At 41.7% G+C, this 124,945-nt stretch overlaps 5 protein-coding genes and 1 long non-coding RNA gene across 9 annotated transcripts; 5 read left to right on the top strand and 1 right to left on the bottom strand.

Moving 5' to 3' along the window:
* Positions 1-4,339: 4,339 nt before the first annotated feature.
* On the top strand, positions 4,340-14,800 carry LOC132777919 (17-beta-hydroxysteroid dehydrogenase 14-like). Its single transcript, XM_060780470.2, has 9 exons — positions 4,340-4,497; positions 5,568-5,612; positions 6,487-6,587; positions 7,617-7,683; positions 8,321-8,412; positions 11,277-11,381; positions 12,113-12,180; positions 13,455-13,551; positions 13,951-14,800. Exons 1-9 carry the CDS (start codon positions 4,350-4,352, stop codon positions 14,113-14,115), a joined length of 888 nt encoding a protein of 295 aa, XP_060636453.2. The 5' UTR covers positions 4,340-4,349; the 3' UTR covers positions 14,116-14,800.
* A 5,509-nt stretch (positions 14,801-20,309) lies between these two features.
* LOC132777917 (17-beta-hydroxysteroid dehydrogenase 14-like) lies at positions 20,310-33,516 on the top strand. The gene is made up of 10 exons (XM_067470498.1): positions 20,310-20,544; positions 22,584-22,628; positions 23,030-23,075; positions 24,255-24,408; positions 25,088-25,154; positions 27,485-27,576; positions 29,313-29,417; positions 30,640-30,707; positions 32,572-32,674; positions 33,241-33,516. Exons 1-10 carry the CDS (start codon positions 20,331-20,333, stop codon positions 33,403-33,405), a joined length of 1,059 nt encoding a protein of 352 aa, XP_067326599.1. The 5' UTR covers positions 20,310-20,330; the 3' UTR covers positions 33,406-33,516.
* A 6,684-nt stretch (positions 33,517-40,200) lies between these two features.
* LOC132777920 (17-beta-hydroxysteroid dehydrogenase 14-like) lies at positions 40,201-57,943 on the top strand. Its single transcript, XM_067469890.1, has 10 exons — positions 40,201-40,366; positions 45,842-45,886; positions 49,119-49,219; positions 50,598-50,664; positions 52,231-52,322; positions 52,404-52,508; positions 52,759-52,826; positions 53,669-53,765; positions 54,502-54,708; positions 56,777-57,943. Exons 1-9 carry the CDS (start codon positions 40,279-40,281, stop codon positions 54,664-54,666), a joined length of 828 nt encoding a protein of 275 aa, XP_067325991.1. The 5' UTR covers positions 40,201-40,278; the 3' UTR covers positions 54,667-54,708; positions 56,777-57,943.
* A 5,584-nt stretch (positions 57,944-63,527) lies between these two features.
* On the top strand, positions 63,528-83,322 carry HSD17B14 (hydroxysteroid 17-beta dehydrogenase 14). The gene is made up of 10 exons (XM_067469889.1): positions 63,528-63,692; positions 68,392-68,436; positions 73,464-73,564; positions 74,553-74,619; positions 75,864-75,955; positions 77,915-78,019; positions 78,303-78,370; positions 79,118-79,214; positions 79,827-80,033; positions 82,708-83,322. Exons 1-9 carry the CDS (start codon positions 63,605-63,607, stop codon positions 79,989-79,991), a joined length of 828 nt encoding a protein of 275 aa, XP_067325990.1. The 5' UTR covers positions 63,528-63,604; the 3' UTR covers positions 79,992-80,033; positions 82,708-83,322.
* LOC137097352 (uncharacterized) lies at positions 82,736-104,041 on the bottom strand. Of its 4 annotated transcripts, XR_010910134.1 has the most exons (5): positions 103,586-104,041; positions 95,644-95,802; positions 95,208-95,334; positions 91,432-91,509; positions 82,736-82,823 (listed from the first exon to the last, which is right to left on the bottom strand). It is a non-coding gene; the product is annotated as an uncharacterized lncRNA (long non-coding RNA). The 4 variants fall into 4 exon arrangements; XR_010910132.1 differs by lacking the exon at positions 95,644-95,802 and having other exon boundaries at positions 103,586-104,034; XR_010910135.1 differs by lacking the exons at positions 95,644-95,802; positions 103,586-104,041 and adding an exon at positions 97,323-97,892.
* Positions 90,493-120,120, top strand: BCAT2 (branched chain amino acid transaminase 2). Its single transcript, XM_060780467.2, has 11 exons — positions 90,493-90,598; positions 105,329-105,403; positions 105,729-105,929; positions 106,629-106,739; positions 107,889-108,008; positions 109,413-109,576; positions 110,352-110,494; positions 113,655-113,740; positions 115,948-116,088; positions 116,189-116,263; positions 119,366-120,120. The coding sequence occupies exons 1-11, from the start codon at positions 90,560-90,562 to the stop codon at positions 119,402-119,404; spliced, it is 1,194 nt and encodes a 397-aa protein (XP_060636450.2). The 5' UTR covers positions 90,493-90,559; the 3' UTR covers positions 119,405-120,120.
* The last annotated feature ends 4,825 nt before the right edge of the window (positions 120,121-124,945 follow it).

The raw sequence follows: 124,945 nt of genomic DNA, 5'->3' as shown, positions 1-124,945 counted from the left end.
AGGAATCATTAGAAGTTCTTGTGTCCGAACATATTTAGTATAAAATATTCACAGTGGAACCTGGGAATCACTCAACCAAGTTAATCAACCTTAAGTCCATCAGCCTCTGTAAGAGATGAATGCTCGACAGTGGTTAAATATTTAGTTCAGGTGCGTTTAAAGCTAGCAGTATGCCCCCAATGGGGAACAGTTTATGCTCATATACCTTTTACTACCTCAGACCTTCTAAAGTGGAAATCACAGTCAGGGAACTATAGAGAAAATCTGAATAAACCAGCTGATTAAAGAAAAGCTATTTTCACAACCCACAATCCTAATTGTTCAGACATATAGGCACTGCTGAGTACCTTTCTAACATCAGAAGAAAGGAATTTAGTCACAGGGACTAGTAGTGGCTGAATGGGAAATCCTCTGCATGGGGCCAATGCAATTCCAGTGGCAGATCCTGTGACCCAAAGAAGGATGGGAGTAGACAGTCATGACAGATATAGACAATACATTCTGAAAGGTCTTAGGCGAGCAATTCCTAAGTGGCAAGACCAAAATAAAGCAAGACTGTTAAAAAAAAAAACAGATGAATTTTCCTCTGAATAAATGACAAAGTTAAGGGAAGGAATAAAAACATGATGTAGATCCTGATGCTTGGAGAAATCACAATATTATTAATACATGGTTTGTGCAGAATGCCAACCTGGACATCAGAAAAAAAAACCTTCAGAAACAGGAAGCCTGGAGAATGATGAGTAGTGACCATAGCATTCAAAGTGTATAGTACCAAACCAGAAGCAGCACATTTATTTATTTATTTATTTATTATCAAGAGAGGTCTCATTATCAAGAGAGGTCTACCCCTCTGTTTAAGGAGCTCCACTGGCTGCCATTTATTTTCCGAGCCCAATTCAAGGTGCAGGTGCTCACCTACAAAGCCCTAAACGGTTTGGAACCACCCTACCTGCGTGACCGCATCACCATCTACGAACCCACACGCTCGCTTCGGTCATCTGGAGAGGCCCTGCTCGTGATCCCACCCACGTCGCAAGCACGCTTGGTGGGGACACGGGACAGGGCCTTTTCTGTGGCGGCCCCCCGACTTTGGAACGCCCTCCCAAAAGATCTCAGACAGGCCCCTACTCTAGCCGTTTTCAGAAGGAATTTAAAAACTTGGCTGTTCCGTTGTGCCTTCTCAGACTAGGAATCCCCACCCCAAGTCCTAGTAGCACCTTAGCATAACTAATCGTCGCTGCACACCGCACTTTTAATCCTACGTGCCTCCTGCCATTTCAGCACTTTTAACCCTTGTACCCCAGTGCGCCGGCCGAACCAGTTTTTAATAATGTCTTGATGTACTGCCATTGTCGTTATTTTGCTTATTGTTTTGATTTGCTTTGCTATTGTTGTGTTATGTTCTCTATTGTATTGTGTTTTGAGGCTTCGGCCTGTGTAAGCCGCATCGAGTCCTTCGGGAGATGCTAGCGGGGTACAAATAAAGTTAATAAATAATAAATAAATAATAATTTATTTATTTATTTATTTATGACATTCCTACCCCCTCTTTCTCCACCCCGGAAGGAACTCAAGGTGGTTTACACATAAGCAACTATTCAATGCCATTAAAAATAATATATAGTTAAAATGAGCATTTTAAATAGGACTATAAAATACATAAAACATTTAAAAACATTTAAGACAGTACATTCACAATTAATTACATAATCCTCAAGCATAATCTGGGCTGTTCCAATGGTCATTTCACGTCATTCTATATCTATCTATTGCACAAGTTCTCCAAAGGTTTGGTCACAGACCATATTTTCACTCTCTTATGGAAGGTCAGGAGGGAGGGGGCTGAACTAATATCCCTAGGGAGGGAATTATACAGCCAAGGAGCCACCATGAAAACGTCCTGTCTCTTGTCCCCTATGCTACAATGGTAAAAAAGGCTCAGAAATTCACATTGGGGGGAAACTGAACCATTTGTAGCACATGACATTAAAGTATTGTTGGAAATTAAGAGCCCATTATGGATGTCATCAGGATGATAGAACAGGATGTTGTCCATATAAGCTGTATGAGCTGTGATGTTGGAAATAATTTACCTGACTGCCCTGGCCTTCAACTCAGTGAATCATAATGCTCTCTCGACCATACTCTTAAAAATCAGATGCCCTGATAAATTTGTGAACATCCTGTGGCTCCTCCACGAAGGCATGACGGTAACAATCTTTGACAGCAACGGTTCCTAATGTGACCCATTTAAAGTGGATCTCAAATAGGGATGGGTTATTGTCCCAACTTTATTTTCCATCTTCATAGCCATGATTCTACAACTTGTTGATGGGAAACTTCCCATTGGTGTAAAAGTCACACATTGGACAGATTGTAAATCCGTCAACCTTAGCAAGCTGAAAGCCAAAAGTGAGTTCACAATATCTTCTAATAGAACTCCCCCAGACTGAGAACAGCGGTATATAAGCAAAGTAAATAAATAAAATAAATAAATAACTCCAATATTCTGACATTAATATACAGGGTTAGTCAAAATGCATAGGCCAATCTGCCATTCAATTGAATGGCAGATTGGCCTATGCATTTTGACTAACCCTGTAGTATGTGCTCTTTCAGAGGAAGACCTATAAGCCATAGTAAACACCTTTGCAGAAGAATATGAAAGGCTTCAATAGCACACATAATATTGAAAAGAAAGACTCAAAGTGCTCTACTAGCAGACACCAACGAATCCCTCTGTAATGCCAGAAATAACGCTTAATGGTTTAATGCTAGAAAATGTTGACCACTTCTGCTACTTTGGCAGCCACCGCTCCACAAAAATTGACATTGATGCAAAAATACAACACCTTCTGAACTCTGTGAATACAGCCTTTTTTCAAATGAAGAAGAGAGTGTTTGAAGATAGAGACATTCGTAGGGGTACCAAGACGCTTTTTAATAAAGCTATTGTCCTCCCAACTTCAAAACATGGATAATCTCCAAACATCTCTCTTAACTTTTGGAACTATTCTATCAGCATTGCCTCCAAAAATCCTGCAAATCTCCTGGGAGGACAGACCAACAAACATCAGCATTCTGGAAGAAATAAAGTTCTCCATCAGAAATAAAGACCATCAGCACTGAAGGATGGCTCTCCACCATCAACTTTGTTGGACTGGCCATATTGTCCGAATGGGTGACCACCATTTCCGAAAGCAGTTGCTTTATTCCCAAAGTAAGAATGGAAAATGGAATGTAGGTAGGCAACAAAAAAAGTGGTATTAACAACAAAAACTGGTAAAGCCTGGCACTTGAGCGTTCTAACTGGAGGTTGGATGTTACCAACGGTGCTATGGATGTTGAGGAGGCATGAATAGAGCGCAAAAGAAAAGTGGAATACCAATAGATAACAAATGAGATTTTTAAATGGACATAAGACTAAATTTAAAATGTGGTATAAACACTGAGAACTGAGAAGCCATGACACTTGAAAAGCCTAATTGGAGGTGAACTTTTACCAATGGTGCTGTGGATTTTGAGGAAGCACGAATAGAGAATGAAAAATAGAAACATGCTGAGAGAAAGACAAGTCATGGAAACCCTTGTCATGACTGTCTTCCACCTGGAAACATTTGCCCACATTGTGACAGACCCATGCACATCCAGAATAGGTCTCCGAAGTCCCTTACGAACCTATCACCAAGACTCTACCATTGGAAAACCATCATTCTTGGCCACAACGGATCACCTGACAACCAATAGCTTTTCACTTTCTTTCAAGTTTATCACAAGTGGAAAATGCTTCGTGCCTTGACAATCCCAGCATCTATCTACAGAGAGCTTATTTAAAGCAAAAGATCACCTAAACATCATATTATTGTATATATGTTCTCTTTGAAATCACTGTAAGGTAAACTTCACAATCTTAGGCATACCTTCTAATACATTTTTAGATCTTCATCTTTTCAAATCTTAACCAGTAGATTTCTTTTTCTGAGGCTGAGGTAAAATGCTGTTTTTTGCATTTTCAGTGGAAATTGGATAAAACTGCTTATTCAAATGATTTAATTTTGGTTTTGCTGACTGGACGAGTATGATCTATGATGTGGTTGTTGTGTAGCTTCAAGTGGTTTCCTCAGGATGCTGTGTATACAAGATGTAAATGAAACATACATTAATTTCGTGCTTATACCTGAAATATCACCAAGAAATCTCATTCTCTACATGCAAAAATATCCAATATCTGAAAAAACCCAAAACCAAAACACATGTTCCCAAGCATTCCAGATAAAGGGATGCTCAACCTCTCAGGGCATCCTGAAGGGTGTGCATGCACAGTGGGGGAAACCACATAGTGTTGCATGTGTTTAAAAGGCCAACTGGATGTGGGGTCATCAGCCAGACTTGCAAGAGGAGCTGTGATGACAACTGGGCTGCAGTATCCGGGGAAGGTGGTCATAGTAACGGGGGGTACCCGGGGCATCGGTGAAGCCATCGTCAAAGAATTTGGTGAGTTGTAGAGAAAACAAACTGGTGGTGGTAATTAAAATCATATATTATATGTAGAGGTTGTTTTAAAACAATCAACAAGACTAAAAAGTGCATCTACACTGCAGAATAAATGCAGTTTGTTATCACTTTACCTACCATGGCTCAATGCTATGGAATCCCGGAATTTCTAGATTGGTAAGGTACCAACTCTCTTTGGCAGAGAAAGTCATTGTAAAACCAGAATTCCCAGGAATCTGTAGCATAGAGCTGTGACAGTGGCATCAAAATGCATTAATTCCACAGTGTAGATGCACTCTGTATAATAAATAATAAAGAGGGATATGCAGTAGATAATGTATAATTGCAATCTGGCAAGTGGGAAGACATATACCGTATTTTTATAATTGTAAGATGCCATTGATTGTAAGACACACTTAATTTCAGTACCACCAGCGTAGCAACAAAAATATATAGAAACTACTTGCAATTATATATTTAGAAATGTTTCTATAGGAAACATCTCTAAAAATATAATTTTCTGGTGGATTGAAACCGAAAAAGCGCAAAACTTGCAGGACAATTACTGAACACTCAAGAGACAAGACACATAAAGGGACTTGAACTGAAGAGTCCGGGAAGGTCCACAAGGTGCGGAACACGGTAAGGAACACTGGCCTTGGCCAGAAAGGACGCCAGCCTGGGCATTGAAATTTAACAACATTATAATGTAATACAATGTACTACCACTACCAATAATAATAATAATATATTATAATTATATATTTTATATTATATGTAATATTGCTAATAATATTACAGTATAATGGTATAGTACAATATAGTAATATATAATGCTGATATTGTGTTATGCTAATAATATATATATATATATATATAAAATCTTGTAAGCCGCTTTGAGTCCCCTTCAGGGTGAGAAGGGCGGCATATAAATGCCATAAATAAATAAATAAATAAATAAATAAATAAAGGAATATTTAGTGTAATCAATTCTTTTGTTTTCACTTCATTAATATGCAGGTGTTAGATTTTGTCTGGCATTCATTTTCCCTTCTTCTTTTCATTTCCAGTCCACCAAGGAGCCAAGGTGGTTTTCTGTGCCACAGAAAGAGAAGGTGAGATTCCCCCACCCAATACTTAAGCATTATAAGAGATTCCATTCACTATCAAGTGTTTTCATATCAGCTTGCTTAAACTGCAGGGAATATGAGTCTCCTTCAGCATAGAGTTGTAACTATCCTTTCTCTGGACTATGTAAATCAGAGAAAGGGAATGGTTCCTGAGCTACATTTCTGGAAATCATGTCCCCATTTCTGGATTGCAGCACTCATTCATTCTTATCATTGGTTGTGAATGGGAAGGATGATAGGACCTGGAGTCCAAGAATACCAACTCGCCAATTCAGATTTAAACATGACAGTAAAAGTAAAATGGTATCCCTTATATAAAATGGTAAAATCAAAGTTGGAATATTTTAAGCTGCAGATTGCTGATTCTGTGGATACAGAGGATTAACTGCCTTTGATGAATTTGGTAGTTGTATCTCAAATACCCTATCATACAGAATTGGCAAATTAATTCCCAGCATAAATTTGTGTGGTCCCACGGATTATAAATTTGAGCTGGGATTGAAACTAAAGTCATATCATGTTTGCTACAATAATACAGTTTGCCTCCACATTTTCAGGGTTAACTTTTGTGCATTTGATTATTTGCACACTTTATAAATACGATGTCTCTAGTTCCTCAAGTGCAACTCTTTTGCAGAAGGTGACCACATAATTGAACCTAGAGATTTCTAGAGAGATGTTCTCAGGTAAAAATAGTAGTTTTTTATTTGCAGATTCCCCATATTTGCAAATATTTAGAGACCCATTATTATTTATTAATTATTAAATGGTAAGACAACACAGACTTACTCCTTAATCATCCGGAGCTGGAATTGCTCTCCAAACTCCTCACAAGCTCTGTTTGCAACTGTCTTCACAGAAGATCAGGGGCAGGCGATTGTGCAGGAACTGAAGCATTGTGGGGGTCCTGGAGAAGCGTATTTTCAGATCTGCGATGTTCGCTGTGAAAGAGCTATTCAGGTAGGTGAGGACTCTGCAGGGAACTGTGTCAGGTTGGGAGAGCTTTTTTATTGCTATTTGCCTTCAGATTGTTTTCCACTTATGCCAACCCCAAAGCAAAGCTATCATGGGGGCTTTCAGGGGCTGAGAGTGTGTGACTCAACCTAATAATAATAATAATAATAATAATAATAATAATAATAATACACTGCTCTATCTCCCCGAGGGGACTCAGAGCAAATTACAGTATACACATATATATGAAAACATTCAATGCCTTTTATACAGTGAGCAATGATATACAATATGCAAACAAAGGCAAAGGTTTCCCTTTCCATCTCTGGCATCTGGAGGCGATGCTCAACTCTGGCCATGGGAGGTGCTCTTGTTCCACTTTCCATGCAAAGGAGCCTGTTGTCCATAGGTTGTGTTTTGCCAGCATGGCTGCATGGGTGCCTTTTACCTTTCCTATTGATCTACTCACATTACATGTTTTCAAACTGCTAGGTTGGCAGGAGCTAGGGATGACAGCCAGGAGCTTACCCCAACCCGTGGCTTTGAACTGCCAACCTTCCAGTCAGTAAATTTTTCTGTAGTTAGTGGTTTACCCAATGGGTTTCCAGGTCAAGGGCAAATCAACCCCTGGTCTACAGAATTAACATTCAGCGCCACTTCTTTGGTGTCTTCAAAACCAGTTTTCCCTTGGCACAAATGCATTTTTAAAGGCTACAACTAAAAATGTAGTTCTTTAGATAATAACTCCCAGGATTTTGGAAGTTTAAAAAGTAAGGTTTCCCAGCCTCGCTTAAAATGTGTTCTGGGGGTTGTTAATTGTGAGAATCACGACTGTCATAACACCGTTTAGTTGTAGCACCTTCCCAAATACAATGTTTCCACATGAGCTGGGGATGACACCCTACATCTTCCCTGGTTGTACCTACCGGGCGAGGAGTGGGTGAGCTTGGGGGGAGTGTGCTTTGTGCTTTATCTTTTGCTAACCATCTTCTTTATTTCATCTCTCTCCTTTTGCTTACCTTGTCTCCTTCCAAGAATCTGATTGCTGTGACCATTGAACTTTATGGATGCCTTGACTGCTTGGTGAACAATGTTGGAGTCCGTAAGTCATTTCCAAAACACTGGTGGGGAAGGGCATATTGGAAGAATGGGGATCCCTTATTTTTTTGAGTATGGAGCCTTTTTTGGATGTGTTAAAAAGCAGGTGTACGTTCTGTGGTTGGAGCGAGACTTTGAGGTTTTGGTGTTAATTGAGGTAGAATGTCATCAGGGTCCCTTGTTTTTTGAGCGCGAAACCTTTTTTAAAGATATGTGGATGAAATGCAACTTTGAAATTTTGGAGTTCACTGATATAGAAGGCCATAATGTGGTGTACTATAGTTCATCACATAATAGTTGCCACTGCGTAATAGTCACACTCCCATTTTTTGGGTGACAAAATTGCTATTTTTTGGTTTTTTCATAATAGATGCATAGAGACATTTGGGGATAATTCCCTTCCTCCTCCGGAGTGTGCTTTTGGATACAGACAAGAAGAACATCCTTCCACATTTGTGGAACCTATCTACAATAGTTTCCTCATAGTTGCCCTTACAAATAAATCATGACGATAGGTATCACGATTTACTGTAGTCCCATACATAAGTCCTAGTTTACTGGAATAAATGCATTTTAAAGAGCAATACCTGGTTCTTACCTTATTTGAAAATCTCTTCCTTTTCATATCCACCTGCCCACAGATCCCCCTTACCGAACAATCGATGAATGCACAGCGGAAGATTTCCACAACCTCATGGCCATCAATGCTGGCAGCTACTTCTTAGCATCTAAGGTGAGTAATATCAAGAAATTTGTGGAAAGCATCATTATATAAAATCAGTCCCTTGGTCCCTTGAGCTTAGCAGTAGAACCATGCAGCTGCTCAGGAACTTTTAGACTATGCATCTCAGCATCCCTAGCCAGTGTAGGCAGTGGAAAGGCATTATCTGAACTGCACTCCAACAAACTCACCCAACCGAGTATTATCATCCAATTAAGCAACATGTGCAAGATGGGTCCATAGTTGCCATCACTCAGGTAGGTGAGAAGATAGGAATTGTAGTCCAGCACTTCAAGAGGACCCCAGGCCTGAGGAAGGCTGATAGTAGTGTTAAAGATTTTTAGATGTTTCCCAGATGTACCTAGAGATGCAGTGGGATGGACCTAGACTTCTTGCATTTACTTTCTTTGAGTAACAGTTAATACCTGAATGTTCTCTACTACTGGGTAACTGCCCCTAATGTAATGCAAGGTAAAGGTTTTCCCCTGACATTAAGTCCAGTTGTGTCTGACTCTGGGGGTTGGTGCTCATCTCTATTTCTAAGCCGAAGATCTGATGTTGTCCATAGACACCTCCAAAGACATGTGGCCAGCGTGACTGCATGGAGTGCTGCTACTTTCCCGCGGAGCGGTACCTATTGATCTACTCACATTTGCATGTTTTTGAACTGCTAGGCTGGTAGAAGCTGGACCAAACAGTGGGAGTGCATGCTGCTCGCCAGTTTCGAACCTGCGACATTTCCATCAGCAAGTTCAGCAGCTCGGCGGTTTAACCCACTATGCCACCAGGAGCTCCAACTGCTCCTATATAGGTTAATGATTGCCCTAGGATAATTGATAATTGTCAGGCATTGGGAAAGCTATTCTTTGGGGCAACATTTTGTTGAGTCTCCCTATAACCATAGTCATGGGACTTGTAGTCCAGCAAAGTACCGTTCCCCCCGAAAAGCTTCTTTTCTGAGCTCTGAAAAACAGCACACACTTTATAGACAAATGGCTCCAGGTTTAATAAGGACGTGTCATGTGACATGAACCTGCTAGGAGAAATTGTCTGATGGCAAGGGTGGGTGCTATCAGTATGCTGATGACACCCAAATATGCTTCTCCGTGCCTTCAAAAACAGCTTTAGCCAAGGATAATGTGTCTCTTCTGAATGAATACACTGAGGTAATGGGCTGTGTGAAGAAAAAAACAAATTAAAACTTAATCCAGATAAGACAGATATGCTTTTCATTAAGAGATTGGAGGTGTGTCAACCAGTTCTGGATGGCGTTACACTCCCCTTGAAAGACTGTGTTTGCAACTTTAGCATGCCTCTGGATTCGTCTCTTCAACTGTAGCCCAGGTAGATGGGACGGTCAGAAAGTCTTATTACCAGCTTTGGCTGATATGCCAGCTGCACCCCTTCCTAGAGTTGGAGGAACTAAAGATGGCAATGCACATGCTGGTAACCTCAACAACAGGGGGTCTGAAATGCACTGTATATTGGGCTTCCTCTGTAACAAGCTCCAGTTGGAAACTCCATTTAGTTCAGTGTTTCTCAACCTTCCTAATGTCATGACCCCTTACTACCGTTCCTCATGTTATGGTGACCCCCAACCATAACATTATTTTGGTTGCTACTTCATAAATGGTCTCAAACAATGATGGATGTGAATACTGGTGGAATTTGGGGAAAATAGACCTTGACATTAGGGAGTTGTAGTTGTTGGTATTTATGGTTCACCTATAAAGAGCATTCTGAACCCCACCAATGATAGAACTGGGCCAAACTTCCCACATAGAACCCCCATGACCAACAGAAAAGGGATTTGTAAGGAATTGACAGTGATCTTGTGGGTTTTTTCGGGCTATAGGGCCATGTTCTAGAGGCATTTCTCCTGACGTTTCGCCTGCATCTATGGCAAGCATCCTTAGAGGTGAGGTCTGTTGGAAATAGGACAATGGGTTTATATATCTGTGGAATGGCTGGGATGGGGCAAAGAGCTCTTCCTTGCTAGAGCTAGGTGTGAATGTTTCAACCTTCATTAGCATTCACACCTAGCTCTAGCAAGGAAGAGCTCTTTGCCCCACCGCAGCCATTCCACAGATATATAAACCCATTGTCCTATTTCCAACAGACCTCACTACCTCTGAGGATGCTTGCCATAGATGCAGGCGAAACGTCAGGAGAAATGCCTCTAGAACATGGCCCTATAGCCCGAAAAAACCCACAAGAACCTAGTGATTCCAGCCATGAAAGCCTTCGACAATAAATTTACAGTGAGTTAGGGGAGTTGTAGTTCACCTACATCTGGAGAGCACTGTAAACCCAAACGACTATGCCAAAGATGTTCCTAAGACCACCAGAAATATGTGTTTTCTGGTGTTCTTTGGCAACCCCTCAGAAACCCCCTCACAACCCCTCCGTTGAAAAACACTGATTTAGTTGAAATCATGGCAGCCAGGCTGGTTATAGGAACATTTAGGAGTGCAATATGCTAAAATGATTCCATTGGTTGCCAGTTAGTTTCCTGGCAAAGTACAAAGGGTTGGTTTTGACCTTTAAAGTTCTACGTAATATGGGTCCAGCTTACCTACAATATTGACCATCTGCCCTATACAGTTATGTCTTCAGCGAGAACCAGGATAGCAGCTGTCATCCAGAGGACCTTTAATTCTTATTCTTCTTATTACTAGTCCTACCTGGATGATGTCCCTCCTACTCTTCCATGGAGAACAAAGTGAATAAACAATTGAAGAATTAAAAATATGACACCCCAAACCTGAAACAGCTGATAGAGGTGGTTGGGCTAAACATGGAATCAATGTGGACCAGTTTCAAATGTTCGTATATTCTTCTTCTTTCTCAATATCACCTACTTTTTCCATTTGCAGTATGCTTTGCCATTCCTACGTAAGACAAAAGGGAACATCATCAACATGTCCAGCATTGTTGGCAATTTTGGAGACAGAAAATCCCCAATTTTTGTCGCAACTAAGGTAGGTTGGAACAATAGGACCTACATACAGGGGTCCCCCCACTTCCCCACCCCCATATAGTTCTAATATTTCTTACAAGCTACTGTTAGAACCCATAAGAACTGTCCAGGTTATTATTGTTTGATTCTAGGCCAGGTTATTATTGTTTGCTTTGGCCAGGTTATTATTGTTTGATTCTAGGCCAGGTTTTTATTGTTTGCTTTGGCCAGGTTATTATTGTTTGCTTCTGCTGTCCCATGACCAGGAAAAATATTTTTGGATACTACAAATGTTACCCCTTCTACTAGATATAGGAAAGCAGAGCCTTTTTGTCCTAGCCCCATTCTTATAAGAAAACCCAATTTTCTTGACTCCCTTCTTGATTAGGGGGTTGATATCAGAAATCTAAGGCCTTTCCACACAGCCCTTTATCCCAGAATATCAAGGTAAAAAAATCCCACATCTGCTTTGAACTGGGTTATCTAAATCCACACTCAGATAATGTGGGATTTTCTGCCTTGATATTCTGGGATATAGGGCTGTGTGGAAGGGCCCTCAGTCTTTCTTTTGCGTTGTGATTTTTATTGAACTGCCTGCTTTAAATGTTTTATGTGGGTTATCATCAATTGTTATGGTATTGCTTTATTTCAATGTTTTTCCTGATGGACCGCTTCGTATGTGGTTCTGCCTCCAAAGGCCATATAGAAATATTTCAAATATAAGTATAATAAAATTAATGATTCAACTTGTAGGGTGCTATTGCTGCGATGACAAAAGCTCTGGCCATCGATGAGAGCAAGCATTGTGTCCGAGTCAACAGGTAAGATTGATGTTAATGGGGGCTATTAACAATGCAGTGGTTAATGGATATTAAATATGACACCACTTGAGGGGTCACCTGACTTTTCCCTCAATCTGCTGCTGATCTTACCCCATACCCCACTTGAGGGGAAAGCAGGACTTAAAATAACTCCCATGCCAGTTTCAGGAAGCAGGATTTTGGGGGAGAAATGTCAATGTTTCATAGCAGATTACCCATAGAAAAACTCCTTACTCAGCATCACTGAAGCGATTCAACTTGGGCATATTTGACTGGTTTGGGTTGTTTTCTTCAGTTATATCCTGGCTCATGAGTCCAGAAGACAATCTCTGACTATCTTCTCCCCATTTCCTTTTTTTGGACTGTTTCAGATGTTTCCCTTGTGCAGTGGTTCTCAACCTTCCTAATGACGCGACCCCTTAATACAGTCCCTCATGTTGTGGTGATCTCCAACCATGAAATTATTTTCATTGCTACATCATAACTGTAATTTTGCTACTGTTATGAATCGTCATGTAAATATCTGATATGCAGGATGTATTTTCATTCACTGGACCAAATTTGGCACAAATACCCGAGACGCCCAAATTGGAATACTGGTGGGGTTTGGGGGGGATTGATTTTGTCATTTGGGAGTTGTAGTTGCTGTGATTTATAGTTCACCTACAATCAAAGAGCGTTCTGAACTCCACCAATGATGGAATTGAACCAACGTGGCACACAGAACTCCCATGACCGACAGAAAATACTGGAAGGATTTGGTGGGCATTGACCTTGAGTTTTGGAGTTATAGATCATCTACATCCAGAGAGCACTGTGGACTCAAGCAAGGATGGATCTGGATCAAACTTGGCACGAATACTTAATATGCCCAAATGTGAACACTGATGGAATTTGGGTGGAAATGGACTTTGACATTTGGGAGCTGAAGTTGCTGGGATTTATAGTTTATCTACAATCAAAGAGCATTCTGGACCCCACCAGTGATAGAATTGGGCCAAAGTTCCCACACAGAACCCCCATGACCAACAGAAAATACTGTGTTTTCTGATGGTCTTTGGTGACCTCTCTGACACCCCCTCATGACCCCCAGGTTGAAAAATACTGCCCTAACAGATGCTGACAGGAAGTTCCCCTGCGTCGTACCCTCAATGGACTCTTAATTGTTTAGAAACGGGGAAGGAAGGGCAGTGTTCATCATGTGGGAACAGATTTGCTTACTCTTCTATGATGCCCCTTCCAAACTTTTATTCCTTCCTTTAAAAAAATTCTAGCATCTCACCTGCCAATGTCTGGACTTCAATGTGGGCAAAACTTGCAAATGAAGACTCTGATCCAGAGGCAACAATCCAGAAAGGCAAAGATTTTCAGGCAAGTGCATGATTGGTTTGGGGGTACCAGATATGGTGGTTTTTGAGTTTTAAAAAGGAACTTGTGACTAGAAGTGAGAAAATTGATGGAAATTAACAAGAGTTGTGTTTGAGGTCCTCGAAATTTCTGGAAAGGCTTAATTGAGGTTTTTTTTTAGTTGTGGCTTTTCCAATTCTGTGAGGTTATTATGCCTTAACCCCAACAAAATGTGGAGGTTTGAATGCACATATTTTTAGTTTTAACACATATTTGTCTTATAGACATTTGGCCCAAAACATGTGGGGTTTTTTTCCTGAAAGAAATGACTTTCAAACATTGGTATGTGTTTGTGCATACTCATGAGATTGTCATCAAGCAATAATTTTGCATCACTCTGTTGCTTCTCCATTGTGTCCATAGCTTATGGGACGGATGGGGACTCCTGCAGAGATTGCCAAGGCTGCCCTGTTCCTTGCCACCGATGCCACATTCTGCACAGGATTTGACCTTGTGGCCAGCGGTGGAGCTGAGCTTGGCTTTGCCCATAAGAGTCAAGTTACTCCTGGATGTGGCTCTAAAAACTAGTGGAGTCAACTAGGTGGAATGCCAATCTATCTGACTGCCACCTCATAAGGTAGTTGTATCCATGCATTGTAGTCTATGCAGAAAAAAATGTGGAAGGATTCATGCTTCTTTCTCAATGTTTGTTTGATTATAACTCTCAGCAGCTAATACAGTCCATGTGAAGAAAGCACTGGATGTTGCAGTCCAGCAACATCTGGAGGGCCACATGATTCCCAGGTAATCACCCAAGTAATATAATAAATTCAGATATGATAAGAATGAAGGAGGTGCTTTGCTCCAGGACTATCTTCTTGTTTTGGAAAGCAGAATGGCAACAGGTACAGTTTTCCAATCTCTCCATTACCCATATAGGAAAAGGCTAAAAGTTGTTACTCCTGGATGTGGATCTAAAAACTAGTGGAGTCAATCAGGATGGGAGGATTGCATTGGCTACATTTGGAATGCCAGTCTATTTGATTTCCATTCAGGTAGAGGGCTACCTCACAAGGTAGTTGTATCTATATATTGTAGCCCATGCAGAAAAGTTTGTGGGAGGATCCATTCCTCCTTCTTAATGTTTGTTTGACTATAACTCCCAGTAGCCAGCAGCTAATACAGCGTATGAGAAGAAAGCGCTGGATGTTGCATTCCAGCAGCATCTGGAGGACCGTATTATTCCCATGTAATCATGAGGTACTTCAGACAGAGATATAAATTCAGATATGATAAGGATGAAGAAGGTCCTTTGCTCAAGGGCTGTTTTCAAAAGCAGAATGGCAACAGGTACAGCTTTTCCAAACTCTGCATTACCTATATAAGAAAAGGCTAAACGGTTTGTGGAATTTTAAATCTGTGGTTTCCAGCATTTAGTCCTCCAGTTTTTTTGGGGGGAGGGAGGGGGGTTGGTGCCCCATTTCAACCACATCCTTCAACCCAGAGCTCTGCCAAGGAATAGGTCCCATCCCATATCATTCCCAGATGGAAACTCAGGTTTGAGATTTAGCATATTGTCCCCAAATCTGGACTGTGAAATCCACTTCCAAAAGACCTGCCTCCCAGATCAAAAAGATCAAGAAACTCCAGAATGATGCAGATTGGATGAGCTATCCCTGTTGGAACAGTTGCCTGCTTTGCAAAGATAAATGCTGCTTAATATTGGGGGCAAACATTGCCCCTGCCTTTCTTTTTTACCACACAGAAAATCCTTAATAAAAATTATTTAAAAAAATATTGGGGGCAAAGTGAAAGTGTGGGGAAGACCTCCTTGGATGAATCCTTGTTCCCATCCAAGAAAATGACTGCATATCTTTTCATATGTGAGCAATTCCAATTTGTATACTCAATAAACATTTAATGATACACATCTCTAAGAGTCTGAGTCGCTTTCTTTCGGTACCCTGTCTTGTTCGTTTGTGCTTTCTTTTGCCCTTCTTGGATCACAATTACAATTTTACAAGGAGACTTTCGTCTCAATGGCATGGGAACAAAAGAACAGGTGTAAAGCTTGGTTCTTATCTTTTCAATTTGCCTTTAAAGAACTCAGAGGCAACATATGCTATTCTTTTCCTTCTCATCCACCTCTCCTCTGCACACCAACCCTATGAGGAAAGTTGAGGCTAGGAGAGGAATCATGAAATGTACTAGTGTCAGAACATTTTTAGAGGAAAATATTCACAGTGGAATCTGGGAACGAGATCGCTCAACAAAGTTAATCAACCCTACGTCCATCTGCCCCTGTCATGGATGGAATACTTGACAGTCGGTGAATATTTAGTTCATGTGCCTTTTAGGCAGACAGTAGACCGCCAAGGGGGAACAGTTTATGTCCATGTACCTTTTACCACCTCAGACCTTCTAAAGTGGAAATCACAGTCAAGGAACAGTCAAGATGCGTTCATACAGGTAAGTTGGGCCAAAACAGTTTATTTAGTTCAGGTGTCTTTAAGCCTAGCAGTATGCCCCCAAGGGGGAACGATTTATGTTCGTGTTCATGTACCTTTTCCTACCTCAGACCTTCTAAAGTGGAAATCACAGTCAGGGAACTATAGAGAAAATCTGAATAAAACAGCTGATTAAAGAGAAGGTATTTTCACAACCCACAATCCTAATTGTACAGATATCTAGGCATTTCTGAGCCCCTTGCTAACACCAGAAGAAAGACATTTAGTTATCTCAAAGTTACAGGGACTAGCAGTGGCTGGGTGGGAAATCCTCTGCAGCAGCAGGTCCTAACAGGGACCCAAACAGGGACGGGAGTAGACAGTCATTACAGAGATATTGACAACACATTCTGAAAGGTTTTAGGCAAGCAATTCCTAAGCAGCAAGACCAAAATAAAGTGAGATTGTCCAAACACCAGGTGATTTTCCCTCTGAATAAATGACAAAGTTTATGAAGCAATAAAGACATGATGTAGACCCAGATGCTTGGGGAAATTGCAATATTATTAACACATGGTTTGTGCAGAATGCCACCCTGTACATCGGAATAAAGCTTCAGAAACAGGAAGCCTGGTGGGAAGCCATGAGCTGAGACCATAGCATTCAAAGTGTATAGCAACAGAACAGGAACAGCAAAAGCAGGAGGATAAAAGGAAGTCACAGTAGCATATGGAATAAGGCGTGTAGGAGGAGGTTGAGGATAAGGCAGAGGCAGAGGAAAGGTAAGATTAAGGAAGTAGGTAGAGATAGATGAATAGATGTGTCAAAGTTGGGAGCTAACCAATGTGCCATATGTAGAGAGGAGGACCATTGGGAAAGTGAGTGTCCCAAGAAAGAGAAGCCAGAGAAGCCAGTGGTGCTTGAGGGAGAAAGGCAGATGGAAGAGGGTACAAGGAGAAGATCTAGATAACTGAGGAGGGGGAAAATGAATAACAGTGACTCATAATGCTCTCTGGACTATCCTCTTGAAAATCAGATGCCCTGATAAATTTGTGAACATCCTATGGCTCCTCCATGAATGTATGACGGCAACGATTTTGGACAGCAAAGGCTCCCAATGTGACCCATTTAAAGTGGGATCAGGTGTCAAACAGGGTTATTGTCCCAACCTTATTTTCCATCTTCATAACCATGATTCTACTCTTTGCTGATGGAAAACTTCCCATTGGTGTGGGAAGTCACGCATCGGACAGATTGCAAATTCCTCAACCTCAACAAGCTGAAAAAAAAAGTGAGTTCACAATACCTTCTCTTATAGAACTCCAGTATTCTGACATTACTTTAATATGGGCTCTTTCAGAGGAAGACCTACAAGCCATTGTAAATGCTTTTGCAGAAGTATATTAAAAGCTTCAATGCCACATTTAATACTTGGGGGGGGGGGGGGGGGGGACAAAGTGCTCTATCAGCAGGCACCAACATATTCCTCTACAATGCCAGAAGTAAAGCTTAATGGTGTAATGCTAGAAAATGTTGACTACTTCGATAGCCACCTTTCCACAAAAATTGACACTGATGCAAAAATACAACACCTGAGTTCTGTGAGTACAGCATTTTTTCAAACAAAGAAGGGAGTGTTCGAAGGTAGAGAGATTCGTAGGTGTACCAAGATGCTTTTTAATAAAGCTATTAGCCTTCCAACTTAATTGTACTCCTTCAAAGCATGGATAATCTACAAATATCACTCTTGACTTCTGGAACTATTCCATCAGCATTGCCTCCAAAAATCCTGCAAATCTCCTGGGAGGACAGGCCAACAAATATCAGTATTCTGGAAGAAACAAACACCATCAGCACCAAAAGATGGTTCTCCACCATCAACTTTGCTGGACTGGCCATGTTGTCTGAATGCCCAGCCACCATCTCCCAAATCAGTTACTTTATTCCCAAAATTAGAATGGAAAATGGAATGTAGGTGGGCAACAAAAATATTTAAAGATGGGCTCAAAGTAAACAAAAAAATGTGGTATACACACCAAACTGGTAAACCCTGGCACTTGAGTGTTCTAACTGGGAGTTGGCTTTTATCAACAGTGTTGTGGATTTTGAGAAGGCAGGAATAGAGGGCAAATGGAAGAAACGTGCAAAGAGGAAGGCACATCAAGCAAGCCCTTGTCATGACTGCCTTCCATCTGGAAATCTGTTAGAGAATGTAAAAAATCAGTTTGTAAGTGTGTTAATTGAAAAATGCAAAACACAAAGCTGATTGGTTGGGTTATACCCAATAAGATAGCTGAGCCTGGGATTTTTGGCAACAGTTACATATCTAGGTTTTAGCTGTGCAGAAGCTTACAGTGTGACAGTTCTTGCTTCATGAGCTGCTGGAAGAAGATGTTTCACATGGGTACCTAAAAACCATTTGAATCTTTCTCAAAGGATATTGTGTGAGCAGAGGTGGCCCTAGGTAATTTTCAATGGTAAGCAAACAGTATTTTGTGCCCCCCCCCCCCCCCCACCAATTACTGATATATATTTTCTGTTTGTCGTGGGAGTTCTGTGTGCCATATTTGGTTCAATTCCATCATTGGTGGAGTTCAGAATGCTCTTTGATTGTAGGTGAACTATACATCCCAGTAACTACAACTCGCATATGTCAAGGTCTATTTCCCCCCCAAGAGCACCCCTGGGCAAAATCAACTATACTGCAAATGCTTACTTTGCGTAATGGGTTGAGCCACCCGTGTGTGAGTCAATGCAACTGTTCACATGATTGTATATATGTTGCTCTTTATTACAGAGAGTAAACTCCTTGTTCTTTACTGATCATCTGTGTGACATATTTCTTTTTCTGGCAAGACTGTGTGTGTACTGGTAAAACATGAACTACACGTAATTTTCATTCCGCCACAAAATCTATGTCCTCATTTTGAAAGGCCATGTGGATCCAAAATAGCTTTTCATAGCCACTTACAGACCCACCGCCAAGACTCTACCCTTGGAAGATAATCATACTTGGCCATGAGTGAGTGCCCATGATGACATCTTAATTAGACCAATAGCTTTATATTTTCTAAGTCCATCATGTATGAACTTGCCTTTACAACCACATCATATATTTGTAGAGAGCTTATTTGGAACTAAAGATCACCTATACATCATCTTACTGTATATAAGTTGTCTTTTTAATCACTGTTTGTTGTTGTTCATTTGTTCAGTCATCTCCGACTCTTCGTGACCTCATGGACCAGCCCACGCCAGAGCTCCCTGTCAGCCGTCACCACCCCCAGCTCCTTCAAGGTCAGTCCAGTCACTTCAAGGATGCCATCCATCCATCTTGCCCTTGGTCGGCCCCTCTTCCTTTTACCTTCTACTTTCCTCAGCATAATTGTCTTCTCTAGGCTTTGCTGTCTCCTCATGATGTGGCCAAAGTACTTCAACTTTGTCTCTAGTATCCTTCCCTCCAATGTATCACTGTATAAGGTAAATATTATGTTTTTATTAATATTAATATTAATGTTTTTAATCACTGTATAAGGTAAATATTATGTTTTTAATAATATTAATATTAATATTAATGTTTTTAATCACTGTATAGGGTAAATATTATGTTTTTCGACTTCATCACAAAGGCCAGGTGAAGTGTACCACTTCACATGGTTTTGCCACCAGGCAGACAGCAGGGTGAATCTGTCATTCTGTTCGCAGCTCCCTCTCCGCGATGCTTTCCCTATCACACGTGGGAAGTGTTGCCCTCCCTGTGAGAACAGACTCTCATGTTGGCACAGAGGCGTACAAGGATGTTTCCACCCTGACTTGGGGCAAAGCCTCTGTCAGAAATCAAATGATGGCTGGCATGGGACTTCATTCCCAAAACAGGGTGGAAGCGTCCTAGGATTCTAAAATTGCCCCATCTGATGAGGCTCAATTCAAGATAGTTCCCACTGAGCCATTTGAACATCATGTCCTGAATTTTGGGCAGAGCTTTTCTTGTAATTTTGACAGGTTCATCATTTTAAATCTGAATCATTAGATCTGCATCTGAGAGCAAGGTAAAATGCTGTTTTTTCTGTATTTTTAGTAGTAGTTGGATAAAACTGCTTAATCAGATGCTTTAATTATGGTTTTGAGGATTAGAAGAGATGTAATTTTGCTTCATAAAGCATGGGATATGATATGGTTGTGTGGCTTTATGTGGTTTCTGTTTTGTGTACAATGTGTAAATGAAACACATATTAATTTCTTGCTTAGACTTGAGATGTCACCAAGATATCTCATTCTGTACATGCAAATATATTAAAAATGTGGAAGAAAATCCAACGCCAAAACACATTTGTTCCCAGGCATTCCAGATAAGAGATGCTCAACCTCTCAGTGAATACTGAGGGGTGTGTATGCTCAGTGAAGGAAGCCACACGATGCTGTGCATATTTAAAACATCATCTGGATGTGGGGACATCAGGCAGAACGGAAAGAGGAGCTGTGATGGCAACTGAGTTGCGGTATCCTGACAAGGTGGTCATAGTAACAGGGGGCACCAGGGGCATCGGCGAAGCAATTGTCAGAGAATTTGGTGAGTTAAAAGAGACAGAACTGGGAGTGGAAATTAGAACCATATATGCTAGTAGAGAAAAAAGCCCGTGTAAAACTTGAACTCTCAGGATCCCATAACATTGAGCTATGGCAGTCATGGTGGTATCTAATTGTATTAATTCTACAGCGTAGATGCATCCTGTAATCAATAATCAATAATGAGATGGACTATATATGGTGTCTGTGTTTGTGTGTGTGTATAAGCAATCATTTGTAGCTGAGTATGATTGTCTTACAAGAGTAGAGTCTTGGCGGTGGGCCCATAAATGACTGTAGAGACTATTCTGCTTCCATATGGTCTTTCACAACGAGGACATGGATTTCCAGATGGAAGGTGGTTCAGACAAGGGTTTGCTTGATGTGCCTTCATCTTGGCACATTTCTCCCTTTCACCCTCTTTTCATGCCTCTTCAAAAGTCAGAGAACTGTTGATAACAGCTGACTTCCAGATACAACCTTTGAACAGCTGACCTCCAGTTACAACCTTAGAAAGTGCCAGGGCTTCCCAGTTCTCTGTGTTTATACCAATTTTTCTTAGGTTAGCTTTTAGCCCATCTTTAAATCTCTTTTGCTGTCCATCGACATTGCATTTTCTCTTCTAGAGCTGAGACTGAAGTAACTGTTTTGGGTGACGTCGATCAGACATTCAGGCAACATGGCCAGTCCAGTTAAGTTGATGGTGCAGGATCATCGCTTCAGTCCAAGTCATTTTTGCTTCTTCCAGAATGCCTGTCCTCCCAAGAGATTTGCAGGATGTTTCAAAGGCAACACTGATGGAATCTTTTCAGAAGCTGAGAGTGATGTTTGTAGGCAGTCTATGTACCGCAGGCATACATAGAGTTAAAAGTACAATAGCTTTGCAAACAAGCATCTTGGTATACCTGTGAACGCACAAATCCTAGAATATTCTCTAGGATCTGTGTGGTATATGTGATATGTGTGGTATATGTGATATGGTGCTAGAATGTAAGAGTCTAAAGGAGGTATGGGCAAACTTTGGCCCTCAAGGTGTTTTGGACTTCAATGTCCAAAACACCTGAAGGGACAAAGTTTGCCCTTGTCTCGTCTAAACTCTCTCTGTGTGTGTATGTGTGTGTGTGTGCATGCGCACATGTGTGTGCTGACAAGGTATTTCCCCTCCAGTGTAACTTGTCTAGCCTGGTATTAAATTGCTGTGATAAGATGGGTAGGGCGTTATTAATTTTATGATATTTTAATTTAAATTTTAGACATTTGTCAGCAAACAGAGAACTATTTATTCAGCACTGGCTGTGGTAGGAAATGCTGAGCAATGTAATTTAGCAGCATGCCACATAATTCCCATCCTATCCTCTTGAACCTGATGTCCTGAAGATATGTTGGTCAACACATCCCATCATCCCCATCCAGCATAGGATTGGTGGGAGTTCTAGTTTAACCTAATTGGACATCATATTGAAGTAGGCTGGTGTAGGGATGAGATGTAAAACAAGGAGTATTCCATATCCAAAATGCTTGGGACCAGAAATATTTTGGATTTTCCCTCCAGATTTTTTAATTCCTGTATTTGATGATAATGATGATGATGGTGGCAAATTTTATTTATGACCCGCCTCTCCTCATGGTTTGAGGCAGGGTACAGCAGTCAAAACACTTCAACATAAATACATACAGCAAAATACATATCACAATGCTCACTAATAGAAAATGCATACACCAAACACATGGTGCATATACAAGATTCAACTCTAAGTCTAATCACAAAATTCATTTATGTTTCATAAACATCATATACATGTAGCATGGAAGCCATTTTATATAATATTTTAAATCATAATATTTGTGCCTGAAGTATGTAGGCAAAAGTGTCACTTTTTTAGCTACCTATATGGACAGGTTTTTTTTTTTTGCAATGCTCAATCTGTAATGGAACATATGGTATAATCCATTTTTTTGTTTTCAACACATTAATGTGCAGGTATGAACAGAATTATTAGATTTTGTCTGGTATTCATTTACACATCTTCTTTTCCTTCGCAGTCCACCAAGGAGCCAAAGTGGTTTTCTGTGCCCCAGAAAGTGAAGGTGAGAATTTTTTTCCTCCATGCCAAAACATTATGAGAATGTCCATTCATTTTCCAATGTTTCCATATCAGTTTGGCTAGGAGCCCCAGTGGTGCAATGGGTTAAATCCTTGTGCCGGCAGGACTGCTGACTTAAAGGTCGGTGGTTCGAATCCGAAGAGCAGGATGAGCTCTTGTCTATCAGCTCCAGCTTCTCATGTGAGGACATGAAAGAAGCCCCCCACAGGATGGTAAAAGATCTGGGTGTCCCCTGTAGACGGCCAATTCTCTCACACCAGAAGTAACTAGCAATTTCTCAAGTTGCTCTTGACACACACACACACACACACACACAAGTTTGGCTAAACTACAGGGAATATGAGCATGAAGTTGTAATCATCCCTGATCTACATTTTTGCAAAGCATTTCCCTATTTCTGGATTGCGGCACTCATCCATTCTGATCATTGGTAGTGAATGGGGAGGATGATTGAACCTGATGTCCAAAAATACCAGTCCTGACATAGACAACAGGCTTTTTTGGTCCTATTTGAGGCAGAAACGTAAGAGGTGCTGCTAAGGGGAGAAATGCAGGAATGAGAAAGCTGTATAGTGAGTAGTTTGTATCTGCTGAATTTTGGTTCCAGAACTCCCTATGGATATCAAAATCTATGGATACTAATTGTACACAGCAACTTATAAAAATGGTACCCCTTATATAAAATGCAAACTTAAGGTTTGCTACTGAGATATTTTTAAATTGTGGATGGTTGGTTTTGTGAATACAGAGGGTCAGTTCTTGTGGGTTTTTTCGGGCTATATGGCCATGTTCTAGAGGCATTTCTCCTGACGTTTCGCCTGCATCTATGGCAAGCATCCTCAGAGGTGAGGTCTGCTGGAACTGGAAAAAAAGGGGTTTATATATCTGTGGAATGACCAGGGTGAGACTGTATTTGTTCAATTTGTTCAATTCAAATACAGAGGGTCAACTGTATTTGTTCAATTAGCAACGTAAAGTCTCAGCATTACATCATATAATAATAATAATAATAATAATAATAATAATAATAATGTCTCAGCATTACATCAGATAGTTAACATGGTATGAAGCTGCTATGATTGTGCAGTTTGAATAAATGCTAGAAGGGAACTAGGAAGCTGGGAGTTACAATCAAATCTGGAGCATTATGTGATTTCTACTTCCCTTGGATAATATTCTGCACATGGTGGAGACTTGTTGAGAAATGGTACACTGAATTAATCATAGGGCCCTTCCACACAGCCCTATATCCCAGAATATCAAGACAGAAAATCCCACATTATTTGAGTGTGAACTCAGATAACCCAGTTCAAAGCAGACATTGTGGGATTTTCTGCCTTGATATTTTGGGATATAGGGCTGTGTGGAAGGGCCCTTAGCACGAAGAATAGATATTGGTAGCTGCTGGATCTGTGTCCAGTTGTTTGGCGAAAACATTAAATCTCTGTGCCTCAAATTCACATTGGCCACCAAGTATGGGCTCAGAGAGAGTAGCCTGCATTCTGCCAATTAGTCTAAAATAAAGGAGATCAGTGGCTGAATGGTAAGTCAAACCAAAGACCAACTTCTAGGAAACAGCATTATTGTCTTGCTCTTACCCCTTCATCAGCTCGAACTGCTGTCCAAACTCCTCACGAATTCTGTTTGCAACTGTCTTTGCAGAAGAAAAAGGGAAGGTGATTGTGCAGGAACTGCAAGATTGTGATGGCCCTGGGGAAGCTTACTTTCAGATCTGCGATGTTCGCTGCGAAAAAGCTATTAAGGTAGGCAGGAACTCTGTGGGGAAAGATGCTGGCTTGGGAGAGCATCTTTGTCACTTTGTGCCTTCAAGTTCTTACTAATTATGCCAATCCCAAAGCAAAATTATCACAGGGCTTTCTGAAGCTGACTCACCCAAGCTCACTCAGTGAGTTTCCATGGCCAAGGGGGAATTGAACTCTGGTCTCCAGAATCATCGTCCAGTGCCACTACACCAAGCTTCTTTAGAGACCCCGAAACCATTTTTCCATTGGCATAAATCCATTCTTAAAACCTGGACTTGGAAATGTAGTTTTTGGATGACAACTCCCAGAATCTTCTAATTGCTGTGGTATTACATGAACTTTGGAAGACTCTGTATCTTTTTTTGCTTGAAGTCTAAAAAAGCAATGCTTCCAAGTCTCACTTAAAATGTGCTCTTAGGAGAATGATGAGTTTCATAGTCCAATTTAGTAGTAGAGTCTTCCCCAATACAATGGCTCCACATGAATTGGGGGATATACCCTACATCTTCCCTGATTGTACCTATCCTAGCTGGGGATACTGAGAGTTGTAGTCCAGCATACATGCAAAGTAGAAGGCTCTCCAGGCAGATATAAACATGCAGGAATTATGTTTCCTCTTTTGCCAACAGTCTCCCCTGCTTCATCTCTCCTCTTTGGTTAACTTTGTCCCTTTCCATAGAATCTGGTTGATGTGACCATTGAACTTCATGGATACCTTGACTGTCTGGTGAACAATGTTGGAGTCTGTAAGTCATTCCCAAACCACTGGTAGGGAAGGGCATGTTGGAAGAATGGGGGTCCCTTGTTTTTTGGAATCGCTTTTGGATGTGTCAAAGAGCAGGTCTAGGGTCTGTGGATGGAATGAGACTTTGAGGTTCTGATGTTCATTGAGGTAGAAGGCCATCATGTATATCGTATTTCACTGCATAATAGTTGTACACCAATTTTATGTGTCGCAAAATTAGTATTTTTGTGTCCCTTCATAATAGTTGTTGAGTCATTTGGAACTGATTCTCTCTCCCTTCCTTTCTTCTCTAGTGGCAAGGCAATTTTTAAAAAATCTGAAATTGAGGTAATTGGAACTCTGAACTTTCCCCCTTTCTTCAAAGAGCTCCTCTTCAGATTTGCAAACTGTCCTGTTTTTGGAGAAGGAAGGAAGGTAGCTGTTTGTTTGAGGCTGGAGAATCCCTCCTCCTCCTCCTCCTCCTCCTCCTGTCTCAGAGGTTAAGGGAGATTTTTTGTGTGTTTTTTCAAAAAATCCAAAAACCAGAGAATCAAAGGCTTTTAAAATCAAATAATAGTTGCACCCCTGTTTTTTTTTCTATCAAAAAGGGATAAGAAGTGTGACAATTATGTAATGAGCCCCCTGGTGGTGCAGCAGGTTAAACTGCTGAGCTGCTGAATTTGCTGACTGAAAGGTTGGTGGTTCAAATCTGGAGAATGGGGTGAGCTTGCGCTGTTAGCCCCAACTTCTGCCAACTTAGCAGTTTGAAAACATGCAAATATGAGTACATCAATAGATACCTACTTCTGCAGAAAGGTAACGGCATTCCATGCAGTCATGTTGGCCACATGACCTTGGAGGTGTATACAGACAACGCCGGCTCTTCGGCTTAGAAACAGAGATGAGTACCACTCCCTTGAGTTGGACACAACCAGACTTAGTGCCAGGGGAAACCTTTACATTTACCTTTACTATTATGTAACGAAATACAGTGTTTATTTTACAATTAGTTGACATGTTTCTACAGCATCATCTACATTCTTGGTGTTGTATCAAATTATCAGAGGCTACATCACTGCCCCTTAGGGCTTACATTTTAGAAATCAGTGCAAGACAGAAGGAGAGGGAAGGAAATGAGCTATGGAAAGAACACCCAATTATTTCCACTTAGAAAAAACCCGAGCTCTTAAAAATGGCGAAAGATCGAACATTTTGGGGGTTTGGAACTTCAAGGTGCTAAAGTGGGGATCTTCTGAAGTTACACAATTTCTAATATATAAGTAAAATAAAATGAATTTTTAAAAACCCTGCAAGGCTAGGATCAAGTGGCTGGATTTTGGGATACTACCAGCACATCACTGCTTTGTAGGCTAAATCGATTAAATGTGGTTGAATCTGGCAGATCCCATCCCACATGTTTTTTTTACTGTTTTCTCCTTTTTCAAAGCAATTGCTGAGCTCAGGAGACAATTTCTGCCTTCTTCCCCCCAACCTAAATATCAAAACACTTCAGTATCCCTGCATCGTGTGATAGGCTCCGAGTAACTATGTTTATAAAATGCTTTAGAAGTAGCAGTGCGGGAAGTGTGTGTGTCTGGGAAAACGTCCAAAATATCTTTAGGCTTAGTGTGATATTAAAAAGTAAAGGTTTCACCTTGACATTAAGTCTAGTCGTGTCCAACTCTCAGGGGTGCTGCTCATCTCCATTTCTAAACTGAAAAGTCAGCGTTGTCCATAGACACCTCCAAGGTCATGTGGCCAGCATGATTGCATGGAGCACCATTACCTTCCTGCTGGAGTGGTACCTATGGATCTACTCACATTTGTATGTTTTCGGACTGCTGGGTTGGCAGAAGCTGGGGCTAACAGTGGGAGCTCACCCCGCTCCTCGGATTCAAACCTGCAACCTTTCGGTCAGCAAGTTCAGCAGCTCAGTGGTTTAACCCACTGATTCACCAGGGGCTCCTAATGTGATATTAGATGCACTGAATTGTAGACTTAAGCAGAAAGAGGGTGAGTTTTGCCCAGACCACTGCCAAATTTGAGTAGGAATGTGGAAGTTGATGGTTGTCAGTTCAAGTGCCAGCTGCCTTGTCTTATTTTTCTGAATGTGCCTTTGGACTCAGGCAAGAGGAACATCCTTCCACATTTGTAGAACCTATCTACAGTAGTTCCTTCATAGTTGCCCTTACAAATAAATCATGATGATAGGACTTAATTACAATTTACTTAAGTCCTCATTTAGCAGAATAAGTGCTTTAAAAAAGATAAGATAAAATAAACAAAGAGACTGGGAATTATTCTAAATCTTACCTCTAATTCTCTTCTTTTTCATGTCCACCTGGCCATCAGATTTATCTTACAAAACAATTGATGATTTCACTTCAGAAGAATTCCATGAATATATGGACATCAATGCTGTCAGCTATTTCTTAGCATCTAAGGCAAGTAGTATCAAGAAATTCACAGGAAGCAGCATTATATATCATCAGAACCTTGGTTCCTTGAGCGTGGTGGTGGAGTCATGCAGTTGCTGTGCATTGCAGCATCCCTAGCCAGTGTAGGCAGTGGAAAGGAATTCTCAGAATTGCAGCCCAACAACCTGACCCAGATTATTATTATTTTTCGTGTCAGGAGCAATTTGAGAAATTGATGGCGCAATGGGTTAAACCCTTGTGCCAACAAGACTGCTGACCAAAAGGTCAGTGATTCGAATCCGGGGAGCAGGGTGAGCTCCCGTCTATCTGCTTCAATTTTCCATGCAGGGACATGAGAGAAGCCTCCCACAGGATGGTAAAACATCCGGGCTTCCCCTTGGCAATGTCCTTGCAGACGACCAATTCTCTGACACCAGAAGCCGCCTGATCCAGATGAGACTTATTATCACATGTGCCAGATGGGTTCATAGTTGCCATCACTAATGTAGGTGACGAAGATAGGAATTGTAGTCCAGCACATCAAGAAGACCCCAGGCCTGAGGAAGGCTGATAGTACCTCTGCAGCAGTTCAGATGTTTTCAGGTCTACCTAAAGCTGCAGGGATGAACCTAGGGCTTTTGAATATACTTTCTTATCGGAGAAATCATGTTCTCTACCATGGGTTAACTACCCTTACTTAGGTTGCTGTCTACCCTGAGATAACTGTCAGACACCGGGAAAGCTATTTTTTGGGGCCACAGTTTCTAGAATCTTCATAACCATACTCATGGGACTTGTGGTCCAGCAATATACCTCTTCCTATTTTGCAGTAGGCACAATGGGTTGAACCCTTGTGCCGGCAGGACTGCTGACCGAAAGGTCAGCAGTTGAAATCTGGGAAGCAGGATGAGCTCCTGTCTGTCAGCTCCAGCTTTTCATATGGGGACATGAGAGAAGCCTCTCACAGATGGTAAAACATCAAAACATCCAGGCATCTCCTGGGCAACGTCCTTGCAGACAGTCAATTCTCTCACATCAGAAGCAACTTGCAGTTTCTCAAGCCGCTCCTGATATGAAAAAAGCTTCTTCCTCCTCCTACTGTTCTTCTTCTGCCTCTTCTTCCTCCTTCTCCTCTTCTTCTGCTTCCTCCTCCTTCTCCTCCTCTTCTTCCTCCTATTCCTACTCTTCTTCTGCTTACTCCTCTTATTTCCACTTCTTCTTCTGCTTCTTCCTCCTCCTCCTCTTATTTCCACTTCTTCTGCTTCCTCCTCCTCCTACTGTTCTTCTTCTGCCTCTTCTTCCTCCTTCTCTTCTTCTTCTGCTTCCTCTTCCTGCTTCTTCCTCCTCCTACTGTTCTTCTTCTTCTTCTTCTGCTTCCTCCTCCTCCTACTGTTCTTCTGCTTCTTCTTCCTCCTCCTCCTCCTTCTGCTTCTTGTTGTTCTTCCTCCTTCTCCTTCTCCTCCTCCTCTTCTACTTCTTCTTCCTCTTTCTCCTTCCCCTCTTCCTCTTCTGCTTCCTCCTGCTGCTGCTTCTCCTCCTCCTCCTTCCTCCTCCTTCTTCTCACTACTTCCTGGGTGATGTTCCCAACCCCAAAGTACAAAGTAAAAAAAATGATAGAGTTATTAAAAACATGACACTTCAAACCTGAGGCACCTATCTCACTCTGCCCAATGATAGAGGTGGTTGAGCTATGCATGGACTCAGTGTGGACCAATTTCAAACGTTGGTTTAATCTTCTCATATATTTTTTTCTCCATTTGCAGTACGCCCTGCCTTATCTCCGAAAAACAAAAGGGAACATTGTTAATATCTCCAGCACTGTCAATATCGTTGGAAACAAGCAGTCCTTACCCTATGTAGCAACCAAGGTAGGCTGGAGCAATAGGACCTGAAGTTAGAGCAGGCATGGGCAAACTTGGGCCCTCCAAGTGTTTTGGATTTCAACTCCCACAATTCCTTTTTAAAAAAAAATATTTTTATTGTTTTATAGTGTATGCAGAAAACAAAACAAACAAACAAAAGCAAAAAAGTAAACAAAGAAAACATATGCAAAAAAATTACAAAAGAGTCAACATTCAGCGCTCATCAAACATATGTACAATCAGATTTGGTTGTACAATTATTTATACCTTAACATTACCTAACCCTCTATTCCCCACCCGTGAACCCCACCCCCTGACCTCCAACACCCCTTAAAACAGGATCGCATTCCAAAACAACAACTACCCAAATATCTTCTTTCACTGAATCCCCTTTATGGCAATCTTCAACTCCCACAATTCCTAACAGCCTTAGGCCCTTTGCTTGTCCCCCTCAGCTGCTTAAAGTCCAAAACACCTGGAGGTCCCAAGTTTGCCCATGCCTGAGTTAGAAGCACCTTCTTTCATTGTTCTAATGTGAGGGTTGTCAATATTTCAAGCTTCTGCTGTAGTCAATTTTAGCAGCAAGAAATCAAGCTTGCCGAAGGCTTTCATGGCGGGAATCACTGGGTTGTTGTAGGTTTTTCCGGGTTATATGGCCATGTTCTAGAGGCATTTTCTCCTGACGTTTCGCCTGCATCTATGGCAAGCATCCTCAGAGGTAGTGAGCTCACTACCTCTGAGGATGCTTGCCATAGATGCAGGCGAAACGTCAGGAGAAAATGCCTCTAGAACATGGCCACATACCCCGGAAAACCTGCAACAACCCAATCAAGCTTGCCTCCAAGCTGCTGTTCAAAGCTACAAGAACAGGCCATATTGTTATTATTCCCTGCCCAGTGGTAGCAAAATTGACTTTTGTAATGATAGAGGTATGAGGAAAGCAGGGTTTTTTTTTCTGGCAGCGCAATCTTATTTTTTTTTCAAAACCTTTTTTCAAAACTCCTTTCTTGATTATGGATAGGAGGTCAAATGGTTTTTCTACCCATTTTGACTGAAATTTCTTTTGTAATGCGATTTTTATTGATCTTTTTACAATGTTTTATGTAGGTTTCCATTCACTGTAATTTATATTGCATCGTTTCAACGTTTTGAATGTTGAACTGCTTCGTATGAGATTCTGCCTCTAGAAATATTTCAGATATAAGCATAATAATTATTCATCTTATAGGGTGCTATTACTGCGATGACAAAAGCTCTGGCCATCGATGAGAGCAAGTATTGTGTCCGAGTCAACTGGTAAGACTGTTATTAATAAAAGACTATTAACAATTAAGGATGAAGATTTTGGGATCAATGCTCTTTTGAGAAATTAAAAAAAATGTACTTTATTCTTTTCACTGAAACATACTAGGATAATGTCAGTGATGTGTCAGTAATGGGCCACAAATTTTGATCTTCTACATATTTTGGTCTTCTGCTTTCAGTGTCCCTCACTAGCTGGTGCTTTACTGGTGATGATTGAGGTTTGGCCAATGCCGTTTCCTATTGTCATATTATAATTCAAAATATCTGGAGTGCCAAATGTATCCAGTCAACCCTGGATATTTTCATTTTGGCAGCAAATCCAACTTGTTTCAGGAAAACATGCTTGGGGCTCCTCCTAGACTGCCATATAATCCAAATTATCAAAGCAGATAATCCACATTATCTCCTTTGAACTGGATTATATGATTCTACACTGCCATATAATCCAGTTCAAAGCAGATAATCTGGATTTTATATGGCAGTGTAAAAGGGGCCTGAGATTCCAATATACCTGAATGTTAGAGGATTTCAAAAAGGAAAAAAAGTATTAAAATATGCCCAATTAAATGTACAATTCTAGACGTTAGCCAGAAGAGATAAGGAACTGGGTTGTTGTAGGTTTTTTTGGGCTGTATGGCCATGGTCTAGAGGCATTCTCTCCTGACATTTCACCTGAACTTTGGCAAGCATCCTCAGAGGTAGTTTTTTTGTTTTTTTGGGTTTTTTGGTGTGTCAGGAGCAACCGCTCCTGGTGTGAGAGAATTGGCCATCTGCAAGGATGTTGCCCAGGGGACGCCTGGATGATTTTTGATGTTTTATCATCCTTGTGGGAGGCTTCTCTCATGTCCCCGCATGAGGAGCTGGAGCTAATAGAGGGAGCTCATCCGCCTCTCCCCGGATTCGAACCTGCGACCTGTCGGTCTTCAGTCCTGCCGGCACAGGGGTTTAACCCACTGCGCCACCGGGGGCTCCTCTCAGAGGTAGTGAGGATAAGGAACTATTTTTAAACAAGCAATATATGGAAGTGAAAAAAGACAATAGAATAGGAAGAATAAGAGATCCCTTCCAGAAAATTAGAAACACTGGAGATGACGGGATCCCAGCTGAACTGTTTAAAATCTTGAAAGATGATGCAGTCAAGGTGATGCATGCCACATGTCAGCAAATATGGAAAACACAAGAATGGCCATCAGACTGGGGGAAAATCACCCTACATCCCCATACCAAAAATGGGAAATGCTAAAAAATGCTCAACCTTCCATAGCGTCACTTTTTTGGATGGGCACTGCCTCTGGCCTGAAAGGTTTCCTGCCAAACCACTTTTAGGCTTAGTAAGTGATTAGATTAATCCTCCCAGGAATGTTTGAGGTTGGGCTGCTATAAACCTAGCTAACATTTGTAAATATATGTTTTAAATTTATAGTTATATTAGAGGAAGGGGGTTGTTTTTTTTTAAAAAAAAAACCATGGAGATAGATAATCATGATGTCTCTCTTATCTTTAAGGAGAACAAAAAGGAAGAGAGACCAAACTTTACTTTTAGTAGAATAGGCATTTTCCTGAGAATATCAGGAAATGGGAGGGGAGAGAGACAGACAGGGGGCAATGGAGAAAGGACTTTCCTTGTAAACTAACCTCTACTGCCTGTTTATCTCCTTGTTGAGGACTATAAACTTGTGCAGGATATGGTTAGTTGAAATGTAGAAGCAAGGTTCACAAATAACATATGAAAACCTGGGCGGAGGATTATACTTTTATGAATATTGACCCATAGTTCACCATATGGGAATGGATTTGCTTGCTCTTCTGTGAAACCCCCTCTGAACATGTCTTCCCTCTTTTGAAAAATTTCTAGCATCTCACCTGCCAATGTTTGGACTCCACTGAATGCAGGACTTATAAATGGCTCACCCGATCCAGAGAAAGCATTCCACGAAGCCAAAGATGCTCAGGCAAGTGCATGATGGGCTGTGGGCTACTGGATAGGATGGGTGTCTACTTTATACAAGAAACTTGTGCAGAGAAGTGCAGGCTTTATTATTCACAAATTTGATTGTTCACTTATTTGTTTAATATGGTCTCTAGATCCTGCAGTGTGACTCTACGCTTAACTTCTGATTGAAAATTGATAATAGTTGTGCTTGAGGACCTTGTAATTCACAGAGTCGTTTAACAGTATCTTTTTATTTATGGCTTTTCCAGTTTTCTGGGGGTTCTATACCCTAATCCCAGAAAATGTGGAGGTTTGACTGTGGATGTTTATCACTGGAAGAGCAAAGTTATTTCAAATGACAAAGACATTTCAGATAGCTAATGAAATCTAAGAACTGGAAACCCTTTGAAGCATGTCCTTCTGATTTCTGAGACCTCATAAACTTCTCTTATAGACTTAAGGACTAACATTTATAGGGTGTGAATTGGGGAAAGAAAACAAATTGAAAAGAGATGTGTTTGCTTCTACTCATGAGATAAGCATCAAACACTAATTTTGCACCACCCTCTTTGTTTTCTATTATGTCCATAGCTTATGGGACGGATGGGGACCCCTGCGGAGATTGCAAAGGCTGCCCTGTTCCTTGCCGCCGATGCCACATTCTGCACAGGATGTGACCTTGTGGCCAGTGGTGGAGCTGAGCTTGGCTTTGCCCATAAGAGCCCATTTACTCCCGGATGTGACTCTAAAAACTAGAAGAGCCAGACAGGATGGGAGTGCTACAGTGACTAAAACAAGGCAAGATGGGGATAACTTTTAGAATACGAACCTGCATCCAGGTAGAGGGCTGCCTCATAAGGATGTTCTATCCATTAGGCCTGGGTAACAACGCAAAAATTTGTTTCTAAAATCGATTTGTAATTGGGGTGTTTTTTTGTTTCGATATTTAAAATAATTACAAAATTTTCCAAAAAAAAAAGTTCGGTATTTACGAAATTTCGTAAATATTTACAAAACATTTTGTAAAGATGGCGCCCTTTTTTTTCAATATTTTTTAAATATTTTTTAAATTTAATTATTAATTTTGTAGAATAGGGAGGAGAAATTATTATTGAGGGAAGGCAGGCACTCACTCTGGCGGGCCCTCTCGCTCGCCGCTCGCTCGCCGCTCGCCCTCTCGCTCGCCCTCTCGCTCGCCCTCTCGCTCGCCCTCTCGCTCGCCGCTCGCCCTCTCGCTCGCCCTCTCGCTCGCCGCTCGCCCTCTCGCTCGCCCTCTCGCTTGCTCAGCCGGCGCCGAGAGAGGAGAGCTCCCAGCAAGCCAGGCGGCCATCTTACGTATTTCCGAAATGGACGGAAATACAAAAATTTTTGGCGCCTGCTGTTTCGATATTTAAAAACACTTCCAGGGTTAAAAATAAGTTTTGTAATCGTTTCGTAATTCAAAAATTAACGAATTTTTTAACGAATTACGAATTAACGAAACGAATTGACCAGCCCTACTATCCATGTATTGTATTCCAGAAATTGGTGGGTCCAAACCTTTGGTCTTCCAAGTATTTTAGACTTCAGCTCCTACAATTCCTAACAGCTGGTAAAATTGCTGGAATTTCTGGGAGTTAAAGTCCAAAACACCTGCTTTGATAATCTGGATTATGTGGCTGTCTAAATCCAAACTAATACATAAAATGAGCACATGCACTGGAGCAGTCCACACAGGGTATATGAACAAAATCGTGTATTTTACTTGATTGTAGGGATATACAGTGATGCAAATATGCACATTCTTCAGTCGAAATCGGAGTTTAAGCACATATTTTAACACGTGTTTTCCAGCTGTTAATGTTGTGGCTCAGCAAGTGGCTAGAGATTTCTCAGAGGATGAGGGGAATAATGGGTTTCAAAATGTCTGTGTGAGATCGGGAAAAATTGCAGGCCTTAGTTTAGAGAGAATTGCAGGCAGATGAAGACAAGGCAGAGGATATTTTAGATTCCGATGTTTGTTCCTTAGCAACAGGGAAAAAGGGAAACTGGTGAAAGGTCCATTTCTCTTGGGAAAGGGCCTTCAGTCAATGGGGAGTTTTCCCATGAAGTCAGATTAAGTCTCCGGACGGAGGGAGTGAAAGCCAGATTAATTAGGCATGCTGAGAGACTCCATGAGAAGTCCCTGAAGTCTTGATGCGTTCAGCATGATCTAATGGCATCTTGGTCTGGCTTGGTCTTAAATTAAGTGGTGTTTATTTGGTGTCTCTTAGAGGAGACAATATTGCCGTAAGATGTGGGTTCCTATCTCAGCTCTCAAGTTCGATTCAAGTTTCCTGTGTTTGCTGGTGTTCCTGGAAGAGTTTGCCTTGAAAAAGGTTCTTGTTTTCATTGATTCATACCTGTGATTTTGACTCTCTTGACATCATGTACTTTGCCATTTTTGGATTACTGCTTTTTTGTATATGTACTTCTGTTATTTTGTATTTCCTTCTCTACTACTCTTTTGGAAAATGCCCTTTTTCTCTTTGTACATGCTTTTCTAATAAACTGCTTTAGTTAATACTACTAAACTCTGTGTTTTTGTGTGTCAGGAGTAACTTGAGAAACTGCAAGTCACTTCTGGTGCGAGAGAATTGGTCATTTGCAGGGATATTGCTCAGGGGACGCCCGGACTTTTGATGTTTTACCATCCTGTGGGAGGCTTCTCTCCTGTTCCTATATGAGAAGCTAGAGTTTGACAGACAGGAGTTTGCCCCACTCCTTGGATTCGAACCGCCAATCTTTCAGTTGACTAGTTCATCCGGCACAAGGGTTTAATCAATTGCACCATCCGGGGCTCTTGAATTCTGGTATGGTCCTGGGTGAAAAGCTGTCAAGACTAGAGTGCAACAATTGAACCAAATCAGTGCACATTTTCATGAAACATCATTCAGCCACCTCCCTTTTATCTCTGTTTCTTCTGTGTTTTAGGGCATGTGTAGAAAGGCCCTTAGAGAGACCCTAAGATGATCCTAGATTAGGGTTTTTTTAACAAAGTTTATAATTTCCTTATTATGAGGCTGGGAGAGTATGAGATCACTCCAAAGGTGTCCATTGTCAAGTAGATATTTGAGCTCCAGTTTTCCTGGAGTGCTAGTCCAAAACTCAAAGCACTACACTATCATGACTGTCTAAGCCCCCAATCCAAATGTACTAGAATAAAATGGGAGAAAACTTTTTTCTCCCATTATATGTAGATCTACCTAAGTTAAACTTACTAAGGCTACAAACATTTCTAGAAACAATAACTGCGCATTATGACATTACCGTATTAGCATTTCCTATTGCACAAAAGGTCCCTTAAAGGTTTTCATTCTTTCAAAAAGTCTTAATTTGCTTTATATTTCAAAATCCTTGTTAGTTTGAGCTAAATCAGCAACTTTGACAATTAATTTATGGCGTTTCCATTCATTTCTAGGTTTGCGCAAACAGTATTATAATATGAATCGAAGGAGGACTTCAGAGTTCTTATGGAATGTCTTATCCCTGATACTCAGCAAAACGTTTTTGATTACATTGCAAAATCTTGCTTTGAAATTTGTTGAATTATCACGTACTGTATATACTTTAGTATAAGCCGACCCAAATATAAGCAGAGGCACGTAATTTTACCACAAAAAAATTGGGAAAACATATTGACTCGAGTATAAGCTGAACGTGAGAAATGCAGCTGCTGCTGGTAATCATCAGTAGGTTAAATGTTTTTGAGTATTTACATAAAATTGTAATTTAAGATTGTCCAACTCTGATTAAACCATTATTCTAATCTTCTTCGATGTAAATGTGCTTACGTATCCTTCCAATAATAATAAAGAGGATAAAATAATAAATTAATAATAATAATAATAATAATAATAGAGTAAATAATGGAAATGTAATAATAACAGTAATAATACAGTAAAATAATAAATGTAATAAAACCAATAATAAATAGATTAAAATAATAATAAATGTAATAATAATAGAGAAAAATAATAAATGTAATACAAATAGTACAGTGAAATAATGTAAATGTAGTTATTATTATTATTATTATTATAGAGTAAAATAATAAATGTAATAAATTAATACTAATAACAGAGTAAAACAATAAATAACCTTGACTCGAGTATAAGCTGAAGGGGACTTTTTCAGCCTTAAAAGGGGCTGAAAATCTAGGCTTATAATCAAGTTTATACAGTAAATCTTAAACCCATTGCTTTTCACTTTCTTGCAAATCCAGTACATGTGGGGGGAAAAACCCAATTTATCTTCACAACCTTGGCAATGAATTTAAACTATTCGAGACATTTATTTGTAGACAGCTTCTTTGGAGCTGGATATCATTTCTACATCACCTTACTACATCTATGTTTTCTTTTAAATTACTGTAGAAGGTACATTTTATGTTCTTAGTCCAGATGTTTTTTTCATTCAGGCACTTGAACAACATGTCCCCAATTTTGGACACACCTTATCCTGTAATTTTTACATATTCATCTTCCGTCTCCAATTTCAAAAAGTATTTACGTACTTTTTAAATTACATGACTAGTACATCCTTGCACAATTCCAAGAAAACTCCAGATCTCTTTGATCTTGATTAAATCTCTCTTTCAAATCTCAAGTAGGATTAAGATCTCCACCTCTAAGGGTGCGTGGATGGCTGTTTTTGCCTGTTTTCTGTGGCAATAGATGCAGTCCCCGAGTTACAGACATCTGACTTACAAATGACTCATAGTGAAGAACGGGGGAGAGACAAGTGAGAAAAATCTATCCCTAGGAAGGGAAATTCACCCCATTTCTGCTATGTGCACCACTATCTGTTTGAATAATAATTAAAAAGGAGTTTTGGGACTGAAGCAAAATAGAAAGTTTTGGGAAGGAAATGTCACAAACAGAGGAAACATAAAATATAGATGGGAAGCTTTCACAGCCTGTTGCAAAAGCCACTGAGCAAAGAAGAATGCCCCCAAAAGAAGATAAAACAACTGAGTGACAGGATGCTAATCAGAAGGTCAAGAAGGTTCGAGAAGATAGAAAGAGAGCTTACTTACTTAGGCAATCCCACGTAGCTTGAGGATGATTGTCTTCCAGATGTGGTGTCTTGGCGGTGGGTCCATATGTGGCTGTGGAGCCCTACTCTTGATACGCATGCTCTCCCACAGTGAGGACATCGGTTTCCAGATGGAAGGCGGTCCTGGTCAGCTTTGGCTTGACATGCCTTCCTCTTGACACATTTCTCCCTTTCACCCTCCATTTGTGCCTCTTCAAATTCTGCAGCACTGCTGGTCACAGCTGATCTCCAGTTAGTGCGCTCAAGGGCCAAGGCTTCCCAGTTTTCGATGTCTATGCCACAGTTTTTGAGGTTGGCTTTAAGCTCATCTTTCCATCTCTTTTCCTGTCCACCAATATTCCGTTTTCCATTCTTGAATTTGGAGTAGAGCAACTGCTTTGGGAGATGGTTATTGGGCATTCAGACAACATGGCCAGTCCAGTGGAGTTGATGGCGGAGGAGCATCACTTCAATGCTTGCTTCTTCCAGCACACAGACATTTGTCCACCTGTCTTCCCAAGAGATTTGCAGGATTTTTCAGAGGCAGCGCTGATGGAATCATTCTAGGAGTTGTGTATTACGTCTGTAAACAGTCCATGTCTCGCAGGCGTATAGCAGGGTTGGGAGGACAATGGATTTATAAACAAAAAGAGCATAGAAGATCATGATAGGAAAGGGGCAAGCCCTGATTTGACCAAACCAATTTAGAGCTTTGACTCATGAAACTCATTATACCCATACAAACCTGGGTCAGGACTCACCTTGACCCAGGTTTGAACTGCCAACCTTTTGATTTGCAGGATTATATGAATCCCTCTCTGCACTGCCATATAATTCAGTTTCTGAATCCAGATAATCAGCTTTGAACTGGATGCTGTTGCTCCATCTTCCATGCCGAGGAGCTTTTGTTGTCCTCCCGATCAAATTGCGGGCATGTCCTTATGGGTGCCTTTTTATTAACTTCCCATTTAAAGCGGTACCTATTTATCTACTCACATTGCTGTTTTCGATCGGCTAGGCGAGCAGAAGCTGGGCTGACGGTGAGGAACTCACCCTGACCCAGGTTTGAATAGTCAACCTTTTGATTTGCAGGATTATATGAATCCTTCTCTGCCCTGCCATATAATTCAGTTTCTGAATCCAGATAATCAGCTTTGAACTGGATAGTATAGCAGTGTAGACAAATATAATCCAGTTCAAAGCAAATCAGTAGGATTCAGAAACTGGATTACATAGCAGGGTAGATCCAGCTTGAATCTACACTGCCATATAATAGGGTTCAATCTGCATTATAATGGCAATGTAGGCTCGATCTACACTGATATATAATCCAGATTATCAAATAAAATAATCCAGATTATCTGCTTTGAACTGGAATATATGGCCCCTTCAACACAGCTGTATAAAATCCCCATTGAACTGGATTATATGGCAGTGTGGACCCAGATAACCCAGTTCAAAGCAGATATTGTGGATTTTCTGACTTGATATTCTGGGTTATATAACTGTGCGGAAAAGCCCTATGAGGCCCCTTCTACACTGCCATATAAAATCCAGATTATCTGCTTTAAACCGGATTATCTGGCAGTGTTGACTCAGATAACCCAGTTCAAACCAGATATTGTGGATTGTCTGCCTTGATATTCTGGCTTATATAGCTGTGTGGAAAAGCCCTATGAGACCCCTTCTACACTGCCACATAAAATCCAGATTATCTAAGAAGCTTGAAGCTGTTTCATTTCTAAAAACACATAGTATCTGGTTTATATGAACTGGATTATATGGCAGTGTAGAGTGAATCACACAACCCAGTTCATAGCAGATATTGTGGATTATCTGCCTTGATATTCTGGGTTATATAGCTGTGCAAAAGGGTCCTATGAGGCCACTTCTACATTGCCTTATAAAATCCAGATTATCTGCTTTGAACTGGATTATATGGCAGTGTTGACTGACTCATATAATCCAGTTCAAAGCAGATCACGTGGATTGTCTGCCTTGATATTCTGGATTATTTGCTGTGCGGAAGGGCCCTATAAAATATAAAATCCAAATTATTTGATTTGAACTGGATTATATTGCAGTGTAGACTGACTCATATAATCCAATTCAAAGCAGATCACGTGGATGGTGTGCCTTGATATTCTGGGTTATATATAGCTGTGCGGAAGGGCCCTATAAAATATAAAATCCAGATTATGTTATTTGAACTGGATTATGTGGCAGTGTAGACTGACTCATATAATCCAGTTCAAAGCAGATCATGTGGATTATCTGCTTTGACAATCTGGTTTGAAAGATGTCCAAGAGATCACATTGTGTTTAGGCAAATATTCAAAAGCTGAAGACCAAAATTAAAAAGAAATAGTAATATAATATGCCAAACCCTTCTGCTGCTTAGCATTCCAGCAAGGGCTGGTGGCTAACTTGGCAATGGAATGTTGGACTCCACTTCCTGGTGAGCCGAGGGAGGCGTGAGCATGCGCAGTGGGGGAAAACAAACACATGGGGCAGCTGTGTATTTAAGATCAGCTGGCTGAGGAGTCATCAGGCAGAACTGCCAGGGAAGTTATAATGGCAACTGGGCTTCGTTATCCGGGGAAGGTGGTCATAGTAACGGGGGGCAGCAGGGGCATTGGCGAAGGCATCGTCAGAGAATTTGGTGAGTTCAGAGAGAGGAGTTTTATTTTAAGTGGAAGTTAAATTTAGGCTGTATTAGTTCATTGAGTACAGTGGTTGGACAAGGTTAGAAGATGCACCTGCCGTCCAGGTGTTTTGGACTTCAACTCCCACAATTCCTAACAGCCTACCGGCTGTTAGGAATTGTGGGAGTTGAAGTCCAAAACACCTGGAGGGCCCAAGCTTGCCTATCTAATGTTAAAAGATATATTTAAATATATATTGGTTTAATCTCCAGTTTGCCTGTCAAATAGAATTACTGTGTTGCGAAATGATGCATATCTTCAAAGTGTATCACCAACTCTTTGAAAGTTCTCCTTTAAGGGGATACAAGGATCACACAGGCTCTTTTGCCACTATAGTAGAGGTAAAGGTTTCCCCTGACTTTAAGTCTACTTGTGTCCAACTCCAGGGGTTGGTGCGCATGTCCATTTCTAAGTTGTCTGTAGATGCCTCCAAGGTCATGTGGCCAGCATGACTGCATACCGTGCTGTTACCTTTCCGCAGAAGCAGTACCTATTGATCTACTTACACTTGTATATTTTTGAACTGCTAGGTTGGCAGAAGCTGGGCCTAATTGCAGGAGCTCACCCCGCTCCACGGATTCAAACAGTCAGTTTAATCCTGTTTTAATGTTTGCCTATTGACATATTTTAAATTGTATGCTAATGCTCTTACGTTAATCTGTTTTGAGTTCCTTTTGGGAGAGATAAAGCGGGGTATAAATAAATGTAATAATAATAATAATAATAATAATTGAAACACAACAAGATGAGTCCACAGCAGACAAGATCACTTTGCTGGCTGTTGTATTGGATCACACGTCGGACACTTCCCAAGTGTCTAGGACTGTGTGATGTATCGGGTTTGGTTGTTTGTTTGTTTTCATGTCAGGAGCGATTTGAGAAACTGCAAGTCGCTTCTAGTGTGAGAGAATTGGCTGTCTGCAAGGACGTTGCCCAGGGGACGCCCGGATGATTTGACGTTTTTATCATCCTTGTGGGAGGCTTCTCTCATGTCCCCACTTGGGGAGCTGGAGCTGACAGAGGGGCTCATCCACCTCTCCCTGGATTTGAACCTGCGACCTGTCAGTCTTCAGTCCTGCCAAGGCAATGACATCTGTGGACCATCCTCTGTTTGGATATCAGCCAGCATGCCTACTCCTTAAATCAAGAAACACTTTCATACGTTCCACAGAGATATTCGCAGGAACACCTCAGCAAGCTAGAGTCCAAAAGTGGCAGGCTAAAAACCAGAACCACAACCCATTGCTGAGACTGGATGAGAGATTCCCTCCTGGGCACACAGAAGACTGGGCAACTTGGAAGGCGCTGAAATTTCCTTTCACCAGATGCAGAGCCGACCTTAAGAAATGGAGCCACAAAGTGGAATCCACGGCATGCGAGTACGGAGAAGAGCAAACCACAGACCACTTACTACAATGCAGTCTGACCCCTGCCACATGCACAATGGAGGACCTTCTTACAGTGACACCAGAGGCACTCCAGCTGGACAGCATCTGGTCAAAGGAAATGTAGTATAATGCCAAGTTGTTAACTTTGTGTTTTTAAATACACAATAACTGTACCCTCAATTTGCTTCTAACACGATAAATAGTGCTCAGCTCTAGGCTGCAGATGAGACTCAGGAAGTGTGAAAGCTGATAGGAGGAAATGAGTTTGGAAATGGGTGGAGTAATCCTTCAAAACAGGAAATGGTGTCCAGAATAAAAATTAGAAGTTTAATTTACGTCTAGCCACCGTCAGTAATGGATTGACCAAACACACACGCAGATTATTATTGTGTTTGAATGAGAAAAAAACTGGGTGAGCATTAGCTGTTGAATTGCACCCAGTGAGGTGACATTATTAAAGATGCAGGGTAAATAAGATAATTATAAAAAAGGTACAATAGTTTAGTGGCACCTTAAAAGCTAACACTTTTAATGTGGTGGACATGTTTGTGATCATAGCCTGATAACATTTCATTTTGAAAACCTAATGTTATGCTCAGATGGTATATTCTTTTTACCTCTTGCAGGCATGCACATATGTATGCATGTGCATGCATAGAGGAAAATATATGAAAAGCGGGGCAAAAATACCATAAGACACAAGTGCTAATATTTAAAATAAGCCTTTTTGATAGGTATGCACATCACAAGGTATGCTAAACAAAGCCAATGGGAGCTGTAACCCAACTACATCTCAAAGGCTGCACATTCACCCGAATTGTATGCATTTGGGTGAATGTGCAGCCTTTGGGATGTAGTTGGGTTACAGCTCCCACTGGCTTTGTTCAGCATACCTAATAATATAATAACAGTAAAGGTAAAGGTTTCTGCTGATGTTAAGTGTAGTTGCGTCCGACTCTGGGAGCTGGTGCTCATCTCCATTTGTAAGCCAAAGAGCCAGCGTTGTCCATAGACACCTCCAAGGTAATGTGACCAGCATGACTGCATGGAGTGCCGTTACCTTCCCGCCAAGGTGGTACCTATTAATCTACTCACATTTGCATGTTTTCGAACTGCTAGGTTGGTAAAAGGTGGAGCTAACTGTGGGAGCTCACCCTGCTCCCCAGATTTGAACCGCCAACCTTTTGATCAGCAAGTTCAACCCGCTGCACCACCAGGGGGCCAATAATAATAATAATAATAATAATAATAATAATACTTTACTTATATTCTACTCTGTCTCCCCGTGGGTACTCAGAACGGATTACAGAACACCTATATGGCAAACATTCAATGCCGTTATGCAGTTAACAAGGACTGACAACACATAAATATGTAGAGGTAAATGCTTTCCGGCATTTGGAGGCTGTGCTCAACCCCAGCCACGGGGAGATACTGTCGCTCCATCTTCCATGCCGAGGAGCTTTTGTTGTCCATAAACGTCCTCCCAATCAAATTGCCAGCTTGTCCTTATGGGTGCCTTTTTATTACCTCCCCACTTAAAGCGGTACCTATTTACCTACTCTGCTGTTTTCGATCAGCTAGGTGAGCAGAAGCTAGGCTGACAGTTAGGAACTCACCCTGATCCAGGTTTGAACTGTCAACCTTTTGATTTGCAGCTGGTGGTTATCCCACCGTGCTAAAGCCCGGGCTTTCCATCATCTAGTGATGGAAGTTGCACACCTACAACATCTGGAGAGGTCAAATTTCCCATCTATAAATCTGAGGGTTACATAGTCTGTCAGCTGTTGTTGAACTGCCACTCCTAGCATGCACCACCATTTACTCTGCTTGGAGTTTCAGTTCAACATTTGGAAAGCCACACAATTCCCTTCCTAATTTTGATCTGTGTCCAGATAGAGAGACAAGAATACTGTCGGTCACAGTGTGCAGCTGAAGATCTGCAGAATGTTGTAAACTCAGCAGGTTGTTACAAGATAGAGACAGCCCATTTCTAAACTTTGTATGTCTTGTGCAATTCTCTATAGGCTTTGCCCTACTTTGTGTATCCAGTCATTTTTGGCAGTGTCCGGATGTGCTTTTTTTCAAAGATTAACTCAAATCATTACACGGTTTGTGTGTACTGTAATGGAAGAAGCTCTAAAAAGTTGTGGTTTATCTTTCGGCAGGACATTGCTCTTATGTTCTACCGAATGTTTTTCCTATTCTAAAAAACCACACTGATTTTTTGCTGGGGACTGATAGGATTTCCTTATTAAGTTGACCACTACAGAATTATTTCCCAGCCTCTTTCATTGTGTGGTAAGGGGTGGAGGTGAAGGAATGTAAGAGCCCAAAGCATTGTTTGTGTCCTTACAAGGTGTTTCCCCTCTAGTGTAACTTGTCTGACTCAATATTAAATTGTTGCAGTTAGATGGGTGGGGGGGGTATTCATTTGTACTATTGCTTTAATTTTAGGCATTTGTCAGCAAACAAATCACTACCATGTTTATTCAGCATAGGTAGTGGTAGGAAATGCCGGGCAGTCTCATTTAACAACATGCCACATAATTTCCATCCCATCCTCCCTGAACATGACATCCTGAAGGTGTGTTGGTCAACACTTCCCTCATGAGGTTGGTGGGAGTTGTAGTCTAACACAACTGGGCATCATATTGGATGGTGTAAAATGAGTTAAAATACAAGTTGAGCATTCTGTATCCAAAATGCTAGATACCAGTATATTGCCCCCCCCCCCCCCCGATTTTGAAATCTCTGTATTTGCTGCTGATTATTTATTTATACATTTAAAAACACAAACAAAATTAAAAACTTGGCATTATACTAAATGTCCTTTGATCAGAAGCTGGCCACTTGGAGTGCCTCTGGTGTCACTGTAAGAGGTCCTCATTGTGCATGTAGCAGGGCTCAGACTACATTGTAGTAAGTAGTATGAGATTTGCTTTTCTCCACACTCGCATGTTGTGGACTCCATTTTGTAGCTCCATTTCCTATGGTTGGCTCTGCATCTTGTGGTTCAGGACACAGTCTGTTCAGTGCCTTCCAAGTCACCCAGCCTTCTGTGTGCCCAGAAGAGAGTTTCTCATCTAGTATCAGCCACTGATTGAGGTTCTGAATTCTAGCCTGCCACTTTTGGACTCTCACTTGCTGAGGGGTTTCTGCGAGTATCTCTGTAGATCTTAGAAAGCTGTTTCTTGATTTAAGATGTTGGCTTGATAGCTGATATTCGGACATAGGATGGGTAGGAGAGGTCACTGTCTTGGTTCTTTCATTACAGGCAGCCACTTCCTGATGGATGTTAGGTGGTGCAATACTGACTAAACAGTATAATTCTCCAGTGGTGTAGGGCATAGACATCCTGTGACAATGTGTCATATCTCATTAAGAGCCACATCCACTGTTTTAACGTGGTGAGATGTTTTCCACACTGGGCATGAGTATTCAGCAGCAGAGTAGCAAAGTGCAAGGGCAGATGTCTTCACTGTGTCTGGTTGTGATCCCTAGGTTGTGCCAGTTAGCTTTAATATGGTATTATTTCTATCACCCACTTTTTGCTTGATAGTCAGGCAATAACTATCAGGAATGAGGTGAAATACAAGTTGAGTATTCTGTATCCAAAATACTTGCGACCAGTATTTTGGATTTTTTTTTCCAGATTTTGAAATGTCTGTTTTTGCTGCTTCTGCTGATAATAGTAACAACAACAACAACAATCACATAGTCCTTGGGAAGTGTTCGACTTGTGATTTTGTGATACGAAATCCAGCATTTGCTGTGACATACTGTGTTTTTATGTCAGTAAAATAACAACAATGAGTCATTTAATACAATGTTATATAATTTTGCATGTGTACATGAAACTATCAGAAAGCAAAAGTATCACTGACTGAGATGCTTACATGGATTTTGGAGTATTTCGGGATGCTCAGTCTGTAATGGAATTGTAATCCAATTGTTTTGTTTTTAATCCATTAATGGGCTCCTATTAACAGAGTTGTAAGGTTTTTTCTGGCATTCATTTCCACTCCTTCTTTTCCTTCCCAGTTTTCCAAGGAGCCAAAGTGGTTTTCTGTGCCCCAGAATGTGAAGGTGAGATTCCCCCCCCCCCCCCCCCCGCCTTTAATACCTAAACATTATGAGAGAGTCCATTCACTGTCTTGTTCTGAATATTTCATATTAGGTTGATTAATCCAAAGGAAATGTGAACTTTCTACACCATGGAGTTGTAATTATCCTTTCCTGGAAGAAAGATGAGTATGTAAAACAGTGACCTGGAATGTCTTTGATGTACATTTCGGATAAGCATTTCCCCATTTCTGGATTGCAGCACTCACCCACTCTGATTTTTGGGTGTGATGATCAAGGCTGATAGGACTTAAAGGTCCAATAATATCTGATAGGCCATCAGTTCTTCGATCTTGATATAGACTGATGAAAGTCAGAATCAGCAATTTCCTTCTCTTGTTTGTGGCAGAAATTAAAGAGGATTTAATTGTTAAGCTGAGAGATGCAAGGACAAGAATTCTGAATTGGTTGAATTTATCATTTGTATAGCTATTCTACAAGAATCCAGAAGTGACCCCCATTTTCCAGCATGTGTTCGCATTGCAAAACCAAAATTTGCTTTGCATTTCAGGGAACACTTTTCTTCTCCTTTTCCACCCAACAACTCTGAATTGGGGGTGGGGAGGGGGGTGGGTGGGATTTGTATGGTTCTGTGGCAGACATGGCCAAACTGTTAGGAATTGTGGGAAGATGAAGTCCAAAACACCTGAAGGGCTGAAGTTTGCCCATGCCTGGTTTACGGACTAGAAAGTTGATGTGTTTTTGAAACTTGGATCATATTATGTCTACCACAATAATTCAGAAGGCCCTCCACATGTGCTTTTCCTGGGTTTAATGAATATGGTTTTTCTAGAGATTCCTAAAGAAGTGTTCTTGTAGTTCAGTTTTTCGGGCTGTATGACCATTGTTCCGTCTCCCAGGAGCCTGATTTGCCTTAATTTAAAGGTGCTTGAGGTTGCTTCCTCTTGCATTTTCTCCCAGGGCTGCTGCATCTTTGCAAGAGTCCTAAAAGTTAATAGTATCAGAGTCTGCAGGCCTCTTTGCAACTATTGGCTTAGAGAGCAGCTCTGAGTTTAGGGACCGCCTTTTCTCCCAGGGAAAGATCCCCATTTTAGATTCTCCCCTGCCTTTTCAGTTTGAGGAAAGATTTCAGACATGCTGATGGCTAAGCAGTTAGCTCTGGGAAAACCATTGCAAAAACTACTCTTTAGATAAGTATTAAGCTAAACTGAGTAAGCTATATTGAGTTAATATAGATAGTATATTGTGTATTGAGGTGTACTGAGATATTTTAGACAGATAAGCTTAGTTGAGAAGATTGAGTTATATAGTTATAGAGAGATAGTTGTGACTGCTTTGTCTCCAGAACTAACCTTAAGTTATAGATAGGGAAAAAACCTGCTTTTTTTCTAAACCACAACAGCTTGCGGTTAGGGTGTTAAGATTCCAGAATCTTATCTGCTATCTGGAAGAAAGGGTTACCTCTGTAACTAAAGAAAAGAAAGAATATTTTTGTAGTTTCATCTATTGACTGTTTATTTGCAACTTTGATGAACTGTGCCAAGTCTTCAAGGACTTTGTGTAAATATTCTTTTTTGATGTTTAAAACCAGTTGCTTAATATCTTAAGTTTTCAAGATAGACAGCTGCAGTTCACTCAGCCATAGAGAGAAGCATGTAGCAGTTTTAGTTTTTATATCATCTGGGTGGACGGCACAACCATGTTCTAGAAGCATTCTCTCTTGACGTTTCGCCTGCATCTATGGCAGGCATCCTCAGCCCGAAAAATCTACAACAGCCCATTGATTCCGGCAAAGAAAGACTTCAACAATACAGTGTTCTTTACTTTTTAAAATAAATCTTTTTTGAAATTTGGAGTTTTCCCACTTTTACAGGGGCTCTGTGTCCCTAACTCCAACAAATGTGAAGAACCTAATGCAATTCCTTGAAGGTTTTTCTTTCTTCCCTTGCAGTCCCAATTCCCAACACCAGGTGCTGCTGCTTTCCTGCATGTTTTGCCCTGTGGAATCCAGAGGTCTATTGTTTGGAAAGATTTAACAGTTTTGTACTATAGATCTAGAACTCTCTAGTACAGAATTGAAAGTACGACACCAACCTATAAGTCCCAGCATTCCATAGTATAGAGCAGGCATGGGGAAAGTTCAGCCCTCCAGGACTTCAACTCCCACAATTCCTAACAGCTAGTAAGATGGATGGGGTTTCTGGGAGTTGGAGTCCAGAACACCTGGAGGGTTGAAGTTTGCCCATGCCTGGTATAGAACTAGGGTAGTTACCAAACTACCATCACTATGGCAACGGACATCTGGGCAACTATAATTTCTGTTAAGGTATATAGAAAACTGGGTAAGTTTTTGTGAGGATCATCACTAAGGTTATTGCAGATGTGTGTGTGTAAAGAAAGCAAGAATCCACATGCAGGTGCACTTCATGTGTCAGTGAAGGCAAGTGATTTCACTGTCAGTGGTTGCACTGACACGATAAATAAATAAATAGTGATTTCTCTTACTACAATCAGTAGGGTGTAACAACAGAGGTTATAGTATATCATTGGGAGCTCTTTACAAACTCTTACTGTGCGTGCTGAGCTTTCTGTTTTTCCTGAAGATTGTAGGTACTATGCACTCTGGGAAGGACCATTTGTTTTACATGTAAGTTCGCAAAGCTGAATTAAGCAATATTTGTTTTGCATACTGAAGGACTGTATTTTCTACTATGTTCGAAGAAGACTTTTATTTTTTCTGCTGGAAAGAGTAAAGTATTTCTTTTGTGCAAGCCTGTTGCAACCCTGGTGTTATTTTGTCTTCAAGGGGGCTGCAGCCGAACCTTAAGTTTAGTGCTGTGGGGGACGGATTATTTTCCTGACACTAAACGCAACAATTTCTACTTATCCTTTGAGGATATTCAGCAGGTGGTTAGGACATATAGCAAAATGGGATGATGGTTAATCTTAGCATAAAGAGCAGATATGGGTAACTGTTAGATCTGCATCCAGTTTTCTGACCAAAATATTGAGTCTCTGTGCCTCAAATTCACGTTGGCTGCCAAGTATGGGCTCAAATAGTGGCCTGCATCATGTCTCAACTGAAGGAGATCCATTGACTCAATGGTTGAATGGTACATCAACCCAAAGACAAGCTCCTAGGAGGCAATATTATCCTGCTGTTACCCCTTCATCACCTGGAATTGGAACTGCCCTCCAAACTCCTCACAAACTCTGTTTGCAACTGTCTTTGCAGAAGAACAGGGGAGGGCGATTGAACAGGAACTGCAGGATTGTGGGGCTGCTGGGGAAGCTCACTTTCAGATCTGTGATGTTCGCTGCGAAAAAGCAATTCAGGTAGGTGGGAACTGGAAAGGTCTTGGTTTGGGAGAACTTCTTTGTAGTTTAGTGCTTTCAAGTTTCTGGGGATGAGATTGTGTGGCTCACCCAAGGTCACCCAGTGGCTTTCCATGGCCAAAAGGGAATCAGATCCTGGTTTCCAAAGTAATTGTCTATGCCATTACCCAGTGCCATTTTCAGTGTTTGGATTTTGGTGTCTCTCCCCCCCCCCCCCCCCCATCTGTTTTTCAGGAGGCTCCCAAGTTTTTGTTGTTGTTGTTCATTCGTTCAGTCGTTTCCGACTCTTCGTGACCTCATGGACCAGCCCAAGCTAGAGCTCCATGTCGGTCATCACCACCCCCAGCTCCTTCAAGGTCAATCCAGGCACTTCAAGGATCCCACCCATCCATCTTGCCCTTTGTCGGCCCCTCATCCTTTTCTCCTTCCATTTTTCCTCAGCATCATTGTCTTCCCTAAGCTTTCCTTTCTTCTCATGATGTGGCCAAAGTACTTCATCTTTGCCTCTAATATACTTCCCTCCAGTGAGCAGTTGGGCTTTATTTTCTGAAGTATGGACTGGTTGGATCTTCTCGCAGTTCAAGGCACTCTTAGAACTTTCCTCCAGCACCACAGTTCAAAAGCATCTATCTTCCTTCGCTCAGCCTTCCCTATGGTCCAGCTCTCACATCCCTAGGTGACTACAGGGAATACCATTGCTTTGACCATGCGGATCTTGGTTACCAGTGTGATGTCTGTACTCTTCACTATTTTATTGTGATTGGACATTGCTCTCCTCCCAAGAAGCAAACGTCTTCTGATGTCCTGGCTGCAGTCTGCTTCTGCAGTAATCTTTTCACCTAGAAATACAAAGTCTGTCACTGTCTCCACGTTTTCTCCCTCTGTTTCCCAGTTGTCAATCATTCTTGTTGCCATAATCTTGTTGTTTTTTTTTATGTTTAACTGCAACCCAGCTTTAGCACTTTCTTCTTTCACCTTGGTTAGAAGGCTCCTCAGCTCCTCGTCACTTTTGGCCATCAAAGTGGTGTCATCTACATATCTAAGGTTGTTAATGTTTCTTCCAGCAATTCTCCCAAACTTGGGCAGGCAAAATTTCATTTTTCAATCTGGCAGCCGAAAGATCCTTTTTCAATATATTGTCGAAGGCTTTCATGGCCGGAAACACTGGGTTGTCGAGAACATGACCATACAGCCTGAAAAACCTACAACAACCCAGATGCTTTTTCGCTCTGGGAAGATCCAGCCCATTGGCAGCAATGGGGGAACTTCTGAGGCTTTGATTATCTTCAAAGTGTGCATTATGGATGACTATCCTGACAGCTCTCAGGTGTAAACTCTTGCTAACCATCTTCCCTGCTTCTTCTTTCCTCTTTTACAGAATCTGGTTGCTGTGACCATTGAACATTATGGATGCCTTGACTGCCTGGTGAACAATGTTGGCGTCCGTAAGTCATTTCTAAAATCCTGGCGGGGAAGGACGTATGGGAACAATTGGGGCTCCTGTTTTTTGGGCCTGGGGAATTTTGGGGATGTGTTAAAGGCCAGGAAAAGGGCTGTGAATGAAATGCACAAATTGAGGTTTTATTGTTAACTGACATATATGGCCATCATTTATATTTATTTGGCAATTAGTAGACATGTTCATTTAAACAGAGGTCCAGGTCACAGTCCCTCAAACTGTTGGAGGGCCGGATTATAATTTAAAAAACACATAAATGAATTCTTATGCTCACTGCACATGTCTTATTTGTAGTGCAAAAACTCTTAAAACAATAAAATAATTAAAATGAAGAACAATTTAAACAAATATAAACTTCTTAGTATTTTAATGGGAAGTGTGAGCCTGCTTTTAGCTGATGAGATAGGATTGTTGTTGTTATTGTTGTTGTTGTTGTTGTGTGCTTTCAGACTTAGGTTGAACCTGAGCGAGGGCCGGGTAAATGACCTTGGAGGGCCGTATGCGGCCCCCGGGCCTTAGTTTGAGGACCCCTGATCTATATCTTTTGTGTGATGTAAAATTATGAGAGGATATATCAGTACCTTTGGGGTTTGCACTCCAGAAATCAATGCAAGACAGACAGCAGAGGGAAGGAAATATGCTATGGAAAGAACACCTAGTTATTTCAATTAGATGTCTTTAGGCTTAGTGAGATATTAGATGCACTGAAACTTAGGCCCTTTCTACACAGATGAATAAAATCTGCTTTGAACTTGGATATATGGCAGTGTGGACTCAGATAACCCAGTTCAAAGCAGATATCAAGGCAGATGTGGGATTTCTGCCTTGATATTCTGGGGAATGTGGCCATGTGGAAGGGTCCTTGGACATAGGGAGGAGGGAGCAAGCTTGTTTGCTGCTACCCTGGAGACCAGGATGCAGAACAATGGCTTCAAACTATAAGAAAGGAGATTCCACTTGAACATTAGGAAGAACTTCCTGACTGCGAGAGCTGTTCAGCAGTGGAACTCTCTGCCCCGGCGTGTAGTGGAGGCTCCTTCTTTGTAGGCTTTTAAACAGAGGCTGGATGGCTATATGTCAGGGTGCTTTGAATACGATTTTCCTGCTTCTTGTCAGGGGACAAGATTGGACAGGATGGCCCATGAGGTCTCTTCCAACTCTATGAGTCTATGATTCTATAGGCAGAGTGTTTGCTGAATCTGAGTAGGAAGGTAGAGAGTGGAACTTAATGGTTCTCCAGTCAGATTGTTGCTCAGTTATTGCCAGCTTCCCTGTCTTACTCTTCTGAGTGTGCCTTTGGACTTGGTCAAGAGGAACATCTTTTTACACTTGTGGAACCTATCTACAGTAGTTCTTGCATAGTTGCCCTTACAACTAAGTCATCATGATAGGACTTAATCATGATTTCCTTCCGTTCCATAAATAAGTCGTGGGTTAGTGGAGTAGTGCCTTTCCTTTTTTAAAAAAAGTACAATAAACAAAGAGACAATGAGTTATTCTGGATCTTACCTGCTGTGAAAACCTCTGCTTTTTTATATCCACCTGCCCTCAGATCCCCCTTACAAAACAATCGATGATTTCACTGCAGAAGATTTCCGCGACCTCATGGAAGTCAATACTGTCAGCTACTTCTTAGCATCTAAGGTAAGTAATGTCAAGAAATCTAATTTTTAATATTTCTGACATAATCTTCCATCTCAATTTCTCCTATTTTTCCATTTGCAGTATGCTCTTCCTTACCTCCGAAAAACAAAAGGGAATATCGTCAATATCTCCAGCATTGTCAATATTATTGGAGATAAGCAATCCGTAACCTATTCTGCAACCAAGGTAGGCTGGAGCAATAGCCCCCCCCCCCCCCCTATTGTTCTAATGTGAGGGTTGCTATCATGTCATGCTTCTGCTGGGAAAACAGTGGGATATAAATAAATTATGATGATGCAGATGATGCATAAACTGTATTATCACCTTGTTTCAATGTTTTCCCTGTTGGGACCACTTCAGATGAGGTTCTGCCTCTAAAGGCTGTATAGAAGTATTTCAAATATATGTGTAATAAAACAAATCATTCAACTTATAGGGTGCTGTTACTGCGATGACAAAAGCTCTGGCCATCGATGAGAGCAAGCATTGTGTCCGAGTCAATTGGTAAGATTCTTATTAATAAGGGGCTGTCAAGATTCTGGGATCAATGATCTTTTGAGTTTTCCTTGAAACATACTAGGTCAATGTAATGTCTCATAAATTTTGGTAGTTCACATGTTTTGGTCTTTTGTTCCAAGTGTCCCTCTGTATTGTCTATACTAGCTGGTGTTTTACTGTTTTGAGGGGGAGATTGGCCCATTGCCCTTTCCTATGTGCCACATTATAAGTCAACATATCTAGAATGCCAAATGCTTCAAAATAATTCAGACTGTTCTCATTTTGGCTGTAATTCCAAGGTATTTCAAGAAAACATGCTTGGGATTCCCATATATCTGAATTGTGTGCTTCACGTGGCCTCAAATAGGATGAAATGAGCCCATATGAGGTTGACACTTTGGCACTTTAGTTGTAATCGGAAGGCAGCTATTTTAACTACAATGGTCTGTGTTTTAAACTGTGTATTTATTTTATTTTATGTGTTAATAGTGGTTGTTTTTATAACTTTTATGTGATACTGTTTTTATACTCATACTGTTTATGTTATATACTACACTTGTGGTGCCTTGTAAGCCACCCCGAGTCCCTTTTGGGAGATGGTGGTGGGATATAAAAGTTGTTTATTATTATTAGTCACAGTGTGTCACAGCAAACAAGATTTATATGCTGGATTTCTTCTTCTTCTTCTTCTTCTTCTTCTTATTATTATTATTCTGTTGGGACGTGTTATGCTTCTAGGAATCTTGACATATAGCTCACCATGTGGGGAATGCTTTGCTTCATTTCTGTGATCTCTTTCCAAACCTATCTTTGCTCCTTTGAAAAAGTTTAAACAATTTGGATTTTAGCATCTCACCTGCCAATATCTGGACTCCATTGTGGGCAAGGCTTGCAAGCGAAACACCTGATCCAGAAGCAGCGATCCAGCAAGGAAAAGATGCTCAGGCAAGTCCATGATGGGCCTGGGGCAACTGGATAGGAGGGATTTCTAGTTTATACAAGGAAATCGTGAGGAGGAGTGTGGATTTGCTTATTCATGGATTTGATTGTTAGTGGATTTGATTAGTATAGTCTCTCTACATCCTTCACACATGACCTTGGGGGTGTCTAAGGACAACGCTGGCTCTTTGGTTTAGAAATGGAGATGAGCACCAACCCCCCAGAATTGGACATGACTGGACTTAATGTCAGGAGAAAACCTTTAACTTTACCTTTAGATCCTCCAGTGTGAATCTATGGTCAGCTTCTGATTGAAATTGACAAGAATTGTGCTGGAGGACCTTGAAATTCCTAGGGTGGTTTAATCATATTTTTTATTTGTGCCTTTCCCAGTTTTGTGGGGGTTCTGTGCCCTAATCCAAGCAAATTTAGAGGTTTGACTGTGGATGTTTTGTCTGTTTTCACTGGGAAGGCATAGGTATTTCAGTTAGCATGCCAAATCTAAGCATTAGATATCCTTTGGAGCATACTTTCTAATTTCTGAGGTTTTTTTTATAAGCTTATTTTATAGGCTTATGGGTGAGAAACTTGTGGGTGTTATTTTTTTTAACTGAAGGCAAAAACTCTTGGAGGAAGAAAACAAATGGAATAGAGATGCGTATCTATGTTTGTATCCACTCCTGAGAATAAGCATAGAGTACTAATTTTGCAACATCTTCTTTCTTCTTCATTGTGTCTATAGCTTTTGGGACGGATGGGGACTCCTGCAGAGATTGCCAAGGCCGCCCTGTACCTTGCTGCCGATGCCACATTCTGCACAGGATTTGACCTTGTGCTTAGCGGTGGAGCTGAGCTTGGCTATGGTCATAAGAGCCCATTTACTCCTGGATGTGACTCTAAAAAGTAGTGGAGCCAACCAAGATGGGAGGACTGCAATGGCTACAACAAGGTAGGGTGGGGAGAGCTGTTAGAACATCAATCTGCCGGATTTCCATTGAGGTAGATGATTACTTCATAGGGTAGTTTATCCCTCTGTTGTAGGCCATGTCTACTTCTAGATCAGGCATGCACAATCTGTGGCCTTCTAGGAGTTTGGATACTCCAACTCCCAGTAGCCCTAGCCAGCTTGTCCAGTGGTCATGAATTCAGGAAGTCCCAAAAACTTGGAGGACCACAGACAGTGCAGACCAGTTCTAGATGTTTGTTTGAATATAACTCCCAGCAGCCAGCAGCTAACACAGCCTATGGAAAGAAAACACTGAAAGTTGCAGTCCATGTGATTCCCGTTCTTGCATTAATTGCGGTGTTCTTCAGAAACATGATAAATTCAGATATGCTACAAAGATGAAGAAGGTGCTTTGTCCTAAGGGACTCTTGCTGTTTTTGAAAACAGAATGACAACAGCTGCAGCTTTTCCAATCACTGCATAAGCTTATACCAGGGGTCCTCAAACTAAGGCCCAGGGGCCAGATACGGCCCTCCAAGATCATTTGCCTGGCACTCGCTCAGGGTCAACCTAAGTCCGAAACGACTTGAAAGCACACAACAACAATCCTATCTCATCAGCCAAAAACAGCCCCACACTTCCCATTGAAATGTTAATAAGTTTATATTTGTTAAAATTGTTCTTCATTTTAATTATTTATTGTTTTAAGTGTTTTTTGCACTACAAATAATATATGTGCAGTGTGCACAGGAAATGGTTCATTCTTTTTTTAAATTATAATCCGGCCCTCCAACAATTTGCGGGACTGTGACCTGGCCCTCTGTTTAGAAAGTTTGAGGACCCTTGCCTTATAAGATAAGGCTGGAAAAAAAACCCTCTGTGTTCTTCTCGATCTGTGGTTTCCAGCATTTAGTCCTTCAAGTGTTTTGCACTTCAGCTCCCATAATTTTTTCTGTTTTCTGCTGCCCTGGAGACTAGTTGTTGACTTCATTTGTTGACTTCATTTGGTTGGTAAGTTTTAAGGCACCCCTCTCACAGCCCCCATCTCACACCCAGTGACTATCATCTGTTCACTAAATTGAAGGAACATCTTGGTGGAAAACGTTTTTCCGCTGATGAGGAGCCCCCATCTTTTCCGCTGACGAGGAGGTGAAAATCAAAGTGACGAACTCGCTGAAAAAGGCGGAGCGAAACTTCTATGACACAGGCATCAAAAACTTGTCCCACAGATGAAAAAATGCATTGAACTGAATGGTGATTACGTGGAAAAATAATGTAATGCTTATGCTACACTAAGTAAGTTTTATTAAAATATATTCATTCTTGGTATATATATATTTTAAATCGTGTATCCTTACTTTCCAAATAACCCCCATATAACTAGAGAGCATTTTTGTAAAATGCTGGAGCAACTATAGAACTTTGTACCAAGAAGATCAGAGCAATATGTGATTAACTCCAAAGTTTCTATAAGGAATTCTGCCTGCTGTATACAGTGCACTTCCCTCTCCCACTGCGGAAGGGGCAGAGCTCCATTTGTTGAATTTCCTGTTGGTAAAATGTGCAAAACTGTTCTGAACCACAGCCTATCTGTTGCCTTTTGAATTATAAGTGGGCACATTGAAGTTACACAGCTGCCTCCAAAATGCAAGAATCTAGGGCATCTTTGTGATCTTTAAGCCTCCGACAAACAAGGTTTTCAAAAAATAACTTCAGGTAACAAGTACTTTCTACTTTGTTTTTAAAAACATGTTTATTAAATTTAATTTGAAAAAATAGGAAGTAAAAATTGTATAAAGAAAATGCATGAACATCATAAACACACCTGCCCACCGATACAAATTATAAACCATCGCCAGTGTGTTCAAAGGGCTTCTGCTTCTACTTTTAGTCACCTTTGTAACAAGTAATCAATTTCTAGCTTGAGATTAACCTTGCATTGGGCTATAATTTGCTCTGGGAAAAGAGCAGGAACAGTCATTAATAATGTGTGTGCAAATAAGAGCAGCCTTCCATTAAGATACCAAAAATTTATGATTACTTACAAACCTGTTTCTTTTTTCAAAAACAGGGAAGAAACAAGCCAAATAGTGCCTTGTCATGGATGAGCAAACGTGTTTGCATTGATGTCCAGAAGACTTCGGAATTTGAACTCATGATTGTCACACGCCAGCACTGGAACAAAACCTGCTTTGAGATGTGAAAATCCGATTTAACCATCAATTCAATGGGAACATAATTCAGGAGTTTCTCCTGGGTGCATGTGCAGTGTAGAATAAAGAGTTTGGCACCACTAACTGCCATTGCTCAATGCTACAGAGTGTTGTGAGTTGTAGTTTTTCAAGCTCTTTAACCTTCACTGCCAGAGGGCTCGTGCCTCACCAAACTACAACTCCCATGATTGCATAGCATTGAGACATTGCTGTTAAAGTGGCATCAAACTGCACTAATTCTACAGTATAGATCAGGCATGGGCAAACTTCGGCCCTCCAGGTGTTTTGGACTGCCACTCCCACAATTCCTAACAGCCTTGGCTGTTAGGAATTGTGGGAGTTGAAATCAAAAACACCTGGAGGGCCAAAGTTTGCCCATGCCTGTTATAGATGCTATCTTTTTTTGTAAATAGCAAGTCATTTATCTCTCATATGCTTTCCCGTAGCTATATTTAGTTTAGGAAGCTTTGTTTTCTCCTTGATGCATCCTTTCTGTCTAAAGCAATGAATTAAAAAAAAATCAACACTGGATGTGTAAGTTTCTCCTTCTTCATCATTTCAAGTCCTAAGCTTTTGAGAAAGTTATTGGTTTAAACAAACAATACACTCCCAAAATGATTTCTAGAGTTTGCACATGTTCTTGTTCTCCTTCCTTATTATTTGCCCTGTTACTGCTTCTAGCTGTGCATGCATTTATTCCTGTGTGAAGCAAGCAAACACATGTGCTCCTTGAAGAGTGTTCCTACATTCACAGGTACATACTGAGTAATGCCTTAAGCACACACAAATAACTTTCTCAACATCCTTCTCCTTTTATTCTCCCTTGTGCCATAAATGTTTCTGATCGTAGCCCATCCTTCAACATTTTTCCTTGAATGACCTATTTCTATTCGGTGAGCTTTTGGGGCACTGTCTTAGAGATAAGACAGGCATTTGATCTGTAGCTCATCTGAAAAGTATGAGCTACAGAAGTAGGTTTTAAACATAGACTGGGTGACGATCTGTCAGTGTTTTTGAAGTATTTTTATTGAAAGAGAAAAAAACAATAAAATAAACTATATATGTGTATATATACACACACACAGTGTGTCTGTCTCTATGTTGATGTCTAATATTTATGTTTTGTTTATCTGCTTTTATGGTCGCACTTTGCAGCATAGACTATTTTCTGCTGTATGTTGTGAACCGCCCTGAGTCCCCATTGGAGAGATAGGGCAGGATAGATATAAAGTATTATTATTATTATTATCATTATTATATTATGTGTGTGTGTGCACACACCTCTAGAATATTATCTATCTGGTGTGTATGTGTGTATATGTATACATATAATAGAGGAAGATAAAAACCTTCAGACAGTGCGAGGTCCATAGATTAGCCTTTTGGTTAGACAGATTTGTTTTTGTACATGTGTGTGCACTTGTTTTAGCTTTGTGTTTGTTTTGTTATTTGTACCACATATTTAGTTGTAGTGTTGTAATAGTGGTAGCTTGTGAGTAATCAGGAGTGCTTTAATTGTGTCTTCCTGCATGGAAGGCAGAATGGGGTTGGATTATATGGCCCTTATGGTCTCTTCCAACTTTTCAATTCTATGTAGACTCTCAAGCAGCTGGCAAAGAAAATTCAACTAAAATTGCATATTATCTTCACAAAGTTGTTTTTACAATACAGTAAAATTTATGTATTACGTTTCCCTTAACATAAGTTTAAATTGCGGTATTTCAATATTGATACCAAGTCAATACAGAAGTTATGGTATAGGGTAGAAAATTATAGGCAGTCTGCAAGTTACGGACAAGATAGGTTCTGTAGGTTTGTTCTTACGTTGAATTTGTTTTTAAGCCAGAACAGGGACATTTTAAAAGTGTAACTCCAGTCACTTCCTGTTAGAGAAAGGGAAACACATTCACCACCACTCAATGTCTTTTGTCTCTTTACAAGCCAACTGCTCAGCAAAGCCTCCTTTCTGTGATTGGTCAGAATTGGAGACTTGTCAAATTAGCTTCGCTACAGCGGATGTTGCTGCAGTGGGAAACTTGATATTATTGTGTATAAAAGAGGCTGTATTTTCTGATTATTCTAGGAATGTATCACAAGCTAGGATCTTATCTGCAGATAATAAAATCTTCCTTGGCTGAAATCACTTCTCACTTTGCTGGGTTATTTCATTGGAGCTGATCTGTATGCTTGCCACAGCAGGGACTCACAAGGGGCAGCTCAGTCTGTTAAATGCTTTTATGAAGGAATACCTTTGGGTTTGTTTTAAAAAACTTTCTCTGTCTCTCTCCCTCTGCAGAAGGGATAAAACTTCAGCTAAAGTATTGGAGGTTCCATGTGTATAAAATGACCTTAAGTTGCTAACCTTCCCTTGTTATTTCTTTGCCCCAGAACCTATCTCTCTGTTAACCAAACAAAATATTCCCTTCTTGTGTTGCTTAATCTCTCTTTCCCTTTCAATGTTACAGAGAGCCCATGACCTCTACAATTCTAACAAAGGCTCTCTCTCTCTCTTTCTAAAGCCTTCCTGCCCCAAGGGGAAATGTGCCCTTTTTCCTAAACTGTAAGCTAGCTCTTTTCCCCACTTCCTGCTTTAGAAGTTAAATCATTGTCTCCCCTCTTCCTTGCTGGGACTTGTAGTTCCCCCAAGTCCTCTTTGTCCTTCCTCTCTAAAGCTTGAACTCTTCCTTTCTGTGGTCTAGACCCTCTCTCCTAGGACAGGCAAGGCTCTCATTGCCTTCAGCTCCCCTCTCCCTCTATCTTTCCTGGATGCAAGTGTGTGGATGTTTTTCTTTCCCCTAATAATCCTTTTAAACTGTTCTAACACTAAGAAAGGCACTGCATGTCTAAGGCATCTTGGCACGTGAAGACCGCTGGCAGCTGATCCAGGTCCCCTTGTGCAAGTTGGACTACAGGACCCATCATCCATTCCTGCTGCAACAAGCCACCATGGGAAGCTGGGGCCGGGGGCTAGTCCTGAGGGCGCCTGGAGAAAATAAAAATCGGACCTTGGGCAACCACCGGAGGAGTCGGATTGTGCTTTGTCATGGTCTACCACGTGCAGATCTGCCCTTGATGGAGCTATAGGCCCTTTCCTGTGAGGCAAGCCCAGTTACTAGGTCGCCCAAGGAAGATGGCCCCACTTGAGGTTGGCACAGGACTGAAAGGGTCTTTGAGTGAAATTTGCAAATGCTAAGCAAGGGGCTTTGAATGAAATTAACAGCGAAAGAGAAATATACCCTTTCTCTGTAGAAAAGGAGCAACATGGAAGAAAATGTTTTTAAGAAATGAGATGTGACATGTAGAGGTCATACAAAGTTCAAGCCTACATAGGAAGTAGTTGTGTTGTGGTTAAGTTCAAAGGTTGTGGTTAAGTGCAGAGTCTGCAGGTACAAGAAGGTACTTGCCATCAAAAGGTCAAGGGAGGGGGGCTGGAAAGAGAATATGTTCTATGACTTATTACTTGAGTATAAAAGTCAGCAAAAAAAGAGGAGGGGTGCGGCAGTCACTTGAAGGGTAGGATCTGCGTATGCTGCCAGGCTGTCCGCCTTCTTCATGAAGAAACTAAAATAAACCTTGTTTTTTTATCTTTTTGGGGGGACTGTCTCCTTCCTTATGTGCTCCCATGATGTGGACCTAAGAAGACCCAATTTAGGGTCTCTAACAGGACCAAGGCCGACCCTAGGTAATTTTCAAGTATAAGCAAACAGTATTTTGGCGCTCCCCCCCCCAAACCGATCATTGAAAAATAAAAGGTAGAAGGTAGAGATGAATAAAAGAGTTACCTTACAAACCAGAAGTTTACTTACAACATATTATGTTCATGTAATTATATTACATAGAATTAACACAAATTAACTTTTTTTAACCCAACAACTAACTCTTACAAAAGCATGCAAAAGGAGGCCCCTCATGCATCTTATGTAATTTATTTTTTGATTTTTTTTGTTGTGTTTTTGTGTTTATATTGTGTTTACTGTATTGATGGGCGTAGCCTTATGTCAGCCGCCCCGAGTCCCCTTGGGGGAGATGGAAGCGGGGTATAAATAAAGTTTATTATTATTAATAATAATGTGCATCAATGCTCAGCAGTGTGTGTAGTCATTATCTGGACCTCAAACGGGTCCCAGGATTTCCTATGAGTAGATCAATCTACACTGTAGAAAACATGTGATTTGGCTCGGCTTTAACTACCACGAATCACTGTTATGGAAACATGGGAATTGTAGTCACTCTGCTGTCTGGGGGCCCTTCCACACAGCCCTATATCCTAGAATTTCAAGGCAGAAAACCTCACATTATCTGAGTGTGGACTCAGATAACCCAGTTCAAATTGTGGAATTTTCTGCCTTGATCTTCTGGGATATAGGGCTGTGTGGAATGGGTCATAAGCCCCTTCTATCAAAACAGATAATCAACACATCTGCTTTGAACTGGATTATATGAATCTATGCTGCCAATTCAATTCAAAGCAGATAATCTGGATGTTATGTGGCAGTGTAGAAGGGGCCAAAGAGTGCTGGTGCCTGATATCAAAGGACAAATTCCATGAACCATAGCAGTCAGTGGTGCCAATTTGCATTCACTCCACAGTATAGAATAGGAACCCTAAGGACAGCGAAGCCACGTTCTTCAAATCACCTTGGGGTCACTATACGTTAAAATTGACTTCAATATACAGAAAAACCAACAAGATGTCATAAGTAACTGGTCGCAAAAAAAATGTGGTCCCTTCAACACTGACATACAATTCAGATTATCAGATCAATCAATCCACAAAAAATCATAGAATCAAAAGAGTTGGAAGAGACCTCATGGGCCATCCAGTGCAACCCCCTGCCAAGAAGCAGGAATATTGCATTTAAATCATCCTGACAGATGGCCATCCAGCCTGTAGACGGTCCTCGTTTCGCAGGCGTACAGCAGGGTTGGGGGGACAATGGCTTTATAAACAAAAAGAGCATAGAAGATCATGATAGGAAAGGGGCAAGCCCTCATTTGACCAAATCAATGAATCCCTTTCTGCACTGCCATATAATTCAGTTTCTGAATCCAGATAATCAGCTTTGAACTGGATTGTATAGCAGTGTAGACAAATATAATCCAGTTCAAAGCAAATCATCTGGATTCAGAAACTGGATTACATAGCAGGGTAGATCCAGCCTGAATCTACACTGCCATATAATCTGGTTCAATCTGCATTATAATGGCAATGCAGGCTCTATCTACACTGATATATAATCCAGATTATCAAATAAAACAGTCCAGATTATCTGCTTTGAATGGAATATATGGCCCCTTCCACACAGCTGTATAAAATCCATATTGATTTGAGTTATTTGGCAGTGTGGACTAAAATAACCCAGTTCAAAGCAGATATTGTGGATTTTCTGCCTTGATATTCTGGATTATATGGCTATGTGGAAGGGCCCCATGCGACCCCTTTTACACTGCCATAAAAATCCAGATTATCTGCTTTAAATTGGATTATATGGCAGTGTAAACTCAGATAATCCAGTTCAAAGCAGATATTGTGGATAGTCTGCCTTGATATTCTGGGTTATATATAGCTGTGCAGAAAACCTATATAAAAATCAGATTATTTTATTTGAACTGGATTATATGGCAGTGTAGACTGATTTATATAATCCAATTCAAAGCAGATCACTGCCTTGATGTTCTGGGTTATATATAGCTGTGCGAAAGGGCCCTATAAAATCTAAAATCCAGATTATTTGATTTGAACTGGATTATATGGCAGTGTAGACTGACTCATATAATCCAGTTCAAAGCAGATCACGTGTATGGTCTACCTTGATATTCTGAGTTATAGATAGCTGTGCAGAAGGGTCCTATAAAATATAAAATTCGGATTATCTGCTTTGAACTGGATTATATGGCAGTACAGACTGATTATATGAGTCAGTCTGCACTGCTATATAATCCAGTTCAAAGTAGATCACGTGTATGGTCTGCCTTGATATCCTGGGTTATAGATAGCTGTGCAGAAGCGCCCTATAAAATATAAAATGCAGATTATTTTATTTGAACTGGATTATATGGCAGTGTAGACTGACTCATATAATCCAGTTCAAAGCAGCTCACGTGGATGATGCGCCTTGATATCCTGGGTTATAGATAGCTGTGCGGAAGGGCCCTATAAAATCTAAAATCCAGATTATTTGATTTGAACTGGATTATATGGCAGTGTAGACTGACTCATATAATCCAGTTCAAAGCAGATCACGTGTATGGTCTGCCTTGATATTCTGGGTTATAGATAGCTGTGCAGAAGGGCCCTATAAAATATAAAATCCGGATTATTTTATGTGAACTGGATTATATGGCAGTATAGACTGATTCATATAAACCAGTTCAAAGCAAATCATGTGGATGATCTGCTTTGATAATCTGGTTTGAAAGATGTCCAAGAGATCTCATTGTGTTTAGGCAAATATTCAAAAGCTGAAGACCAAAATTACAAAAATAGTAATATCATATGCCAAACCCTTCTGCTGCTTAGCATTCCAGCAAGGGCTAACTTGGCAATGGAATATTGGACTCCACTTCCTGGTGAGCCGAGGGAGGCGTGAGCATGCGCAGTGGGGGGAAACAAACACAAGGGGCAGCTGTGTATTTAAGATCAGCTGGCTGAGGAGTCATCAGGCAGAACTGCAAGGGAAGTTACAATGGCAACTGGGCTTCGTTATCCGGGGAAGGTGGTCATAGTAACGGGGGGCAGCAGGGGCATTGGCGAAGGCATCGTCAGAGAATTTGGTGAGTTCAGAGAGAGAGAGAGGAGTTTTATTTTCAAGTAGAGGAAGTTTAGGTTTCATTAGTGCATAAGTAGAGTGGTTAAGGTTGCTCCATGCAGTCATGCCGGCTGCATGACCTTGGAGGTGTCTACGGACAAGACCGGCTCTTCGGCTTAGAAATGGAGATGAGCACCAACCTCCAGAGTCGGACACAACTGGACTTAATGTCAGGGGAAATCTTTACCTTTACCTTAGAGTGGTTAGACAAGGTTAGAAGGTGCAGCTGCCCTCCAGGTGTTTTGGACTTCAACTCCCACAATTCCTAACAGCCGGTAGGCTGTTAGGAATTGTGGGAGTTGAAGTCCAAAACACCTGGAGGGCCCAAGTTTGCATATGACTGGTATACACACTTATTATTATTTATTTATACCCTGCTTTAACTCTCCCAAAGTGGCTGTGTGTTGTGACATGTTGCCGTATGTAGATATGTCACGAGAATGTAGTTAGAAACCTCTGACTGTATGCGAAATAAGCAACCAATTAAATAATTTTAAAATTGCTGGCATGTCCTTATGGATGCCTTTTGACTACCTCCTCCCTTAAAGCGGTACCTATTTATCTACTCATATTGCTGTTTTCAATCTGCTAGGCGAGCAGAAGATGGGCTGACGAGTAGGAAATCACCCTGACCTGGGTTTGAACTGTCAACCTTTGGATTGGCAGGATTTTATGCAGCTGGTGGTTAACCCACTGTGCTAAAGCCCGGCCCTTCCATCACCAAGGGCTTCCATCACCTCTGAACATGAGGAAGAACTTCCTGACTGTGAGAGCCGTTCAGCAGTGGAACTCTCTGCCCCGGAGTGTGGTGGAGGCTCCTTCTTTGGAAGCTTTTAAACAGAGGCTGGATGGCCATCTGTCAGGGGTGATTTGAATGCAATATTCCTGCTTCTTGGCAGGGGGTTGGACTGGATGGCCCAGGAGGTCTCTTCCAACTCTTTGATTCTATGATTCTATGAATTGCAAAAATACAATATCTAGAGAGTTCAAATTCCCCATCTATAAATTTGAGGGTTACATAGCATGCACCACCATTTACTCTACTTGGAGTTTCAGTTCAACATTTGGAAAGCCACACAATTCCCTTCCTAATTTAAATCTGTGTCCAGATAGAGAGACAAGAATACTGTCGGTCACAGTGTGCAGTTGAAGATCTGCAATTTAAACTTGGCAGGTTGTTACAAGATAGAGACAGCCCATTTCTAAACTTTGTACGTCCTGTGCAATTCTCTATAGGCTTTGCCCTACTTTGTGTATCCAGTCATTTTTGGCAGGGTCTGGATGTGCTTTTTTTTCAAAGATTAACTCAAATCGTTACACGGTTTGTGTGTACTGTAATGGAAGAAGCTCTGAAAAGTTGTGGTTTATCTTTCAGCAGGACATTGTTCTTTTGTTCTACCGAATGTTTTTCCTATTCTAAACAACAACAACACTGATTTATTGCTGGGGACTGATAGGATTTCTTTATTAAGTTGACAACTATAGAATTATTTCCAAGCCTCTTTAATTCATCTCAAGAACAGAGAAGCATCCCGAGTTCTGAAGATCACCTGGGAAGGAATCCCACTGGAGCATTGCAGCGCACCCAAATACCTGGGAGTCACTCTGGACCGTGCTCTTACCTACAAGAAGCACTGCCTGATCATCAAGCAAAAAGTGGGTGCTAGAAACAATATCATACGAAAGCTGACTGGCACAACCTGGGGATCACAACCAGATACAGTGAAGACATCTGCCCTTGTGCTGTGCTACTCTGCTGCTGAGTATGCATGCCCAGTGTGGAACACATCTCACCATACTAAAACAGTGGATGTGGCTCTTAATGAGACATGCCGCATTATCACGGGGTGTCTGCGCCCTACACCACTGGAGAAATTACACTGCTTAGCCGGTATTGCACCGCCTGACATCCACCGGGAAGTTGCAGCCAATAGTGAAAGGACCAAGGCAGAGACATCTCCAGCTCATCCCCTGTTTGGGTATCAGCCAGCACGCCAACGACTTAAATCTAGACATAGTTTTCTAAGATCTACAGAGACACTCGCTGGAACACCTCAGCAAGCGAGAGTCCAAAGGTGGCAGGCTCAAACCCAACGCTTCAACCAATGGCTGATACCAAATGAGAGACTCCCTCCTGGGCACACAGAGGACTGGGTGACTTGGAAAGCATTGAACAGACTGCGCTCTGGCACCACGAGATGCAGAGCCAACCTTCAGAAATGGGGCCACAAAGTGGAATCCACGCCATGCGAGTGTGGAAAAGAGGAAACCACTGACCACCTGCTGCAATGCAACCTGAGCCCTGCCACATGCACAATGGAGGACCTTCTTGCAGCAACACCAGAAGCACTCCAAGTGGCCAGATACTGGTCAAGGGACATTTAACCAGCTACCAAACTCACAAGTTGTGTATTTTTCTGTTTGTTTGCTTTGTTCTATTAGAAATGTAATATAATGGACTGGCTGCTCTGACACGACAAATAAAATAAATAAATTGTTTGGTAAGGGGTGGAGGTGAAGGAATGTAAACGGTTCCGGCCCAGTTTACCTGTCCCAATGGATTCTCCCCTATGAGCCATTAAGGTTGTTAAGATCTTCTGGAAGGGCCCTGCTCTCGGTCCCACCACCTTCACAACTGCGTCTGGTGGGGACGAGAGGCAGGGACTTCTCGGTGGTGGCCCCTCGGCTGTGGCACTCTCTCCGGATGGAGATTAGATCGGCCCCTTCCCTCCTGACTTTCAGAAAGCTAGTGAAATCCTGGCTCTGGGACATAGCTTTCTCAGAATGATTGGTGAGTCAGCAATAACCTAATAACTTCTGACCACACTGGTGGATTGAGATGAACGTGATTTTATCTTGGCAATTTGGCTTTATGTATTGATTTTGTTTGTATTTTAACTTATTATGATTATGATGATATTAGGTTTTTAGTTGTATTTGTGTACGTATTTTCTGTTGTTAGCTATCCTGAGTCCCTCCGCGGATGTTGAGAAGACCGGGATATAAAAGTCTTAAATAAATAAATAAATAAGAGCCCAAAGCATTGTTTGTGTCCTTACAAGGTGTTTCCCCTCTAGTGTAACTTGTCTGACTCAGTATTAGATTGTTGCAGTTAGATGGGTGGGGGGTATTCATTTGTACTATTGCTTTAATTTTAGGCATTTGTCAGCAAACAAATCACTACTATGTTTATTCAGCATGGGCAGTGGTAGAAAATGCTGGGCAGTCACATTTAACAACATACCACATAATTTCCATCCCATCTTCCCTGAACATGACATCCTGAAGGTGTGTTGATCAACATTTTCCATCATGAGGTTGGTGGGAGTTCTGGTCTAACACAACTGGGCATCATATTGGATGGTGCAGGAATGAGTTAAAATACAAGTTGATTACTCTGTATCCAAAATGCTTTCTATCAATATTTTGCCCCCCCCCCCCCCCCAAATTCTGAAATCTCTATATTGGCTGCTGATTATTGATTTATTGTGTCAGGTGTGAGTTGAAGGTGCAGTTATAATGTATTTAAAAACACAAACAAATTTAAAAACTTGGCATTATACTAAATGTCCTTTGATCAGAAGCTGGCCACTTCAAGCCTCTCTTGTGTCGTAAGAAAGTCCTCCATTGTGCGTGTGGTGGTGCTCAGGGTGCATTGCAGTAGGTGGTCTTTGGTTTGCTCATCTCCACACTCGCATGTTGTGGACTCCACTTTGTAGCTCCATTTCCTAAGGTTGGCTCTGCATCTCATGGTTCCAGAGCACAGTCTGTTCAGTGCATTCCAAGTCACCCAGCCTTCAGTGTGCCCAGAAGGGTATCAGCCACTGATAGAGGTTCCGGGTTCTAGCCTGCCACTTTTGGTCTCTCGCTTGCTGATGTGTTCCTGCGAGTATCTCTGTAGATCTTAAAAAGCTGTTTCTTTATTTAAGATGTTGGCTTACTGACTGATATTTGGACAGAGGATGGGCAGGAGAGGTCACTGTCTTGGTCCTATCATTACAGGCTGCTACTTCCTGACGGATGTCAGGTGGTGCAATACTGACTAAACAGTATCATTCTCCAGTGGTGTAGGGCATAGACATCCTGTGATAATGCGGCATATCTCATTGAGCCACATCCACTGTTTTAATGTGGTGAGATGCGTTCCACACTTGGCATGTGTATTCAGCAGCAGAGTAGCAAAGTGCAAGGGGAGATGTCTTCACTGTATCTGGTTGTGATCCCCAGGTTGTGCAAGTCAGCTTTCATATGATATTATTTCTAGCACCTACTTTTTGTTTGATAGTCAGACAATAACTATCAGGAATGAAGTAAAATACAAGTTGAGTATTCCGTATCCAAAATGCTTGAGGCCAGTATTTTGGATTTTTTTCCAGATTTTGAAATGTCTTTTTTTGCTGCATCTGCTGCTGCTGCAGCTGATAACAACAACAACAAGTCATTTAATACAATGTTGTATAATTTTGCATGTGTATATTAAACTATCAGAAAGCAAAAGTATCACTGACTAAGACTTACATGGATTTTGGAGTATTTCGAGATGCTCAATCTGTAACGGAATTGGAATCCAATTGTTTTGTTTTTAATCCATTAATGTGCACGTTATTAACAGAGTTGTTAGCTTTTGTCTGGTATTCATTTCCACTCTTTCTTTTCCTTTCCAGTTCTCCAAGGAGCCAAAGTGGTTTTCTGTGGCCTAGAATTTGAAGGTGAGATTTCCCCCTTTAATACCTAAACATTATGAGAGAGTCCATTCACTTAACATGAAATATTGTTCTCAATATTTCATATTAAGTTGATTAATCCAAAGGAAGTGTGAACTTTCTACACCATGAAGTTGTAATTATCATTTCCTGGAAGAAAGATGAGATCGGAGTATGTAAATCAGTGAACTGGAATGTCTTTGATGTACATTTCTGATATGCATTTCCCAATTTCTGAATAGCAGCACTCACCCATTCTGATTTTTGGGGTGTGATGATGAAGGCAGATAGACTTAAAAGTACAATAATATCTGATAGACCATCAGTTCTTTAATTCTCATATAGACAGATGAAAGTCAGAATCAGTAAATTCTTTCTTGTGTTTGTGGTAGAAATGAAAGAGGATTTAATTGTTAAGCTGAGAGATGCAAGGATGAGGATGCTGAGTTGGTTGAATTGGTCATTTGTATGGTTGTTCTACAAGAATCCTATCAAGACAGAGGTGAATCCCCCATTTCCAAGCATGTGTTCACATTGCAAAACCAATATTTGCATTGCATTTCAGGGAACACTTTTCTTCTCCTTTACCAACCAACAACTCTGAATTGGAGGGGGGTATTTGTATGGTTCTATGGCAGACATGGCCAAACTGTTAGGAATTGTGGGGAGATGAAGTCCAAAACACCTGCAGGGCTGAAGTTTGCCCATGCCTGTTTTATGGACTAGAAAGTTGATCTGGTTTTGAAACTTGGACCATATTATGTCTACCACAATAATTCAGTTGGCCCTCCACATATGCTTGTCCTGGGTTTAATGAATATGGTTTTCCTAGAGATTCCTAAAGAAGTGTTCTTGTAGTTGGGCTGTTGCAGGGTTTTCGGGCTGTATGACTGAGAGGGGTGATATGCTATAATTGGAGATATTCTGGGTATTTTAGGCTTGCATGCTGCATAGTTGGGAACAATATAGGGGCCTGGAGCAGGCATGCAACACCTGGTGATGATATGACACCTGTGATAAACAAGACGGGTGACCCAGGGCATGTTGACTCTCTGATTGTTTAGCCTTGATTAATAAGCAGAGTACATGATTACAAACTACACAGTGATTGATAAACAGGGTATATGGTTGCTTCACATCCACTGATAAATAGGGTGCATGGTTTGGCTGCTTACAACTAATTACTAATTACAACTAATTACTGATACGTAATGATTAACTACAGGATGTAGACTTTGAAACATGATTGTTAAATGTTTGATTGTAAGATGATTGCCTAAGGGTATATGAGGTCTGAGGCTGTGCCATTAAGCACGCAGGGCCGGCCCTAGGTAATCTTCAAGTGCAAATGAACAGTATTTTGGCGCCCCCCCCCCCAAATCTATATAAATAAAAATGTAATGTTCGTTTGTGGGGTTAACAGAACTCAAAAACCACTGGACGAATTGACGCCAAATTTGGACACAAGACACCTAACAACCCAATGTATGTCCTTCACTAAAAAAAAAATTGATTTTGTCATTTGGGAGTTGTAGTTGCTGGATTTATAGTTCACCTACAATCAAAGAACATTCTGAACCCCACCAACGATGGAATTGAACCAAACTTGGCACACATGACTAACAGAAAATACTGGAAGGGTTTGGTGGGCAGTGTCCTTTGGTTTCGGAGTTGTAGTTCACCTACATCCAGAGGTCACTGTGGACTCAAAGAATGATGGATCTGGACCAAACTCTACAAGAATACTCAATATGCCCAAATGTGAACACTGGTGGAATTTGGGGAAAATAGAATCTTGACATTTGGGAGTTGTAGTTGCTGGGATTTATAGTTCACCTACAATCAAAGAGCATTCTGAACCCCACCAAAGATGGAATTGGGCCAAACCTCCCACACAGAACCCCCATGTGGGCCACAGCAACGTGTGGCAGGGGATAGCTAGTCACTGAATAAATATAACATATTTATGGTAGAACCACTCCAACTGAGGGTTATTTTGACCCTAACAACAGCTCAGATTCCCCAGCACTTTTATCAAATAGGATTCAATTGTCACCAACAGACTTTGACCAGCTCCTTTCCTTCCCTAAACTCAACCTGTTTGCCTTCAAATTCTTCTGAAATCTCCCCAAAAGTGAAGGGAGGGGAGAGCGCAGGGAAACAGAAAGGAGGGGACCCATCTCATTGGCGATTTGCAAAGCCTCATTAACATCTCGCTTTAAGTGAATGTTAATGGTAACTAAAGCCTTCTCTCGATAGTTCGAACAAAGCAACCATAAAGCAGTAGGTGGTCACCAGGCAAGGGGGAAGGAGGGAGGGAAGCGGGGGGAGGGGGAGGGTTTATACTAGTGTAGATGCACCCAAATGCACTTCCCATTGGATGTCAATATCCACCAATTTGCCTTTCAGGTGAAAAGACAAATGCAGAGAGTCCTAAGCACTTGAGCTTCCACCTCCATTGGGCAAGACCCCAAATCAATCTGATTTCATTTGGAAGAAAGCCCATTTAATTCCATTGAGACTCATGCTGAAATCTTTCCACGGATTGGAGGCAGAAAGAGGCGAGGAAGAAATAATACTGTAATGCCGTCTATATTGCTATATAATCCGGTGCAAAGCAGATAATCTGGATTTAATATGGCAGCATAGATTTTATATGGTCCCTATTACCCAGAATTTGATCCTAGATTAACTGGCAGTGGAGACGCATAGATTCCAGTTTAAAACACTGGAGACTCATATACCCCGGTTTAAAGGAGTGGAGACTCATATACTCCGGTCTTAAAAACTGGAGACTCATATACTCCAGTTTAAAACAGTGGAGACTCATATACTCTAGTTTAAAATACTCTAGACTCTTATACTCTGGCTTAAAACCATGGAGACTCATATACTCCAATTTAGAACAGAGGAGACTCATATACTCCGGTTTAAAACTGGAGATGTGTATCCAGTTTAAAAGTCCAAAACACCTGGAGGTCTGAAGTTTGCCCATGCCTGGTCTACACTGACCATATAATGCAACATTTGGCAATGTAGATTATTTGGCAATGGGATCAGATCCTGGGATACAGGGCAGTGTAGATCCAGCCTAACACTGAAAACAAAAATGAACCCTGCTTCCTCCCATGACCAACAGAAAATTCTGGAGGGGTTTGGAGGAAACAGACCCTGATATTTGGGAGTTGCAGTTGTGTGGATTTATAGTTCCCCTTCGATCAAAGAGCATTCTGAACTTCACCAGCAATAGAATTGAACCAAACTTGGCATACAACTGTGCTCCCTCCCCTCCTCATAGGCCTCCTCCAGGGTGTCCAGAGAGTGGCCAAAGAAAGGCAAACTTTTCTGTCCAGGGAGGACGGGATCAGTTACTAAGGGAGGGAAAGGGAGAAGGCTTCCCCGGTTCAAGCTCAGCTCACTCTCCCCAAATGACATAGATCTCTCCCTCTTTCTTTCCCTTCGGCCCCTGGATGCGTGCTCCCAGGGCCTCTTCCCAACCCTGGGAGAGAGGTGCCTTGGCATTGGCAAGTGCGTGGGGGAAAGAGGGATGAAGCACGGCCCCTGGATGCAAACTCCCAGGGACTATTCCTCGCACACTTGCCAATGCTGGGAAAGGGACAGGCCCGGCGTTAGCAACGGGGCGCCCCTTGGCAATGGGCGCCCTAAGCAAATGCTTAATTTGCCTAATAGTTCAGCCGCCCCTGTAAGCGCGGCAGCTTGGTACCAGCGTCACGGTTGCGTGTGCTGTCTGTGTTCTTGCTCCTAGCTGTTTGGGCTCTGTGTGATCCATAGTGATCTGGCAAGATCCTGAAGGTAGGGACAGTGTTCCCTAACATGTTCTAGAAGCATTGTCTGTTGACGTTTCGCCTGCATCTATGGCAGGCATCCTCAACCCGAAAAATCTACAACAGCCCAGTGATTTCAGCCAGGAAAGCCTTCAACAGTACATTGTTCTTGTAGTTAAAAAAATCATATTTTTTTTTTAGTTTTCCCACTTTATAGGGGCTCTGTGTCCCAAACTCCAACAAATGTGAAGAACCTAATGCAATTCCTTGAAGGCTTTTCTTCCTTCCCTTGCAGTCCCAATTCCCAACACCAGGTGGTGCTGCTTTGCCACATTTTTTGTCATGTGGAAACCAAATGTCTATTGTTTGGAAAGATTTAACAGTTTTGTACTATAGATCTAGAACTCTCTAATATAGAATTGAAAGTACGTCACCAACCTATAAGTCCCAGCATTCCATAGTATAGAGCAGGCATGGGGAAAGTTTCGCCCTCCAGGTGCTTTGGACTTCAACTCCTACAATTCCTAACAGCCGGTAAGATGGATGGGATTTCTGGGAGTTGAAGTCCAGAACACCAGGAGGGCTGAAGTCTGCCCATGCCTGGTATGGAGCTATGGTAGTTAAAGTGTTACCAAACTGCTATGACTATGGAAACGAACATCTGGAAAACTATAATTTCTGAAAAGGTATATAGAAAACTGGGTAAGTTTTTGTGAGGCTCATCACTAAGGTTATCGCAGATGTATGTGTGTAAAGAAAGCAAGAATCCACATGGAGGTGCACTTCATGTGTCAGTAAAAGCAAGTGATTTCTCTTACTACAATCAGAAGGGTATAACAACAGAGGTTACAGTATACCATTGGGAGCTCTTTACAAACTCTTGCTGTGTGTTTCTACTCACCCTTTGAGGATATTCAGCAGGTGGTTAGGACATATAGTAAAATGGGATGATGGTTAATCTTAGCATAAAGAGTAGATATGGGTAACTGTTAAATCTGCGTCCATTTTTTGACCAAAATATTGAGTCTCTGAGCCTCAAATTCACATTGACTACCAAGTATGGGCTCAAATAGTAACCTGCATCATGTCTCAACTGAAGGAGATCCATAGAGTCAATGGTTGAGTGGTACATCAACCCAAATACAAGCTTCAAGGAGGCAATATTATCTTTCTCTTACTCCTTCATTGCCTGTAGTTGGAACTGCCCTCCAAACTCCTCACAAACTCTGTTTGCAACTGTCTTTGCAGAAAAACAGGGGAGGGCGATTGAGCAGGAACTGAAGAATAGTGGAGCTGCTGGGGAAGCTTACTTTCAGATCTGCGATGTTCGCAGCGAAAAAGAAATTCAGGTAGGTGGGAACTGGAAAGGTCTTGGTTTGGGAGAACTTCTTTGTGATTTAGTGCTTTCAAGTTTCTGGGGATGAGATTGTGTGGCTCACCCAAGGTCACCCAGTGGCTTTCAATGGCCAAGAGGGAATCGAACCCTGGTTTCTAGAGTAATTGCCCATTCCATTACACTATGCCAGCTTCTGTTGGGGTGTGCAATTCGGTTAAACCCAGTGCCATTTTCAGTGTTTGGATTTTGGTGTCTCTCCCCTTCCCCACTCTCTGTTTTTCAGGAGGCTCCCAAACTTGAGCAGCCAAAATTCCATTTTTTCAATCTGGCAGTCGAAAGATCCTTTTTCATTGTATTGTCAAAGGCTTTCATGGCTGGAGTCACTGGGTTGTTGTAGGTTTTATGGGCTGTATGGCCATGTTCTAAAACAGGGGTCCTCAAACTTTTTAAACAGAGGGCCAGGTCACAGTCCCTCAAACTGTTGGAGGGCGAGATCATAATTTGAAAAAAACATGAATGAATTCCTATGCACACTGCACATATTTTATTTGTAGTGTAAAAAACAGTTAAAAACAATACAATAATTAAAATGAAGGACAATTTTAACAAATATAAACTTATTAGTATTTCAATGGGAAGTGTGGGCCTGCTTTTGTTATTGGTGTTGTTGTGTGCTTTCAAGTCATTTCAGACATAGGTTCACCCTGAGCGAGGGCCAGGTAAATGACGTTGGAGGGCCGCATCTGGCCCCCGGGCCTTAGTTTGAGGACCCCTGTTCTAAAACATGGCCATACAGCCCGAAAAACCTACAACAAACCAGATCCTTTTTCGCTCTGGGAAGATCCGGCCCATTGGCAGCAATGGGGGAACTTCTGAAGCTTTGATTATCTTCAAAGTGTGCATTAGGAATGGCTATCCTGACAGTTTTCAGGTGTAAACTTGCATGAATTGTATTTTGTCTTGCTAACCATTTTCCCTGCTGCTTCTCTCCTTTTTTGTAGAATCTGGTTGCTGTGACCATTAAACGTTATGGATCCCTTGACTGCCTGGTGAACAATGTTGGCGTCCGTAAGTCATTTCTAAAATCATGGCGGGGAAGGACATTTGGGAACAATTGGGGCCCCTGTTTTTTGGGCCTGGGGAGTTTTAGGGATGTGTTAAAGGCCAAGAGTAGGACTGTGAATGAAATGCACAAGTTGAGGTTTTAGTGTTAACTTACATATAAGGCCATCATTTATATTTATTTGACAATTAGTAGACATGTTCCTTTAGCCTTTTATTTCTACATTATCATCTATATCTTTTGTGTGATGTAAAATTATGAGAGGATATATCAGTGCCTTTGGGGTTTGCACTCCAGAAATCAATGCAGGACAGACAGCAGAGGGAAGGAAATATGCTATGGAAAGAACACCTAGTTATTTCAGTTAGATGTCTTTAGGCTTAGTGAGATATTAGATGCACTGAAACTTAGGCCCCTTCCACACAGCTGAATAAAATCCCAGATGATCTGCTTTGAACTGGGATATATTGCAATATGGGCTCGGATAGCCCAGTTCAAAGCAGATATCAAGGCAGATGTGGGATTTCTGCCTTGATATTCTGGGTTATATGGCTATGTGGAAGGGCCCTTAGACATAGGGAGGGAGGAAGCTTGCTGTCTGCTGCCCTGGAGACCAGGATGCGGAACAATGGCTTCAAACTACAAGAAAGGAGATTTCACCTGAACATTAGGAAGAACTTCCTGACTGCGAGAGCTGTTCAGCAGTGGAACTCTCTGCTCCGGCGTGTAGTGGAGGCTTCTTTGTAGGCTTTTAAACAGAGGCTGGATGGCCATCTGTCGGGGGTGCTTTGAATGCAGTTTTCCTGCTTCTTGTCAGGGGACAAGATTGGACAGGATGGCCCATGAGGTCTCTTCCAACTCTATGATTCTATGATCCTATAGGCAGAGTGTTTGCTGAATCTGAGTAGGAAGGTAGAAAGTGGAACTTAATGGTTCTCCAGTCAGATTCTTAGTCGGTTATTGCCAGCTTCCTTGTCTTACTCTTCTGAGTGTGCCTTTGGACTTGGTCAAGAGGAACATCTTTTTACATTTGTGGAACCTATCTGCAGTAGTTCTTGCATCGTTGCCCTTACAACTAAATCATCATGATAGGACTTAATCATGATTTCCTTCAGTTCCATAAATAAGTTGTGGGTTAGTGGAGTAGTGCCTTTTTTTAAAAAAAGTACAATAAACAAAGAGACAAGGAGTTATTCTGGATCTTACCTGCTGTGAAAACCTCTGCTTTTTTATATCCACCTGCCCACAGATCCCCCTTACAAAACAATCGATGATTTCACTGCAGAAGAATTCCGCGACCTCATGGAAGTCAATACTGTCAGCTACTTCTTAGCATCTAAGGTAAGTAATGTCAAGAAATTCATAGGAATGCTGTGAGTTTTCTGGGCTGTATGGCCATGTTCCGGGAGCATTCTCTCCTGACGTTTTGCCCACATCTATGGCAGGCATCCTCAGAGGTTGTGAGGTCTGATGGAAACTAGGCAAGTGGGATTTTATATATCTGTGGAATGCCCAGTGGGAGAAATAATTCTTGTCTATTTGAGACAAGTGTGAATGTTGATTAACATTGAATGGCCTTGCAGCTTCAAAGCCTGGCTGGTTGCTGCCTGGGGTATCCTTTAAGGGGCGTTTTAGCTGGCCCTGATTGTTTCATGTCTGGAATTCCCCTGTTTTCTGAGGGTTCCTCTTTATTTACTGTCCCGATTTTATAATTTTTAAATACTGGTAGCCAGATTTTGTTCATTTTTATGGTTTCCTCCTTTCAGGCTTTGAAGCTCCAAGGCCATTCAGTGCTAATCAAGGTGGCCAATTACAACATTCACACTTGCCCCAAGCAGACAAGAGTACTTTCTCCCACCCTGAGCATTCCACAGACACATAAACAGCACTTGCCTAGTTTCCAACAGACCTCACAACCTCAGAGGATGCCTGCCATAGACGTGGGCGAAACATCAGGAGAGAGTCATGCAGCTACACAAGAGTTTCATAATCATCACCATCATCAACACCTGGATGATGTCTCCACACACACACACACACACACACACATATCGAAGTACAAGGGAATAAATGACTGAATAATTTAAAACTTGACACCCTAAACCTGTCTCACTCTGCCCAGTTATAGAGGTGGGTGAGCTATACATGGATTCAATGTGGGCCAGTTTCAAATATTGGTATAATCTGTTGGGCAAGTGGCCTTATTGACAAAAGACCCTTCCCATTAATGTACAGCAGAGTGACTTATTAGCAGAACCAGTAGCCCAAAGTGATAAAAAGAATAAAAACACACAAATCAATGTTAGATCTTCCATAGGAGGCTTTTATTTGTAGTAAAATAATATAGTTGCACTATTTACAATAACAAGGTTTCAACAACACAAATAAAGTCCTTTATACTTCCTTCTTATGCAGATAAACAGCTTCACTCTTACAGAGCCTTCTCTCAAACCAGAATTATACAGGACCTTCACTAGTAGCTTTACACACAGCAGCCTTCACACTGGAGGTTTCTCACACGAGGCTTCTCTCACACGGAGGTTTACCTCACACTCCCCAGGAGAACACTGGCTTTGCCCCACTGATTATAACAGACTTTGGCCTACTAACTCTTTCAGTGCTTGACTCAGGGAGCATACCACCCCCCTGCTGTGTCAGCTCCACTGGCTGCCAAGCACAATTCAAAGTGCTGGTCTTGACCTATAAAGCCCTATACGGTTCCGGCCCAGCTCATCTTCCTCTACGTCCTGCTTCGCAGTTTAAGACCATCCAGGGAAGCCTTGCTCTAGGTTCCACCAACCTCACAAGAGCGCTTGTTGGGGAGGAGGGGCAGGGCCTTCTTGCCGGTGGCCTCACACCTATGGAACTCGATCCCCAGTGAAATCAGGTTGGCGTCTTCCCTCCTTTCTTTAAGGAAGAAGGTTGAATCATGGTTCTGGGACCAAGCCTTTGGACAGCAAACATGACTGCACTTTGGATCAGACTGGAATTGGCAATATGGATTGCTGACAATTTTTCAATATGTTTTTAATCTGTTTTTAACTTAATGTTCTATTTACTGTTTTAAATTGATGTTTATTTGTTTATATTTGTATTATTTTGCGGCATAGAATTGTTGCTGGTGTAAGTCGCCCTGAGTCCCCCCTCAGGGGTTGAGAAGGACGGGTTAGAAAGGTTCTAAATAAATAATAAATAAATACATTGACTCACACTTTTGTAATAAAAAACACCCAATTACTTTTTAATATTTCTGACATAATCTTCTTCCATCTCATGTTCTCCTATTTTTTCCATTTGCAGTATGCTCTGCCTTACCTCCGAAAAACAAAAGGGAATATCATCAATATCTCCAGCATTGTCAATATTATTGGAGACAAGCAATCCATAAGCTATGCTGCATCCAAGGTAGGCTGGAACAATAGGACTTAAAGTGAGGGCTAACCCCCCCCCCCCCCCAATTGTTCTAATGTGAGGATTGCTAGCATTTCATGCTTCTGCTGGGAGAAAAGTGGGATATAAATAAATAAATGATGATGATGATGATGATGATGATGCATCAACTGTATTTAGTATTACCTTGCTTCAATGTTTTCCCTGTTGGGACCGCTTCAAGTGAGGTTCTGCCTCCAAAGGCTGTATAGAAGTATTTCAAATATATGTATAATAAAACAAATCATTCAACTTGTAGGGTGCTGTTACTGCGATGACAAAAACTCTGGCCATTGATGAGAGCAAGCATTCTGTCCGAGTCAATTGGTAAGACTGTTGTTAATAGGGGGCTATCAAGATTCTGGGATCAATGATATTTTGAGAACTCAGTTTCCCTGGAAACATACTAGGACAATGTAAGGTCTCATAAATGTTAATTATTGACATGCTTTGGTTTTCTGTTCCCAGTGTCACTCTGTATTGGCCACGCTAGCTGGTGTTTTACTGTCCGAGGTGGAGATTGGCCCATTGCCGTTTCCTATTGACCACATTGTAATTCAAAATATCTGGAGTGTCAAAGGCTTCCAACCAAATCCGACTGTTCTCATTTTGGTATTTCAAGAAAACATGATTGGGATTCCCATATATCTGAATTGTGAGCTTCACATGACCTTGAGTAGGCTGAAATGGGCCCATATGAGTTTGACACTTTGGCACTTTAGTTGTGATGAGAAGGCAGCTAATTTTAACTACAGATGGTCTGTGTTTTAAAATGTGTTTTTATTTTATGTGTTAATAGTAGTTATTTTTATACTCATGTACTGTTTATGTCATATACTAGACTTGTAGTGCCTTGTAAGCTGCCCGAGTCCCTTTTGCGAGATGATGGCAGGAAATAAAGATTATTATTATTATTATTATTATTATTATTATTATTATTCTGTTGGGGCATGTTATGCTCTAGGTATCTTGACACATAGCTCACCATGTGGGGAATGCTTTGCTTTATTTCTGTGATCTCTTTCCAAACCTATCTTCGCTCCTTTGAAAAAGTTTAAACAATTTGAATTCTAGCATATCACCTGCCAATATCTGGACTCCAATGTGGGAAAAGCTTGCAAGCGAAGCACCTGATCCAGAAGCACTGATCCAGAAAGGCAAAGATGCTCAGGCAAGTCCATGATGGGCCTGGGGCTACTGGATAGGAGGGATTTCTAGTTTATACAAGGAAAACGTGAAGAGGAGTGTGGATTTGCTTATTCATGGATTTGATTGTTAGTGGATTTGATTAGTATAGTCTCTCTACATCCTCCACACATGACCTTGGGGGGATGTTTTGTCTTGTTTCACTGGGAAGGCATAGGTATTTCAGTTACCATGCTAAATCTAAGCATTATTATTATTATTATTATTTTATTTATACCCCGCCACCATCTCCCCAATGGGGACTCGGGGCGGCTTACATGAGGCCAAGCCCAATCAACAGATTGCAACAAAATAAAATCAAAAACACATGCAATAAACAACAACATAATTACATAAAACATATGAATACATTATAAATCCTTTGGAGCATGCCTTCTAATTTCTGAGGTTTTTTTACAAGCTTATTTTATAGGCTTATGGGTGAGAAATTTGTGGGTGTTATTTATTTTAACTGAAGGCTCTTGGAGGAAGAAAACAAATGGAATAGAGATGTGTGTGCATGTTTGTATGCACTCATGAGAATAAGCATAGAGTATTAATTTTGCACCATCTTCTTTCTTCTCCATTTTGTACATAGCTTTTGGGACGGATGGCGACCACTGCAGAGATTGGCAAGACCGTCCTGTACCTTGCTGCCGATGCCACATTCTGCACAGGAATTGACCTTGTGTTTAGTGGTGGAGCTGAGCTTGGCTATGGTCATAAGAGCCCATTTACTCCTGGATGTGACTCTAAAAAGTAGTGGAGCCAACCAGGATGGGAGGACTGCAATGGCTACAACAAGGTAGGGTGGGGAGAGCTGTTAGAACACCAACCTGCCTGATTTCCATATTTCCATCCAGGTAGAGGGCTACTTCACAAGGTAGTTCTATCCATCTGTTATAGACCATGATGAAAAGCTGGAGGAGGATCCATGCCTACTTCGAGATCAGGCATGCACAATCTGTGGCCCTCTAGGAGTTTGGGGACTCCAGCTCCCAGTAGCTCTAACCAGCTTATCCAATGATCAGGAATTCATGGAGTGGAAGCCCGAAAGACCTGGAGGACCACAGGTTGTGCAGGCCAGTTCTAGATGTTTGTTTGACTATAGCTCCCAGTAGCTAATGAAGTCTATGGAAAGAAAACACTGAAAGTTGCAGTCCAGCAACATCTGAAGGGCCATGTGATTCCCATTCTTGCACTGAGTAATTATGAAGTGCTTCAGAAGCATGATAAATTCAGATATGCTACCAAGATGAAGGTGTTCTGTCCTAGGGGACTCTTGCTGTCTTTGAAAACAGAATGACAACAGCTGCAGCTTTTCCAATCACTGCATTACCATATAAGATAAGGCTGGGGAAAAAAATGCCTTGTGTTCTTCTCGATCTGTGGTTTCTAGCATTTAGTCCTTCAGGTGTTTTGCACTTCAGCTTCCAGAATTGCTGTCTGTTAGCGAATCTATCCAAAGCTTCTGAGAGCTGAAGTCCAAAACGCCTAGAAGACTAAAGACTGGTAACCACTTCTTCATTTGGGCCAACTTGACTTATGGGAAAATGGATTTCGGAAACATCATGGTTCCATACCTCAATTGTAACAGTTGGGTAACAAGACAACAGGAGAAATATTTCTACTATTTGCATTGTTATTTTGGTTCAAAATCAGTTGCAGGAGCATTATTGGACAAAAAGGTGGTTGTCTTTGTTACTGCTTTAGAAATAATTGAAAACAGGTTCTGCAGCCTAAGCCTTATCTCCAGTTAAGTCCTTGATAATACCAGGTACCTATTTTTCACACAGTTATAAGCAAGGTGAACTAGACGTTGACGGAGAACATTAAAAAGAGAGCTTTGTTCAGTGGAAATGTTTAACTTTTACTTTTTGATCAGTGACCATGAAAGTATAAACGCACTGGATAAACAGGTCAGAAAATGTTGCCTTTAGTTTTTAGTGCCTAGAATGATTCTTGTTGCTATTAACTACCATCAGATCAATTTCTTCAAGTCGCTCTGACATCAACAACTCTGCCTCAGACATCACTCTAACGTCCAATCAACATTTTAATTCATTTGTTTTTATAAAAAGTTTATAGAACCAGTTCAGCTCTGTTTGTTTTCACAACAATCTTTTGAAGGGAAAGTTACCCAGGGTCACCAGGTTCAGGGTGATTAGGGTAATTCAAATCTCTTTGGCTCCAGTGACACACTAATCAAGTCATTCACATATCCAGAAGTGGAACAGCTCCTACACCTTTGCGTTAATCCAGGATGGTTTGATGCCAGTCCCTCCTCTGTCCAGCAGTCGAACTGTATAGTTGGCCCTTCTTATCTTTTACATCTGGCCACTATTGGTAAGACCACAGCAAATGGTTGAGATAAGTGGAAAACCTCAGATGCTGGTACTAAATTTGGCCATTACAAAGATCATGTCTAGGCCTTTGGAATTCCCCACATTTTTCTTCTTTAAGACGCCAATATTTTGTGGTTTTCAGCTTTGGTGCAGCTTTTCCCTTTACTCTAAAATTGTGAACTGCCTCCCTCAAGGTTTGGTTACCAAGAGGTAAGACCTTTAACCTCAAATGAAGCCAGCCCTTTATATCCATGGATTCAACTATTGCATTGGAGCCCCTGCTGGCACTATGGGTTAAACCCTTGTGCTGGTAGGACTGCTGACAGACGAGTCAGTGGTTCATATCTGGGGAGAGCGGGTTGAGCTCCCTTTATCAGCTCCAGATCCCCATGTGGGCACATGAGAGAAGCCTCCCACAAGGATGGTAAAACATCAAACATCCTCATATAATATTAGAGGGCATTTTTGTAAAACACTGGAGCAACTCTATAACCAAGAAGATCAGAGCAATATGTGATTAACTCCAAAGTTTGTATAAGGAATTCTGCCTGCTGTATACAGTGTGCTTCCCTCTCCCACTGCGGAAGGGGCAGAGCTCCATTTGTTGAATTTCCTGTTGGTAAAAGGTGCAAAGCTGTTCTGAACCACAGCCTATCTGTTGCCTTTTGAATTATGAGTGGGCACATTGCAGTTACACAGCTGCCTCCAAAATGCAAGAATCTAGGGCATGTATGTGATCTTTAAGCCTCTGACATACAAGGTTTTCAAAAAATAACCTCAGGAAACAAGTGCTTTCTACTTTGTTTTTAAAAACATGTTTATTAACTTTAATTTGAAAAAATAGGAAGTAAAAATTGTATAAAGAAAATGCATGAACATCATAAACACATCTGCCCACCGATACAAATTATAAACCATTGCCAGTGTGTTCAAAGGACTTCTGCTTCTACTTTTAGTCACCTTTGTAACAAGTAATCAATTTTTAGCTTGAGCTTAACCTTGCATTGGGCTATAATTTGCTCTGGGAAAAGAATAGGAGCAGTCATTAATAATGTGTGCAAATAAGAGCAGCCTTCCATTAAGATACCGAAGATTTATGATCACTTACAAACCTGTTTCTTTTTTCAAAAACAGGGAAGAAACAAGCCAAATAGTGCCTTGTCATGGATGAGCAAATGTGTTTGCATTGATGTCCAGAAGACTTCGGAATTTCAACTCATGATTGTCACACGCCAGCACTGAAACAAAACCTGTTTTGAGATGTGAAAATCCGATTTAACAATTAATTTAATGGGAACATAATTCAGGAGTTTCTCCTGGGTGTATGTGCAGTGTAGAATAAATAGTTTGGCACCACTTTAACTGCCATTGCCCAATGCTACAGAGTGTTGTGAGTTGTAGTTTTTCAAGGTCTTTAACCTTCACTGCTAGAGGGCTCATGCCTCACCAAACTACAACTCCCATGATTGCATAGTATTAAGACATTGGTGTTAAAGTGGCATCAAACTGCACTAATTCTACAGTATAGATCAGGCATGGGCAAACTTCGGCCTTCCAGGTGTTTTGGACTGCCACTCCCACAATTCCTAACAGCTGGTAGATGCATCCCTAACTATATTTTTTTGTAAACAGCAAGTCCTTTATATCTAACATGCTTTCCCATGGCTGTATTTAATCCAGGAAGCTTTGTTTTCCGCTTGATGCATCCTTTCTGTTTAAACCAATGAATTAAAAAAAATCAATATTGGATGTGTAAGTTTCTCCTTCTTTACTTTTGCAAGTCCTAAGCTTTTGGGAAAGTTATGGGTTTAAACAAACAATACACTCCCCAAATGACGTCTAGAGTTCGCACATGTTCTTGTTCTCCTTCCTTATTATTTGCCATGTGCCTCTGTTGCTGCTGCTAGCAGTGCTTGCATTCCTGTGTGAAGCAAGCAAACACATGTGCTCCTTGAAGAGTGTTCCTATATGAAACTGCAGGCCTTGCCATTGGCTGTCTTGGAGGGCGTGTGTGCAGAGGGAAGCTGTGATTGGCAGCAATTCCCCAATCCTTTAGTGCAGGCGGGTGCCAAGAACAACTACAGTGATGTTTTCTTTTAATTCACAGGTACATACTGACTAATGCCTTAAGCCCACACAAGTAACTTTCTCAACGTCCTTCTCCTTTTATTCTCCCTTGTGCCATAAATGTTTCTGATCGTAGCCCATCCTTCAACATTTTTCCTTGAATGGCCTATTTCTATTTGGTGAGCTTTTGGGGCACTGTCTTAGAGATAAGACAGGCATTTGATCTGTAGCTCATCTGAGAAGTATAAGAGGGAAGGCTTTAAACATAGACTGGGTGACAATCTGTCAGTGTTTTTAAAGTATTTTTATTGAAAGAGAAAAAAACAATAAAATAAACTATACACACACACACTGTGTCTATCTCTATGCTGAAATCTAATATTTATGGGGTTTTGTTTTTGGTTTTTTGGTCACACTTTACGGCATTGAATATTTTCTGCTGTATGATGTGAACCGCCCTGAGTCCCCATTGGAGAGATAGGGCAGGATAGATATAAAGTATCATCATCATCATCATCTTGTGTGTGTGTGTGTACACACACCTCTAGAATATTATCTATCTATCTGGTGTGTGTGTGTGTGTGTGTGTACATATAATAGAGGAAGATAACCTTCAGACAGTGTGAGGTATATAGTTTAGCCTTTTTGTTAGACAGATTTGTTTTTGTATATGTGTGTGCACTTGTTTTAGCTTTGTGTTTGTTTTATTATTTGTACAACATATTTAGTTGTGTTGTAATAGTAGTAGCTTGTGGGTAATCAGGAGTGCTTTAATTATGTCTTCCTGCATGGAAGACAGGATGGAACCTCATTCTGCTTCGCAGAATGGGGTTGGATTATATGGCTCTTATGGTCTCTTCCAACTTTTCAAATCTATGTAGACTCTCAAGCAGCTAGCAAAGAAAATTAAGCTACAATTGCATACTATCTTCACAAAGCTGTTTTTACAATAATTTATTTTACAATAAACTGTTTTTACAATACATTTCCCTTAATATAAGTTTAAATTGCGGTATTTCAATATTGATACCATGTCAATACAGAAGTTATGGTATAGGGTAGAAAATTATAGGCAGTCTGCAAGTTACGAACAAGATAGGTTCTGTAGGTTTGTTCTTAAGTTGAATTTGTTTTTAAGTCAGAACAGGGACATTTTTAAAGTGTAACTCCAGTCAAAAATACATGTATGTTTAGCTTTGGATAGCATAGGAGAGGATTAACACCCCTGTGATGTTTGTTTTCTTCTCACTTTCTGTTCCTGTAATAACTGTATTTTGAAAAAAATAGCTTGTTGTGGAAACTAGGATTGGTGATAAAGCTTCAGTGAAAACATATTTTCCCCATGATAACACTTTCAGGATTGAATTGCCCTTCTGAGGCGAAGATTACTCTCACTTCCTGTTGTCTCACCCCATTCCCTGGTGGCGCAATGGGTTAAATACTTGTGCTGGATCGGTCAGCAGTTTGAATCCTGGGAGATCAGGTTGTGCTCCCTCTGTCAGCTCCAGCTCCCCATGCGGGGACATGAGAGAAACCTCACACGAGGATGGTAAAACATCAAACATCTTGGCATCCCCTGGGCAATGTCCTTGCAGATGGCAAATTATCTCACACCAGAAGCAACTTATAGTTTCTCAAGTTGCTCCTGACACATATAAAAACCCTGTTCTTAACTATGAGTTGTTTGTAAGTCAGATGGCTAACTTGCAGACTGCTTGTAAATTGGGCTTCTTTTTAAATAGTAATACTTAACCTAAAATTGCCTTAATCTGGCATCTACCAAACTCCATGGGTGCGGGTTAACTGAGGCCCTTCTGCACAGCCGTACAAAATCCACATTGAATTGAATTATCTGCCAGTGTGGACTCAGATAACCCAGTTCAAAGCAGATATTGTGGATTATCTGCCTTGATATTCTGGGCTATAGGGCTGTGTGGAAGGACCCTATGTCATCATCCATCAATGTTAATGAGACTATAAACCATTATAGTGTTGAGACTAAGTGCCGTTCCACACAGCCACATAACCCAGAATACCAAAGCAGATAATCCACAATATCTGGTTTGAAGTGGATTATCTTGAGTTCACACTGTCAGATAATCCAGTTCAATTTGGATTTTATATAGCTGTTGTGGAAGGGTCCATAGTTCCTATAATGGGTTGATGGCACAATGCTGCCCACACCATATCATGCCATGTTATGTTATGCTGACATTTTCACATTATAACATAACTGTTATAACTATATATATTATTAATATATATAATTATAACATTATGGCCCCATCCACACAGCTGAATAAAATCCCTCATTATCTGCTTTGATCTGGATTCTATGGCAGTGTTTACTCAGATAACCCAAGGCCCTTCCACACAGCCCTATATCCCAGAATCTCAAGGCAGAAAATTCCACATTTATCTGATTGTGGACTTAGGTAATCCAGTTCAAAGCAGATATTATGGGATTTTCTGCCTTGATATTCTGGAGATATAGGGCTGTGTTTACTCAGATAACCCAGGGCCCTTCCACAGAGCCCTATATTCCAGAATATCAAGGCAGAAAATCCCACACTTATCTTAGTGTGGACTCAGATAATCCAGTTCAAAGCAGATATTATGGGATTTGTGCCCTGATATTCCTGGATATAGGGCTGTGTGGAAGGGCCTTTAGCATGAAGAATAGATATTGGTGACTGCTGGATCTATGTCCAGTTGTTTGACCAAAACATGAAGTCTTTGTGCCTCAAATTCACATTGGCCACCAAGTATGGGCTCAGATAGTGGCCTATTGTTGTTCATTCATTCAGTCGTTTCCGACTCTTCGTGACTTCATGGACCAGTCCACGCCATAACTCCCTGTCGGCCGTCACTACCCCCCGCTCCTTCAAGGTCAATCCAGTCACTTCAAGGATACCATCAATCCATCTTGCCCTTGGTCGGCCCCTCTTCCTTTTTCTTCCATTTTCCCCAGCATAATTGTCTTCTCTAAGCTTTCGTTTCTTCTCATGATGTGGCCAAAGTACTTCATCTTGGCCTCTACTATTCTTCCCTCCAATGAGCAGTCAGGCTTTATTTCCTGAAGTATGGACTGGTTGGATCTTCTCACTGTCCAAGGCACTCAAAGAACTTTCCTCCAGCACCACAGTTCAAAAGAATCTATCTTCCTTCACTCAGCCTTCCCTATTGTCCAGCTCTCACATTCGTAGGTTACTACGAGGAATTCAATTGCTTTGACTATGTGGATCTTTGTTGCCAGTGTGATGTCTCTACTCTTCACTATTTTATCAAGATTGGTCATTGCTCTCCTCCCAATGAAAGGGTCTTTGAGTGAAATTTGCAAATGCTAAGCAAGGGGCTTTGAATGAAATTAACAGCAAAAGAGAAACATACCCTTTATCTGTAGAAAAAGAGCAACACGGAAGAAAATGTTTTTAAGAAACAAGACGCGACATGTAGAGGTCGGAAGTTGTATTGTGGTTAAATTCAAAGGATGTGGTTAAGCACAGAGTCTGCAGGTACAAGAAGGTGTTTTCCATCAAAAGGTCAAGGGAGGGGGCTGGAAAGAGAGTACTTTCCATGACAAAGAAAAAGTTGTTTACTTGAGGTTATATCAATATATATATGTCTGAGAACCACATATGTAGGGCTGATTAGGGTAAATTGTAGGGGTGATAATGAAATATGATGTATATACTCAGATTGATAAGTTTATCAGTTTTATCACGTTTTATCATTTATTTACTGTATTGTTATAAGTCTCGTATTTTAATTTCCTAAGTGGAGTGTGATAAGGTCTTGACAGTCCTTATTGTTCTGTTTCTTATTGTGGTATGGCCTAAGGGCTAATCAATAAAATCACTTACTTACTTACTTACTTGAGGTTATATATCGGTGGTTAAAAAGCCAAGGGGACGCGGCAGTCACTGGAAGGATAGCATCTGCATATGCTGCCAGGCTGTCCGTCTTCTTCATGAAGAAACTAAAATAAACCTTGTTTTTTTATCTTTTTGGGGGGGGGGGGGGACTGTCTCCTTCCTTTCGTGCTCCCATAATGTGGACCTAAGAAGACCCAATTTAGGGTCTCTAACACCAAGAAGTAAGCGTCTCCTGATTTCCTGGCTGCAGTCTGCGTCTGCAGTCATCTTTGTACCTAGAAATACAAAGTCTGTCATAGCCTCCACGTTTTCTCCCTCTATTTCCTAGTTGTCAATCATTCTTGTTGCCATAATCTTGGTTTTTTTTTTATGTTTAACTGCAACCCAGCTTTTGCGCTTTCTTCTTTCACCTTGATTAGAAGGCTCCTCAGCTCCTCCTCGCTTTTGGCCAACAAAGTGGTGTCATCTGCATATCTAAGGTTGTTAATGTTTCTTCCAGCAATTTTTACCCCAGCCTTGCATTTGTCAAGCCCCGCACATCGCATGATGTGTTCTGCATACAAGTTGAATAGGTTGGGGGAGAGTATACAATAGGTTGGGGGAGAGTATACAAGCCTTTCCCAATCATAGAATCAAAGACTTGGAAGAGACCTCATGGGCCATCCAGTCCAACCCCTTGCCAAGAAGCAGGAATATTGCATTCAAATCACCCCTGACAGATGGCCATCCAGCCTCTGTTTAAAAGCTTCCAAAGAAGGAGCCTCCAGCACACTCCGGGGCAGAACCACTCTTGAACCAGTCTGTTGTTCCATGGTCAGTTCTTACTGTTGCTTTTTGTTGTTCATTCGTTCAGTTGTCTCCGACTCTTCGTGACCTCATGGACCAGCCCACGCCAGAGCTCCCTGTCAGCCGTCACCACCCCCAGCTCCTTCAAGGTCAGTCCAGTCACTTCAAGGATGCCAAATCCATCCATCTTGCCCTTGGTCGGCCCCTCTTGCTTTTACCTTCCACTTTCCCCAGCATAATTGTCTTCTCCAGGCTTTGCTGTCTCCTCATGATGTGGCCAAAGTACTTCAACGTTGTCTCTAGTATCCTTCCCTCCAGTGAGCATTTCTTGGAGGATGGAGTGATTGGATCTTCTCATAGTCCAAGGCACTCTCAGCACTTTCCTCCAGCACCACAGCTCAAAAGCATCGATCTTCCTTCGCTCAGACTTCCCTAAGGTCCAGCTCTCACATCCGTAGGTTACTACAGGGAATACCATGGCTTTGACTAGGCGGATCTTGGTTGCCAGTGTGATGTCTCTACTCTTTACTATTTTATCGAGACTGGACATTGCTCTCCTCCCAAGAAGTAAGCGTCTCCTGATTTCCTGGCCACAGTCTGCGTCTGCAGTAATCTTTGCACCTAGAAATACAAAGTCTGTCACGGCCTCCACATTTTCTCCCTCTATTTTCCAGTTGTCAATCATTCTTGTTGCCATAATCTTGGGGTTTTTTTATGTTTAGCTTTCTTCTTTCACCTTGATTAGAAGGCTCCTCAGCTCCTCCTCGCTTTCGGCCATCAGAGTGGTGTCATCTGCATATCTGAGGTTGTTAATGTTTCTTCCAGCAATTTTCACCCCAGCTTTGCATTCATCCAGCCCCGCACATCGCATGATGTGTTCTGCATAAAAGTTGAATAGGTTGGGGGAGAATATACAATAGGTTGGGGGAGAGTATACAATCCTTTCCCAATCATAGAATCAAAGAGTTGGAAGAGACCTCATGGGCCATCCAGTCCAACCCCTTGCCAAGAAGCAGGAATATTGCATTCAAATCACCTCTGACAGATGGCCATCCAGCCTCTGTTTAAAAGCTTCCAAAGAAGGAGCATCCAGCACACTCCGGGGCAGAGAGTTCCACTGCTGAACGGCTCTTGAATCTTGAACCAGTCTGTTGTTCCATGGTCAGTTCTTACTGTTGCTACTTGGTCCTTATACAGATTCCTCAGGAGAGAGATAAGGTGTATTGTCGAAGGCTTTCATGGCTGGAATCACTAGGTTCTTGTGGGTTTTTTCGGGCTATATGGCCATGTTCTAGAGGCATTTTCTCCTGACGTTTCGCCTGCATCTATGGCAAGCATCCTCAGAGGTAGTGAGGTCTGTTGGAATTAGGAAAATGGGTGTATATATCTGTGGAATGACTGGGGTGGGTGGGGCGAAGAGCTCTTCTCTGCTGGAGCTAGGTGTGAATGTTTCAACTGACCACCTTCATTAGCATTTGAAGGCCTGGCTGAGCCTGGAGGAATCTTTTGTTGAAAGGTGTTAAGATGTGCCTAGTTGTTTCCTCTCTGCTGTTTTGCTGTTGTAATTTTAGAGTTTTTTAATACTGGTAGACAGATTTTGTTCATTTTCATGGTTTCCTCCTTTCTGTTGAAATTGTCCACATGCTTGTGGATTTCAATGGCTTCTCTGTGTAGTCTGACATGGTGGTTGTTGGAGTGGTCCAGCATTTCTGTGTTCTCAAATAATATGCTGTGTCCAGGCTGGTTCATCAGGTGCTCTGCTATGGCTGACTTCTCTGGTTGAAGAGATAAGGTGATTTAGTATGCCCATACCACCAAGAACTTGCCACAATTTATTATGATCCACACAGTCAAAGGCTTTAGAATAGTCAATGAAGCAGAAATAGTGGTCTGCATCCTGTCAACTGGCCTAAAATAAAGGAGATCCAGTGAATCAAGGGTCCTTAGTTCAAAGCAGATATTGTGGGATTTTCTGCCTTGATATTCTGGGTTATATGGCTTTGTGGAAGGGCCCTGAGTCCACACACAGATGTTGTGGGATTTTGTGCCTTGATATTCTGGATTATATGGCAGTCTGGAAGGGCCCTATGTCATGCTGACATGTTCACGGCTTACTCCCAGCTCAAAACAAGACTCCCGGGGTTTGTATCCCAAGCCTGGAGAAGGTAAACAGAGGCGGGGCTGGGGGCGGAACCTTTCTCCGCGGCTCCCGCAGGCCCCTCCCCGCCGGGCCCATTAGGAAGGAACACCCCAGCGGCATGGCAGCGGCGATGAGCGTCCCGAGGGCAGCTCGGCGGGTAAGCCAGCCAGGGGAGTGGGACCAAAGGGGAAGGGGCGGCGCTTCCGGGAGGGGTGGCGGAAAGAGCTCCGGGCGGAAACGTGAACCCCCCTCCCCACCTTTTACAGTCACCCCCAATTCCTGCACTCATTTCCTACAGCCTGACATGGGAGGGAAATAAAGAGATATTGTGGGCATCTCGACACAGATCTGCCTCCACACTGAGGAATTAATGCGCTTTGACACCGCTTAGAATAATAGAATCAAAGAGTTGGAAGAGACCTTATAGGCCATCCAGTCCAACCCCCTGCCAAGAAGCAGGAATATTGAATTCAAAGCAGCCCTGACAGATGGCCATCCAGCCTCTGTTTAAAAGCTTCCAAAGAAGGAGCCTCCAGCACACTTGTAGCTTGAACTGCCATGGAATCCAGGGAGTTGTAGTTCTGCAAGGTCTTTAGCCACCCCTTCTGCCAGATAGTGCTGGTGCTTCACCAAACCCCATGATTCCATAGCATTGAGCCATGGCAGGGTGAAGTGGTGTCAAACTGTGTTAATTCCACAGTGTAGACGCACCCAGAGTTTTGCCTCCCAGATCTTACCATTCATGACTTGGCTCCCTTGTAAAACTGTGTTTCTTCTTCTGATAGGCCAGGCATGGGCAAACTTGGGCCCTCCAGGTGTTTTGGACTTCAACTCCCACAATTCCTAACAGCCTACTACAACTCCCACAATTCCTAACAGCCGGTAAGCTGTTAGGAATTGTGGGAGTTGTAGTAGGCTGTTAGGAATTGTGGGAGTTGAAGTCCAAAACACCTGGAAGGCCCAAGTTTGCCCAGGCCTGCAATAGATTACCTCTTTTCTTGGTTCAGCAGTCAAGCCTGGCTTTCTGTTTTTGGCCAGTTACAGTCCCAGAATAGCATCCATGCCAACCTGAAAGGGGACAAGAATAGTTATTATTGCAATGCTTTTTATCCACAAGCTTTGGCCTCAATAAAAAGGTATGCTACCAAACCAGGTTTGGGCAAACTTGGGCCCTCCAGGTGTTTTGAACTTCAACTCCCACAATTGTGGGAGTTGAAGTCCAAAGCACCTGGAGGGACTTCCAACTCCCAGAGACCCCAACTAGCTTGTCCAAGTATTAGGAATGATGGGAGCGGAAATACTTGAAATTCCAAAGCTTGGGAACTACTTCCTTAGGCCCTTTCCACACTACCTCTATATCCTAGGATCTGACTCCAGATTATCTGTTTATCCCTGGTTATCCGATGGTGGAGACTCATATAATCTGTTTTAAAGGGAATAATCTGGGATCAGATCCTGGGATAAAGGGTCATGTAGGAAGGAATGTAGAGACAAGGATTGGGTGAAATAATTTGCCTCCGGGCACACAAGATGCTTCTTAAGATTGCTTTAAAAAGCTGCAACAGATGCTTGATTTTGTGATGACTGATAGCAAGTCCCCTTTAGAACTGTAAATGTGCGGCTTTCCATATGTTGTTGGATTCAAACTCACATCAGTCCTAGCCTAGTCTTGGGCCTAGAGGGAATTGTATTCTAATATCTAGAACAGGGGTCCTCAAACTAAGGTCCGAGGGCCAGATACGGCCCTCCAAGGTCATTTACCTGGTCCTCGCTCAGGGTCACCCTAAATTGAAACGACTTAAAAGCACACAACAACAACAAAAACAACAATCCTATTTCATCAGCCAAAAGCAGACCCACTCTTCCCATTGAAATACTAATAAGTTTATATTTGTTAAAATTGTTATTCATTTTAATTAAAGTGTTTTTGCACTACAAATAAGATATGTACAGCGTCCATAGGAATTCATTCATGTTTTCTTCAAATTATAATCCAGCCCTCCAACAGTTTGAGGGACTGTGACCTGGACCTCTGTTTAAACCGTTTGAGGACAACTGATCTAGAAGATCATTTATTTCCCAACCTTTTATATATACAACTAGCTTGGGTACCTGGCATTGAAAGGGTTATTTGAAAAAAAAGTCATTTTTAAAAATTGTACAACATGCATAAGGGTGAGGGAAAATTACAACTGACATCATGCCAGGTTAACCCTGAAAAACTCCCATCTGTACTTCAAGTTTGTTATATTGGGAAAGTTTGCTCTAGAGCAGGCATGGGCAACCGTGGCCCTTCAGGTCTTTTGGACTGCAACTCCCACAATTCCTAACAGCTGGTAGGTTGTAAGGAATTGTGGGAGTTGGAGTCCAAAACAACTGGAGGGCCCAAGTTTGTCCATGCCTGATCGAGATGCATCGTTGGTGGGGTTCAGTGTGCTCTCTGGCTGTGGGGTAAACTACGTCTCCCACTATGATGAGTCAGTCCCCTCAAACTCTTCCAGTAGGTTGAGTTAGTCATGGGGGTTCTGTGTGCCACAGTTGGTCCAGGTCCATCATTGGTGGAGTTCAGAGTGCTCCTAGATTGCCGGTGAACTATACGTCCCAGTACCTACAATTTCTATAAATCATAGAGAATTTTCCACAGACCTCTCTAGTATATTCATAAAAAAGAATAGGAAAGGATTAAGGGAGAAGTAGTGGGTGGGGTCATGCAGATTCCCACTAATGGAGAGAGTAAGGAACACTGGGATGTTTGTGGTGGAGGAAACACATAAAATCTAGGGTGGAATTGACTTTGTATGAAAGCCTTCACTTGGGTGGCGGGTAGTATGGTGTTTGTGGCGGACATTGGCAGGGCTCTTAGACATGTTCATGGTGCTTGCTATAACCTGCAGCGTCATCAGAGGGAGGGCCATTGGTGTCTCCTGAATAGTGGGAGCTATAACTGTTTGTGGAGGCAGGAGCTTGTCTGTGTAAATTGACACCCCAACCACACACACACACATATTTTCACTTTTATTATGTGTATAGGTAGATAGGAACATTTCCTGGTGTACTTTTCTCTTAATCCAGAAGCAATGCCTTTTCCACTCCTGCTTTAAGTGTTTCCATTAACCCTTAACAACTGATTCATGATTAAAAAGAGAGTACAGTAATAACACTCATGTTCTTCTAAGTGATTTTGGAAAAGTTTTCATCTAGGGCCCTTCCACACAGCCATATAACCCAGAATATCAAGGCAGATAATCCACAATATCTGCGTTGAACAGGGTCATCTGAGGCCACACTGCCAAATAATCCAGTTCAATGTGGATTTTATACAGCTGTGTGGAAGGGGTCCTTGTTACTCTTCTTTTATGACTTTTTGAATGGAGGGATTGAACTGTGAAGCCTTGGGCTTAGTGGAAAAAACCCAGTTTCCCTTTGTTTATTTCTGGGTTTCCACATCTCTTGGTAAGATTAAGTAAAATGGTCTTTGGAAGCAGGCAGAAGTTTAGAATAACCATTCTTTTCATTTTCAGTATGTTTCTAATTCTAGCCGTTCAGCTACACTTTAATAAAACACATGGGCTTAGCAAGAGGGTTATAGAAGGTCACGTTTACTTATGAGAAGTCACAGATTTGGACATACAGCAGCCCCACCTACTGAGGAAAGCAGGCTGAGGCACAGCAGAGGCTTCCCAGCAAGGTTCCAACTCACAATGAACAGGCAAATAAACCTGGAACCTCCTTTTTTCTCATCAATGGGACAAGATTACTCTTAGGATATAAAATAAACTCATATCAACTATTTTTAATACTCCCATCACTACAATGCACACCTCAGCTCTCTGTCCTGCAACTGACCTGTTTTGGAGGATGAGAAAATGCTTCCATAAGACCTATTCATTGAGATTCCACTTACGTAATCTTAAACTGAATGTTTACTGCATAAACAGGAGTCTAGTGTCTAGATCCAGGTAAATCATGCTACCCCTCTAGTCTGCCTTGGTCAGACCACACCTAGAATCACACTGTGTCCAATTCTGCGCACCACAAGTGAAGGGAGATGTTGACAAGCTGGAATGTGTCCAGACAAGAACAACTATAATGATCAAGGATCTGGAAGCCCTGTGAGGAGCAGCTTAAAGAGCTGGGCATGTTTAGCCTGCAGAAGAGAAGGCTGAGAGGAGATATGATGAGGGCCATGTTTCAATAGATCAGGGAAAGTCATAAGGAGGAGGGATATAGCTTGTTTTCTGCTGCCCTGCAGGCTAGGACGTCAAACTACAGGAAAGGAGATTCCACCTGAACATTAGCAAGAACTTCCTAACTCTGAGAGCTGTTCAACAGTGGAACTCTCTGCCCCAGAGTGTGGTGGAGGCTTTTAAACAGAGACTGGATGGCCATCTGTTGGGGGGCGCTTTGAATGCAATTTTCATGCTTCTTGGCAAAATGGGGTTGGACTGGATGGCCCACAAGGTCTCTTCCAACTCTATGATTTTATGATTCTATGTTTGCATACTCTTAGTTTGTAGAAATGACGTGGCCCTCCAGGAGCAGCTGGACCACAGCTCCATCGGTTCTAGCAAGTAGCAGGCACCTGGGAGCTGTAGGTCATCCATTCTCCATTCCAGACCTACTTCGTCTCGTTCCAAGACTTCTACATTGTTGGTTCACTACCTGACCCTGTGTCCTAATCCTGGAGCTGCCCTTCCCTTCACAACCATGATCCCTCCTCAGTACACCTCCCACTTTCTTTATTTAAGTTGGCACAAGATCCTTACCTTGAACATGGTGTTCTCTCTTCCGCTTTGTGTTTTTCCTCCCTCCCCTTTTTGACATGCATCTTCTGGAGAGCTGAAACTTCCTGATAAACGTGGCACATTGTGTCTAGAGGCCCAGACTGCGTTTCTGTCGGAGAAAAGGAGAGACAAAGCTATCACTTGCCAGGGATTAGAAGCAAGTGCTACAAAAGTCCACAGTATAGAGGGACTACATTCAGGGCAGCCACTATCATTGTGTGTGCTCCATTCCCATCTTTTCAACGCTTCTTTTCTCCAGTTGCAATAAGATCAAGTCCAGATCATGTTGGACTTATTTGACCGGGCTGCATACAGCCCATACCGAGAAATTCTAAATGTTTAGCAAGTTAACTTTGGTGCATTTTCAGCAGATCAGTAAAGTGATGTGGCATACATCCAACAGTCTCTAAAAGTGTACCAGGAAAATCACAACTTCCTTCCTCATCCTTCCATGGTGTCAAAAAGCCATTGTAGACTATTCCTCAATCCTCTGAAACAATTCCTGGGATGCATAGCTGCTGTGCTGGGATAACACTTCTGGTTCGACCAGGTGGCATGAGTATGCAATTGAATCCAACTGTTGAAAAAGAACAATTACCACTTTGCTGGGAGAATAAAGGAGCTGCATTTTAAAAACAACCTTTTCAAGCTCTAAAAAAAGACCACAGGTGTTTTCCCTTTGTCTGATGAGGAGGCTGTTAGAATCTTTGATCCGTAGTATCTCAGAACTTCTACATAGTAGACTTCCAGATATTTGGTTACTGGGAACTGGTGCCTTCTCTTTAAACCACCACTTTGTCCATTGTATTGTCGAAGGCTTTCATGGCTGGAATCACTGGGTTGTTGTAGGTTTATTCAGACTATATGGCCATATTCTAGAGGCATTCTCTCCTGACGTTTCGCCTGCATCTATGGCAAGTATCCTCAGAGGTAGTGAGACCTCACTACCTTTGAGGATGCTTGCCATAGATGCAGGCGAAACGTCAGGAGAGAATGCCTCTAGAATATGGGCATATAGCCTGAAAAAAACCCTACAACAACCCACTTTGTCCATGTTTGCTTGACTCTGATTGAGGAACGATTATTGTAAAAAAAAATCCAAACGAGATGACACAGTTCCATTGTTCTGCCCACATCTGCTTGAGCTCCTTGTGACCCTTTAACGGGTTGCCTCGGGTGAGACAAACCAGAACAACCACTACTATTTCCAACAAGTGTTGGCTGGGCTTCTGTTGAAGAGGAAAAGGGGAGAGACATAAAACAAAACAAGAAAAAATATAGCCTGTAGAGTCCCACGTTGCATCTTCAGCCCTGGATATAAAAGAACCAAGTGTTCTAAGGTTAAGTGACTTGGTGTCCTCCAGATGTTTTGCATTCCAACTTCTATCACATCTGACTATCTGCTTTCCTTTCCAAATCATCTCGTATAGCAGGCCTGCACAACCTGCAGCCCTGCAACTGTTTTGGCCTCTAACTTCCAGAAGCCCTAGCCAGCTTGCCCAATGGCCAGGAATCCTGGGAGTTGAAGGACAAAACAGCTGGAGGGCCACAGGTTGCACAGATCTGTTCTGTAGAGATCATGTTGGCTTAAACTTAAAGTAAAGGTAAAGGTTTCCCCTGACTTTAAGTCTTGTTGTGTGTGATACTTGGGAGTGGTGCTCATCTCCATTTCTACGCTGAAGAGCTGACTTTGTCCATAGACACCTCCAAGGTCATTTGGCCAGCATGACTGCGTGGAGCACCGTTAACCTTCCTGTAGAAGCTGTATCTATTCTCACATTTGCATCTTTTCGAACGGCTAGGTTGGCAGAAGCTGGGGCTAACATCAGGAGTTCACCCTGCTCTCCAGATTTGAACCGCCAACCTTTTGGTCAGCAAGTTCAGCAGCTCAGCAATTTAACCCGCTTCACTACCAGGGGTAGTGAATAAGTACGATATATACATATTTCATTTCCATATTTGCTTTTCTGCTTAATCAACATAAAAAGCTTTGTTCTGAACATGATTAGTATATAGCATTGTAATTTTTGGCTTATTAATGAAATGGAAAATTTGAAAATTTAGTTTTATACAAGGAGAATTTTGACTATACCATACATTGAAGAGATGGCTGCAAGTCAGACCTCACAATCTCTGAGGATGCTTGCCATAGATGCAGGCAAAACGTCAGGAGAAAATGCTTCTGGAAGATGGGTATACAGCCCAGAAAACGCACAACAACCCAGTGATTCCGGCCATGAAAGCCTTCAATACCTGAGTATGATCAAGATGGCAGATGTATTAATAAGGAAGCCCAGAGAGGCTGCAGCCGTTTGCTGTTCATCCAGAATAGTGGCGAAGGGAAAGATTCAGCCCCTTTTCTCTTGTGTAAAGTTCATTCACTACAACCAATTTTGAACTCAGTTTGCAGCAACTGAAATAGGCTGAGAACACAGGGAGAAACTGGGACACTTTAAAGTAGGGTGACGTAATAGGGAATGTCCCTGCTAAATTGGGACCATTAGAGGGTATGTACCTATCACTCTGTGGAATTAGGTTGTGGACGTGGGATTATGTGAATTTGCATAATATGCATGAGTTTGAGACAAAGCCGCTTTTGAAGTGGAAGTGAGTAAGAGGTCAGAAGAGAGGAATGTGAGCAAAAGCTATTAACGGCCCTTCCACACAGCCCTAAATCCCAGAATATCAGGCAGAAAATTCCATATTTTCTGCTTTGAACTGGAATATATGGCAGTGTGGACTTAGATAACCCAGTTCAAAGCAGATATTCTGGGATATACGGCTGTGTGGAAGGGTTTTCCAATAGCAAAATTAGAATGTGGAATGCTCCATTGGGTTTGAGCAGCCTATATGGCTTTTGCGATAGGGGATCCATGTTGAATGTTTCTTTTACTATAGAATTGCCAGTGTACTGGTTTGGATTGGGATCCTGGAGACTAAGGTTTGAATCCCTGCTTGGCCACGGAGACCCACCTTTGGGAAGTCACACTCTTCTAGCCCCACAGCACGGCAAAGCCAAACAAACTCTGAACAAATCCTGCCAGGAAAACTCCTTTATAAGTTCGTTCTAGGGTCAACCTAAATCGGCAGGGGTTTGAAGGCACACGAGAACAAATTAAAGGCTCCCTCAAGCAGATGTGAATAATATCTCCTGTGTTTCCTAATTGCCTTAAATTAGTGGTTGACTTTAGTGCTGGAGGATAGGGTTTCACATTTGATGTGATTTCTCCCTGCCACATGCAGGGTTATTATGCAATGCTTCTTGGAAATAGATCCCATCCCTTTCCTGGCCCCTTGGCAGGGTGTCCCTTATTTTGCTTCCGTTGTTGCAGCGTCTGCTTTCGCTGGGATTTTAAAAAGGGAGCAAGGAAAAGAGACCAGGAATGGAAGGAAGGCAGCAATTGAGGGATTTGGGGCAGAGCGCCAAGGAGATTGGGAGGCCCTTCCGCAGATGGCAAACAGGCCAAGATCTGCAATGGGTTTTCTTAGCCGAAGAGGAGTTCCATCTTGCACTCCATGGCCCTGGGCTATTTACACAGCTTATGTAACACTCTTCCTACACAGAAGTGTGCTGTTGTATAGTCTTTAAGGGATTGGTTGTCAACCTGTGGATCCCCAGATGTTTTGGCCTTCAACTCCCAGAAATCCTAACAGCTGCTAAACTGGCTGGGATTTCTGGGAGTTGTAGCTCAAAACACCTGGAGACCCACAGGTTGAGAACCACTGCTTCAAGGCTAGGACTCGGGAGATGTGGTTTTTCATCCACACTCAACATTTAAACTCACAGTGTGGCTTTTGGTCAGTTGCATTTTTTCAGCTTCGTCTACCTCGCAGGGTTGTTTTGAGGATAGAAATGTGAGAGGAGGAGGAGCACTGCACTCCTTGAAAAAAAGGTTGCATTGAATACATACTGTAGATCAGGGTTTCTCAACCTGGGGGTCGGGACCCCTGGTGGGGGGGGGGGAGGGTGCAAGGAATTGTCAGAGGGATCGCCAAAGACCAGAAAACACAGTATTTTCTGTTGGTCATGGGGGTTCTGTATGGGACGTTTGGCGCAATTCCATAATTGGTGGGGTTCAGAATGCTCTTTGATTGTAGGAGAACTATCAATCCCAGTAACTACAAATCCCAAATGTCAAGGTTTATTTTGACCAAACTCCACCAGTGTTCACATTTGGGCATATTGAGTATTCGTGCCAAGTTTGGTCCAGATCTATCATTGTTTGAGTCCACAGTGCTCTCTGGATGTAGGAGAACTACAACTCCAAAACTCAAGGTCAATGCTAACAAAACACTTCCAGTATTTTCAGTTTGTCATGGGAGTTCTGTGTGTCAAGCTTTGTTCAATTCCATTGTTGGTGGAATTCAGAATGCTCTTTGATTGTAGGTGAACTATAAATCCCAGCAACTCCAACTCCCAAATGGCAAAATCAATAATGACTCCCCAACCCCACCAGTATTCAAATTTGGGCATATTGGGTATTTGTGCCAAATTTGGTCCAGTGAATGAAAATATATCCTGCATATCACATATTTACATTACAATTCATAACAGTAGAAAAAATACATTTCTGAAGTAACAACAAAAATAATGTTATGATTGGGAGTAACCACAACAGGAGGACTGTATTAAGGGGTTGCGGCAATAGGAAGGTCAAGAACCACTGTTGTAGGCTCTCAGACCCCACCTACACTGCCATATCATTCTATTTCTGAATCCATATCATCTGTTTTGAACTGGGTTATATGACATCGTAGACTCAAATAATCCAGTTCAAGGTGGATAATATGGATTCAGAAACAGGATTATATGGCTGTGTATATGGGGCCTGAGAGTCTAAAGCAGGCATCCTCAAACTGCGGCCCTCCAACTGTTTGGGCCTCCAACTCCCAGAAGCCCTAATGAGGAATTCTGGGAGTTGAAGTCCCAAACAGCTGGAGGGCAGCAGTTTGAGGATGCTTGGTCTAAAGTATGTATTCAGTGTAAAGTTAACCAGAGCTCAAACAACTGAAATTCTTAAACAACTGAAGGAAATAGAAGAAATAATACTTTAAATAAAACACTGTTTTATAATGCAGTAAAACTGTGTTATATTAGGTAAAGGTAAAGATTTCCCCTGAAATTAAGTCTAGTTGTGTCTGACTCTGGGCGTTGGTGCTCATCTCCATTTCTAAGCCGAAGAGCCGGTTTTATCCATAGATACTTCAAAGGTCATGTGGCCAGCGTGACTGGCTGGAGCGCCCTTACCCTCCCACCAAGGCGGCACCTACTGATCTACTTACATTTGCATGTTTTCAAACTGCTAGGTTGGCAGAAGCTGGGGCTAACAGCAGGAGCTCACCCCACTCCCCAGATTCGAACCGCCGACCTTTCGGTCAGCACGTTTCAGCAGCTCAGCAGTTTAACCTGCTATGCCACCAGCGAGCCCTTGTTACATAAAGTTAAGTCTAAATGGCTAAAAGCAGTTTGATTTTCTGGAAACTGAATGTGACAGTTTTTGACACGGTGCAGACATAATTCAGAAAGTAAGGCAGGATGGGGAACCTTTGGCTTGCCTGATGGTTTGACCTTCAACTCTGAAAACCCAGACAATGTGTTCTAGAATAATGGATTATGTAGTCCAAAGCATCAGGTGAGCCAAAGAATCCGCATACTGTTAAAAAAAAAACCCTTTATACAGAACTGAAGTAACTTCCAACTATATGCAAAATTAGACACCTCAAGAGAAGGGAATCTTCTTTAAACTGGAAAGTGGTTGGTCATTTCAGGCCATCAGGATACTATAGTCTGTGTGTGATTATGTTTGTTTATTTATCACATACTTTCCTGCATTTCTTGCCTCTTGCTGCCCCCTGCTGTTCAAACAGTTTTTTGCATCTCTTTTCACAATCTGTTTTTGTGAAGGGCTTTTCTGAGGATGAGGCTAAATCTATGCTGCCATATAATCCAGTTTCGGAATCCAGATTATATGTTTTGAACTGGATTATATGAGTCTATACTGCCATATAATCCAATTCAAAGATGATAATATGGATTCAGAAACTGGATTATATGGTGGTATAGCAAAGGCTGTGTGATGTCGCCAAGGCACTCAGTAACCAGTTGAGGATTTGGACTCTTCCTCATAGTTGTAAGCCAGTGTTTTGGTTCTTAATAAGGGCAAAGTCAGTTTCCCACAAATTTTGATGTTTTCCCTCTGGGATAGCTATATTTTGCAAACTTTTTTTCCAGGCCCTTGTTTCATCTTTGTCTTCTATCAATTTGAAGCTTTGTTAAAAAAGCTAAAATCAGCATTGCAAGAGTGGTGAAAGCAAGCTGGATAAACACAGGGTGCATCTACACTGTAGAATTAATGCAGTTTGACACCATTTTAACTGCCATGTCTCAATCCTATGAATCCCAGGGAGTCTTGAGTCTTCTCAAGACAAAGAGTGCTGATTCATTACCAAACTACATATCCCAGCATTCAGTGACATTGAGCCATGCCAAAGTGGTGTCAAATGACATTAACTCTACAGTGGAGATGTACCACAGATTTCCAGTATCCTACCTTTGTTGCTACCTTTGTGTCTTCCTTGAAGGAAGAATGTTTAATTACACTGTGTAACAAAATGTGGAAAAAAATCTGTTCCTGATTTGAAAGTGTTATTTTCTGTTTAATTGTGCAGTACTTACTTTGAAAGTAGTTGTTATACTCCATAAACTTCATTTTTGTGGCTGCCACAAACTAGGTTGAATTGATTAAGACTTGATGAGATATTCATTGAAAAACTATAGCAAAATGTGCTGCAGTATGTCCCACAAAAAAGTTTTTGCAGTTTAATACACTTTTCCTATGTTTTTATGATAGAATCAATTAGGAAGCAACATTTATAACACAGGAACAAAAATCATGTTACATAATGTTATAATGCAATTTAATTGAATTCTTTTTCAGATCTTATCCCTTATCTTGGGGTGTATCTACACCAGGCATGGGCAAATTTCGGCCCTCCGGGTGTTTTGGGCTTCAACTCCCACAATTCCTAACAGCCAGTAGGCTGTTAGGAATTGTGGGAGTTGAAGTCCAAAACACCCGAAGGGCCAAAGTTTGCCCATGTGTGATCTACAATGTAGAATTAATGCAGCTTGACACTACTTTACCTGGAATTGCTCAGTGCTATGGAATCATGGGATCCAAAGTTTTGCAAAGTATTTTTGCCTTCTCTGTTAAAGAGTGGTTGTGCCTCACCAAACTACAACTTCCATGATTCCATAGCATTGAGCTATGTTAAAGTGGTGTCAAAGTGCATTAATTCTACAGTGTAGCAACACCAGTAGTCCAATTATGGTATATATATATTTAGATGGCAAAGGAAGGACTGATGCTCTATCTGCTGAAAGAGATAATTTTATAGCAGCTTTTCTCAACCTGGGGGTCAGGGCCCTGGGGGGAGGGGTTACGGGGGTGTCACAGGGGTCGCCAAAGACCACCAGAAAACACAGTGTTTTCTGTTGGTCATGGGGGTTCTGTATGGGAGGTTTGGCCCAATTCTATTGTTGGAGTTCAGAATGCTCTTTGATTGTAGGTGAACTATAAATCCCAGCAACTACAACTCTCAAATGGCAAGGTCTATTTTACCCAAACTCCAACAGTGTTCACATTTGGGCATATTGAGGATTCATGCCAAGTTTGGTCCAGATCCATCATTATTTGTGTCCACAGTGCTCTCTGGATGTAGGTGAACTACAACTCCAAAACTCAAGGTCAATGCCTGCCAAACCCTTCCAGGATTTTCTATTTGTCATGGGAGTTCTGTGTGCCAAGTTTGGTTCAATTCCATCATTGGTGGGGTTCGGAATGCTCTTAGATTGTAGGCGAACTATAAATCCCAGCAACCACAACTCCCCAAATGACAAAATCTCCCCCTACCCAACCCCACCAGAATTCAAATGTGGGCGTATTGGATATTGCCAAATTTGGTCCAGTAAATGAAAATACATCCTGCATATCAAATATTTACATTACAATTCATAACAGTAGCAAAATTAGAGTTATGAAGTAGCAATGGAAATATTGTTATGGCTGGGGGTCGCCACAACATAAGGAAATGTATTAAGGGGTCACGGCATTAGGAAGTTTGAGACCCACTGCCTTAGACCTTGCCATTGTTGTTTAAAAATAAGCTACAAAGAGTTCACCCTTTGTGGCCTGGTGAAGAATACTGCATGATTTTCAAGAATATGTTTCTCTTTTAAGTCCTTGGAAACAAAATCTCCCCTCTTCTCATTTTTGAATATCCCCTTCGCTTGTGCAAGAAGGAGCCGGAGTAGAGTTACAAATAATGATCCATACAAATAATGATCCATGCAGACTTACCTTTTGAGATCCCCCCTCTTTTTCTTCACCAGCGAAGCCTGCAATTTCTTGTCTAAAGTGGGCGAAAACTACAGGCCATGTTGCATTCCTTCTGGCTGTTTGATCCTTTGCCTTTCCACTCTTGCCTGGAGTGATTCAACAGGGGCTGAAGTTCAACCCTGGGGAGATTACAAACAACAAGATAGGAAGGAAAGAGGGGGGAGGAATCTCTTCCTAAGTCCGACTGGAGAATGACCACCTTAGCAGAAACGGAGAGGGCCTTGTTCCCACGCTTGGATTCTCAATTGCTGGCTTTGTGCTCCTCTTGCTTGGTTCACGTTGGGCATATTGATGAAGGCAGCTCTTTTGAAAACCTTGGTGCCGGTTGGCAGCCTTGCAAAGGCAGGGAAAGGAGGATAAAATGGGATCAGATCTCCCTCCCCTCCTTCGCCAGATCATGGGATGGCACCTATTTAGATCCCGGTGGGCCCCTTCGTCTTGGCTCCTTTTCTGCTTCTGGATTACACATTAACTTGAGCTGTTTGCTTAAGGGGACTGGGTGATTAGAGATGGCCGGTTAGCACATCTCAGTTTCTGAGGATTTAGAAGGGAAAAAGTCACAATGCAAAATTGCTTCCTTTTTTTAGTAGTACCAAACATTTCTCTGAATGACTCCCCGGTCTAAGCTTTCCTCTTGTCGATAAGAACACCACAAGGTTGTATGGACATTTTCCAGAAGCATTCTCTCCTGATGTTTTGCCCACATCTATGGCAGGCATCCTCAGAGGAACACCCCTTTGAGGACATGAAGCTCTCTTGTATCAAATATGATCAACAATCTGCTTAGAAGGCATCTAGACTCTGGAATTAATGCAGTTTGACACCACTTTGACTGCCAGAGCTCAATGCTATGGGATCATGGGAATTGTAGGTTTGCCAAAGTGTCGGTGCCCCACTAAACTGCAAATCTCAGGATTCCATGGGGCTTCAAATGCAGTGCCCAAAACCTGTTTTTGGTCAATGGTCCTCCACTGCTGATGGATAGAACGGAGGCCAAAGGTATATGGGACCACCAACATAAAGGGCATGAAGATATTTATTTTCTATTATTTTTATTAAATCAATGCAACTCCCTTTTGGAGCCCCGGTGGCACAGGGAAGTTAAATCACTGAGCTGCTGAACTTGCTTACTGAAGGGTCACAGGTTCAAATCTGGGGAGCAGTGTGAGTTCCTGCTGTTAGTCCCAGCTTCTGCCAACCTAGCAGTTTGAAAACATGCAAATGTGAGCAGATCAATAGGTACTGCTCCAGCAGGAAGGTAACAGTGCTTCATGCAGTCATGCCAGCCACATGACCTTGGAGGTGTCTACAGACAACACCGGCTCTTTGGTTTAGAAATGGAGATGAGCACCAACCCCCAGAGTCGGACACGACTGGACTTAACGTCAGGGGAAACCTTTACTTTTACTAACTCCCTTTTGTTTCTCCATCTTGCATCACACTGCAACTCCCATCCAGTTCCTTTTGGTCACTTTTGGTGGAGAAGAGCAAACCACTGACCATCTATTACAATGCATTCTGAGCCCTTCCACATGCACAATGGAGGACCTTCTCATAACAACACCAGAAGCACTTCAATTGGTCAGGTCCTATTATCCACAAATCTCTATTTACTTGCTCAACCACAAAGTCTTATTAGTGACTCCTATTAGAAAAAGGGTTCCTTCCTGCTCACATTTAATCCTCTTTCTTGTTTCTTTCTAGGTTTTGAGAGGAAGGGCCTGCAATGCTCTAGCTCCACTTCTTGGTCCTCAGAGGTTTTTAAGCACCACATTCAAGGTGAGAAAATCTAAGAGACTGAGGCCCCTTCCACACAGCTGAATTAAAATCCCACATTTTCTGCTTTGAACTGGAATATATGGTAGTGTGGACTCAGATAACCCAGTTCAAAGCAGATATTGTGGGATTTTCTGTCTTGATATTCTGGGTTATATGGCTGTGCAGAAGGGCCCTGAGAGCTACAGAATGTGGGGGTCCATTTGGTGCTTGGGGAGGTGGTTGAAGTATAGTTTCTCTGTGTTGGTACCATCCTTGGAGTTGTGGTTGTAGCAGGTTTCTTTTCCTCATGGACAATAGAGTTTAATGGCCATTGGTTCTTTTCTAGGCTTCTGACCTCCAGACTGAATTGACCAAGGACCCAAAGCCCAAACCAGACCCTGCCAAACTGGTCTTTGGCAAAGCATTCACTGACCACATGCTCACCGTGGAATGGAGCAAAGAGAAAGGTTGGGGGAAACCACACATCAAGCCTTTTCAGAATTTGTCTCTCCACCCAGCTTTGTCCGGCTTGCACTACTCAGTCCAGGTAACTTCCTTTCTGGGAAGGATCGCCATCTTCGTAACCTGTTCACATTGCCAGTGGGAATCTGCATGAGTGACTTCTCCCATGGATGCCTCTTTCCTTCCACCAGAAAGTGAAATCTTATTTATTCTGAAAGGAATTGGCACCCGTAAACTTTTCCTGTCTTTTAATTTTATATTTTAATTCCACTTTAAAACCACTTTTAATGTTTATTATTGGTATCTTTTTAATAATAATAATAATAATAATAATAATAATAATACACTTTATTTATATTCCACTTTATCTCCCTGGAGGGACTTAGAGTGGATTACAGAACATATATAAGGCAAGCATTCAATGCTTTTTTACACCACCAACAACGTACAGTACACAAATAAGGTAAAGGTCTTCCCCTTTTTCCATCCCCAGCATCTAGTGGTGATGCTTAACTTCCAGCCATGGGGAGGTGCTCTTGTCATTTTCAATGCCAAAGGAGCCTGCTGTCCATAGACATCTCCGATCTTTTTTGCTGGCATGTCTGCATGGGGCGCCCTTTTACTTTCCCACAGAGACGGTACCTATTAATCTCGCATTGCATGCTTTTGAACTGCTAGGTTGGCAGGAGCTATCTCCTTATGCAGTTCTCTTACTCTGCATCATATTCCATATATAAACAGGTTTTCTTCTTCTTTATGAATTTTCCCTACCTCCACCATCTAGCTCTTTGAGGGGATGAAGGCTTTCCGGGGCCAAGATAAGTGTGTCCGCCTTTTCCGTCCTATGATGAACATGGATCGCATGTTACGTTCTGCTCTTCGTTCTTGTTTGCCTGTGAGTACATCTGTGAAATCCCCTCTCACCCCAAAACTAGCATCAGGTACAACTTACTTTCCTCAAATAATTTTGTAAGTATGCAGTTTTAAATCAACATGTAGAATTCTCCTCAAACTCCAACTTGATCTACACAGTACCATGGCAATCTGGTACAGATATGTTTCAAAGCCTTGATGGTCACTAGTCCAACTCAAGATGAGTACTGAAACAGTAGAGCCTAACCTACCGAATTAGACCTATCCATCTCTCTGTCTCCACTACAGTCCACAGAGTGCTCCTTCAGAATATGGGAGATCTTTATGCCCTGCCCTGCATTAGTATTCCTGAGGAGTTACTATTGGGCTAAGGGATGTGTACCTCTCCAAATGTCACTCCCATCATCTGTCCGCACCAGACTTTGGGGACTACAACTTGCAGGATCCTTAGTCAAATAGCAGGAGAATTCTGTGAGTTGCAATGAATGATTGTTCAAAGGTGCCACAAACAATATTTGGGGATATTTGTTTTTGCAGTGGAGGGTGCAGCTTTCCAGGATCTTATGGGGAGGGGAAGGGGTTGATGTGATTTGTCAGAACAGACAATGTTGTTTTGGATGGTCAAATCAACATGAGCTGGTGTAAGGCAGTTGTAAATTACAGATAGTAGAAGCAAATCCTTTGGTGACTGGGAAGGAATGGGGACATCATTGCATTTATTTATTTACCAAATTTATATGCCGCCCTTCTCACCCCGAAGGGGACTCAGAGCGGCTTACTATACACAGACACACACAGAGACACAAACACACACACACACACACACACACACACATATACATATATACATACAATATATTATATTATTAGCATAATACACATACAATATATTATATTATTAGCATAGTACAATATCAGTATTAAATATTACTATATTGTACTATACCATTGTATTGTAATATTATTAGTAATATTACATGTAATATAAATATATAATTATAATATTATGTTATTATTAATAATATTATATTGCATTATAAATATTATATGTACATACTATATATTATATTACATTATATTACATTATATTATTAGAATAGCACAGGAGACAAAGTGGAACTGTCTTCTGCCCCCCTCTCTCTTCAATTCTTTGTCTCCCTTCCCCATTTAGTCCTTTGACAAGTCCGAGCTCCTTGAATGTATTCGGCAGTTAATCCACTTGGACAGAGACTGGGTCCCTGACCGTGACAGCACCAGCCTCTACATCCGGCCCACCTTCATTGGTACCGAGGTGAGTATTTACTTTCCAAACAAGTGGGTATAAGGGGCAATTTCACCATATTTTTGGCTTTCTCCAAGCCCATTTGGGTCCAAAATAGGGTTTTATTTCAACAGGAAGTGACCTGGAATCAAATTTCTGGATAATCTCTATTGTCCCTAAAATATGGAAAAATTGCCTCCTACATGTACAGGTGGGAATTTGGGACTCCCCCCCCCTCCCCACCCATCCTTCTTGGATATGGGGACCCTTTATGCATTCTGTGCCCTGAACTCCTTCTTTCTCCAGTTTCTGACAGTCCTCACTGTTAGGAAAAACTAAAATGTAGCAAAGCATCCAAAAACAAACAGGATGCAAAAGTTGAGCATCAGCTTAATAGCGAGCAGAGCGTGACGTGCTGTGTGATGTGACTGCAAAGAATTAAGAACTTAGACAGGCAAAGATGCAGAGTCCAATCTTAAAAATCACAAAAAGGTTTATTTACAATAATAAAGAACGAACTACATTTCTTCATAATCAAGAACTGGGTCTGAGCTACTCTAACACCCATCTCTTCTAAGGTGTCAAAGAGAGGGAAGAAACAGCAATCACTGCATTTCTTCTGACACACACGCAGAGAGAGATCTCAAAGCACACAGCATATACTCAGATGTAAGAAACAGAAGTCAAAGTAAAGGCTTGCAGTAGAAAAGTATTCATTCTACACAACCAATCAGAATGAGAGCAGAAACAGAGAGGAGAAAAGAAATACAGTAGAGTTTCACTTATTCAACCTTTGCTCATCCAACATTCTGTATTATCCAACACAGTCTGTTTCCCGCCCTGATCCACAGTTGTTTCAATACATTGCGATGTTTTGGTGCTAAATTCGTAAATACAGTAATTACTACATAACGTTACTGTGTATTAAACTGCTTTTTCTGTTGGTTTGTTGTAAAACATGATGTTTTTGTTTAATTTGTAAAATCATAACGTAATTTGACATTTAAAAGGCTTTTCCTTAATCCCTCCTTATTATCCAACATTTTCGCTTATCCAATGTTCTCCTGGCCCGTTTATGTTGGATAAGCGAGACTCTACTGTAGATACATTCCCAACTGTCATACAGGAGACATAGGGGAATGGAAAACCCTCAGCCTATTCTAAGTTAACTAAACTGTTCCTCATTGAGGACTTGAGACTTGGGCAGTGTGGGGTTGAATTCCAACACTTACCAGTATATCTGCTTAGTTCCCCTGCTAACTAAGTCTTGAATAATGTCCTTTTTAATGAAAGGAAGCCACAGACCCAGAGCTCCACTCCAACTCTGGTTTGTGCTTCCAGAGCCCTGTTCCTTGTCCCTCCTCAAATTGCATTGCTGTAGATTCTGGATTTCCTTGCCTGCCAACATTTTCTCTTGCCCTTCTCTCTGCACAGCCTTCCTTGGGGGTCACCACATCCAACCATGCCTTACTGTATGTGATCCTGGGTCCCGTAGGCCCTTATTTCGCCACTGGCTCCTTCAACCCTGTTTCTCTCCTGGCCGATCCCCGCTTTGTCCGTGCCTGGGTTGGTGGCGTTGGTGACAGCAAACTGGGCGGGTAAGTAGGGCTTCTGTTTTTTAACAGCTGGTTGTTGACATTGTTTACTGCAGATACACACAATGTGATACCTTTCTGATGTTTTGCATCTCGACCTCCATAATTTCAGGAGAGTGGGTACATGCAGTCCCTAAGTTACGAACAAAATAGATTCTATAGGTTTGTTCTTAAGTTGAATTTGTATGTAAGTCGGAACAGGTACATTTTTAAAGTATGTATATATATGTGTGTGTGTGTGCGCACGCGCACGCGTGCCTTTGAATAGCATAGGGAAGGGTTAACACACCTGTGGTGTTTGTTTTGCTGTCTGTGCCTCTGTTTAGAAGATTTCACCTCATTTTTCTGTCCCTGTGGGAATTGAATTTTGGAAAAAAAGGCTTTTTAGAGGGAAAGGATTAGTGATAAAGTTTCAGTCGAGACGCCTTTTCCCCATGATAACACTTTTAGGAGTGAATTTCCCTTCCTTGTTGTATCATCCTTGTTCTTAACTATGATCCATTTGCAAGTCAGTTCTTAGTAACTCAGAGACTGCTTGTATCCTAGGGCTGATGGTGACATTCCCCAAGAGTTTAATACGCAAAGGTTTAAATTTCCCATGGTGTGGTTTGAACTTGGGACTTTCTGAACACAAGATCCATATTGTACCATAAATGCACATGCATGGGTCTCAGTTGCGTTCCACCCTTGTAGTCTAGAGTTGATGGGACTCCCATTGCTATCCAGATATTTGTATTTGTTTGATTCAGGTACCAACTTGTTTCTGTCTTCCCTTTAGCAATTATGGCCCCACTATTTATGTACAAAACGAGGCTTCCAAAGAGGGTTGCCAGCAGGTATTGTGGCTCTATGGGGATGACCATCAGATCACTGAAGTTGGGACTATGAACATCTTCGTGTTTTGGAAGAACCAGCAAGGAGGTGAGGAACTTCTTGTCAGGAGGTCTTTCAGCTGCAGGAAGTACTTGTGACCTTCCAGATGTTTTGGACTTCCAATTTCCAAAAGCCCTAGTCAGCCTGGCTGGTAATAAAAGATTATTGAACCTGCAGTGTAACCATCTCTAGAAGGATAAAAGATTCCCATGCTTTAGCTTAGATGCTTAGTCAATTCATTGATTAATGTGTATTTGATCAATGAAAATTTCTGTTTATTGAACTGACCAGCAGATTTATAAATAATTCAAATATATATTTAATATAAAGGTAAAGTAAAAGTTTCCCCTGACATTAAGTCTACTCGTTTCTGACTCTGGAGAGTGGTACTCATCTCCATTTCTGAGTCAAAGAGCCGGCATTGTCCATAGACACCTCCAAGGTCATGTGCCCGAATGACTGCATAATGTGCATGTTTTTGAACTGCTAGGTTGGCAGAAGCTGGGCCTAACAGTAGGAGCTCACCCCGCTCCCCGGATTCAAACCACCAACCTTTTGGTCAGCAAGTTCAGCAGCTCAGCGGTTTAACTACTGCGTATATTTATATTAAATATGTAATTAATATATATTATGAAAATAATAAAAGTAGCAAATGTAAAGAAAGCCTTTCTTCTAGTATGCAAGTCTCTGCTGATCAATTCTTGCTTTATTTAAATAGAATATTTTATGAATAAGTATTTATTTAAAATAATGTACACAGATTAAATCCAACTAAACCTAATATAACCAGTTAGCAAAGATTCCTTTAGTTGGGGTGATAGCCCTTGTTCCTATATACATGTACTCTTTTCATCAAAACCTTTTGAAAACATTTGAAATACATTTCAAAAGGTGTGTTCTCTTAATTTTTTAAAATGTACAAATGATCTCTTAGCCCAATATTGTGGTGTAATGTAAAATAAACCACATATAGTTCATGCCTGATCAGCCTACACACTGCCTTGCTAGAGAAAGAAAATATGCCACACAGGTGAACAATGAATAACAAGTAGTTTACTATTCAAAGTTCAGAACAACATATGTTCAATGTGATCAGTTGTATCAACTCACTTTTTTTTTGTCGTGCCAGGAGCGACTTGAGAAACTGTAAGTCGCTTCAGGTGTGAGAGAATTGGCTGTCTGCAAGGACGTTGCCCAGGGGACGCCTGGATGATTTGATGTTTTTATCATCCTTGTGGGAGGCTTCTGTCATGTCCCCTGCATGAGGAGCTGGAGCTGATAGAGGGAGCTCATCCGCCTCTCCCCAGATTCGAACCTGCGACCTGTCGGTCTTCAGTCCTGTCAGCACAGGGGTTTAACCCACTGTGCCACCGGGGGCTCATCAACTCACATAATGTCTTTGTATGAGAGATTCAAAATAGTCTTTCTTTGTCTATGTAGATAAACTTCTTCAGTGGTTCATGAAGCAAGAGCACCTTCCAAACTCTGTCTTATTTATTTATTTATTTATTTATTTGATGCATTTATTAACCGCCATTCTCAGCCCTTTAGGGCGACTCATGGCGGTGTACACACATATAAAAGACAATTTACAGAGGCAATTGCTACAACATATAAACCACACAACAATTACAAAACTACACTAAAAATCCGCTTTCTCTCTCTCTGCTTCCTTCGCTCTCTCTACTGCTCTCTCTACTGCTCCAAGTACCTGCATAACTGAAGCCTGAACAAAAATGTAACAGTATCCAAAAGTCCCAGGCTCAGCTAGCTCCCCGGGCATAGCCCGACCAATCAGCTTCATGCATCTTATTTTACAGTTGACACACACACACTCACTGATTCCTTACATGCTCCAACAAGCATGACATCTAATTTTGAATTAATTTGGTAGAGATGGGGTAGGGGATTGTAGCTTTCTGGATGACTGTTGTTGTTTATTCATTCAGTCGCTTCCAACTCTTTGTGACCTCATGGACCAGAGCTCCCTGTCTGCCATCACCACCCCCAGCTCCTTCAAAGTCAAGCCAGTCACTTCAAGGACACCATTCATCTACCTTGCCCTTGGTTGGCCCCTCTTCTTTTTTCCTTCCATTTTCCCCAGCATTATTGTTTTCGCCAAGCTTTCCTGTCTTCTCATTATGTGCCCAAAGTAGAATCATAGAATCTAAGAGTTGGAAGAGACCTCATGGGCCATCCAGTCCAACCCCCTGCCAAGAAGCAGGAACAAGTACTTCATCTTTGCCTGTAATAGCCTTCCCTCCAGTGAGCAGTTGGGCTTTATTTCCTGAAGTATGGACTGGTTGGACCTTCTCACGGTCCAAGGCACTCTCAGAATTTTCCTCCAACACCACAGTTCAAAAGCGTCTATCTTCCTTCGCTCAGCCTTCCTTATGGTCTAAATCTCACATCCATAGATTACAACAGGGAATACCATTGCTTTAACTATGTGGATCTTTGTTGCCAGCGTGTTGTCTCTACTCTTTACTGTTTTATTGAGATTGGTCATTTCTCTCCTCCCAAGAAGAAAACGTCTTCTGATTTCCTTGCTGAAGTGTGCGTCTGCAGTAATTTTCGCTCCTAGAAATACAGAGTCTGTCATTGCCTTCACGTTTTCTCCCTCTATTTACCAGTTATCAAGCAGTCCGGTTGCCATAATCTTGGTTTTTGATGTTTAGCATCAACCCAGCTTTTGCACTTTCTTCTTTCACCTTGGTTAGAAGGCTCCTCTGCTCCTCCTCGCTTTCAGCCATACCTGTCAGTCTTGACCAACCTATTCAATACATTGGAGCTGAAATTTAGCACACCCAGAGACCTACAAACTCTTTCTCTTTGCTATGCTATGTAAACAATAGGGATTTTTCATTTTTAAAAGCCCGTAGTTACACAAGTGTTATTGCTTACATATGTTCTATATATCAATAAAAAAAACGCAATTTTTGTAAACAGCAGATCAAATATACTCCAGAACTGGACTAACATTTGAGGCACCAAAATATGTGTTGGTGCCTCAACACATATTTGTGCCTGTGTTGGTTTATGTGTTATAAAATGAGGTTTTTTTAAATATATATATAAGAAAATGAAAGCTGAAGTTTTTAGGTGCGGGTAGGACCGGACCATTGCCTGACTAATAGATCAACATATTTGGTACTCTTGCCATGTAACACCAGCCATTTCTACATGTAACATAACTTTTTCCTTCCAGATCTGGAGCTAGTCACCCCTCCACTAAATGGAATCATTTTGCCTGGTGTGATCCGACGAAGCCTCCTAGATCTGGCACAGAAATGGGTGAGTGTCAAGAGGACCAGAAGCTTGAGATGACAATGAAATGGGTGTTTAAGGACAGGTGGGGAATTTGGAAAAGAAAACTTTGTTTTCTATGTAAATCATCTATATAAATAAAAATGTAATGTTCGTGCGTGGGATTAACATAACTCAAAAACCACAGGGCAAATTGCTGCCAAATTTGGCCACAATACACCTAACAACCCAATGTATGTCCTTCATTCAAAAGATTGATTTTGTAATTTGGGAGTTGTAGTTGCTGGGATTTATAGTACACCCACAATCAAAGAGCATTCTGAGCTCCACCAATGATGGAATTGAACCAGTCTTGGGACACAGAACTACCATGACCAACAGAAAACACTAGAAGGGTTTTGTGGGCATTTACCTTGAGTTTGGGAGTTGTAGTTCACCAACATCCAAAGAGCACTTTGGACTCAAACAATGATGGATCTGGACCAAACTTGGTACGAATATTCCATTTGCCCAAATACACACACAAATGGAGTTTGGGGAAATAGACCTTGAAATTTGGGAGTTGTAGTTGCTGGGATTTATAGTTCACCTACAATCAAAGAGCATTCTGAACCCCACCGACAGAATTGGGGCAAACTTCCCACACAGAACCCCCATGACCAACAGAAAATACTTAAGGCCATCTAGTCCATCTCCCTTCACCAGGGCAAGAAAATGTAGTCAAAGCCTTCCTGTCAAAGAGCCATCCAGCCATAGATATAGATTGATATATATGATTCACACACACACACAGATATAGTCTCTAAGGAGGACAAAGACACAAACACTTCTGAACAATAATCTTGCAAAGAAAACCCTGTGATAGAGTTTGTCATAAGTCATAAGTGGCTTTTCAGGCATGTAAGAATAATAAATTAAACAAAAGACCAGTATTGCTTATTCTGATGGGATTCCAAAGTGTTAAATACTGCAAGTCACTTCCGGTGTGAGAGAATCGGCCATCTACAAAGACATTTCCCACGAGACACCCCCCCCCCCCCCAGATGTGTTACCATCCTGTGGGGAGGCATGTTCGTGTGCTTTTCATCTTAAGAACACACAAGCATCTCAAGCTCTGAGGGTTACTTGGGAAAGAATCCCATTGGAGCATCACAGCACACCCAAATAACTGGGAGTTACCCTGGACTGTGCTCTGACTTATACGAAGCACTGCTTGAATATCAAGCAAAAAGTGGGTGCTAGAAATAATATCATATGAAAGCTGACTGGCACAACCTGGGGATCACAACCAGACACAGTGAAGACACCTGTCCTTGCACTTTGCTACTCTACTGCTGCGCATGCATGCCAAGTCTGGAACACATCTCACCATGCTGAAATAGTGGATGTGGCTCTTAATGAGACATGCAACATTATCACAGGATGTCTACACTCTACACCACTGGAGAAATTAGTATTGCACCACCTGACATCCATCCGCCGGGAAGTAGTGGCCTGTAATGAAAGGACCAAGGCATTGACATCTTCGGCTCCTCCTCTGTTCGGATACCAGCCAGCAAGCTAATGCCTTAAATTAAGGAATAGCTTTCTAAGATCTACAAAGATACTTGCAGGAACACCTCAGCAAGCGAGAATCCAAAAGTGGCAGGCTAAAACAACAATCACAAGCTGCCTTAAAACTAGTGAAACCAGTATTATCTCCACTGGCTGACAGAGCCTTGCAGGTTTTTAGGTTGGGTCTCTTTCAACTATATAATGAGATGCTGGGTCCCAGGTTTAACCCCAGTATCACCTGAACTATGACCCTATATTAATACCAGTATTAAAGAACTCAAAAATTACAACAGCAAAACAACAGAGGAAACAAACAAGGACATCTAATCACCTTTCAACAAAAGATTTCCCCAGGCACTGCCAGGCCATCAAATGATAATCAAGGTGGTCAGTTGAAACATTCACACCCAGCTCCAACAGGCAAGAGTCCACCCTGGTCATTCCACAGACATATAAACCCTTTTTCCTAGTTCCAACAGACCTCACTACCTCTGAGGATGCTTGCAGGCGAAATGTCAGAAGAGAATGCCTCTAGAACATGGCCATATAGCCCGGAAAAACCTACACCAACCCTATGACCCTATAATTGACCAATATGTTTCATTAGTTATATGTTTGTTTGTTTTTTACAGTGAGTACTAATAAAATTTAAATGGATTCTTGATTATCTTTCCACCCAGGGGGAATTCAAAGTTTCTGAGCGGATTATCACAATGGGCGACTTGATCAAAGGTCTGGAAGAAAACAGGGTGAAGGAAATGTTTGGCTCTGGCACCGCATGTGTGGTTTGTCCTGTGAACCGAATCCTCTACCAGGGCAAGGTGAGAGCCTGTTATACCCCCAATGGTGGCCTTTCAGGGGCATACCCCAAATATATTTCCCCTTGTGCTTCATTGTGGAATTTGTTCTGTCTTACTCCAGAATTACCACATTCCCACGATGGAAAACGGACCCGAGATTGCAAAACGGTTTCTGAAAGAGTTGACAGACATTCAGGTAAATGAAATAGGGCAAAGAAAGAGGTTTAAATTTGAAGACAACTATTGATGACGCAGCGGGTTAAACCACTGAGCTGCTGAACTTTCTGACCGAAAGATTGTTGGTTCAAATCTGGGGATCAGGGTGAGCTCCCACTGTTAGCCCCAGCTTCTGCCAACCTAGCAGTTCGAAAACATGCAAATGTGAGTTCTGCGGGAACGTAACGGTGCTCCATGCAGTCATGCTGACCACATGATCTTGAAGGTGTCTATGGACAACATTGGCTCTTTGACTTAGAAATGGAGGTGAGTACCACCCCCCAGAGTTGGACATGACTAGACTTAATCCTAATTCTAACCCTTTACTTTTCTGGAATTTGGATATCTGATCTATCAGTCATTCCTACTTTGGACCACAAGAGGGCAGAATAGCTTTGCAGATGCAGAGTAATTTGCAATAGGTGTCCAAATAAAGTTTATCAGATTGGATCTTAGAACCTGATAAATCAGAACACCGAACTGTTTAGGGCTTTGTAGGTCATAACTTGCAGCTTGAATTGGGACTGGAAACTTATTGGCAACCAGTGGAGCTGCTTTAATAGGGGTGTCATGCTCTCCCTATAATTAGCTCCAGTTAGAAGCCTGGCTTCCAGCCTTTGTATCAGTTGTAGTTTCTGGGCCGTCTTCAAAGGCAGCCCCACGTAGCGTGCATTGCAGTAACCTAATCTGAATGTAAGCAAGGCATGGGCCACCATGGCCAAGTTGGGCTTCTTGAGGTACGGCCACAGCTAGTGCATAGGCTTTAACTGTACAAAGGCCCTCCCGGCTGACACCTGAACATCAAGCGTCAACGATGAGTCCAGGAGGACCCCCAGACTGCGGACCTGTGTCGTCAAGGGGAGTGCAACCCCGACAAGTACAGGTTTCCCCCGAATACCTCGATCAGCCTCGTGAATGACCAGGTGGACATCTGTCTTGTCTGGATTAAGCTTCAGCTTGTTAGCCCTCATCACTTTTCCAGGCACTGGTCCAGGATCCAGGGAGCTTCCTTGGAATTTAGTTTATTTATTTATCAAGTCATCAGCAACCAGTCAATAAACTCTATTACTCCTTTCCACTGAATTCCAAGATGGCACAAACTCCAAAACTCTGGATGAGCTCACCCAGCAGTTTCATGTAGATGTTAAAAAGAATGGGGGATAGAATGGAACCTTGCGGGACCCCACAGGTCAATAGCCAGTGGTCTGAGCAAGTGACCCCCAGCTTCACCAACTGCGTGCGATCCTCCAGGAAGGAGCAGAGCCACTGCAAAGCAATGTTCCCAAGGCCCACTCTGGAGAGCCGTCCTAGAAGCATTCCATGGGCGATGGTATCAAAAGCCACTGAGATATCCAAGAGAACCAACAAGGACACACACACACCCTGTCTAACTCTCTGCAGAGGTCATCCACCAACAGCCTTAGAGTTATCTATGGGATCTGGTGTCCTTTGCCCTCAAATGTTGAACTATAAGTTCCAGAATTTCCCAGCTTGCCTACCTAGCTAGCTGAAAGCATCTGCCGGGTACCAGATTGCAAAATTCTGGATTATAAAGTGATTACAAAATTCTGGGCAAAAGTCAAGCACATCTGCTGGGTACTAGATTGCAAAATTCCAGGCTATACAAGTGATAAAAGCCATTCTGCTGATCTGAGATCTTTGGATATAGAGCAGGATATAAATATTTTATTAAGCAAAAAATAGAAATACTGAACTAGATGAGTGTTCTCATCTAGTCTAATGATGATACAGAGCATACAACCTTTTTATTTCTCCCTGGACTTATTGGCTTACAGATACAAGTACCTTGTTCGAGTTAACAATTTATCTGGGCTAATATGTGAAGCTAAGCAAATGCCACACTTGCATACCCCTGCTTGGAAACAAGCTCCACTCTCCACAATTTGTGTGGTCAGAGGCTTTCCTGTCCAGAATCACTGGGTTGCTGTGAGTTTTTCCAGCATGTATGGCCATGTCCCTGAAGCATTCTCTCCTGACGTTTCATCTACAACTATGTCAGCCATCCTCAGAGGTTGTGAGATCATTTTATATATATGTGGAATGGCCAGGGTGGGAGAAAGAACTCTTGTCTATTTGAAGCAAGTGTGAATGTTGCAATTGGCCAGCTTAATTAGTATTTAATAGCCTTGTAGCTTCAAAGCCAAACAAGAATCAAGGAACATGAAAGGCACTGCAGTCTAATTCAGCCTGAGAAGTCAGGCATAGCAGAGCACCTGATGAACCAACCTGGACACAGCATATTATTTGAGAACATGGAAATGCTGGACCACTCTCACAACCACCATGTCAGATTTCACAGAGAAGCCACTGAAATCTACAAGCATGTGGACAATTTCAACCATAAGGAGGAAACCATGAAAATGAACAAAATCTGGTTAAAAGGATTAAAAAAAACTTTAAAATCAGGACAGTGAGTAAAGAGGAACACTCAAGCAATAGTGGAATTCCAGACAGGAAACAATCAGTGCCAGCGAACACCTCCCAACAAACAATCCCCTCAGGCAGGAAGTAGCCATGCTTTGAAGCTTCAATGCTATTTAATGCTAATCAAGGTGGTCAATTGCAACATTCACACTTGCCTCAAGTAGATAAGAGTTCTTTCTCCCACCCTGGACATTCCACAGACATAAACCCCACTTGCCTAGTTTCCAACAGACCTCACAACCTCTGAGGATGCCTTCCATAGATGTGAGCAAAACGTCAGGCAAGAATACTTCTGGAACATGGCCATCCAGCCTGGAAAACTCACAGCGACCCGAGCTCCACCATTCTTTTCAAGGCAGTTCTGTCCCCCTAAGTTTACTCCCTCTCCCTGAAGGACCAGAGATTGTGATTCCTATTTCCCACCCTTTTCAACCATCTTAATCTTTGGGTTGTTGAAGGTTTTTCGGATGCTTGCCACAGATGCAGGCGAAACGTCAGGAGAGAATGCTTCTAGAACATGACCATATAACCCGAAAAACCTACAACGACCCAGTGATTCCAGCCATGAAAGCATTCGACAATACAATCTTAATCTTCTTGCAATGCTAATTGGATGCATTTTTCTTTCTTTCTTTAGTATGGACGTGTTGCCAGTGACTGGACCTTGAAGGTGTGACGTCACCAAAGTGCTTCCCATCCTATGGTTCAGCCTCTCTTTTGCGACAGTTGTATTTATGATCCAGTTCTATAACTTTGGCATTTCGGCCTTTCACTCCGCCAGAGTTTGGACTGGCTAATTTGCTTTTTTTGAGGAACCCGGTCTGCCTGTTACGGATTGCGGCTGCCAAACACTCCTTACTGGGAAGATCAGAAGGACTCTGCGCTGGACTCTCTGTGATGGCAGAGACTCTCCAGACTGAAATGGCCTCCTTCCCTTCTTCTTCTCCTCTCTCGGTTCCAAAATTCATCTGCTTCCTGCTTTCAGAGTGCAATATTGAAGCGTGAGAAAGTGGAGGCAGCAATCTGGTATATTTTGTTCAAAATACAAACACAGGCACACATTTATTTTAAGTAGTTGCTTGGATTCAGGCAAAAAAAAAATCAACAAATTGGAAATATCAACTTTTTTTAAATGTCAGGTTTTGGTATCTTAACGATTGGTGCTACTATGGTAGCGTTTGCTTCCTGTGGTTGGAAAAGTTCATTCTTTTGGATTTAAAACTCTTGCCTTTTTTTGCTTTATATTCCACATCTGTATCAGACCTAGTTTAGGTGGCGATGCTTCATCTATACTGGGTTTCGGGAACCGGTTTTCGATGCAAACTCCTTTGGCACCAGAGGTGGCTTTTTATGTTGGAAATTATTTAAAATTAAAAACCACATCTGACAGAAGCCTCTTGCCACCCAATTCCGTGTGTGGTTTTTTTAGGCCAGGGATAGGGGCTAAATGTGGTCTTCCAGAACATCATGGACTCCCAACTCCCAGCTGTCCATGATTTATTTATTTATCGTATCAGAAACGAATGGAGGGTACAGTTGTAATCTATCTATACACATAATAAAAGTGAAAAATTTGTATGTGTGTATGTGGCAGAGGTGCCCACTTACACAGACAGCCTCACGTCTCCACAAATAAGCTATAGTTCCAAGTGCTGAGAAGCCTCCAAAGACACTCAGTCCGCTTTTTTTTTTTTTGTGTCAGAAGTTGCTTCTGGTGTGAGAGAACTGGCCGTCTGCAAAGATGTTGCCCAGGGGACACCCGGATGATTTTGATGTTTTTATCATCCTTGTGGGAGGCTTCTCTCATGTCCCCGCATGAGGAGCTGGAGCTGATAGAGGGAGCTCATCCGCCTCTCCCCGGATTCGAACCTGCGACCTGTTGGTTTTCAGTCCTGCCGGCACAGGGGTTTAACCCACTGTGCCACTGGGGGCTCCTACTCGGTCCACTGATATTGCAGGTGCCATGAACATGGAGCTCAAACGCTGCCAATGTCCTCCCCAAACACTACGGTCCACCACCCAAGGAAGGCTTTCATTCGAGGGCTCAGACTGCATTGCAATAGGTGGTGTGTGGTTTGCTCTTCTCCACACTCGCATGTTGTGGACTCCACTTTGTGGCCCCATTTCTTAAGGATGGCTCTTTATGTCGTGGTGCCAGAGCACAGTCTGTTCAGTCCTCTTGGAGGACTATCATCCTCAGGCTACAAGGGATCGCGTAGTTTCTGATACAGAACATATGCCATCCAGTAGTCGCCATCTGCTCGCCCACAGAAAAACCATATTTAATAAGCCTCGGCTATAAGAGGGTTTTGTGAGACCAGTTGCTCTTGTTGCAACTGTGTAGTAACGGTGAGGCTGTGGACCATATTTTATTTCTTGCGGACCACTGGTGGTCTGCAGACCACAGGTTGGGAACCATTGGTATCAGTGCACTCTAGCAAACTCTAGGACCTCCAGTATGACTCTGTTGTCAACCAGAGCCATATGGAAGAACCTTAAAATCCTGTAGGAAACATATATCTCACCCTATGTCCCCTTGGGGAGATAGGGCAGGATATAAATAAAGATTTCTTATTATAATATACTGAATTGGTTTAGCCCCCGGTGGCACAATGGGTTAAACCCTTGTGCTGGCAGGATTGCTGACCAATAGCAGTTCAAATTCAGGATGAGTGGGTTGAGCTCCTTCTGTCAGCTCCAGCTCCCCATGCCGGGATATGAGAGAAGCCCCCCACAAGGGTGATAAAACGTAAAACATCCGGGCATTTCCTGTGCAGTGTCCTTGCAGACAGCCCATTCTCTCACACCAGAAGCTACTTGCAGTTCCTCAAGTTGCTCCTTACAAGATATATATGCACTGTGTGTGTGTGTGTGTATCAAATTAATCAAATCTGCAAACAACCAGATATGTAAAAATATGTAAAAATCAAACCTACAAATGTGGAGGATCGACTATATTTTGCCTTGTTTCCTTCTCCCTCATATTTCAGTATCTTCAGTTCAGCAGCAGATTAATAGATCGATCAAAGGATTATGATCTCAAGGGTATATTTCACAGAAAGTGGTCAGTGAAGAATATTTTCTTGTGAAAGATGTTTCTGTGCAAGAGCAGTTGCGTCTGAGTGTCAATGCATATCCTATTGATGGCCACAGAATATAACTGGGCAATATCAATGCTTGCATATAGACACAGAACATAATCAACGTGATTCACATTTTAGTATGAAACAACAGAATGTGTTCTCCCTGAACTGAAAGAAACTTGGCCTTTGATTCTCACACTTCTCCCATTAAAAAGTGTACAAAAACATTGATAAATTTAGAAAGCCATGTAATATTTATCAATTTTATTTTATTGATATAATAATAATAATAATAATAATAATAATAATAATAATAATAAGAAGAAGAAGAAGAAGAAGAAGTTACAGAAAATGAACACATCAAACTCCTCTGGAACTTCTGAATTCAGACTGACAGAGTTCTGGAGCACAGTACTCCAGACCTCACAATTGTGTTAAAAAAACAAAGTATGGATTGTCGATGTCGCAATCCCAGGCGACAGCAGGATTGAAGAGAAACAACTGGAAAAGCTGACATGATATGAGGATTTAAAGATCGAATTGCAAAGACTCTGGCGCAAGCCAGTAAAAGTGGTCACAGTGGTGATCGGCACACGGTGCAGTGCCTAAAGACCTTGGCCTGCACTTAAACACAATCGGCGCTGACAAAATTACCAGCTGCCAGTGGCAAAAGGCCACCCTACTGGGATCTGCACGCATTATTCGCCGATACATCACACAGTCCTAGACACTTGGGAAGTGTCCGATGTGTGATCCAATACAACAGCCAGCAGAGTGATCTTGTCTGCTGTAGACTCATCTTGTTGTGTTTCAAATAATACAATAATAATAATAATAATAATAATAATAGCCAGCAGAGTGATCTTGTCTGCTGTGAACTCATCTTGTCGTGTTTCAAATAATAATAATAATAATAATAATAATAATAATAATAATAACAACAACAACAACAACAATAACTTTATTTATATCCCGTTCTATCTCCCCATGAGGACTCTGGCCGGTTTCCAACAAAGAAAGGCAAACATTCAATGCCAATATCAAAAGACAATAACTAAAAATTTAAACAGAAAATCACGAAAATTAAATTACGACATCAAACATATGACATGAAAATTAAATAATTCACAACATCAGATTATAACAATTTAAAAGGCAGCCTAGATATGACGCTGTTCTCTCAAGCAGGTCCCAAAATGACTTCGTAAGCACCATTGAATTTAGCGTGGTTTTAACTTGGAAAACACATTTGACTTTGTTGTTAAAGGTTTTCATGGCTGGAACCACTGTGTTGCTGTGAGTCTTCCAGTCTGAATGGCCATATTCCAGAAGCATTCTCTCCTGACGTTTCACCCACATCTATGGCAGGCATCTGTGGCAGGAGAGAATGCTTCTGCAACATGGCCATACAGCTTGGAAAACCCACAGCAACACATTTGACATTAACAAAAGATCATCTGGCAGCCAAAATACAATATTTTCAATTTTACTTTTACATCCTCTTTAACTAAATCAAAAATCTCTTATTCTTCCCCCTTTCTCCTTCCACAAGTATCTTCCTGCTGGTTACTGACTACAGTTTCCTCTATTTTCCTCCTCTCATCCTGGAATTTGTTTGCATTTGTTAGTGGCCGACTTGTTCTTTCCCAGCTGCATGGCTTGGTGCATCTTGTCTATGTGTTGCCCACCAGTTATGGGGTAACATACAAACAATCCCCCGCTTACACACTTTTATAAACTTCCTACACGGTGAATGTAATCCTTCCTGTTAGTGCTCTCCGAATGAACTCATTAGATATAACATTGATTTCCTGAGAGTTTTGTTTGTGTCGCTTAAGGAGAACCTTTTGATTCAACCTCACTCATGTCATGTAAGACTGTAGCAAAGTCTTTACTCCATAGAGCAGGCATCAGCAAACTTGGCCCCTCCAGGTGTTTTGGGGTTCAACTCCCCCAATTCCTAACAGCCGGTAGGCTGTTAGGAATTGGGGGAGTTGAAGCCCAAAACACCTGGAGGGGCCAAGTTTGCCCATGCCTGCCATAGAGGCACAAGAGTAAATACGAGGGTTGAATGAAAAGTAATGCCTCCACCTTCGTTACTTGGGTTTGGATGGGAATATTTTAATAAATCAAACGCAGAAATAATCCTTACAATGTCATCTTTAACTACCACTATTCACTTCTCCACATAATCACCAAACAATCGGATACATATCTGCCAACGATGAACAAGTTTTCTGAAGCCATCACAGAAGAAGTTGACAGTCTGTTTCCGCAACCAGCGTCTCACAGTTCTCTCAACGTCTTCATTAGAAGCATAATGATGTCCCCGCTGATCTTTCACTGTCGGGAACAGATGGAAGTCAGACGGTGCTAAATCTCGACTGTATGGAGGATGCTGTACAGTGGTGAGATCCAGTCTCTGAAGTTTCAAGTCTGTGCACGCTCATTTCAGGCGTTACACTCGCCCTGAAATATTGTCATCTCAGCTTAGGAATGCTTCTGGATTCATCTCTCAAAATGTCCGTTTAGGTCAGTGGTTCCCAGCCTGTGGTCTGTGAACCACCAATGGCCCATAAGAACGAAAATATGATCCACGGCCTCACCATTACTACACTATTACCTCGAAACCATGCGGCAAAGAGAGTGACTGGTCTTGTGAAGTATTCTTATAGTGCTGAGGCAAAGGGGATGTCGAGAGGGGAGAGGCTGACTACCCACAAAAGATTACTACTACAACATCAGCTCTAGATTATTAAATATGGTTTTCTGTGGGCGAGCCGGTGGTGACTACTGGATGGCATATGTTCTGTATGAGAAACTAGAGCTGATGTGGTCTATCCAATGTAGTTTTCTGAATCAGAACCCCAAATAACCAAACTGAATCTAATACTGATCTGAAAACTGATTTGTAATTCTTTTGGTACTAATGTTGGAGAGTGGTCCCTGGTCAAAGTAGTCCCTGGTAAAAAAAAAATGTTGGCAACCACTGGTGTAGATGTTCCCTAAGTCTTCTTGGCAACATGGTTTGTGACCAGAACTCTTCAAAGTTGTTCCACATTTTCTTTGCATTCTCCTGTATAGAAGAAAAAAGTGTTGATGGAACTGCAGTGTCCTTTTTTGTATGTAATGTG

Source organism: Anolis sagrei, chromosome 6 (genome assembly GCF_037176765.1).
Source record: "Anolis sagrei isolate rAnoSag1 chromosome 6, rAnoSag1.mat, whole genome shotgun sequence".
Taxonomy (NCBI): domain Eukaryota; kingdom Metazoa; phylum Chordata; class Lepidosauria; order Squamata; family Dactyloidae; genus Anolis; species Anolis sagrei.
This window is presented reverse-complemented; position numbering and strand designations above follow the sequence as displayed.

Excerpts from the sequence above, each read along its gene's own strand:
- BCAT2 (XM_060780467.2), top strand. The coding sequence starts at position 90,560 with ATGGCAGCGGCGATGAGCGTCCCGAGGGCAGCTCGGCGG. Across the intron at positions 105,404-105,728 it reads TTTTAAGCACCACATTCAAG|GCTTCTGACCTCCAGACTGA; the intron begins GTGAGAAAATCT and ends GTTCTTTTCTAG. Across the intron at positions 106,740-107,888 it reads CTCTTCGTTCTTGTTTGCCT|TCCTTTGACAAGTCCGAGCT; the intron begins GTGAGTACATCT and ends TTCCCCATTTAG.
- LOC132777920 (XM_067469890.1), top strand. The coding sequence starts at position 40,279 with ATGGCAACTGGGCTTCGTTATCCGGGGAAGGTGGTCATAGTAACGGGG. Across the intron at positions 52,323-52,403 it reads GCTACTTCTTAGCATCTAAG|TATGCTCTTCCTTACCTCCG; the intron begins GTAAGTAATGTC and ends TTCCATTTGCAG. Across the intron at positions 53,766-54,501 it reads AGCAAGGAAAAGATGCTCAG|CTTTTGGGACGGATGGGGAC; the intron begins GCAAGTCCATGA and ends TTGTGTCTATAG.
- LOC132777917 (XM_067470498.1), top strand. The coding sequence starts at position 20,331 with ATGCTCAACCTCTCAGTGAATACTGAGGGGTGTGTATGCTCAGTGAAG. Across the intron at positions 20,545-22,583 it reads AGCAATTGTCAGAGAATTTG|TCCACCAAGGAGCCAAAGTG; the intron begins GTGAGTTAAAAG and ends TTTCCTTCGCAG. Across the intron at positions 22,629-23,029 it reads CTGTGCCCCAGAAAGTGAAG|CATTTCCCTATTTCTGGATT; the intron begins GTGAGAATTTTT and ends ATTTTTGCAAAG.
- LOC132777919 (XM_060780470.2), top strand. The coding sequence starts at position 4,350 with ATGTGTTTAAAAGGCCAACTGGATGTGGGGTCATCAGCCAGACTTGCA. Across the intron at positions 6,588-7,616 it reads GCTGTGAAAGAGCTATTCAG|AATCTGATTGCTGTGACCAT; the intron begins GTAGGTGAGGAC and ends TCTCCTTCCAAG. Across the intron at positions 13,552-13,950 it reads AGAAAGGCAAAGATTTTCAG|CTTATGGGACGGATGGGGAC; the intron begins GCAAGTGCATGA and ends TTGTGTCCATAG.
- HSD17B14 (XM_067469889.1), top strand. The coding sequence starts at position 63,605 with ATGGCAACTGGGCTTCGTTATCCGGGGAAGGTGGTCATAGTAACGGGG. Across the intron at positions 73,565-74,552 it reads GCAGCGAAAAAGAAATTCAG|AATCTGGTTGCTGTGACCAT; the intron begins GTAGGTGGGAAC and ends CCTTTTTTGTAG. Across the intron at positions 78,371-79,117 it reads CATTCTGTCCGAGTCAATTG|CATATCACCTGCCAATATCT; the intron begins GTAAGACTGTTG and ends TTTGAATTCTAG.